The sequence below is a fragment of the Balaenoptera physalus genome (assembly GCF_965194825.1).
Source record: "Balaenoptera physalus genome assembly, chromosome: 2".
NCBI classification, from domain to species: Eukaryota; Metazoa; Chordata; class Mammalia; order Artiodactyla; family Balaenopteridae; genus Balaenoptera; species Balaenoptera physalus.
Genome location: NC_138883.1, coordinates 29551277 through 29695455, shown reverse-complemented (window position 1 = coordinate 29695455; position 144179 = coordinate 29551277). Strand labels below are relative to the sequence as shown.

Genomic DNA, 144179 nt, shown 5'->3' with positions numbered 1-144179 from the left:
TCTGTCCAGGACTGTCCCCAGAGGATGATGAGAATGTGACTTGCCTCTCGGGGAATGTGGGGGCTGAAAAAGAGGGCCAGGAGAGATTGCACGTCCAACTCCTCAATGCCCTGCCTGTTATCTCTCTGAAAACATAGCTTTGTCCCTCACTATCGGGACGCCGAGAGAGAGCGGGGACAAGAAGGTCACAGACAGAAGGCATCTGCCCCCCTCCTATCTGGAGCCACAGAAACAGGCAAGCTCAGGTTATCTTTGTGTTCACTTCTGTTCCCCAGAGATGCGCGGGGTGTGGGGTGGGCATGAAGATTTAGACCAGTCAGCTCTGAAAACAGGGTGTTTTTCTGCTTGGTCATCAGACATATGCCCATTCAAGGGAGGCAAAACAAGCTGAAGTTTAGATTCTCTGACGAGGCTATGGAGTCCCATCAATTACACGACGTGGAAAAAACTTTGGACAGTTAAAAATAACATAGGGGTCTGGTGTTTGGAAGATCTGGAGTTTGGAATGCCAGCCTGTCAAGCACAGATCGCTGCCTACAAAAAGCGTGTGCTGGGAACATGTATACACACACCCGCTGGGGCAGGAGGGCTGCGATCAGCAAGGTGTCCGACAACGGGTTGGCGGGCCACATGGGAGAAAAGTGCACAGACCAGCTCTCACCCCTACACGCTTTGGTCTGAAGGATGTTCAAGCCCTTTTCTAGCTATGGAAAGGGCAGAGCTCATTCAGGCAGAAAGCACTTGCCTCTCCCTTGGAGGAGGCGTCAGTGAATGGAAGCAGGAGCCAGGCGTTCAATCACATGACAGCTCACCTCAATGTGTTGTGTTTCTGCAGCTGTGAAATTCTCGTTCTTTCTCAGAAGGACCCAATATCAGCACCGATTCAGTGGCATGCAATAACCTGAACTCCCAGACAAAGCATCCCATAGCTAAATCTCTCTCAAAGTCTCTTCTAGCACATTTGTTCTAAGAGTTACTAATAATAATGCCATCGAGTTCTAGAGTGTCTTTCTTCTAAGAAAATCAGAGCTTCTCCTACTTATTATCTCATATTCCTTAAGAGGCCACTGTGGGAAAAATCAGCTAGTGTGACTGCATTTTACAGATAGAAAAACGGGGTCACTGCCAACATCTATTACGAGGGTAAGAAGCACCAACTCTTCTAAGCACTGTACATATATTAACTTGTTTGATTCTTCCAACAACCCTCTAAAGGCAGAAACCATCTCTCCCACTTCACAGATGAGAAATTTGAGGCACAGAGGGGTTAGGAATCCTGCCCATGGTCATGGGGCTTGGATGCGAACCCACACTCTTCAGCTCTAGAGCCTGTACCCAAGCTGTAAGCCACATGGCACTGCTCGCCACCCTCTCGCTCCCTAGGACGGGCATTTGAGCTCTCAAAGAGTTCAAGGCTCCAAGGAACCTGAGGACTGGGGTAACACCAGCCTCCCCCTGAAAGCTAGCTCCCTGGGGCCCAGGCCTTCCGGCAGGAGGAAATAAACATTAGGTGGGCAGCTTGAATGGGTAACGGGGTGCCTGGGTGCCTGGGTGGGAGTGGAGAGGCATTACCTTCAGAATAAACCACTTCCATCCTCCCGGGAAGAAACACAGCCTTAGAGACCTGTAGTCTCACTGCCTGCTCCCCATCCCACACTCCCACCTCACTCCCCGCAAACGCCACTCCCATTTGAACCATGAAACTAACCCTTGGGGCACCAGCCTTTGACTGCGCTACGAGGGTCCGCATTTATGTTTTCTTCCCTAGACTGGATTTGTGTACTTTACGTATAACCATTTATGGGTTGCTATCTTTGTTGCTTTTGTTGAAGAAAGGGGGTGGTGATTAAAGTATAGAAAGGGGAAAAGACCTTTAGATCCAGCACTAGGACGGGCTTTATCCTACAATCCTGCGCCACTCGGCAAATCTGCCCAAGCAGCTGGCCAGGGCTGTCCTGTACCCGATGGGATGGATGGCTCATCCAGGGCAAGCCCCCGAGAGTCCCCCTCACCCCCATCCCCTCTGGGAGGTGCCCTGGGAAAGACCCAGAACACGTAACCAAGGAAACCAAGAATCAGTGAGAGGGAGTCTCTGGGGGTGGACATCCTCCCTGCTGAGGGACACAGGATGACAAACCCCTACCTCCCCCTGGAGTCTCTCTTTTGGCCTCTGAGGTGTTCAAGTTCTTCCCAATAATTGGCTGCCAAACTGGGGCTCCACTCAGAGCAACCTGGCCCCAGGCTATTTCATTTTTTACCTTCTGTTCATAGACCCCTCCCACTCCCATCCAGCCAAATGGATCCATTTGCTCTCATCCACACATCCCTTCCTACCTGGCCCTCCCACCACCACCCCAAAGGAAGAGGGTTCTCTAAGGAATTACTCAAATGCTTCCCAAATCCTTGTTCACGTCCCTTTCATGCCTGACCTTCTCCATCCTCAGCCTCCACCACTCCTGAGCCTGACCAGATCCCACTTTCCTTCCAAACTCAGCTCCAAGCCACCTCCTCCCTGAAACCTTCTCTGACATCCCCACCGTGGGACCGCTTTCTCTCTTGCAATTTCACAGACCCCTCGGGGGCTGGACCGCTCACAGAGCGCAGTTAATCCCGCCATGTAACCTCACGCACCCTGTTTCTTCTCCACGGCTTCTTCTCACCTGTTTGCTGTGTGCAAGCTTTGCCTTTTCCTCCTTCTCTCTCCCTGCTCCCACATTGATAAGATAGAGTGTGCCCTCCTGGGGACTAGGCAGAATACTCTTCCCTTCCTTTTGTGCCTCTTCAATGCTTTTTGATCAAGGTGCGATGCATGGGGAAAGGAGAAAGATGTCAACAGGGCACAGATGAAGGGGACAAGGTCAGAACGAAACCGAGGCTGGAGGTGCAAACCTTGATATGAAGCATTAAGTAGATTATTCCTCTATCTAGGGCTCACAGAGCATCGGGGAGGTTTAGGTCTGAGTCAAGGAATGAAATCAGAAGCAGAAAGCAAGAGAAAAGAGTAACCAGTGGGCTTTTCCTTCCTGGGGATTTGAAAAGCTACAATAGAGCCTGAAGGAGAGATGCCAGGAAGTTGGACTGCCCAAGGCTGGGCCTTGAAGAAAGGTGGGGACATTTCAGAGCTTTTATATTGTCCAGACCAGTTCATCTGCGTCTGGACACAGGAACAGGAACTCCTGGCAACACTGGGCAATGATAGAGATGGTTGCATCCATCAGAGCTTCTTTTGTCCTGTATTTCTCAGGAAGCTGAACACATTCTAGGCAGATAATGGGTGAACATAAATGATCACCAGAAGAGGGACCTATACAATTGGGTCTCTCAGTTAGGCAGATCACCAAATAATAAAAGAATCCTATTGCTCCAAGGATAGCAAGAGCTAGCGCAGTCTCAGAAAGGTTCCTACATTCAGACCCACGAACCAGTCAGGCTCTATCCCTCCCCCATGCTGACTGGGATCTCCAGCCCCTGAGATAGCAAACAATGCCCCCTGGTGTGCTATGGACCAGGGAACTATGGGAAATTTCCGAATTTCATAGAACTCCGTAGATCAGTGTTCATCTCAGCTACCCTGTGCGTAACTGACCTAAAATCGAATGATCCAAACCTGTTTCCCATCCCCCAGAGATGTGTGTAATTAGATAAAATGAGGACAGAATATGTATAAGTATCTGTTATACTGGGATGGCTGCCCAGAAGGGAAATGAGCACCAAGAACCGGATGGCCCCATGTGCACCCTCTGTACTGAAGGGCTATACCCGGGACTGAAGGAGCATTAACTTCCAGAGTAGGTGCTGGTGCAGTATGAACCTCTCTGAATTCACAAACACTTTGTTACAATCCTGCTCCTCCAGCCTATACTTCGTGCACCATCCGCACTTTTTCTAGCTCTCCACGTTGAAGGATGTCTAGTGGGCGAGAATCTGAGTTAAAACTTGACTTGAATAGCCTGTCTCCACCTCTGGCCTTCACCTTCCTTCTGACACAGAATGGCCTCTCCAGGGTGGTGTCTTCCTCCACATGGTCCCAACACTGAATGTTCTGGAGGGTCGAAAAGCAGCAAGAGGACATGCAAAAGTTATGAGGATAGAGATTTCTCTCTCTCTCAATATGAAGAATAAAGGCCCTCACATGATCCCCAGGACATCATTTTTTGTTTCATGGTCACATGAATTTACCTGCACTGAACATGGTTGGGAGAGAGTCATAGGGAAAGTTCTATCTATGCAGGCATTATGAAAGTATAGGAAATTCTCTCAAAGAATATCTATCTGAAAACAGTGACTGGGCCACAGTTACCTCCAAAGCTCAGTAGGACAGGCAACAGACTCTCACCAGATCCCAACTTTGGGTTAAACCATTATAGTACCTGCACCTTCTGGTCTCTTCCATCTTAAAAATCCATAGAAGTCCTCAGGTATACCTAAGGCTAAAGAAAATCCCATACACAGCTGAGCATATAGTAGGCACTTAGTAAAAGTGTGGTTGATTTATCAGTGGCTAGTCACAAGCCCCGGGTTACTTAGTCCCTGAAAGAGGACAGAGCAAAAAGACTTGCCTTTAATTCCCAAAACCAAACGGAAGGAAAGCCAAGTTTTTTAGATCCACAAGGATGAAGTGGTAAGGAGACAAAGGGCTAGAATAAATGGCGCTGACAATCATCACAGCCTCACATGCTACATGCAAGCAAGGCAAGCTTGTGCCTATTTTCCGACTACTGAAATTGAAGAATTTGGGGAAAGGAATTCTGCTGCCTTTTCCAAACTCCTGCCAGGGAGAGAATGAGAAACAAGTCAACTCTAAAGAGCTAGAAGCAAATTAGGCGGGAAGAGCCTGCTAGCTTCATTTGCTCAGTTACTCCACACACACTTATTAAGCGCCTGCTATGCTAGATCCTATAGGGAAAGAAAGGCACAGGCAGCCACCCTCCCAGTCTTCCAAGGCCTTGCATTCTAACCAACCAGCGTTAAGTATTTCAGTGGCGGGGAGAGAAGAGTATGCTTGGGACTATGGGGCCAAGGACAGGGGTGGCCAATTCTACCTGAGGGTCAGCAAGGGCTTTGCCAGGGAAGAGGGGACTTTGAAGTGTCTGGAAGATGAGCAAGTAGATGTTTGTCATGTGCCTCTGGGGCAGGATAGGGCTGGGGAGCCACAAGCAGTTTGGTAAGACTATAGGGGAAGTGGGAATGGTGCCACCTGTCTGAGCAGGGATACAGAAGCATCCTTTCAGGGTAACAAGTTCACCCACATCGCTCATTCTAAGGTTCTTAACCTGGAGCCCATGTAACTCTAGGGCATCCGCTGATGGGCTCCTCAGAGTCTGTGAACCCCATAAAACCATAGACAGATGTTCACACCTATCTGCATTTTTTCTGGGGAGATGATCCAGAACTTTCATAGGATTCTCAAAAGGGCCTGTAATTGCCAAGGAAAAGTGAAAAAGAAACACTCAATAGGACATTGAGTTGCCTGAACACCAAACCGTGATGTAGAAGCCATGGTTTTCTGTCTCTGTACCCTGAAGATAGCTTAGTACCTGACATATCACAGGTTTTCAGAATTAGCAGAGCTCAAGGGATGAATACAAGGAGATGGGAAGAAATCGCCATTTTCATCATCAAAACAAACATTGTGTGTACAGACATTCCTGTGCCAGTCAGTGGGCTAGATTTTACAAACCAATACCTCTTTCCATAAAGGCACATGGAAAAATACCTTCTCAACTTCCTGTTCACAGGATTGCAAAGCCAAGTCCCTAAATGTGGATACAAGTCACCCAGGGCAATTCACTGCAATCCCAGATCAGGCTCAAACTTTAGTTGGCAGTTGCCTAGCAACAAATAACCCTGAAGACACATCACCAAATAGAGATGCCAAAAGGGCATTCTGTGGGCAAGCTGGTTCTGAAAACTAGCCCCCGCGCAAGTTTGTCTGCCAGGCCTCTCTGGGACTGTTGGGGGAAGAAGCAGACTTTGCAGCCAAAAGGAAGCTGGAAGAGGGGGTGGGAAGGTGTTCAGATGGTGGTGTGTAAGAAGTGGGCACAGAAACAGGGAACCGAGGGCTGAGGGAGCAGGCAGCCTCAAATAGAGAAAGCAATTGGTGCCTCTGCAGGTCCTCTTTCAGACCGTACCTACAATTACTCTTCTGAGCAGCTGCTGAGCAAATCCCAGCCATATCTAAAGATGCAGAAAGTGGCAGGAAGAATTGGCTGCACCTACATCCAGCCCTGCCCTGAAGTCATCATCCTCCAGCAGTTCCACTGAACTACGTCAGGTTGGGGTGAGCAAGATGACAGACCTCCAGACCCAGGAAGCAGTTTTTATCCAGCTCTCCAGGGCAGCTCACTCCCTTACAGAGGCAGCAAGCACCAAAGAGGCAAAGAGACCTAACTTTCTAAAATTCAGATTTTTTTTTTCTTTAATGAAAAGCTCAGAAACTCCTTCTGCTGAGTCAGGTGAGACTGGGATTCCTAAGACAAAAGTTCTAACCCAAATCATGGCACAGGCCAACACTAGGCACCTCTCCCTGTGCAATGGTGGAAAGAAAGCTTGGGCCTTCTTCAGAACCCGTTCTCCTGGAAGGTCTTGGGGGCCAGGGGGAAGGGGCAAACAAATATATCAGTCAGGAAGCGACTCAGGAAGAACAAATGCGGAAGTCAAACAACAACAAATAAGGCGGATATAAATCCAGATAAAATATTAAAATCATTAAAGGGCTGCTGCTCCCTGAAGATTGGGAAAAATGAAGAGAGTTAATTAAAAGCAATCTCCATGCACTGCTGAGCCAGCCGGCCCTGATAAATCAACAGCTGGGGCTTCTGTGGAGGGCAGTCAGGGGGCTTCAGGAGTGGGGTGCGGGGGGGTTGCTGGCCGGGGGAGGGGGGCTGCTGCAGAGATGGCAGTGACGTCCAGTTGAACACAGTGACTTAAGTTTCGTGTCTTATTAAATATTGTATGACCACTGAATAAAGTTGTTCTTCTAAGGGGGGAGAAAATGATCATTCGGGTGAACAAAAAGTGAGGAAGATAAGGATGAAGAGATATTTTTTGCTTGACTCAAGACATACTTGGGACCATGATGTCAGCATCTCTGATCTTGCCCCAGATGCAGAGGCTTTTGTTTCTTCTCTCTACCTGATCTGCACAGGTAGATGCCTCTTCTAAAATCTCTCTGCAAAACCCTGGGCTATGTTTGTTTTGGGGGTTGGGGGAAGCAGTGCAAAGTCAGGGAAAGAAATGAAGAGGAAGAGGAGATAAAAAAGACCTTCAAAATTCTCATTGTTGATCCAAACCAGACTTTTAGTGCAAAACTAAAAGGTCAGTGGAAATTGTGGGAACTTTCTTTTTTTTCTTTCTTGCTTTCTCTTTCTTTTTCCTCCTTTCTTTCTCTACTTCCTTCCTTCCCCCTTTTCTCTGCAGTCAGATAAAGTTTTTGTTCTTCATTTTAAACAAAAAAGAGCTCAGAACTTTGGGGGCCAATCTAAGTAAAATAAATAAATAAATAAATAAAAACAGCAATTTTAGTGTATTACAAAAACGGCCCTTCTCTATTCTAAGGGAACCCTCCAGTTCTTCCTTGATGGAAATATAATCAAGAGAAATGATTGGGAGAAAGTGTCTTTTTTTTTCCTCCGTAGAATTGGGATTGGAAGGGGGTGTGTGCATGGGGAAACATAAGGAATTATGCATTTGGATATGCATTTTAATTAGGTGGACAGAAGCAGCCGCCTGTTAATTTTTCTTGCTTGTTTCCACTTAGCATTCATCACAGGCGAAACCACCATAGAGCACTCCCACGATAATAGATGGTTCTGCATTGGCTAAGTCCTCGGGGAAAATAATTAGCAGGAGAGAATATATTCTCTCCACTTCAACTACCCCATCCACCCTGCCCTCCCCCACCTCCAGCACCACATTGCCTCCGCCCTCCCCCCCACCCCGCAACTGACAGTGGTTTCACTAGAAGCCTAAGGGAGCAGTCCGCCTCCCGGTTTACAAGCACTTACTTTGCCCTGCCAAAGAACAGGGGTCTGGAAGGAGAAACAGACTGGAGGCCTTCGTTGGAGTGGAAGCTCCTAGATGCAGGGAGGGGGGCTCTATGCCGCTTAGCTGCGAGGGGCAGGCTCGCAATCAGAATTGGCCAGGACAGGATGAAGAAAGCTCCAAAGAGGGTGAGACAGTTCTCCCTGAGCTCAACTAGCAGCAAACAGATATGTGAAGAGTCCTTGGTTGAGGATAATGGGAGTAGGGATGACGTTTCTCACTTAATTTGCTTTTATAAAGTACAGGAATGCTGTGGGTTTGCAGCAAGCTTGGATCTGAAGCATTTCCAAGGCTGGCAAATAACTCTGTCATTCTGAGATTTGACCCTCGCCACGATGCTGTCCATAGTCTACGCTTGTATAAAGAACCAATTCTTGCCGCTGACCCCCTATGTCAACAGCACACCCTCCTTGCTCACAAGCAGATTTAAACCCCAGCCCCCCGGTCACCCCCTCTCCCTCCCTGGAGTCTTCTTGATAGAAGGAGGAGCCAGAGACTGGCTGATGACCGGAGCCCAAGTTCCAGGAGAGCATTCCCTCTGCCCGCCAGCGTCTGATTCCTCTGACCACGGGTGGACTCAGTACACGGCTGACAGTGGGAAATGAAATGAGGGCTTCCCTTGAGCTCATATTCTCACCTATTTCAACCCCAGACGATGTAAAAAACCCCACTGAGATCCCAGGGCTATTTACACACAGCTGGACGAGTGAGGCTTTGCATTTACTGAGAAACAATGATTAGATATGATGTGTAATGCCAGGATCTTTTCGTTTATTTTAGTTTTAATATAGTAATGTTTATGAGACATTGCTGACTCTCTGAGAAGGCCTCAGTTAGCTACGAGAAACTTTGCAGTTCTAGTAACACCTCACATTTGTACTTTACACCTTCTGAAATGTTTTCACATCTATTATTTCATCTGGTCCCCTTGCAGGGGGTAAGCAGGGCTGGGTACAGGGAAGGGAAGCGAAAGGAGATACAAGCCTTTCTCACCTTATGAAAAAATAGGCCAGATTTACTACCTCTTGACTTTCAAGCTGTCCTGTCATCCCAGGTGCTCCTTCCACCTGAACCCCTGTTGCCAGATGAAACCTCCACTCTGCCTAGGAAACCTTCACTCCAAGCCTCACCAGGTAACTACTACTGCAGCAGCTTCTGGAGCTCCCCCAAACCCAAACCCTGACCCCCACAGGGAGTCACTGCCCTCAAAGGGTTGGGGTTAGGGGGACAAAGTGAAGGCAATCCTTGTGGCTGGGGATGAGAGAAGTGAGTCTCTGGGTTCCCAGGGCATTTACTCCTCCTCCCCAAAATAGTGGTTGTTCCACGGGGGAGGGGGGTTAAAAGGCTGAATTCTATGATACTATCAGTATTTTTTTTTTTTAAGTTTACAAGGAGGGAGTTGCCTGTACTATCTAGAAATGTACTCTCTGGGTTTTAATAAGTCTAAAAATGAAGGGGAACCTAGGCATATACCCAAAAGAACTGAAAGCAGGGACTCAGATAGCTACTTACACACCCATGTTCATAGCAGGATTATTCACAACAGCCAAAAGGTGGAAACAACCCAAGTGCCCATCATTGGATGAACGGATAAACAGAATAAGGCATATACATACAATAGAATATTATTCAGCCATAAAAAGGAAGGAAATTCTGACACATGCTGTAACAAAGCTGAACCTTAAGGACATTATGCTAAGCAAAATAAGCCAGTCACAAAAGGACAAATATGGTATGATTCCATTTATATGAGATGCTTAGAATAGGCAAATTTATAGAGACAGAAAGTAGAATGGTGGCTAGCAGGGACTGGAATGGGGGCGGGAGGAGGATGAGGAGTTATTGTTTAATGGGTACAGAGTTTGTTTGGGATGATTTTTTAAATTCTGGGAATGGACAGTATGGATGGTTGCACGACATTATGAATGTACTTAATACCAGTGAACTGACACTTAAAAATGGTTAAAATGGCACATCTACATGTCATATATGCTAAATATACATGTTATGTGTATTTTCCCACTAGTAGAAAAAAAATTTAAGGGCTGCCTCTGTATGCTGGAGGTCAGGGTGACCATTTTGTTTTGTTTTTCTTTCATTTTACCTCTCACAATTTAGGCTTTTATGAATTCTCTGATAGGTTTTACAACCCCCCTTCCTCCTTTAGACTTGTAGAAAATTGCCAAGGGAGCTTCCAAACAAAGGAAAGCCTGATAATAACGCCCCCAGAAGAATCTGGGATGTTCTGGAGGCATGTCACTGAATGAGAGGCAGTGAATTCCAATTTAGACACTGCTAATACCCACCTGGGTATGGCCAGACTCTGTGGGTCTGCTAGACACCTCCATTTCCTCAGCAGTTATCATGGGATACAACAGAGGAAGCTCACTGAGACATCAGTACAGGCCCACGTGCTTCGGCTCACTGAACAGTCAGGTAACTGCAGCTGCCCAGATGGAAGTGAAATAAGCACTTTATTTCCATGTTAATTGGGATGGGCGCCGTGGTAGAGGGGAGGGCTGTTCCAAGGAGACTGTAGATAAATGAAATCCAGAGAAGAAAAATCTTTTGCTTGGTTCCCTGTCTCCCTCCATACATTTAAAGAAAAGAGGAAGAAAAAGATAGATGTTCTCAATAATTCCAGTCTTTTGCCCAACCAAAAACTTTATCTGAGTGCTTGTAAACAACAAAATAGGCTAATTAGTTTTCCCACTTCTCTTTCCATCCTCTAGTTGGAGTGCTAATGAGAAGAAAAGTGTTCAAAAGGGATAATCAGAAGAAAAGTCCACATTCTAAATGGGCCACCACCTGGTCCTCAGGCTTGGGCCCTGAGAAGGGAGAGATTAGAACCCCAAATGGTAGCATAATGTGGCAAGACTGGATCAGAGAAGATGAAACTATGGAAGAGTCTACCAGTCTTAACTCCCCTTTAGAGCCACACTTTAAAAACAAGAAAGGGGACTTCCCTGGTGGCGCAGTGGTTAAGAATCTGCCTGCTAATGCAGGGGACACGGGTTCGAGCCCTGCTCGGGGAAAATCCCACATGCCGGGGAGCAACTGAGCCTGTGCACCACAACCACTAAGCCTGTGCTCTAGAGCCCGTGAGCCACAACTACTGAGCCCACGTACCACAACTACTGAAGCCCACGCACCTAGAGCCCATGTTCCACAACAAAGAGAAGCCACTGCAATGAGAAGCCCGTGCACCATAACGAAGAGTAACCCCTGCTCGCCTCAACTAGAGAAAGCCTGCGTGCAGCAAGGAAGACCCAACGCAACCATAAATAAATAAATAAATAAATTTATTTTTAAAATAAATAAATAAAATAAAAACAAGGAAGAATTTGAACACTGGATCCTAACTATCCTCCTCATCTTAATTAACCATAGTAAGAGCCACAGGTTTTTGACTTGAAAGGAATTTTGGCAATCAAGGGGCATCACCCTCATCTTAAAGACAAGGAATATGCAGCTCAGAGAAGTTCTGTGTCTAAGATCGCATAGTTAGTGGGTGGTAGGGCTGAAAACAGAGCTCAGATCTCTGGGATCCTCTCCCAGAGCTTTTTCTCCCCCATTACTCTGAAGCTACAAAAGAAAAGCCACTGGTGAGAAACAAATGTGGAAGAGGGACAGAGTTTGAGACAGGGCCACACTGATGGCAGGTGAAAGTCTGGGGACTGAAAAACCTTCTCTGGTGGAGCTTCCAATTGAAGTTAATACAAACAGCAGATTTTCAAAATGAATAACAATGAAAAAAACTCACTCATTTCATAGCAACATGAGATGACCACAAGGGGGATTAGACATGTGCCATCATTGTTCCTTGGGCTCTTAACTAAGGCCTGGATAGTGCAGGACTCAATGTGGGCTATTTGAACCCCATTATTAGGAGCTCTGAGCTTAATCCCCTTGCCCCTCCCTGCTTCCAAACACAACCCCCTAAATCTTAGTCTCCTCAAGGCTTCTCTCTTCCCTTGCCACTCCCACCCATTACTACTATTCACAAACACACAACCTAGAAATTCCCACCACAGGCTGCTCCTCTTTTCCCACCCCCCGCCAAAACACCTCCTAACCACTACTTTTAAAACTCTGATGCAAATCACAGGCTTCAAAAACCTTCTTTCAGTGACAGTTTTATGATGCTAGCTCCATTCATCCATATGGTTTGACAGACTGTGAAACACTAGTAACCGGACCAATAAGAGAAACAAATTACAAAAACACCACAACACGTCATCTCTCCCCAGTTGCTCACACAACTAAAGAAAACTTTGGAACTTGCAGTAGATCATAATATCAGTCTCTCTTGCTGTTAAAAAATCATCTTTTCAGAGTTCCAGACCACACAGTGGTTTTATCCACTTACCTATCCTCTCCCCACCCCCACCCCAGGCCACTCTTTTATCTTTTCTTGTTAAATACCTACATGTTTAAAGATTATTTAAAGCTAGGGTCATGCTTACATAGGCCCCTGCTGGAAAACCCTGGCTGGGCAAAAACTATTTCAGTGGTGTGGCACTTCTTTGGCCAGGGGCTTGCCACATTGGGCTACATTTCTGTCTTCTAGTGACTTTCAGAACACTCAGAAACCACAAAAGTTACTTTACAGAGGTTGGGATAATAAACAGGCCTGGATTCTGGTGCCTTTTTATGACCCACCCCCAGCACCACTACAATCAAAACTTTCAAAACTGAAACATCAGCCTCAGTTTCCTTCTTTTCCTGGCACAGGCTCAGAACAAAGCCTGTTGACCGTGGCATTTTATTTTTTGCCTTGATCTGAGCAGATGGTTCTGGAACAGCTTTAGACATTACGATGTTTCTCAGATGTGCCTAAATTTCAGCTACCTGCATGATTCCAGAAAGACAAAGGAGGATAAGGAGTCTCCAATTAAGTTGCCTCTGAATTCCTGCCCATTTTATGGAACTGAGCAGCTCCCATTCAACTGGAGACCTCTGGATGTCTCCCAGGTGGTCTGCAGGTCTGGCAATTTTCAGAGGTTTAACCTGTGACGATGCCTTCATTTGGGTTCTGGCAGAAATTAATATCCTTTATGGGTATCTCATCCAAACCAGACATTCTTCCCACTGAAAAATAATGTGTGCTAACGAAGTTTGGACAATTTAAGGATTTTTTTTTCCAGTGGCAACCATAAGCAGATGCAGAAGTTGGTTCTTAGGCATATGTCAGCTTAAAATGTCTGAGGGTCCTTTTTCATAAGGGGCTAAAATAATGCCCATAAAAAGCTGCAAGTTCACAAATTCCCAACTGCAATGTTCCCCATTTAGTACCTACCCACGTCCCCCCACCCCAACAGAAAGAGCCAGAAGGAGATTAGAACCAGGAATGTGTCCCCCCTACACCATCCTCTCTGATATCTAAACTGAGTGTCACAGCAAGAGTGAAGTCTGGCTTCTAAGTGGCAACAATTACACAACTTTCACAGGCACAAAACGACTTTAGATTAGAATACACTGTCTCCAGATCATAGAATGTATAAAAAGACGAAGATCTGAGGTCCATCTATGCACATGACCAGCTGCTTGACCTTGGCTGAGTAAGTATATTTGCTTCTCCCAGAGCTGTGTCCTTAATAACAAAACAGAGATATAAAACCATGCCTCCAACCAAGCAAGGGAAACTCCTTACAAAAAAGTTTCAATACAATTACGTATCTGTATGTTCACATGTTACAAGCATGACCAAATAGTTTTCTGCTCTCATTATTTATAAACAAATAGTTACTTGGGGTAAATCCCTATTGGCTTATATGGAATAATTAAATAATAATAACAGTTATTCTTTTCTAAGCAGGCAATTAGTATAATAGATATATACGTGTATAATCCAGTCTGGCAGAAGGTGGCAGACATTCCCAGTTAAGTGCATACAAACCAGCGTTTTGATAACTTAATAAAAGAGTAAGTTGTTTAAAGTGTTGACAACAGATTTGGGGGAGGCTGGCTAACCTGAAGTAGAATATCAAATAAGATTAGAATCTATATTAAAAGCAAAAACAAAAAAAGGATATAGCAGGGCAAAAAAAAAAAAAAAAAGCTTTATGTTTCCTAGGTATGTAGAAATCAACCAGAATACGATAGGTAATGTGGCGGACTTACACATAGACCTTTATCAAATCTATATTTATGTTACCTACATAACATGACCTTTTACTTCACTACATGGCCCTTATCTTGCATGTACATGTAAGAAATAAGGGTGACTCACACATCTAGGCTCAGACAATGTAGCTGCTAAATTAAATAATGTGCAATACCTATTTACACATCATACATGTCCATCGATGCTTTTAAATTCTATCAGCCCAGATGTGACTGCTTGGTTGTGGAGCCACCTGCCGTGTCCCCTTTGTGATCTGATCAGTCCAGGCGGCTCCTGTTTCTGCCTCTAACACCCTATTGGGCAGTAATAAGATGTTAAAGGCGACAACAGACAGAAAAGCCAGGCTGTCAGCTTCAGAGAGGACGGGGGTGAAGGGTACAAGGAGGAGGAATAAGAAAGGGAGTTGAGGGGAGATCAAAGACAGGCAGAAGAAAGCTAAACTGCTGAGAGAGGAGATGTGGCTCCAGGAGCTTGAGGCCCTACAGAAGACCCCAAAGCAATGAGATTCAAATTGTGCCCTCCAGTTACTCAAGCTATTGAATTATTGAATGTCCCACGTGGAAAAAGCTAGTGTAATGAAAAATGGTCTACACTCAGCCCAGGCAGAGCCCTACAGAGTTGTTGCATGAAACCTGGGCTTGTTTCTTCCCAGAACATTACCTACCACCACTTTATCCCCCAATCCTAGAGGAAACCTTTGTGTGACCAGTTTCTATAGGGGGCGTCCTCGGTGTTGGTCTTTTTTTTTTTTTTTTTTTTTTTTTTAAGGGAAGGGAGAGAAAGACTCAGAACGCACACAGAGAAAATGCTGATGTTGTTCAGCTCCGTTTCATTGTCAAGAGGGACACAGGAGAATAAAAACATAGCTCTCCAAACCTTTCTCCCTGCTCCCCTCCTCCCAGCACCCCCATCCATCCCTTCCGCTGGATGTGTCTCTGCGCTTTGTTCTAATTTAGCCCATGCATAATTTATTCACGTGTGTATTGTTTCCTGATCAGCAACTTTTAAAAACAAATGAAACATATAAAGATGATCTATTAAACAAGCTGTTTTTAAAAATAAAGGCAGATGTTGTAGGTCTCGCAGTAACAACATGCGTGCTCCTGCGTTAGCAGTTTAAAACCCATCTAGGGCGCAGGAGGCTCGGCTGGTCGGGGGTATTGTTTACACACCCTTACCACGAGGGAAAGGGGTCGGGATGCAAAAAATGAGCGGCTAATTACAAATGACCATTCAACTGCCACCTAGAAAAAGCAGGCTGGGGTGTTGTGTGTATGGCGACACAGAATTACAAATACATCACATTGCAACTGTTTCTAATTATACAAAGTACAAGTGTAATAATTCAGAACTAATTCCAATAACCAGCCGGCTTCTCTGTCCCTTTCCCCACTTCTAACCCCACCCCACACAGACACCCTCCCCAAATACGCACCCTTCTGCGGTCCAAAAAACAAAAACAAAAAACTGGAGCGGCAGGAATGAGTGTAGAGACCTTGCGCCCGCCCGCGCGTAAGCAGGCTCCCGGGTAATAACTAGGGTACCGCTTTCCCAGTAGGAAACAAACCTGGCGCACATGTGAAAATAGATTTATCTAACTTCAGTTTACCAGGAGGCATCAGCCCCGCTATGCGTTTTCGGCTGGAAATGTGAAAACTCCAAATCGGCTGTGGGTTCGGTAAAAACTCACAGCATCAGCTGTGTGGCAGCGCTAGCGACGAGGAGAGGGGATGCGGCGAAGTTACGCCCGTTTTTTCTGCCATAAAACATCTTCTTTCTTGGGTGAAACGCTGTGGCGTTCAAGTGCAGCGTATCCTATCCGAGCTTCCGAGCGAGAACTGAAGCCGACAGCTGCTCTGTAATCAGCCTCAGCTTCCAGTGTCCTCTTAGCAGCGTTAATACATATACAGACATTTAAAACTCCGAGATCTGGGACATTCCTACCCTTTTCCCCTATTACCGATAGGAGATAAGCTGGTGCAAACACCTCCCGTTCTCCCCGCGCGTTCCTTCGCGTTAAGAACCCCCTGCCGCCCTGCCGCCCTCCCGCCTTCCCGCGTGCGAACCTGGCTTTCAACTCCTAGGGGAGCCCCGGGTGCTGACGCGGATGCGCTAAGTTGAAAGAACCTGGGTGGGCATCCGCCACGCACCCGCGAGAATTCGGCACGAAACGGCCCCCACGCGCACCTCTCCCTCCCCTCGCCCGCGACTTTCAGCTGGGAAGTCCTAATCCCAGGCGCGTAGACCCACCCACCCACGCCGCGCCGAGATCCGGAGGGAGCGCCCCTCTGCCAACATTACTGCCAATAGCACCCCTTTTAGAGAGACGCTAGTTTTCCGAAGCCACCCCCGGCTCCGCGATCGCGAGCGGACTTGGCGGCTTAACAGTTCCACCGACTGGAAGGAAGGAAGGAAGGAAGCCAGGATAAAAAGGAGGGGGAAGGAAGGCGAGCAGGAATTGGCTGTCGGACCCGGGGACTGGCCCCCGCGTGTCCTCGCCCAGCCCGCCCCCTCCGTCCCGGATCTGGGCGTCCGCTCAAAGTCTCCCGGCGGCGGCCAGAGGCACCTGCCCCTCGTCTGGCCGGGAGCAGACGCAGCCCGCTCAGGCGGGGAGCCCCAAGCTGCCTCTCGCCTGCCTCGGCTTTTCACCCGGGGGAGGCGAGAACACCATTCATAAGACCTGCAGCTTCCCGGTCTCCAAATCAACCCCAAGTTAACCGGAGTCGTTAATTTACTACAGCCAGCTCCCCCACAAACACACCCGGAGACACACCGGCGACCGCCCGAAGCGCCGTCACGCTCCGGGGGCTGCCCCGGCAGGAAAGCCCCGGGCAACCACCTGGGCCCCAGGGCTCCCGGGACCCGCTGCTCCCCCTGCGGTCCTCCCAACTCCGGAAGGTTTGCACAAACTCCCCGCAAGCGATCGGAAGGCGGAGAGCGCCTTGCAAACTCCGGAGCTGCCGCGGTCCGCTCACCACGGCGGACCTAGCTGCGGGGCGGGGGCCGCGGGCTCCGGAGGCGCGGGGCTCAGCCAAGTGCACCCAGGCCGCCCCAGCCCGGCGCTCGCCCCCAGCAGGGCCGCCCCCCGCGCCACGCTCACCGCCCCGCGAAGCCGGGGACTCAGGGGACCGTGCTGTCCCCGAGCTGCCCACGATCCCCTAGCTGTAGAGCGCTGGAGCGCCTGGCTTCCCTGCCGATAACCCCTCTCTCTCTGTCCGCCAATTTAGAAGAACACAGATGTAACAATTTTCTTCTTGTTAATTGCATCTCCTGACATTTCTGCGCGTTGGGGGAAAAAAAAAAAAAAAAAAGATGAAGAAGTAAGAGCTGAAAGAAAAGAGAGAAGCCCCGCCGCGGCTGTAGGCGCCTGCAAGCGCAGTGCATAGGCAGCGCTCGGCCCGCAGAAGGCGCCTTTTTTTTTTCAAATTGAAACCACGCGGAATATGTACATTTTTTAGTCTTACTTACGCTTTCAGGGGGTTGTGAATGACAGTCGCCATTTTGCTACAATGTAACAGAATATTGTCTGTCTCGGAGTTCTAAAGGTTTGCTCAGGGGAAGCGGAGAGCCAATCAGAGCACGGGATACCGGCCCGCCGGCCAATCGGCGCGGCTGGTCGCCAGGTGGGCGGGGCCTGCACGGTGGTAGTTATTAGGGGAGCTGTCAAAGCCCAGAGGTCACTCCCTTTTGTAGAGCCCGAGAGCAAGCAGGTCTTAAAGGGGCAGTACCGCGCGAGCAGCTCTTTTTCGGATTGAGGAAAGTGGAGACGCACGGGAGAGTATTTTAGTTTGGTTTGAATCCCTACTTTCTAAATAACTGCAGAGAGTTGCGCTCCTGGACAGAAATGTTTAAGCCCTGGACAGAAATATTTAAGTATTGCCAACAAACCACTGAACCCCATTCATTAGCTTTTGGCTTTGCTGTTACGTTTTTAATCCCCCAAAGGGCAAATCCCCTTGTTCCCGTGCAAAAGTTGAAAGGCGGCCGTTTCGTCTAACAAATTACTACACGTGTCCTGCCGTTTGCTAATACTCCGGGTCCTGCGGCTTCTTAATATTCTCCTTCCCGAAGTGTTGTCTTTATCTCGGCCACCTATCTCTCTTGGTTTCTTGAACTGCCGCCGCCGTTCCTGGCGACTCCAGAACAGCAACTCCCCTCCCCCTGCAATGTCTCAATGTCAGGCTCGCTCCCTCCTGCAGCCTGGGCTTTCGTTACGTAATGCGCGGTGGTCACTCTGGCGGTTCCCCACTACCACCTCTTCTGTTCTCGAACACACCAGAAACTTCTGAAATGGTCAGATTCCGGCTGGCTTGAGAGCTAACTGGGGCCTGACGCTCTGACCTTTAGGCTTAGGGGAGGGGAGGTTTAAGGGAACTTTGGAAACGCTTTCTACCCCTAGGAAAGCGAGTAACTAGACAGAAGTTGTGGAACCTAGGCTGGGTGTTGCCAGGCTCTCTTTCGGGGAGTAGCACACGCGATTCTGGCGTCAACTTTAACTGATTAGACAGAAGGTGAAAAGAATTTGCTAATGAATAATCCGATGTGACCCGAAGCGTTCAGAGAGTCTCTGTCTGCTTCAAGTCAGTGCGAACGCCTCACTGGCGAACCCCTGACAAAATCGGGAGACTTCTGCGAAGCCAAGCTTCCACTGGGCAGCCTGGAAGGTCGGGGTGGATGAAATCGCACTAAATCATGAATAGGGGCCTCGTCAGTATACAGAAATCTGGCTACCATCCCAAAGTTGTTTAATCAGGTCAAATAGCTAAGATAGTGGGGGAGGAGTGAAAAGGGGGGAGAGGAGATGCCAAATTGCCAGTTCTTCAAAGCTGTGCCCTCTCACTTCCTTTCTCAGTGCTCCCCTCAGAGCAATGGATAAAATAAAATAAAAATTTTTTTACGTTCCAGAACTTTCAGAGTTCAACTCCATACACTATTAGAGTTACAGATAAACTGAACAGGACTGAATCAGTATGTTTGTAAGACTTGACATTTTTAACCCCTTCTTTCTGCCTACTTAATAGCAGAGTCAAGTTCTATAGATTGCTTTGTAACTTCTTTTTTTAACTGAAATATAGTTGATTGGCAATGTATTAATTTCTGCTGTACAGCAAAGTGATTCAGTTATACATATATACATACATTCTTTTTTTATATTCTTTTCCATTATGGTTTATCATAGGATATTGAATATAGTTCCCTGTGCTATACAGTAGGACCTTGTTGTTTATCCATTCTATATATAATCGTTTACATCTGCATCTTACATCTGCTAACCCCAACCTCCCTGTGTAACGTCTTTGCACAGCATCTTGCAGTTTGAAAAAGTTATCCCCTTTAAGTTCAAAAAATCCTGTCCTTATTAATTTGTCAAGGGATTGGTTCAAAAGCTAATACTTTTCTGGGATGGGCCTTGACAACATTAAAAAGCAAGCACTGTTTTCTGACCCAAGAAGTATGAGTTTGAACTACCAGTCAGAACTCCCAAAGCCTCTTTGAGATATCAAAAGCACAGCAATTCAGATTAGAAGACAACAGTGCATTTTAATATATGCAGCCAGATAAATAAGCAGGAAAGGTAGTGCCTGCCCTGAACAAGGCTTACAATAGGAAAGGGAAAACAAATTTATATTACATATTAAAGAAAAAATCCATACTCTAAGCATGTATGGTCATTTATTGAGTTAAGGCCAAGATGCAGAAACCAGCATAATTTCCAAATATCCAGCACACTTGAAAATGGCAGACCAGATATGTCTTCATTTTGAGAAACTAATCCAGAATTTAAACATTTAAGTTACATTTTATAATGACTGACTTGAAAAAAAAATTATTAATTAAAGACAGGATTTGGGTTTTTTAAGTACTATAGCCTTGCCTTTTATAATCTAATGGAATGTCATTTTAACTCTGTCAACACAGTTATGACTTTTAAATAAACAGAATTGTTGTGAATTCACCTTTTATCAATTATAAGACATAAGAGTTATTATTAATTTAACTTTGGTTTTTATGTCCTAGATCAAGATTTTTTCTACAGTAAGACACGTTCTGTCAATTGGCAGATTAATCCCATCTGCAATGAGACCAAATTGTTCAAATAGGACTTAAAATGTACTGATCTCACCTCACAAAAAAGGCACATACACGAGCCACAACTACTGAAGCCCGTGCGCCTAGAGCCCATGCTCTGCAACAAGAGAAGCCACCGCAGTGAGAAGCCTGTGCACCGCAACGAAGAGTAGCCCGCGCTCACCGCAACTGGAGAAAGCCCACGCACAGCAATGAAGACCCAATGCAGCCAAAAAAATTAAAAAATAAAATAAAATAAAAATTAAAAAAAAAAAATAAAAAATGTTTTAAAAAAAAAAAAAAGGCACATATTTTTTTGCCAGAATGCCCAAAAGCAAAGGAGCTTAGAGTAGACATGTTTAAATGAGACAAGAACCCTAAAAATTTGGGGAGAATGTTAAATTTTACATTAATTTTGCAAGGAAGTGCTGTATATGGTTTATAAGTGTGGACTCTGGAATCCGCCTGCCTGAGGTCACCATTTGCCAGCTGGGTTATCTTGGGCAAGTTTACTTCGGAACTTGAATGTCTCAGTCTCCTCATCTGATAAATGGCAGTAATAATAGAGCCTACTTACCTACTTAAATGAGGTAACACATGTCAAGTGTCTGGTGCATAGCAAGCTCTCAATACATGCTGATTATTATTTTTATATAGATATTTAATTCTTTCCTGTTGGCATAAGGAATGAAGGGGATCCAAATAAAAAGACACATCAGAAAGTGAAACTGTCCATCAAGTTCAGATTTTAAACTCATTAATCCAAGAAAAATAAGCAAAGAACAACTTTGATGAGAACGAAATAATAAATAGGACTAGTTCAGTTTGGGGGGTTTAACTACTTAAACTACATAAACTACTCTTACTGACTGTAATATCAAGAGACTTTTGAAATCCCATCTCTAAAGCTCTATAGAGAGTCATATATTTGAATACACTCCATCCCTCCCCATCTCTTTCATCATGATTTAGTTGGTTAGGTGGCTTCATTTGGAGGACAGAGTAGGCCCAGAATAAACACTTCCCCACCCCACCTGGAGAGTCTAGAGCTGTGCTGTCCCATATGGGAGCCATAAGTCACATGTGGCTCCTAAGCATTTGACATGTGGCTAGTCTGAATCCAGATGTGCTGTAAGTGTACACACACACCAGATGCCATAGACTGAGGACCAAAAAAGAATGTAAGGTATCTCATAATTTTCATATTGATTACATGTTGAAATGATGATATTTTGGATTTACTGGGTTAGATAAAAAATGTTATTAAAACTAATTTTACCTCTTTCTTTTTAACTTTTTTAATGTGGCTACTAAGAAATTTTAAAATATTCATGTTGTGTTTCTATTGTACAGCATTGCTCTAGGCAGTGTATGTGACCTGGGAAAGAAGGGTGAGACCTCTCTGAATCACGTTAATCCATCCTGTGTAGCCTTCTCAAACTCAGCTTTGACGTAGGTTAGCAAAACTCCCTGGTCCCGCTTAAGTATGTGTTCCACGCCACCCATCTAGAGGACCATTTGGGGTGCGACCAAGGACCCAAGTACCTGAACCACTAGGGGCACTGGAATCTGTTTTCTCTTAAAGAAAGTTTGAAGACTATTTCAGCAGACAATGAATCAAAGCTGTGAGGAGATGCTCACCCAGAAGCAGGGAAGAGTGGCATTTCTGTAGCAAGTGTCAGCCTTTCCAGCTGACTTCTTTAAGGCACATGGAAATAAGAGAAGTAAGAGAAGGAGATGCAGGCCTCACAAACAGCCAAAGAGTTTATTTGAAAGAGGAAGCTCGCCACAAAAGCCATCCAAAATAAAGGCAGTTCCCAGTGGGCTCTGGGAGCTGAAGGAGTTTGAAGTCTTGTGGGTATTTAAAAAACAAGAACAAGCTCACCCTCAATCCCTCCATTCATCCACAGAACAATCAATCATGGCCTTGGCAGCTGGTTGGCCATGCTGGTTCCCTGAGATCCAGAACCAGCTCTGGTATGTTCTAGGCACTGGGCTGAAGAGGGGGCATCAAAACTGTAATCTAGTTTGCTCTCTTCTTGGGGATGGAGGTGGAGGGGTTCTTAATCCATTCCAAAATCTCAAAGCACAGGAAAAAAAAAATCAAAATCTGGATATGGGAGATGCTCCTAGGGCCAGACCTCTGAAACCTCCTGTTTCAGGGAGAGTCGAATTGAAACCAATGCACGCTGCTTCCACTCACTCCATTCATTCATTCACTCATCTATCGGAGGCTTTCTACAAGGGAGGCTTTGTGCTAGGCACAGGTGGCAAAATAAAAATAAACCAGACGTGGAAACAACCCTCAAAAAAGCAATTCCCATCCATCTGGAGAGAGAATAAAAATAGTAGGCCAACCCTACAAGTAAGCAGAGTAATTACTTGATGTGACTTAAAAGGGAAAAGTTGTCTGCCCAGCCAGTCTCGCATTTTCCTGGCATGGTGCCCATAATCCCATCCTTGGGTGTTTATTTTTTTTTAAATAAATTTATTTATTTATTTTTGGCCATGTTGGGTCTTCGTTGCTGCGCGTGGGCTTTCTCTAGCCATGGCGAGTGGGGGCTACTCTTCATTGCGGTGCGCATGCTTTCTCATTGTGGTGGCAGCTTCTCTTGCTGCGAAGCACAGGCCCTAGAGCATGTGGGCTTCAGTAGTTGTGGCGCACGGGCTCAGTAGTTGTGGCTCCATGGGCTCTAGAGCGCAGGCTCAGTAGTTGTGGCAGCTGGGCTTAGTTGCTCCGCGGTATGTGGGATCTTCCCAGACCAGGGCTCGAACCCGTGTCCCCTGCACTGGCAGATGGATTCTTAACCACTGCGCCACCAGGGAACTCCCCCTTGGGTATTTATTGAATGCATTCACTCCTTTGGGTTTTCAAGGTTTCATGGTATCGAGATTTTCATAAATCGGCATAAAACAAGGGAGAAGTGATATATGCCAAAGAACCTCAATGGAGGGAGCAAGTACCTCTAACGCTGCGGGAGGGAAAGGCTTCATGAAGATGGTCACATTTAATTTGGGCCCTGGTTGGGTAGATTTCAGAAGTGAGCCAAGAGGTAAAAGGCCTTCCAGACCCAAAACATAACCTAAGAACATCTATTCATTCAACAAATATTTGTAGATTCCCTACTCTGTGCCACTATGATCCTTTCTGCTGGTCCTAGGGGTATACTGAGACCTGAGACAGTCCCCACCTTTAAAGGACTCATATTTGAAAGGTAGAGGAAGGGGGAGAAGGCAGTGACGATGCCGTGAGGCGGAAGAACAGGGGGCACTGTGGGGTTAGATGAGGCACCAACCAGACAGGAGGTCAGGGGTGTCGTCTTAGAAGAGGTGAGGGCTTCCCTGGTGGCACAGTGGTTAAGAATCTGCCTGCCAGTGCAGCGGACATGGGTTCGAGCCCTGGTCCGGGAAGATCCCACATGCCGTGGAGCAACTAAGCCCGTGCGCCACAACTACTGAGCCTGCACTCTAGAGCCCGCGAGCCACAACTACTGAGCCCACGTGCCACAACTACTGAAGCCCACATGCCTAGAGCCCATGCTCCGCAACAAGAGAAGCCACCACAATGAGAAGCCCGTGCACTGCAACGAAGAGTAGCCCCCGCTCGCCACAACTAGAGAAAGCCCACGCACAGCAACGAAGACCCAACACAGCCAAAAATAAATAAATAAAATAAATTTATAAAAAAAAAAAAGAGGTGATACCCGAACTGAGTCCCCAGTGACCTGTGGAACAAGAGATGTCCCTGCAGAGGTGGCAACACATATAAAACCTTTGGGAGGTGTGACAGGGCATCATGATTTCAGGGGATCCCATAGTAGGAAGGTAGTTGCAGGGGGACGAATGAGACAGAAAAAGCTAGAGAGGTGGGGCTGTTGCCAATAATAAGAGATATGGAGATTTATCTGGAAGGCAATCAGGCAGCACTGAAAGATTTTTTTTAATAAGTTTATTTGTTTTTTATCTATTTTCATTTTTGGCTGCGTTCGGTCTTCGTTGCTGCGCACGGGCTTTCACTAGTTGTGGCGAGCGGGGGCTACTCTTGGTTGTGGTGCGCGGGCTTCTCATTGCGGTGGCTTCTCTTTGTTGCAGAGCACAGGCTCTAGGGGCGCAGGCTTCAGTAGTTGTGGCTCGTGGGCTCAGTAGTTGTGGCAAGCGGACTCTAGAGCTCAGGCTCAGTAGTTGTGGCGCACGGGCTTAGTTGCTCCACGGCATGTGGGATCTTCCCGGACCAGGGCTCAAACCCATGTCCGCTGCATTGGCAGGCGGATTCTTAACCACTGTGCCATCAGGGAAGTCCAACACTGAAAGATTTTAAGCTAGGGGTGAAAATGAAGTGGTTGCCTTTTCAGAAAGCTCATTTCAGCAGCAATATGACCACAGACTGGAAAGAGGCTGAGCTGGAGGGCAGGGAACCTGCTAGTAGGTGGCACTGGGGTGAAGATAAGGGGCAGGATTGGTGATTTCTAAGGAAGTAGAACCTGCAGGACTTGGTGTCTGGCTTGCTGTGGGATTGAGGGAGATGGGAGGGGCCCAGGATAATGCCAGGTTTCTGGCTCCTGGAAATGCCAGCAGCCAGCTCCCCTTGACTAGAGAAATATGAAGTCAAGGTCAAGGCCTGAAGGCTGGAGGCCAGCGAAGCCCTAGGACTTTCTACTGTGGGAGAGGAGCATGCCTTACTAAAAATCGCCCAAACTCCCCCATAATGTCAGTATAAATCTCTTCCCCTGGGGGAATGGTGACCTAGGCTGGGATTCTCTTATACCCCCTTCCTCTGGTTTTTCCTTTCTCAATGGACTCTACCTTCCATTAAGGGCCTCTTCAAAATCCCTTCCTGCTAATCTCCACCCTTTCTTTCAGGGCATGCTCTGAATCGGCTTAAAGAAGCAACTCCTCCTGGGTAGTTGCATCTTAAGAGGGGATTCTAGGACACCTCAAAACTTTCACAAGAGGGCTTCCCTGGTGGCGCAGTGGTTAAGAATCCGCCTGCCAATGCAGGGGACACGGGTTCGAGCCCTGGTCCGGGAGGATCCCACATGCCATGGAGCAACTAAGCCCATGAGCCACAACTACTGAGCCTGAGCTCCAGAGCCCGCGAGCCACAACTCCTGAAGCCCGGGCGCCTGGAGCCCATGCTCTGCAACAAGAGAAGCCACCGCAGTGGGGAGCCCGCACACCGAGAAATAGCCCCCGCTCACCGCAACTAGGGAAAGCCCGCTCTCAGCAACAAAGACCCAATGCAGCCAAAAATAAATTAATTAATTTAAAAAAAAAAAACTTTCACAAGAAAGGGATCAAGACTTCATGAGATATACACACACATACATACACACGCACGCACGCAGAAGCAGTGCCTTGATTAGAATTGCAGGCACCAGGAAAGGCAGCGAATGGGATATTTTTATACAAGAGCTTTCTCCACTCAAATCACAGGGAGTAATCAGTCTACTCTGAGGACTGGCCCTGGCCCCTTTTCTCCCTCAGTAATGCCAGACAATCACAAGTGGGCCTCGGTTCTTCCCGATAGAGGCACTGGTTATAGAGCTCTCACCGAGTCTATTTTTTTTAAGACAGCTAACTCCTCTCTCTACCTGCCAAGCCCAAATTTTCCAAATCCGCCGTCGGCTCATCCACATGGACACCATATCTGAAATCCTGGCAGCTCTTGCATCCTAAATCAAAGCACCTGGCAAGGTCCTCCTGCAGAGAAGAACAGAATGGAGCAGGGAGGGGGGAAACTTCCTTCCACCATTACCACCACGGGGAGTGACTAGAACCATGTTTGGACCAAGACATAAATGAACCAATTTCCCTTCAGACTGCATCCACACATAAAGAAATAACCTCACCCCCTCAGCCATTTCCTGGGTAAAGAAACTTCCTTTCATCTGCAAAATGGCTGCCCCAAGAGCCCCCAAAGAGGGCTTTCCTCGGGGTATTGCTTTACGTGTGCTAACACTCCGAGGCACCTGTCTCCCTCACTCACACCACTGACATGACCTCGGGCTTGTCCTCTGTCATTAGGCAGGACTCATCCAGGAAGAGTGGAAGAGCCAAGCACAGGAGAACATACTAAGTCTGGTTGTTCTGCATATATTTACACCACCATATAAAAATAGGTGTCCACAAGCGGGAGAGATGGACAGAAGCCACAGGACCTAAAATGTCCCACACTCTGGCAAAGAAGGGGACAGAGGCTTGCTGAATTGCAGATGTTTTCTACTCTGACGTGACGCTCTAGGCGATGAACTCTGTCCTGCATAGCTGCAGAAGGACCTCAACTCCATGTTTATTCTACTCAAGAGGAAAAAGGAAGGAGATGAGAAAACGTGCCTGAAGTCCACAGAGGACCCAGTACATTTTAAATGCATCTAAGCCAACGGGGGCAGCCAGCCTGGGGGCAGCTCCTCCCAGGGGGTCCAGAACCCAAATGAAAATAATGACAGAGGGTGAGTGAGGTGGGACTGCTGGAAAAGAAAACAGAATGGAAGCAATTTGTTTCTGTAAAGAGGAGAAGCAAAAATCCAATGAAAGGGGATTATTAAGGTCTAGACAAGAAATGAAATTTATTTTGGTACCTAGATTCCCAAAGTCACCATATGTTCTCTGTTCTCACCAACCAAATTTTTTTATCCCTGCACAACGGACAAAACTTTGTATAATTGCCATTTTGTAATAGTTGGGACTCACTGACAATTCTGAAAAACAGGGCTATTTTCTAAACACAAGCAGGCTCACTCACAATGACTCTGAAAACCATCATGTTTCTAAAAAGGCTTTTTATAAAGCTGATATTAAATATTTTAATCATACCCATTTGGTAGGGTGTAGGATGTAAACCTATGTGGATTAAATGGATCTCAAGGGACTTCACTGGTGGTAAGACTCTGTGCTTCCACTGCAGGGGACATGGGTTCAATCCCTGGTTGGGGAACTAAGATCCCGCATGTCGCATGGCATGGCCAAAAAAAAAGAAAGAAAGGAAAATATGCTTGTATTTTAGAGTATCTCATTTTCTGTCTCTCACAAAATGTGGAGGGCAGGTATGGCACCTTTAAATCTCCAGAACCTGGCCCTAAGCCTAGCAGATGGTTAATACCTGGTAGTTGAAACAATAAATAAAATCATAAATAACTATATCTAGTAATAGAAATCCCACCCTATTAAAAAACAACTCTATTTCATATGCACAAGGATGGCTAGAATCAAAAAGTCAAATGACAAGTGTTGACGAGGATATGGAGAAATCAGAACGCTCTTACACTGCTGGTAGGATTGTAAAATAGTCCAGCTGCTTTGGAAAACAGCCAGGCAGTTCTGCAAACAATTAAACATATCATATGACCCAGCAATTCCACTCCTGGGTATAGATCTAGGAGAAGTGAAAACATATGTCCACACAGAAACTTGTACATGAATGTTCATAGCAGCATTATTCGTAATAGCCAAAAGGTGGAAACACTCAAATGTCCATCAACAGATGAATGGATAAACAAAAGATGGTATATCCACACAACAGAATATTATTCAGCCATAAAAAAGAATGAAGTACTGATACATACAACAACATGGATGAATCTTGAAAATATTATGCTAAGAGAAAGAAGTCAGTCACAAAAGACTACATTCTATGTGATTCCATTCATATGAAAGTCTAGAATAGGGAAACCCATAGAGACTAAAACTATTATTTATTAGTGATTTACTTAGGACTGGAGAGGGCAGGTGCAGGGGAACAGGAGGGTAATAGCTAAAGGATACAGGATTTCTTCTTGAGGTGAAAATGTTCTAAAGTTGACAATGGTGATGGTTGCACATATCTGTGAATACAATAAAACCCATTCAATTGTATACTTTAAATGAGTGATTGTACAATATATAAATTTATATCTCAATAAAGTGTTTTTTGATCTCTACTCATAATAATGGCAGAAGCTCACTAACCCAGAAATTTCTATGGCCATTTTCTCCCTGAGAACTGCATCAGACAGTAGAAAACGTCAACTACTGGAGAGAATTCAACCTTCAACTGGATAATTCTATATTCACGTTAGCCTCTTGCTTTATACCAAGTAACACAGAGAGAAATTCCTTGCCATGAAAAGCTTGAAATATTGAAGCTATAACTATGACCAAACAAATGAGCTCATTAACAGAGATTCTTAAGGCCGATGGATTTCTGGTCTTTCTATAAAGTCAAATATAAGTGTTGTGATCTTGCATAATAGCCTCTGTGGGGTGCTTCCTAAAGTGAAATCTCATAAAGTGGGGGCTGAACCAAGAATGTATTTTACTTAATAACCAAAGCTACTCCCATCCCAAGTTTGATTTCTTTTTAATCCTTATTTATATGGGGGGTAGGAGGGCCAATTTCATCAGAATTGGGGTCTATTTTCATTTTCATAATGTCTTTAGCTAGTGTTTATCATAAATTGAGAATTTTGGTTAAACTCTCCTATGGTAAAACCAAGGAACGTGACAATGAATGCTATGACTGGATACATCGATGACAATACTGAAGAGTAAGGAGGGAGGCACAGAGGAAAGCATAATCAGAAAACCACAGAACTGAACCCTGGCTCGACTACTTACAAGATATACAACCTCTGGCCTATGATTTAACCCGGTACCTCAGTTGAGTCATCTGTAAAATGGGGATATCGATACCAGCTCCTAAGGGTTTCTGGGAAGAACACATGTCATAGCGTAAGTGACATAAGGAAAAGCACCTGAGAAATACTTCTCCGTTCTCCTTAGGAAGAGGATGAAAGATGGAGTGCTCGTTGCTGCTTAAGATGTACAAAGAAGGGAAAGAACAGAAGATAAGGGACGGTGGAGTTAGGGGGAGTCTGAGGTAAACAGCATGTGGTCCACTAAATCTGCTGAAGCCAGATAATCCTCCGCCAAAATGGGAGGCAAGACGTGCCTGTGCTTAAGGAAAAAGGGCATTAGACGTTAACAGAAAGCAAAATGAGAGGCAAACTGGTCTGTCAGTAAATTCTTTGAGTTTATAAAGGAGTCCGTCCTTTCAAGAATTTCCTTTTGGGATATCTAGGGATTAGATGTGGATGACAATAGGATGTGATTAAATGTAATATCCAGGATGTGTGTACTAGCAAATTACTCACTGTTAACAGGGATATTTCAAAAGCCTGGATTTTCAGGGAGAAAGCCGTCATGGAAGCCAACATCTAGTCAACGTTAGAGTGTCTCCTCTTTTGACACCCCATTAGAAGGAGGATGGAGTTGTGCAACTGTTCTTTACTTAAAAGAATAAAACCGACGTCTTGGAAAAAATGCACGAAGTCCACCCGCCCAAATTTGTTACTGGCAATTGAGCGCCCTCTAGTGTCAGTTAGTGGGGAAGACAGACTTTGAAAGCGGCAAAAGTTGGGAAATCCTACAGTGTCCCAGCCCTGGAAGAAACTGCCAAACCGGCAATGCTTACACAGATTACCTCCAAGGCAGAAAAGGGTTGAAAAAGAATCAAGATGATACAAGTGAGTCCTTCTGTCATGAACATCGTAGGTATGCACAAGATGTTTGTTGAATGATTTAATGGCATTAGGTCCATGGCAAACAGTCCTGAATTAATGCCACATCAGGGTATTGACATGTAATGAACATGCCACCTGTCAAATGGATACAGCAATGGAAAACTTGATTGTTCAAATTTTAGAATGTATTCTGAGTGATACAGTTGTGTAAGAACCATGGTAGGGTCACCTGTTTGAAATTAAGGAACTGCTCAATTGGGTCTACCAGATGTGTGTGCTGTCAATAAAAGCAAGTCACCTTTTCCTCCATGAGCTTTGGTGAGTCCATCTGCAAAGCTGGGGGAAGCGGGGAACATGGCTTGCCTATGAAGAAAGATCACCCATGATCCCACATACTGTTAAAACAGTAAAACATGATTTATTTATCATCCATGCGGAGTCAGGTGGGAAAAAAAATGCCCAGTTCCATAGCCAAAGCTGTTTTGGCATCAGACCTATGATTCACTGTGAGGGGAAGAAAAAATTCACCACACACACTTACCTCAAATTGCTTGCCAGGCCAGTTTCTTTTGTTGCCAGAAACTTATATTCAGTGGATTCGACAATATATGGAGCAAATATTCCCTGGTTATTCCAGGTGTGCCCAGGAGGATTGCAAGGATTTTTTTCTTAAGGAGAAAAAAAACCCAGCCCCAGCATGCAATGATCCACTTTTATCAGAGTACCTGGATCTCTGGGACAGCCAGCAATACACTGGAACCTGCATTCTCCCTGTTTTGAGAACTTAGAGAGACAATCCCTATACAACTTCAGGGTGAATATATGACACACACCATATTACTTCCTTCACTTATGAAATCTACAACAACTTCTACTTCTTTCTATGAGAATGCCAAGTTGTATCTACAGCCCTTATTTATGTCCCCTGGATGAATGGTCAATTACCTGAAACTGAATATCCAGCAGAATGGCCTGAGATGCCCTGCCCTGCCTTTTGGAAAAGCCCTACAGGTCGCACCTCCTGAAGGTTGATACTCCCGATAACTATTCATTTGGCCTAGAAGTCACAGACATTTATGCCTCAGACAGTCTGGAGAGAGGTGCCCAGAGCACAGACTGAGAACTCAAAAGACTGTTCCCAATCTTCTTTCCAGTACCAAGAGAATAAAGGGAGACCAGGTGCCTTAAATGCATCAAGGGCAAATGGTACTGCTAGGAAAGAGATACAAATCTGTCCTCCAGACAAAGCCCTTTAGGAGAGATGCCAAAAACAAGCTGGAACTTACTCAACATTTCCAAAAGTAAGGCAGGCAGGTGAGCACTAGGAGTAAAAACTGAGGCTACCATTGGTCAGCACATTTGACTGGTTTCTATTTTAATAGAAATGGAATGAGCTGGAGAGGGGCAGAGTCTTCCTGCATTTGCTCTGCACTCACACAATTGTCATTAAGCACCAGGGTGCTTTGAAAATCTGGAAGCCCCGCAGGAGGTTTGCTGGCTCACAGCTAATGCAGGAGGAATGAGGCCTTCTCATCTCCTGCCTTCTTTTCAGGGTTCCTGACCTTCCAATACCAGGAGTGCTCTCCCAGTGAGTGGGTCAAAATAGCTAATCCAAAACTCGAGGGAGGGTGAAGGAGGTACAAAGAGTTAGTAATGGTATTCTAAGACTCTGCTCTCAGAACTGTAGAGGTCACATAGGTGATGGGACATTATATCTGGATGAAACAAAATACCAAACCCAAGAGCAAAACCCCTTAATTCATCCTCATCGCATGATGTTGTAAAAGGTTCTTTTTTTTTAATTATTAGAAAAAGACATCCTTAAAAAAAAAAAAGAAAAAGACACCCTTGACAAAAACTGCTAGATATCCTGCAGACCTATACTTTCTATGTGTCCTATCCCAACTAGAGCATCAGTAACACCTGATTTTTTTTGAAAACCACATTTATTTAAGGAAGCCAAAAATATTTTTTTTTCTTTTTTTTTTTTTTTTTTTTAAAGGACGGATGGTGAGCATGTCCCATATATTTTTTTTTAATTTTAGCAATTTCATGTATCTTTATTTATTTATTTTATTTATTTATGGCTGTGTTGGGTCTTCGTTTCTGTGCGAGGGCTTTCTTTAGTTGTGGCGAGTGGGGGCCACTCTTCATCGCGGTGCGCGGGCCTCTCATTATCGCGGCCTCTCTTGTTGCGGAGCACAGGCTCCAGACGCGCAGGCTCAGTAATTGTGGCACACGGGCCTAGTTGCTCCGCGGCATGTGGGATCTTCCCAGACCAGGGCTCGAACCCGTGTCCCCTGCATTGGCAGGCAGATTCTCAACCACTGCGCCACCAGGGAAGCCCCCAAAAATATTTTTTATATTCTATTAAATCCCTAAGTGTCATTAGGAGGTGACTATAAGTAACCATTGATTTAATTTTGCCACCAAATAGAATTTAATGCCCTCAAGTTCATGGTGTCGGATTAAGTATTATACACAAAGTAATTCACACAGCATCTCAGAATCTTAAACTACATCAATACAGTATACTATTAGCCATTTCCAAAATGAAAAAACCAAAGTGCGCACTGTGCAACCAGACGGTCAAGCCCAACCTACGAGAAAAGATTGATAATAATAATAGTAATAATAATAAGATCAATATTTATGGCATGCTTCCCAAGGGCAGGCCCCGTTCTAAAGCACTTTATCCATATGAGCCCATTTAAATCTCTCAACAACTCTTGGCCATACTCTCAGGATGCTCATTTTAAGGGCAGGAAAGATTTCCCTTGTTTTTCTCAGTTTGCTAAAGGATAACTGAGTAAAAGTAAACCCAGGCTAACTACCAGCATCGACTCTTCTCTCAAGTCCAAAACACAAAAATGAATTTCATTCTCAAATATAAAATGTGCAATGCTGGGTTTGTAATATCACATAATGCTGTTTTCATTAGCCATCTGAAAAGCAGGGAGGAAACATCTCTCTCAAACAGACAAAACTGTACCCCTTCAGAGAACTCCCTGGTGGTCCAGTGGTTAAGACTCCATGCTTCCACTGCAGGGGGCACGGGGTTCGATCCCTGGTCAAGGAACTAAGATCCAGCATGCTGCAGGGTGAGGCCAAAAAAAAACCCTGTACCCCTTCAAAGCAGCAAGCAACACTGAGCCAGTGACCCCAGCTGCTGGAGAGGCCTCCCAACCTCTTCCTTACACAGTCCTTTACCTCTCATGACCTTCCACCCCCTGCTGTGTTCTCCCATAAAGAAAAAACAAATACCAAAATATCAAACTTCGACTGAAAGTTTCTAAAAGTTTACAAAAAGCAGCAAATAATTCTGCTGACACAGTGAAACCATCAAAAACAGGTGCTGTAACAAATATATGTGTGACTTTGAACATTTTCCCAACTGCCCCATAATTTGCGATGGAGGCAATACTTCAGAGCAACAGACCTTTGCTTTGTTCTTTCTTTCCCATCCCCTTTTCAAGCTGAGTCCCCTCCAGCCAACTATAAATAAGAATGTGTGTGTTACTGGGTCATATTAGTATTTCCAGTTTGGGGTTTATTTGGGTTTCATTGTTATTTTTATTTTCAAAATGAAATTAACTTCATCTTCTTCCTGGATATAAAAATAATACATGTCCATTATAAAGAATTGGAACAATATATAAAGAAACAATCGTGAAAATAAAAGTCCACTGAAATCTCACCATCCTACCAGTAATACTGAGGTGAACTTCCTTTGCTGCATTTACATACACACATATGTACGTGCATACACACCTATGTACAGATATTCCCACAATTTTACATGAATGGGATTACATCATACTTGCTGTTTTTATTGTGGGCAACTTTTTCCCTCTTTTCCTCTCTTCCCTCAACGTTAACAATCTAGAGTCCATATAGATTTCCTTTTGTTATCATACACACTCACACATACATATTCACATATACCCACATATATAGGGAGGGTTTTTGGTTCTGTTTTTTACCATAACGGAATAATATTACACTCATTTTGCATCTTGCTTTTCTCACTAACCAGTATCTTATGGAAATCTCTCTCAGACATCTGGCAAGGCTATAATTCATTCCATTTAATGGCCATGTAATATTCTATGGAGTAATATATTTTAATTTTTCAGCCATTCCCTGATTAATGGCCATTCACCATGTTTCCAGTTCTTGGCAGCTACAAACAATGCTGCAATAAACATTCTCGCACACATGTCCTTACAAATTAGCACTTTTATTTTTATGGAATAGATTCTTAGGAGTAGGATTCTGGGGTCAAGGGGAATATGTATTTTTAATTTTAACAGATATTGCCAGGTTGCCTTCCAAAAGGGCTGGAACAACTCCAGTGTATGAGAGCACACTTCCCCCACACCCCTGCTGGCAACAGGTACCATAGCTCAAGTTTTTGCCAGTTGAATGGATTTACAGCAATATTTCATGATTAATTTGCATTTCTCTTAGTCTGGACCCCAGCATGCATTGTACAGCTTGCACACAGTTTGTCGGGGCTGAAATCCAGTCCACAAATGGCTTGCAAAACCAAGCATCCCGGCTGTGTTCAGTGCAGAGGAAGCTCCCTGACCTTTTCTAGTTTATGGGAAGGTGCCACCAGTGGCCTTGTCCTGACCACCAAGAAATTTGAGCATATTTTTATATGGCAGAAGATATCTGCACTTGTTCTGTGAATTTTTTCTTCATATCTGTTGCTCATTTTTCTATTGCATTACTTAGTATTTTTCTTGTCAATTTTTATGAGCTGAAATTTGTTAAGATTAACTTTATAGAAATTAAGTCTTTGACTTTCATCTGCATTACAGATATTATCATTTGCCCATTAACTTAGTTTATGGTACCATTTATAATATAAAAGTTCTTTAAATGTTTTAGTCCAATATATTTATCTTTTCTTTATAACTTCTGGATTTCCAGTCTTGGTTAAAGAGATCTCCTTGATCCTTGGAAAATACATGTAGCATCCTAAATTATCTTATAAAATATTTATTTTATTTTTTACATTTATCTTTTTTTCCAACTGGAATTTATTTGTGGATATGAAGTAAAATAGGGGTCCAAATTTATTTTCTTCTGGCAGAATAACCAGCTGAACCAACATTATTTAAACATGTTCATCCTTTATCTACTAAATTCAAGTGCCTCTTTATTGTGTATTAACCTCTTATGTGTACCAATTCTGGATTCTCAGTTGCGGTCCACTGCTCTAATAATTCCTATACCAACATCAGTCCCTATATCAATAAGTTCTTATATCTGATGTTCTTTTTTTCTTCAGTATCTCAGTTATCCTTTGTGTAAAGTTTAAGATTATTTTATCTAATTAAGAAAAAACTTATGGGACTTCCCTGGTGGCGCAATGGTTAAGAATCTGCCTGCCAATGCAGGGAACATGGGTTCGAGCTCTGGTCTGGGAAGATCCCACACACCACAGAGCAACTAAGCCCGAACACCACAACTACTAAGTCTGCGCTCTAGAGCCCGCGAGCCACAACTGCTGAGCCCATGCACTGCAACTACTAAAGCTCCCATGCCTAGAGCCCGTGCTCCGCAACAAGAGAAGCCACCGCAATGAGAAGCCCACGCACCGCAACGAAGAGTAGCCCCAGCTCACCACAACTAGAGAAAGCCAACATGTAGCAACAAAGACCCAACTCAGCCAAAATAATAATAATAATAATAATAATTTTATAAAAGAAAAAACCTATGAGCACCGTAAGTGGACTTGCATTAAATGTATATATTTTGTGGAGAATTGACATTCTAAATATTGTCTTTATATCCAAGAACATGATATGGCTTTGCATTTATTCAGATCTTTGTGGTTTTATACTACTAATGATAATATTTTGTATTTTTCTCTATCTAGGTCCTGTGTCTTGTTAGATTTATGTCAAAGTATTTCATTATTTTTGTTGCTATTATAAATGCAATACTTTTTCCATTTTGTTGTTATTATAAATGCAATACTTTTTCCATTTCCACATTTAGTAAAGTTCCTGATCTTTATACTTATTTAAAATCTATCCACACTACCCAATTATCTTTTTTAAACTAGAGTCTCACAGTTTTTCTAAGTATTTAATCATATCATCAAGAACAAAAAGATAACTTTTCTCTTGTTTTCCAATTTGCTAGTCAAATTATAATGGTGATTTTAATGGAAATTATTTTCATGTTTCACCATGAAGGACAATATTTGCTGTTAGTTTTTGGTAAATAGCTCTCAACGTATTTAAGTTGTTTCATTCTATTACTATTAGAGTTTTATTAGGAATGAGATAAATTTTATCAAATGCATTTTTAGCAGCTATTGATAGGATCATATGGTTTTTCTCCATTATTTAAATCATGGATTTTATTGAAAAGTGTCCTGATATTGAATCACCTTAACAAAGCCCTCCCAATCCTGGTTATATCAGGAGGGTTTTGTTGTTGTTGTTTGTTCTTGTTGTTTTGTCTGTGTGTGTGTGAGAGAGAGAGACAGAAAGAGAGAGAGAGAGAGATTTCTAGGTTCTTTTTGCTAGATTCTACTTGCTGATATTTTATTTAAAATTTCTGCAAATACATATTCATTAGTGAGATGGGTCTATAATTCTACTTTTGTACTACCTTTATCAAGTTTTGGTTATAAAATTATACTGGCTTTGTAAAACAAATTGGAGGATTTTACCTTTTTTCTGTAGCCTGGAATATTTTAAATAACTTCAAAATCATCCATTATTTAAAGGTTAGGTAATATTCAGCTTTGACTCTACCTGGCCCCCTTTTTTAAAAAGTAGATTTTTTTAATGGTAGATTTTGAATCATCTTTCTGATTTCTCCTATGATAAGTAATCTATTCTGGTTTTTCATTTCTTCTTGGGTCAAATTTGATTGTTTGTATTTTGAAAGGAAATAATCCTTTTCTCTAAGACTTCAAATTTACTGCATAGAGTTGTATGCCACAGTCTCTCAAAATTGTTTTGATCTTTCTGTTTTGTACTATGGTTATGTCTCCCTTCTCATTCCTAAACTAGTTTCTTTTTGTTCTTTCTCTTTTTCCTTTCAATCCCCTCAAGCCAAGTGTATATAAGAAATGGATGCATTATGAGCCATGTTCAATACCGTGTTTTCCTAAAAATAAATTATAAGTGCATATGGTATAAAATTTAAAAGAGGAAAAGGATATACAGTGAAAAACAATTCTTTCTACTCCTGTCCCCCAGCCACCCAGTACCCTCCTAAGACACAACCACTATGGAGTATTCTTTTTCTCACTTCCTGAGGTAAATGCTTATCCCATTAATTTTCAGTCTTTCTTCATTTTTAACATATGCATTTAAGTATATAACTTCCTCTAAGAACTGCTTTAGCTGTATCCTAGGGTTTTAATATGTTGGGTTTTTTAATTATTAATTCAATTTTTTACCTAATGTCCATTGTGATTTCTTCTTTGAATCATGGGTTATTTAGAAATGGATTTCTTAAGGCGTAAATATATTATTTTTCTCAGTTAGTCACTTCCTCTTAAACTGTAATAGGATAATACATGCCCATTCACCTTGGATTTGACCACGTGGCTTTCTTGGGCCCATGGACTGTTATATGTATGCTATATTGGAGCAGAGCTTTTACATTAAATTGTGTGGTTTGGCTAGGCCTTTTGCACTCCAGTGCCTTCTGTCACAAGAATGGCATGTCCCACTTAGAGGCTGCTCCTTCAGCCTGGATCCCAGAATAAAGAGACACAGAAAGCAGACCTAAAGCTAATCCATAGCTCGGATGGAGCTGAGCTGCAACAGTGAAAATATTAACATGAATGGAAAACAAATGTGTTGTAAGTCAAGGAGAGTCTGAGGTTGTTTATTTGCAGGATAACCTAACTAAAGACGCCTAATATGATTTGCATACACAAGGGTATTTATTTTCTAGTTATCTTTTCGTTATTGATTTATGGTATAATTGCATTGTGGTCACAAAATGCACACTATTATTTCAACCATTTGAAGTCTGTCAGAGACTGCTTTATAGCCCATGATATATGCAAGTTTAGTAAATACTACTTGGTCTTGAAAAGAATATATATTCTGCAGTTATTGGATGCAGTATTGTGCATACTGATATGTCCATTAAATTAAGTTTGCTCATCGTGTTGTTCAAATCTTTTATGCGCTTCCTGACTTTTGTCTGCTTGTCCTATGAATTATTGAGAGACATACATGAAAATAGCCCATTATTATGGATTTGCCAGTTTCTCCTTGTTAGTTCTATCAATTTTTGTTTTATATAATTTTATATGTTCAAAGGTGGATTTATTATCTCACCCTAGTAAATTGAACCTGTAATCATCATGAAGTGGCCATTTTATTTCTAGTTATGCTTTTTGCCTTAAAGTAAATCTATGTTGTTCAGTACTTACACAGCCATACAACTGTCTCTTCTGTTTAACATGGTATATTTTTACTCTCCTTTGATGCTCAGATTTTTTGTATCCTTATGTTTTAGATGTGTCTCTTATAAATAGTGAATAGTTAGGCTTTGTTTTGTTTTTTATCCAGTAGGATAATCTTTGTCTTTTAACTGAAGCACTTAGTCCACATACAGTTAATGTAAATTCTGATATATTTGGATTAAAGTCTATTACGTTATTATGTGCTTGCTTCTTGTTTCATATGTTTTATGTTCCTTTTTCTCTCCTTTTTGCCTTCTTCTGGATTGACTGAGCATTTTTTTTATCATTTTATTTTCTTACACACTTTGAAGCTCTATATTATTTTTCTATTCTTTTACTTTTAGTGTGTACATTAAAAATTATAATACATATCCATGACTTATCAAAATCTAACGAAATCAGTTTATCAAACCTTCCTCCCCAAAAATTCAATAAATTTTTAGAACATTTAACTCCATATATCTCCCTCTAATTTATATGTTATTATTGTCATGTATTTTACTTTGAAATTCTACAGTCGATATTCTCCTAGATTACCCATTTATTTATCCCTTTCTTTGTTCTTTATTCCTTAATGTATTTCTAACCTTTCACCTGAGATCTTTTTCATCCTACCTGAAAAAAAAAAAAAAAAGTACTTTAGAATTTCCTTTAGTGGGTTTGCTGATAGTGAACTCTCAGTTTTTGTTTGGTCAATAAAATATCTTTATTTTCCCTTCACTTTTTGTCTAGATAATTTTGTAACTTAGAAATAATTTTAAATGCAAAGAAATTTGTAAAACTAGGACAAAGAAAGAACCTCTTGTTTTCCTGCCCATTTGCAAATAAGTTGCCAACAGGAAGCCCCATCATACTTAAACACTTTGTGGTATAATTCTTATAAACAAGGACATTCCACATACTTAACCAAAATAAAACATAAAAATCAGAAAATTAACATTACACATTATCACTATCTAATATAGAGACCCATTCAAGTTTTGCTAATTGTTTCAATAATATCCTCTAGAAAACTAAAAGATCCAATTCAGGTGACATGTTGCATAAAATTGTCTTGTCTCTTTTGTCCCCTTCAACCTGGAATAGTTCCTCAGACTTCCCTTGTCTTTCATGACCTTGAAACTTTTGAAGATTACAGGACAGTTATTTTGTAGAAAGTCCCTCAACATGGGTTTATCTGGTGTTTTTTCATGATTAGTTTCAAGTTATGTGTTTTGGGCAGGAATACCACAGAAGTGATGCTATGTTCTTCTCACTGCATTTTTATTTATTTATTTGTTTGTTTGTTTATTTATTTTGGCTGTGCCGGGTCTTAGATGCAGCACACAGGATCTTTGTTGTGGCATGCAGGATTTTTAGTTGGCATGCAGGATCTTTCCATTGCAGCACGCGGGCTTCTTAGTTGCGGCATGCGTGCAGGATCTAGCTCCCCAGCCAGGGATCGAACTCGGGCCTCCTACATTGAGAGCACAGAGTCTTACCTACTGGACCACCAGGGAAGTCCTCTTCTCACTGCATATTATCAGATGGTACCCAATCCAGATTTGTGTCATTACAGGTGATATTAACTTTGGTCACTTGATTAAGGTGGTATCTGCCAGGTTTCTCCACTGTATAAATTACCCTTTCCCACTATGTAATTAACAAGTATTCTTTTAGGCAGTATCTTGAAATTATGTATATATCCTTACCTCATCAAACTTTTACCCTCTAAAACACAAATCAAAACTACAGTGAGTAGCACCTCACTCTGGTCAGAATGGCCATCATCAAAAAGTCTACAAATAATAAATGCTGGAGAAAGTGTGGAGGAAAAGGAACCCTTCTACACTGTCAGTGGGAATGTAAATTGGTGCAGCCACTATGGAAAACAGTATGGAGGTTCCTTAAAACACTAAAAATAGAGCTACCATAAGATCCAGCCATCCCATTCCTGGGCATATATCCAGAGAAAACTATAATTCGAAAAGATACATGCACCTCAATGTTGACTGCAGCACTATTTATAATAGCCGAGACATGGAAGCAACCTAAATGTCCATCCACAAATGAATGGATCAAGAAGGTGTGGTATATATACACAATGGAATATTGCTCAGCCATAAAAAAGAATTAAATAATGCCATTTGCAGCAACATGGATGGATCTAAAAAAGATACAAATGAACTTATTGACAAAACCGAAATAGACCCACAGACACAGAAATCAAACTTATGGTTACCAAAGAGGAAAGGGGGAGGGAAGGATAAATTAGGAGTTTGGGATTTACATATATACACTACTATATATAAAATAGATAATCAACAAGGACCTACTGTATAGCATAGGGAACTGTATTTTGTAATAACCTATAAGGGAAAAGAATCTGAAAAAGAATATATATATATATATATATATATTCACTTTGCTGTATACCTGAAACTAACCAACATTGTAAATCAACTATACTTCAATTAAAAAAAAAACCTTTACCCTCTAGTTTCAGCATCCATTGATATTTCTTTGCTGAATTATTTCTATATGGTTGACAAACAGTGATTTTCTAACCCCACCATCCCTTCTCCATTTGTTGGCATTCTACTGTTAGAAAAAGTTTTCTCCTCTCTTCACTTATTTATTCATTTAGTTATATCAGTATGGACTCAATGATTCCTACTTATTCAATGGTTTAGAATCCATTACTACCATCATTCATTTTGATGCTCAAATTGCCCCAGATTTAACCAGTAGGAGTCCCTTCAAACTGTATATTCCAGACTCATCTTAGACTTTCTCTGCCCTAACCCTGGAATCAGGCATTTCTTAAAAAAAAAAAAAAAAAAAGAAAGAAAGAAAGAGAAAGAAAAACAGATTCCTTTTACTAGAAAATAGTGTTTAGGAACCAAGGTCTGAACACTAAGTGTGCTTATTGCTATTAGGGTGTTGCTGTTCCTAGGCCCTCTCAGTGGCCAGGGATATGGAATATATGCATATGTGTACACACACACATTTACATCTGTATTTGTTTTTCTATACATCTGTACATACTGGAAACAATGATTTTACTTTAGTACCTCAATTCCAATGTAGTTTTCTATCTTTCTATATTTATAGCTCCCTTCTCCAACAGTAAGAACCCTCTCTCCCATTATTCTCAATATATTTGTTTATTGAATCGTGTTATTGTTTATTGAATCATATTATGGGCAGAATTGCATCCTCCCACCCCCACCCCCCCGGTTTATATGCTGAAGGCTTAACCACACTCCTGTACCTCAGAATGTGACTCTATTTGGAGACAGGGCCATTAAAGAGGTGATTAAGTTTAAATGAGGCCCTAATTTTAATTTTAGGGTGGGCCCTAATCCAATATGACTGGGGTCCTTATTAGAAGAGGAAATCTGAGAGACACAGAGAGATTCCAAGAATGCATGCAGAGAGGAAAGAACATGTGAGGACAGTGAGAGGTTGGCCATCTGCAAGCCAAGGAGAGAGGCCTCAGGAGAAACCAATCCTGCCAACACCGTGATCTTGGACATCCAGCCTTCAGAACCGTGAGAAAATAAATTTCTGATGTTTAAAGCTACCCAGTCTGTTGTGTTTTGTTATGGCAGCCCAGGAAAATTAATACAGATCAATTCCTGTCCTCCTTCCTTACCCTCCCACTCCTGCCCCAGTTTGTAACCAGTCTCCCATCACCACCCCACCCATTCTCCCCAGCCCGCCCCTCGGCTGAGTATATATAGCCTCCTTACCACGTTCAGGCTCTAATATCACACACTGGGCTTACCTTGCTGCTACTAACATCATTAACATCCCCCCACCTTGTATAAGCCTTCCTTGTCCCACTCAGGATCTGACAGCCCCATCACATGGCTACTTATCTTGCTTAGCCTTACTTAATGACTTTTGGACTAAATCTCACCTTCATTCTTACAGGGTATTTTTCACCTTTTCCAGGACAGCTTTCTCTAGTAGCAATGCCAACTAGAAAAACAGGTGAGGCTGCAAGGATATGTCCAATTTATTACCCGTATTGCCTAGACCTGAGTCAGCAGGACAGTCCTGCAGAAATCAAAAAATTCTCAAACACACAGACCTGATTTCAGTATGTATAAGATATGAGTCTCTCCTCCTCCTGTTTCCTCTTGACTCCACCCATGTTCCTGCCTGGTACCTCACTCAGGGAAGTGTGACAGTCCTGGTTCCCTCCACTCTCATATTACCATTGGGGTACCCGGACGTTTCTTCCCTCCTAGTGATGCCAATTGATGCCAAGGAAATCTGAATCTTTCTTCATTTTCCTTGAACTCTGGGTTCTACTTTTTTTTTGGCAGAGGCCTCTTTTCCTTAATATTTTTTTTTTTAGTTATATCTCCTCATTTCTAAAACATTATTAGACTTTTTTTTTAAATATCTTTATTGGAGTATAATTGCTTTACAATGTTGTGTTAGTTTCTGCTGTACAACAAAGTGAATCAGCTATATGTATACATACATCCCCATATCTGCTCCCTCTTGAGCCTCCCTCCCACCCTCCCTATCCCACCCCTCTAGGTCATCACAAAGTATCGAGCTGATCTCCCTGTGCTATGCAGCAGCCTCCCACTAGCCATCCATTTTACATTTGGTAGCATATATATGTCAGTGCTACTCTCTCACTTCGTCCCAGCTTCCCCTTCCCCCCCCCCAACACTGTACCCTCAAGTCCATTCTCTACATCTGCGTCTTTATTCCTGCCTTGCCACTAAGTTCATCAGTACTGTTTTTTCAGATTCCATATATGTGCGTTATCATACAGTGTCTGATTCTCTCTTTCTGACTTACTTCACTCTGTATGACAGACTCTAGGTCCATCCACCTCATTATAAATAACTCAATTTCATTCCTTTTTATGGCTGAGTAATATTCCATTGTATATATGTGCCACATCTTCTTTATCCATTCATCTGTCGATGGACATTTAGGTTGCTTCCACGTCCTGGCTATTGTAAATAGGGCTGCAATGAACATTGTGGTACATGTCCCTTTTTGAATTATGGTTTTCTCAGGGTATATGCCCAGTAGTGGGATTGCTGGGTCATATGGTAGTTCTATTTTTAGTTTTTTAAGGAACCTCCATACTGTTCTCCATAGTGGCTGTATCAATTTACATTCCTACCAACAGTGCAGGAGGGTTCAAGACAGTATGGTACTGGCACAAAAACAGAAATATAGATCAATGGAACAGGATAGAAATCCCAGAGATAAACCCACGCACATATGGTCACCTTATCTTTGACAAAGGAGGCAAGAATATACAATGGAGAAAAGACAGCCTCTTCAATAAGTGGTGCTGGGAAAACTGGACAGCTACATGTAAAAGAATGAGTTTAGAACACTTCCTAACACCATACACAAAAATAAACTCAAAATGGATTAAAGACCTAAATGTAAGGCCAGACACTATGAAACTCTTAGAGGAAAACATAAGCAGAACACTGTATGACATAAATCACAGCAAGATTCTTTTTGACCCACCTCCTAGAGAAATGGAAATAAAATCAAAAATTAACAAATGGGACCTAATGAAACTTCAGAGCTTTTGCACAGCAAAGGAAACCATAAACAAGACGAAAAGCCATCACCCAGAATGGGAGAAAATATTTGCAAATGAAGCAACTGACAAAGGATTAATCTCCAAAATATACAAGCAGCTTATGCAGCTCAATATCAAAAAACAAACAACCCAATCTAAAAATGGGCGGAAGACCTAAACAGACATTTCTCCAAAGTAGACATACAGATTGTCAACAAACACATGAAAAGATGCTCAACATCACTAATCATTAGAGAAATGCAAATCAAAACCACAATGAGGCGTCACCTCACACCGGTCAGAATGGCCATCATCAAAAAATCTACAAACAATAGATGCTGGAGAGGGTGTGGAGAAAAGGGAACCTTCCTGCACTGTTAGACCTTTTATTTTTAACTTTACTGCTCATGTGAGTAGGCACGAGGCTGCAGAGATTTAGTGTCAAGGAGTACAATCAGATATGCAGAGAGAAGCAGAGATGAAAGTTTTCACATAGCTCTCAAAAGGCAGAGAGAAAATCACCTGGGATCCTGATACTCCAGTTCTTAACTCCAGTGCCGCCGCCTCTTAGATACCACGACATATCCCAAAATCCTTCCGCTAAATTCTACTTTGGCTTGTGCTAACCTGACAGGTTTTCTGGTACTTTGCACAAAGAGGAGTGACTAGGACATCCATCTATCTGCAAATCTCAGTCCATCTAGCCAAAAACATACTCGTCTAAAATCAGCACCTACAAATGCTTTGTGATGGATTGTCCAGCCTGCCTTAAGCAAATTCTGAGAAGCACCTATTCCTGTAGCAATCTCATGTTCGTATAAATGCAGCGTTCTCTGCCAACCAGCTGGCCACGCACAATCCCAGTGTATTTGCAGAGGCTGGTTTGGTCATAATTCAGGGACCAGTGGATTTTGTCACATTTATTCTGTGCATATTGCACTGTGATGGGCCCTATTCATTCTGAAGATCTCCCCTACAGCTCAGCACCTACAATGCATATTTACTGAGCACCAGAGAATGTAGGCTTCCCCCAGAGAATGCAAACTCTGACAAGGAAACCAACTCAGAGTTCGTTCCTTAATGTGGAACTAGTCAAAGTTTTGCCCTCTTATGAAGTGTCCTTTCAATTGCCTTGTCATATTACCTTAACTTATTCAACATTTCAGAAACCTGAAAAATGACTCTAAATCATAGACCTCAAATCCTTTATCTCACCCATTTTTATTCCTCTTAGAATTTATATCCTGACTTCACAAGTCTAAGAATGATTGGTCTGGCTACTTGCACTGCATGATCTGCTGGGGGCAGAAAGCCCCATCTGTGCCTCTAACACCTCCCCTGTCAATCAACAGAACTCTATCAGGGCTTCCCTAGTGGCTCCTGCAGCAGTGGGCAATGCCGCCGCTCATTACTAGTGGTACTATCACCATGGGGCTAGTGTGAACAAATGTTTATTTGGCTCCAGAAAATGAGCCAACCCCACCATTAGACACTGTCCACAAAGGTGCAGTGAGAGGAAACCGTTTATAGAAAGAGAAGCTTATTTTGCTGAAGCCTCCACTGTAAAATGAAGTGGTTAAAGCTTCTGCAGCAAAACCCACCATGGCTGACACTTAGCCTCATTTGAAGGAGCCGCCTCTTCAGAGGAGAGGGAGGGAAATCACACCCATGCTTCAAAACGGGAAGCTGGATGCCTGGGAAGAAATCTCCCTCTGCGATTCTCCTTTACCTTTCCTGCTCTCTCAAGAGGGTACAGCTAAGCTGCTGGGATGCCCACTGGGTGGAACAAGGTTACAATGCAGCGTTGGGGGTTCTGTTCCACTGAGTTCTCAGGTGCTCACAGTGGGTCAGGCACTGTTCTAAGTGCTTTGCATAATCCACGTGTACTTAATCCTCATGTGGAAGGGGATACCCTTAGTATCCTCATTTTTCATTTGGGGAAATAGGCTCAGAGAAGTCAAGAAAATTGCCCAAAGTCCCACAGCTAAACTGTGAGGGAACAGGAATTTGAAAACAGACCGACTGGCTCCACAGCACACAGTCTTAAACGCTAGACTGTATTTCAGATGATGGTTAACAATAATAAGCAGCATTATTTATAAAGTGTCTTCCTTCCAATACACAAAACACCTTCAAATATGTTGTCTTGTTTATCCATAGTGTAGTATTTCTCTAATCTGGAAAAGTGGGGTCACAATACCTCAAGTTACCTCCTTTTATGCTTAACAGAGGACTAGGTAGTGAAATCTGGGACAAAACGAGGAAGAAATTAATCTTGTGAGAGCACGTAGCTTCTGAGAGTTGGGGAGGGCACGCTATTTGTGGTTGAAGAGCTTCCTTATGTCAGCCTTCTTGGGTTACCTGACCGTCTACGGATGTAATTCTGGAAAACACAGCAGGTTCCTCTCCTGGGCTCAGGAACAGCATTCTCACCAGAGTTTTTAAAAAAGCCTCCCCAGGGGGCTTCCCTGGTGGCGCAGTGGTTGAGAATCTGCCTGCTAATGCAGGAGACACGGGTTCGAGCCCTGGTCTGGGAAGATCCCACATGCCGCGGAGCAACTGGGCCCGTGAGCCACAACTGCTGAGCCTGCGCGTCTGGAGCCTGTGCCCCGCAACGGGAGGGGCCGCGTTAGTGAGAGGCCCGCGCACCGCGAGGAAGAGTGGCTCCCGCACCACGATGAAGAGTGGCCCCCGCTTGCCGCAACTAGAGAAAGCCCTCGCACGAAACGAAGACCTAACACAGCTAAAAATAAATAAATAAATAAATAAATAAAAAGAGTAGCTATTAAATTTAAAAAAAAAAAAATCACAATCTGCTACTCTCACTTCTATCCTCCTCCTGCTTTAAAAAAAAAAAAAGCCTCCCCAGGTGCAAGTACATGTGGGTTTCTTGATGAATTCAGTTCTGCTTCAAGTCCTTCTATAGTTTCCTAAATCTAAACGGAAGCCGAATTCGTCCCTATTCCCTTCCTCGTATCCCCTAAAGGCAATCCTCCTATCAGTGTTAAACAGAAATTCAAATACAGGGGAAACCAGAGAGGCAGTAAGATTTGGAACAATTACATGCCTGAATTTTTTTTTTCCTACTCTTATTCTGCAGGATATTTTTTTCCTTCTCTCAATCTATAGCTTTTCACTTCTATAAAGCTGTTGACACTGATAAAGCCAGTCACAGGAAACAATGCACATCTTTTTAATGTCCTTCAGTCTTGCTGAGGAAATGAATGATGCTTCTGGAAGCTATAGCAAGGTACTCTTCCTGCAAGCCCCTTCTCACTCTCCAATCTAGACCATCCTGGGAAGACCCCGCAGTCTTGAAAATGTCTAACAGAGGCGGAAAAAAGTTTTTAAAATTATTTGAAGAATCCTCCAAATGGCACAATTCTTGGCATTAAGAAGACAAGGTAATAAAAGAAAAAGGAGGCTCCTGCAATGGGCTGCGTATCCAAGAAAGGGCTCTGTTGACTCCTAATGGCTGAGAACCCTCCCTAGGCGGGCAGGGATTGAAGAAATGCACAAATGAGGACAAATTCTGATGAAGGAAATCCTGTCTGTATCATAAAGAGGCCAAAAAATCACCTTTCTTGGCTAATCTGGATGCCTGGGGGGTAGAGTCACAACAATGTGCATATCACCCCCTTGAAAGCACAACTCAAGCTTCTTAGGCCTCAGGTCAGGGGCAGGAGAATCCATTCTGCACACAATTCCAGAAAGACAAGCCTGGCTAATGTTTTCGTTTTTCAACTGATCAAATTGAGTTTTTGAAAATCATATTGTATAAGAATATGTATTGACCTGAAAAACGATTCACAATAATTGTTTAAACAAAAAGAGTCATTTCCTCCAAGAGTCCTTTCCTAAAATAGAATCCAACTCGATGGTTCAAAAGAATTTAATGAAGGTACTCTTAACAAAGGTGTAAGCAGAATACGGTATTTGTTTTTCCTTTCTGACTTACTTCACTCTGTATGACAGACTCTAGGTCCATCCACCTCACTACAAATAACTCAATTTCGTTTCTTTTTATGGCTGAGTAATATTCCATTGTATATATGTGCCACATCTTCTTTATCCATTCATCTGTTGATGGACACTTAGGTTGCTTCCATGTCCTGGCTATTGTAAATAGAGCTGCAATGAACATTTTGGTACATGACTCTTTTTGAATTATGGTTTTCTCAGGGTATATGCCCAGTAGTGGGATTGCTGGCTCGTATGGTAGTTCTATTTTTAGTTTTTTAAGGAACTTCCATACTGGAATCTAAAAAAAAAAAAAAAAAAAATGGTCATGAAAAACCTAGGGGCAAGATGGGAATAAAGACACAGACTTACTAGAGGATGGACCTGAGGATACGGGGAGGGGGAAGGATAAGCTGGGACAAAGTGAGAGAGTGGCATGGACATTTATACACTACCAAACATAAAATAGATAGCTAGTGGGAAGCAGCCGCATAGCACAGGGAGATCAGCTCGGTGCTTTGTGGCCACCTGGAGGGGTGGGATAGGGAGGGTGGGAGGGAGGGAAACACGGGAGGGAGGAGGTGTGGGGACATATGTATATGTATAACTGATTCATTTTGTTATAAAGCAGAAACTAACACACCATCGTAAAGCAATTATACTCCAATAAAGATGTTAAAAAAAAAAAAAAGGTGTAAGCAGAATAAAAAGAGACAAGGCCATTGGGGCACCCACGAGCTAGCAACAGTGGGAGCCTATTACCACTAGGAGCCTTGAAGGGACAAGGGGAGGAAATGGAATTTTTGGAGCCTGATGAGAGTTGGAGCCAGAGGAGGGGCTGCAAGCAGATAATACATCCCAAATCAGGCAAGGGATTCTCTCTCCTCCCACTCACCAATCTCCTGCTTGTTGAACTCAATCAGAAAGCAGGCTGCAGAGGAGGCAACATAATACATTTTGTAGATATGCAGAGAGCAGGGCAAAGAAGGATGGGGGGGTACATAAAGAGAATAATCAACATCACCAACCCACAGTAGCACCCCAGTCACCTCTTATCACATTATCCTGTTTCTTTTAATTGCACTCATCATTGCCTCGTTTTATTTTTATTTCTTTTTTCCCCTCCCCCCCACCATTAGAATGTAAGCTCCTTGAAATTAAGGATTTTGTCTCTCCAAAACTATATTCTCACATGGAGTGCTGGAGCCCAGGAGGAGTGAGGAAGGCATCCTCTTTGTGGGGGGTGGAGAGTATGGCCCAGCACAGGTTCTCAGAACCTGTGTGGGGTTAGAAGGGCATCTGCATTGGGGAGGGGGTAGTGGCAGAGACTCCTCTATGTATGGCCACATACAGAGGAACTGTCCAAATAAGTAAATAAAAAAAGATAATGGGAACTTCACTGTTGGAGAAAGGAGATACAAATATAGAAAGGGAAAAAACTTGAATGAGCCCTGTGGTGATGGATTACAATTGGAAGTATTGGTGTGAACTCATGGTTTTCAAGATAGATAGATAGATAAATGTAGATGTAAATGCATATGCATGTTTGTGTTGTGTGTGGGAGTGTGTGGGTATATATTCCCAACTGCAACCCTGAGTTCCAGTATCCTTGGAATAGGGATACCCTAATAGCAATGAGTACACTTGGCAGTCAGATCTTGGCTTCTAAATACCAATTTCCACTAAATGGGACTTGGACTCCTTAGAGAAATGACTCATTCCAGGCCTGGGCAGAAAAAGTACAAGATGAGCCTGGAACATCTTTTGCCAGAAAAGAATGATCAAAGAATGATGAGAACATGTCAAAAGAACACAGAAGTACGTAGGAAGAGCTTCTACTAACAAAACTGGGACTATTTGAGCATCAAAATAAATGATAAGCATGGATTTAATCCACTGAATAACAGTGGAACCCATAAGCCCATAAATTAATTAAATGTTTGATAAAGAGTAGGATATTTACATAGACTTACAAATACTAGCCAAGTTACAAAAAGATAAAGAGTGATATTGTGCCATGGTTATATGAGATGTTACCACTGGGGAAGTTATATGAAAGGTACAGGGACCTCTCTGCACTGTTTTTGCAACTTCCTGTGAGTCTATAATTAGTCTATAATTATTTCAATTTTTTTTTTAATTTTTATTTTTTAAATTAAAAAAAAAGGGTAACTTTACATTGCAGAAGCCTGGCTGGCATCACCTTAATCAAGAAGTGAAAATTAACGTCATCCATAATGGGACCAACCAAAATCACGTGCCACCTGATAGGATGCAATGAGGAGAATGCCGTGTCACTTCTCTGATTTTCCTGTTGAACATGCAGTCTGAATCCAATCATGGTAAACATTAGACAAACCCAAATTGAGGGCCCAAACTGAGGGACATTCTACAAATTAACTGGACCGTAATCTTCAAAAGTGTCAAGGTTATGAAAATTAAAAAAGGACTTAAGAGACATAACTAAATACATGTGATTCTGAATAGATCCTTTTGCCGTTAAGAAAAGTATTGGGACAATGGGTGATACTTGAGTGGGACCAAGGATTAGATGGCAGTGGTCTAAAAATGTTAATTTCCTGATTTTGATGGTTATCTTGAGAATATGTAGGAGAGTACCCTTGTTTGCAGAAAATACAACTAAAAGTATTCCAGTGTGAAAGTTCTCTGTACATAGTTGGAATTTTCTATTAGTTTGTGATTGTTTCAAAAAGAAATTTTTTTAATTATGAAAAAAATACAACTACATCTCTAGCACCTAGAACAGGCATGGCATTCCAAGGGCTCAATAAATATTTGTTGAAGGAATTAATGAACTATATAAACAACTACAACAAATACATGCTTAGAAATAAAGACATCCAAATATTAACAGTGGTTTTTCAGAGGTATGGATTTATCATAGGTAATTTGGGTATATTTTTTATTTTATGCTTCTCTGTTTCTTAAATTTTCTGAATCAGGCATGTTTTTATTAATTGTTAAATTGGTCAGGCTGCTAACTAGCTAAGAATAATATTTTAGAAGCACCACAAGTCTCATCCTTGGGTTTCTGGATTCCGACATTTGATGTTATCAGTTACTTGGACCAGACCCTTGGAAACTGCTTCTGTCCACCCAAGTACATACAATACCAATAACTACAGGTTAATTATTACTGGGATATATAACTTCCTGGTGTCTAGAATATTCTTGCCCATTACTCAGGGCTCCCTCCTTCCCAGAATCATGTCCTGAGTCATAGAATCGGTCATCAGCAGTTCAGTGAACATGTAATCATAATAAGGGGTTTGGAGAGTTTTGTGGGATGTTTAATTCACATTAGAGAAAGGACTGGAGAATTACTCTGGATCCAGATTTCCAGTGACCAAGACATTCACATCCCTTGGATACTACTGAATAAACATTGGTAAATTCTGATGAAAAGAATCCTTTTTCTGGGCTCTGGGTGGACTGTTATCACATAATGGACTTGTTGATTATGTTTCTCTTGTATTGATTATATTTTGGATCAGTGTCTCCATGATGGGATTTGACAGATGTCTTAGTTCCTTTAATAACTCATTTACATGTCACCTCTTAAAATGAACAACTTCTGCAGTTGGTTGTTGTGCATAGTATGCAGATTTAATTAACATTTAAATTTTATATTTTAATAGGTAATATATGCCAATAGTCAAAATTCAAAAGGTACAATGGGGTGAAAAGCTCTCTCCCATCCCTGTCACCTAACCACCCAGGTCCCCTCCCTAGAGGTAACTGATATCATTCCAGGGAGATATACATACATACACATATATTTGTCACGCTATGTAATTTTTCTTTTAATTTTCATTTATTTATTTATTTATTTATGGCTGCGTTGGGTCTTTGTTGCTGCACGTGGGCTTTCTCTAGTTGCCACGAGCGGGGGCTACTCTTTGTTGCGGTGTACGGGCTTCTCATTGCGGTGGCTTCTCTTGTTGCAGAGCACGGGTTCTAGGCACGTGGGCTTCAGTAGTTGTGGCGTGCGGGCTCTAGAGCACGGGCTCAGTATTTGTGGCACACGGGCTTAATTGCTCTGAGGCATGTGGGATCTTCCCAGACCAGGGCTTGAACCCGTGTCCCCTGCATTGACAGGCGGACTCCCAACCACTGCACCACAAGGGAAGCCCACCCTATGTAATATTTTATGTACTGTTCTTCACCTTCCTTTTTTCACCAAGAATCTATCTTGGAGGTAATTTTACATTAGTATATAAAGAGCCTCCTTTTTTTTATTTTAAGTACACAGTATTCCACTGAATGAATGCACCATCACTTTTTTAACTAGTCTCTAACTAATGGACACTAAGATGGCTTCCAAACTTTCACTATTACATGATGTTCCATGTACCTAAGTTATTTTGCACATAAGCAAATATATTTTTAGGATGAATTCCTACTAGTGTGATTGCTAGGTCAAAGGTATATGCATTTTTAATTTTGATAAATATTGATATATTGCCAAAATGTCTCCCTTAGAACTTGTATGAGAGCTTCACTGAATATTAACAAACTTTTGGATTTTACCTATCTGGTTATGAAAAAGGATATGTCAGAGGAGTTTTAAACTATATTTTCCTTACACTGAGTGAGGTTGAGCATCCTTTCATGTTGACTTCCTTTTCTGCATAGTTGGTATAGCCACGGCTCCTTTTTCTATTGAGTTTATTTGTAGAAGCACTTTATGTTTTAGGAAAATTAGCCTTTTCTGTGATACAAGCTGTAGATATTTTATACCAAATTGGAGTATGTCTTTCGACTTTCATTATGATAGTTTTCGCCTTGAGAGCGCAAACTCTGGAAACTACCTGGGTTTGAATGTTGGCTCTGCCACTCACTAGCTTGAGCAAGTTACTTAACCTCTCTGTGACTCAATTCATCAGTAAAGTGGTGATATTAATAGTACCTGCCTCACAGGGTTGTTGTAATTAAAAGAACAATATATGGAAAGGGCTTAGAAAATATGTGGCACATGACAAGGACTATAAAAAGTATTGTGGTTTTTTTTAATGTAGTCAAAGTTAATGCTGATTCATTTTAGGTGCCATTTCAAAGAAAAACATATTTGCCTTGGCTTCAAATTCTGGAGATAAATGAAAAAAAGAAATTATTCTCACTTTTGATAAGTAATATGCACTATTTACATACCAAGCCATCCACATAATAAAGGGTGCCCAGTCCATGGGAGCGTAGACCAAGCAGTGAGGTGCTTTATGGTCACTGCATTTACTCCTCACAACCACTCTCTTCAGTAAACAAGGTCCCACTGTATAGCACAGGAAACTGTATTCAATATTCTGTGATAAGCCAGAATGGAAAGGAATATGAAAAAGAATATATATATGTCTAACTGAATCACTCTGCTGTAGAGCAGAAATTAACACAACATTGTAAATCAACTATACTTCAATAAAATAAATTTAAATACATATATTTAAATATTATATATATATTTGGGGAAAAAACCCGCTTCAGCAGGTATCATTATCCTCATTTTACCTATGAGGAAATTGAGGTTCAGAAATGCCAAAAGACTTGCCCAAGGTCAAGCTTCCTTTGTGCATTGATTTGCAAATATTCTTTAATCCTTTCTCTTGGCATGCCTGCTGCAGGTCCCCAAGGCGTATCCTGTGCCTATACCTGGTTCCCTCAGTGAACACTCAAGAGACCCCTCTGGCTGGCTGTTTGCCATTCATTCACTCAGCAAGCCCCAAGCCAACTCCTTCTGACTTCCTCCCGTGACCCTGGCTCTTCAGCTTGGAATCCCTTTTGACTCCTGACACAGAGTTCGTCAAGTCTTACAGATTCTCCCTCCTCTGAAATGTGTCTCAACTCTACCCCTCCCTTCCATCCCAGCTGCCACCACTATGTTTCAACCCTGACTACCTTTCTCAGGGACTGTAGCTGCACTAAGCTTCTAAGGAAGCTTCCAGCTGCCTTCCACAACCTTTCCTCTCCAGTTTCTTCTACAGTGCTGCCCAGGTGATTTCCCTAAACCACAGCTCTAGTCTTATCACTCCCCAACTCTCAAACCTTCAGAAGCTCCCTCTGCCAGCTCTTTACCCTTGACATTTGACCCAACCTATTCTGCCAGTTTTGCTTCCAAGACTCCCTACCCATCCAGCCAAAACGAATGCTTCACTACTCCATGAACAGGCTTCCAGTCAGCTTGTTTGTTCAGCTTCGGATTTCTCTCTCTGCTCTCTCTTCCAGGCAGCTCAAGCTTCAAGAAGCTGTCCTTTATTCTGACTATACTCACTTCTCTCCTTACCCTCATCACCTCTTCCCACTCCACACCCTTTCTTATACAAAATCCTTTAGAGGCGGAATCCTTCCTTCCTTGTTATTTACTGAAATGCTTTCACACACAGGTACAACTGATAAACCCCACAACCTATTTTCTAATGGGTCTAGCCACTCAACAGGGCCCTGGGTTAACAGGGCACATGGTGTGCCAGGCCTGCTCGTGGCAACAACCAAGCCTGGCCCATTTGAACCCAGCTCTCCTCACAAAACTGTGACTTCTGCATAAAGAACAGACCTGTAGTTGCCAAGGGGAAGTCGGGTGAGGGAGGGATGGAGTGAGAGGTTGGGGTTAGCAGAGTATAAATAGGATGGATAAACAACAAGGTCCTACTGCGTAGCACAGGGAACTATAGACAATATCCCGTAATAAACCATAATGGAAAAGAACATGAAAAATAATATATATATGTATAACTGAATCACTTTGTTGTACACCAGAAACTAATACCTTGTAAATCAACTATACTTCAACAAAAATAAAAATAAACCAGATCTAGATTAAAAAAAAAAAAAAGCAAACTGTCACTTCTGGCCAAGGGCCCTTCACAGGCTTACATCTTTCTTTTAGATCTGACGGCTGTCAACTGATACCTAGAACAGGCACAGCACAAAGAGACCTATCTGGAAATATTAGAGGTATGAACGAACTTTGCACTGGAGAGAACATCAGAACGTTAGATCAACTTCCTTGTTTCAACAGAAGAAATCAAGGCACAGAAAGGGAAGAGACTCGCCCTAGTTCACACAGCAAGAAGGAACCAGAACTAGATCTAGAACCAAGGCCTCCTGAATGAAGTTCAGGGCACGCTCCTCTGCACCTTGGAGCCACGCAGACCTAAGGTCAGCAGCCTCAGCTACCAGAGGTCACAACCAAACACATCACCACCAGTACAACACGCGTTGCTTTTTCCTCGCACTCATCTCAGAGCCTCCTTCGCCCTTTCCACAACACAATCTTTCCTCCTAAGTAACAGTTTTAAAGGTAGGGATCTTCAGCGGCGAGAGGGCTTCCCTGTCAACCGGGTTGGACACAGAAAACACCCAGTGCTGGGTGGGGTTCCCACCGCTAGAGAAGAGGTAGCCTTGGAGCTCCCGGGGTCCGAGCTCAGACTCCGGCCCCGCCCCGGCCCTGCCCCCAAGCGCGCCCGACCCCGCCCCAAACGCGCCGAGCCCAATCAAGCCTGCCGCCGACTCGCTGCATCGTCGCCAGGCCTGGGCGGAGCCGAGCTCCCAATCCCCTCCCCCTCCCCAAGATCCGCCCCATTGGCGTAGACAGTCAGAAAACGCGTCCAGTGAGAAGGAAGGGGCGGCCGCTATGGCCCTATCCGCTGCGACAACGCGAGAACGACACAACTAACTGGCAGACTCTAGACCTCGGTCTTTCCGCGTCCTTCTACGCTTAGCTCCTACTCTTGCAGACCCTGCGCCCGAGGGAGAGCCGGAAAGGCCCCTCTGATCAAGTAAGTCTACGCTGACTGAAGTAGTGTTGGCGTCGGTACGGGAGCGGCTGCTGGTACCCCGACAGAGCTCGGGGTGGGATGGGGGTGGGGGGAAGGCCCGAGAAAGGGGCGGGGAGGAGCCGAGCACGTGGAACGCCGGCACGACCCTGGCGTGGGTGGCTGGCTGGGCCGGCGAGCTCCGGCTGTGAGGAATCGGTGGGCGGGTGGAGCTCGCGCGTCTTGTCGGATCTGCCGCCGTAAAGACGGGGGGAGGGGGACCCCGAGTGTCGCCTCTCCGTGTCCGCCCTGAAGGAGAGTTTTTCTAAATCCTTATGTGAAGTTGCCACCCAACACCTGCCAGTGGCTGGACTGCGGGCCCTTGGTGGCGGCTTACCTGAAAGTTCAGGTTGAGGTTGATTTTTTCAGACAGGTCAGCATAACAGCTAACGCAAGCGCCTCGTGAGTGCTTAGGCACTGCCAACTGCTTTACAGACATTAACTAAGCTTTCCATACACCAGCCCAGTGAGGTAGGTGGTAGTGTAATACCTCCGTCAGACGCAGAAGAGCTCTAGTGAGGTTGTCGCTTACCTGAGGTAACTCGCGAACTAGTAAAGTGACGGAGCCGTGGGATGAACCCAAGCTTCCCGAGGTAACCTCCACACCGAGTTACGGTAGCGACAAAGCCACGCCTTCCACGCTAGCGCCCGCCGTGTCCAGGAAGCCTCGTCGTCTCCCCAGTTGTCCTTAGAAACCATGACACCCCGTCCCCCGGAACGGGCGTGGTGTGGTCCACAGACCTTGGCCGACGCAGAAACAGCCCGAAGGAAAGAAGACTGAGACCACAGCTTCCTGGAGGAAACAGAAGTCCAAAGCCCCACACTCCAGTTTTAAATAACGGTGGAGACTGTAGTTGAGGTGGTGTCCTGGGGCCGGACCAGCAGGGGTGGAATGCCGTTTCCCCCACGCATTGTGTCTTTCTGGGCACCATGCTTGGCCCTCTAAGCTTCCGTTTCCTCATTTGTGAGGTAGAGTTTTAAATAAACGCCGACGCAGGGTGGCCACGTTAAGCCCCCTGTGGAGGCCATTTTGCGTAGGGCTTTTCAGACCAGTGGCGTTAGCGTTTTCCACGCTGCAGTCCAGTAGCCTCTATAATCCCCATAAACCTGTCGCTGGATATTTAGGATGGGCCTCACTCATAAATGGTATAGTACTGCTGTAGTAGAAAATCTTTTTTTGTTTGAGGGATATAATTCACATACCATAAAATTCTCCGTTTTACAGTGTACGGTTTGGCAGGTTTTGTAGAATATTCGCAAGGTCGTGCGACCATCTTATTCCAGAACATTTTCATCACCCCAAAAATAAGCACTGTGGCCCCGGCGCGGCCTAGGCCCCGGGCTCCGGGCCACGTGCTCGGCAGGATGCTGAGGCGGCTGCTCAGGTGCGGGCAGTGGAGCCTCCGCCCCGTGCTGAATTTCGGCTGTGGGCCGCAGCCGAGACCGGGCCCACCTCTCACAGAGGCCGGGAGGGAGGCTGTACGCCACCCCTCAAGCCTGAGGCCCCCAGGCCGGGCCTTTTCTGGGTCGCACCGTCGGAGTTTGGCGGCCAGGCCCAGAATGGCGTCTTGGGGGAGGGGAAGGAAGCGGTACCCGGAAACTGGGCCGCTCAAACCGGGAGCAGTTTCGAGAGCTGCGCCAAGTCTTTGGCGCGCCTGCGCAGAAAACTGCCCGGCTGCGAGGCAGAGCCGACTCTCCTGCGAGAGCGTCTCCGTGGAGACCACAGATTTGAACAAGGGCCGGAAAAAGCGCTGAGGAGTGTGCAGTACTTAAGGATTCTCGGTACGCCACCGCAGCTGAGAGACTTGCGGCCGAAGGAACCATTGTAGAAACGAAACGGGATGACCTCACAGCGACATCAGCATCAAGGAATGGAGAAGCTAAGCAGCTGCCTGAAGTAGAAAGGACAAGTCAGCACACCCATCCGCTGGACGTGTTATTTCATGGCGAACCCACTTACAGAGAGCTACCCTGGATGCTGTGCAAACAACGCTCATCTGGAGGAAACTGCTGGCAGTTTTGAAAAGCAGAAAGTAAAGGATATAAAGACTGTATTTTCAGAATTTATCACTACTGAAATGCTATTTCAGAGCAAAGCTTCAGAGGTATACACTGGTGCCTACCAAAATATACAAAAGATTGATGAGAAGATGTGAGGTTTTCAGAAGCTCTAGGTATTCACCCGATTATCCATCTCACTTGTATATTGTAAGAGCAAATTCAGAGTTGCCTTTTCAGAGATTTTTTTTAGCTAAGTGTCTGCAACAGGACAGGTGTCCACTTGTGGACTAAGAGGGAATCAACAAGAAGAAGATGAATTAGACATTACAGAAGAAGAAAATTAATTTTCCTCAGTACATGTCTCATTTCCGTTTTTATCTTAATATGACTCAGAATTCAGGATTGCTGAATTGTAAAACTTTATTCTGGCTTGCTATGCTAAACATCAAAATGGAATGCTCCTGAAAATAGGGGAGAAAAATGGAAGGCTATTTATGCTGATCTAAAATGAAGGTTTTAAAAAATATTACACACCCAGTCATTTCAACTTCCTACTTAGTGATATATGATGTTTTTGTATAACTCCCACACTTATTTTTTTTTTTTAAGATTATGGGTTTCAAAGTATTTCATATTAATGTACTGTACCTGGTTGGGAGTCCTATAGTAAAGTAGATATCAAAAACCAAGAGATCTACCAATTCCATTTAGCTTCTTTTAGGTTGACTCCGCAAAAGGATCCTATCTAGTCATTCTGATTAAATATAAATTCTATCCCATGAAGCTTTAAATAAAAAGACAAGTTTTCTTTTCTTGAAAAAACTTCTACTGAAACATGAAGTTTCATCATTTGATCTGTAAATTTACCTTTCAACAAGTGTATAATCAAACAGAATAAAGGAAATATGACACCAATATATCCATGTTTTACAAATGAACAAAGCATAAATTTTAGTTTAGAGTCACATTCAACTTGATTCTGGCTTTAAAGCAAAACTGCTGTCATACTCAGAACAGACTTGTGGTTGCCAGGGGGGAGGGGCGGGGGGAGGTTGGGGTTAGCAGATGTAAGGTGTTATATATAGAATGGATGGATAAACAACAAGATCCTACTGTATAGCACGGAGAAGTATATTCAATATCCTATGATAAACCATAATTGAAAAGAATATTTTAAAAAGAATATGTATAACTGAATCATTTTGCTGTATGGCAGAAATTAACATGTTATAAATCAACTATACTTGAATTAAAAAAATTCTTTTTAAACTGTTGTCATACTAAAGTATTATACATGGTACTACAGCCTTTGGAAAGCTAGTAATTTGGTGGAATGTTGCCTAAAAAAACATAAACTAGAACACATGGAACACCATAAATCATTTAAAATTCTATAAAAAATTTTCTAAGCTACCACCTAGATAATAAAAAGATATAACAGTTATTCTTGGAAACATAAAACAGTTTAATCAGAGTCTTTATCAACTCATCTGGGGTAAATGGAAAAAGCAATTATTCATAACAGAAAAGTAGACTTTCGAGAAGCTATAAAAAAAGGACCTGAACCTTTATACTCCCTGTTCTGTACCCCCTCTTCCTTCAGCACCTGGAAAACCACTTCTCTCTTTCTCCCTCTCTGGATTTGCCTATTCTGGAGATTTCATATACATCAAATAAATAATACAGTGTGTGGCCTTTTGTGTCCCACTTCTTTCACTTAGCATAGTGTTTTCAAGGTTCATCCACATTGTAGCATGCCTCAGTACTACATTCTTTTTATGGCTGAATAACATTCTGTTGTATGGATGTGCTATATTTTGTTTATTGAGTCATCAGTTGATGGAAACTTGGATTGTTTACACTTTGGGGCAATTATGAATAATGCTGCTATGAACATTACTGTCCAGATGTTTATATGGCCATATGTTTTCATTTCTGCTGGATTTTGCTAGGTCATATGGTAACTCTATGTCGAACCTTTTGAGGAACTGCCAAACTGTTTTCCAAAGTGACTGCAGCATTTACGTTCCCACCAGCAGTGTGTGAGGGTTCCAATTTCTCCACATTCTCACCAATACTTGTTACTTGGGTTTGTTTGTTTTTTTATTATAACAATCCTGGTAGGTGTAAAGTGGTATCTTATTGTGGTTTTTATTTTCATCTACCTATTGACTAATGATGAGCATCTTTTCGTGTTCTAAGTAGCCATTTGTGTATCTTTGAAGAAACGTCTTCAGATTTTTTTCCTTACTTTTTGAGTTATTTTTTTCTTGTTGAGTTTATATATTCTGGATACTAGGTCCTTATCAAATATACGATTTAAAAATATTTTCTCCCATTCTGTGGATTGTTCTTTCACTTTCTTTTTTTTTTTGAAGTGAATGGTGGTGTTTCTTTTCTTAATTTATTTTATTTTTGGCTGCATTGGGTCTTTGTGGCTGCACGCGGGCTTTTCTCTAGTTGTGGCTAGTGGGGCCTACTCTTCGTTGCAGTGCACAGGCTTCTTACTGCTGTGGCTTCTCTTGTTGCAGAGCACGGGCTCTAGGTGCGCGGGCTCAGTAGTTGTGCCTCGTGGGCTTAGTTGCTCCATGGCATGTGGGATCTTCCCGGACCAGGGCTCAAACCCGTGTCCCCTGCGTTGGCAGGCGGATTCTTAACCACTGCGCCACCAGGGAAGCCCCCTTTTCACTTTCTTGATAGTGTGTTTGCACAAAAGTTTTTACTTTTGATGAAGTCTACTTAATGTATTTTTTCTTGTGCTTTGGGTGTCATATTTAAGAAACCATTGCTTATTGAAAGTTCATGATGATTTATACCTTTGTTTTCTTCTAAAAGTCTTACAGTTTTAGAGCTTGGATCCATGAGTTAATTTTTATATATCATGTGAAGTAGGAATCGGATTCATTCTTTTGCAGGTGAGTGTCCAGGTGTCCGAGCAGTTGAAAAGATTATTCTTTCCCCCACTGAATGGTCTTGGTCAAAAATCAATTGGCATAGGTATATGGGTTTATTTCTGGACTCTCAGTTCTACTCCATTGATCTATGTTGCTATCCTTATGCCAGTACCAGTGTCTTGATTACTGTAGCATTGAAATTGGAAAGTGTGAGTCCTCCAACTTTGCCCTTTTTTCAAGATTGTTTTCACTCTTCTGTGTCCCTTGCATTTCCATATGAATTTCAGGATCAGCTTGCCGATTTCTCCAAAGATGGCAGTTGGAATTTTGACAGTGGTTGTGTTAAATCTGTACATCAATTTGTAGACCATGTGAAGTCTTCCAATCCATGACATGGATGTCTTCCCATTTATGTAGGTCCTCTTTAATTTCTTTCAACAATGTCTTATACTTTAAGTGTACGAGTTATGCATTTATTTGATAAGTTTATTCCTAAATACTTTATTCTTTTTGATGCTAATGTAATGTAATGCTATTGTATGGTTTTGTATTAATTTCATTTTTAGATTATTCATTGCTAGTGTATAGAAGTACAGTTGATTTTTTATACATTTATTTATTTATTTATTTTATTTATCTTTGGCTTCGTTGGATCTTCGTTGCTGTGCGCGGGATTTCTCTAGTTGTGGCGAACGTGGGCTACTCTTAATTGCAGTGCGCGGGCTTCTCATTGCGGTGGCTTCTCGTTGTGGAGCACAGGCTCTAGGCTCACGGGCTTCAGTAGCTGTGCCACGCGGGCTCAGTAGTTGTGGCTCGCGGGCTCTAGAGTGCAGGCTCAGTAGTTGTGGCACCTGGGCTTAGTTGCTGTGCAGCATGTGGGATCTTCCCAGATCAGGGCCCGAACCTGTGTCCCCTGCATTGTTAGGCGGGTTCTTAACCACTGCGCCCTAAAAATCAGGGAAGCCCTGATTTTTATATATTAATCTTGTATCCTGCAACCTTGCTTAAATCATTTATTAGCTCCAGTAGTTTTTGTGTGTGTGTGTGGATTCTTTAGGATCTTCTGTATGTATAACATGTCATCTGCCAATAGAATAGTTTTACTTCTTCGTTTCCTGTTTGCATGCCTTTTATTTCTTTTTCTTGCCTAATTGCCCCTGGCTAGAACTTCCAATACAATGTTGAATGGAAATGGTAAGAACAGACATCCTTGTCTTGTTCCTAACCTTAGGAGAAAAGCTTCCAGTCTTTCACTATTATGATGTTAGCTGTGGGGTAGATGCCCTTTATCAAGTTGTGGAAGTTACTTCTGTGCCTAGTTTTTGTCATGACAGGGTATTGGGTTTTGTCTGGTGTTTTTTCTGCATCTCTTGAGAAAATCACATGGAGGTTTTTCCCCTCATTTATTCTGTTAATATGGTGTATGGCGTTGATTGGTTTTTGTATGTTGAACTTGGGGTAAATCCTACTTGGTCATGGTGTATTATCCATTTTATATGCATCTAGATTTGGTTTGCTAGGATTTGGTTGAGGATCTGTGGCTGTGTCCATAAGGTAGGTTGATCTATAGTTTTCTTGTCTTGTGATACCTCTGTCTGGTTTTGGCAACAGAGGACTACTAGCTTTAGAAAGTGAGTTGGAAAATTGTAGTAAATATCTTGCCTATAATTCTTACAACCTTTTGGATTATTTTCTTCGGATCTGTTCCCAGAAGAAGGCATGTACATTTAAATTACTTGATAAGTATTGCTCAATCATTTTCCAAAAAGTCAAATCATGTTTGTTTATTTGTTTGAGATTAACGTTGTCTTTCTAGAATAATGGTCTCTTCGAAATTATTATTCTTCATCCTTCAAGTACTTGAAAGCTTGTGTAAAGGCAAAGCCAAGCTCAGCCTTCCACAACACATCTTATTTAATGTCTGTGCCTGGCAGAGTGGCTCCGGAGGAGCTGGGATTCAACATTTCACCCAGAAAATTATGATTGAGTGCTTCCTATCTAGAGCAGGGTTTCTTAACCTCAGCACTATTTGGGGCTGGATAATTTGTTGTAAGGTGCTGTCCTGTATTGTAGGCTGGTTAGCTGCATCCCTGGCTTCTACCCACTAAATGCCATAGCAGCCCACCCCTCCCTGCCCCCAAGTTGTGACAAACAAAAGTGTCCCTGGACATTGCCAAATGTCCCCTGGTGGGTGAAATTGCCCTTGGTTGAGAAATACCAATCTAAAAACTGATTGTGCTGACTTCATATTACTGTCCAATAAAATTGTCTCTAATTTTGAATTTTAATCCTTGCTATATATATATATTTGGCTTTGGAGCCACATTTGTCTCACTCTGTTACCATGTGCTGGTGACTTTCAAATCTATATCTTTAGCTTCATTTTCCCTCTGAATTCCCAGACCCCTGTTTACAAACATCTTGAGATTGGTTTGTTCAAAATCAGACTTAACTGTCTTCGTTCCCCAAACTGCTCCTCCTCCTTGTCTCTCAGGTCAGAACACTACCAGTTATTCATTGATCAGGTTTCAGCTGCTCTCTCTCCACCTCTCCCATGAAATTCACCTCCTAAATCTTTCTAAATTCAGGGTTCTCTATCCCAAGTATCACTTCCGTGTTTGTGGGTTCATGTAACCTGAGTTGCTACAGCAGTCCTTAACTTCCAACTTATTCCCTCCACCGCTGCCTTTCTAAAATGCAGGTCTAGTCATGTTACTCAGCGAACTTACCGAGCACCCAGAGACCTCAGCATCTGACCCTGCCTGCCTCTCTAGCCTAATCTCCCAGCCCCTGTACTTTAGGCTCTGGCCATACCAAACTGCTTGCAGGCCCCTCACTCTGCCAGCCTTGCCTGATGGACTGGGTTCAAACTCACTCTCCCCTCTGGCTCTTCCATTCAGAGCCATCACTCCCTTCTCTCCCACTGCAGTGCCTGCACCTGTGCTTGTGTGAGGTGGTGGTTTAGAAATATTGTCTTGGGGCTTTCCTGGTGGCGCAGTGGTTGAGAATCTGCCTGCCAATGCAGGGGACACGGGTTCGAGCCCTGGTCTGGGAAGATCCCACGTGCCGCGGAACGGCTGGGCCCGTGAGCCACAATTGCTGAGCCTGTGCGTCTGGAGCCTGTGCTCTGCAACAAGAGAGGCCGCAACAGTGAGAGGCCCGCGCGCCGCGATGAAGAGTGGACCCCACTTGCCGCAACTAGAGAAAGCCCTCGCACCAAAACGAAGACCCAACACAGCCATAAATAAATAAATAAACAAATACTTTTTTAAAAAAAAAGAAAACGAAGACCCAACACAGCCAAAAATAAATAAATAAATAGAAATATTGTCTTTGGCCAAAACCAGCACTCAACATTTATTTTGTTATTTACCATGTCCTTCTGATTGTGCAGTGCTCTACCGAGGACAGTGGTGCAAGTGGGCCAATGACCCTGCCTCCTGATGGGTGATCTGACACCTTTGACTCGCCATTACCTATGCTTTTCCACTATTCATGCATCATTTCATAACTAAAGCAAACTGAAATCATGTGCGGAATGTGCAGTCTAAATAAGTTTTCATCTTTTTTTGTAGAGTTGGTTGGTAATAGTGATAATCTTATGTCAATATGGCTTATTTTTCTTACCAGTTTTCTTATCACCGTCCATACGTATTTCCCTTCCTGTGCACAGTGCCTTTAGCCTGTAATGTAACTAATTAATAAATACAACTTTATTCTTTGTCTGAGGCTTAAGATAATTGATCCAAAGGGAAACCTATGCATGTGGTATTCAGGAGCCATTAAAGTGGTTGCTGAGGAAAATGAATAAAACTATTATATTTTTGGATGGGGGTGGGGCAGTAGTAGAATTTCAGAGAAAGGAAATACAGATAGGTGAAAGAGCAGACTAGGAACTAGAGAGAGATCATGAACTCACTTTGGAACATGGTCTGTGAAAGTAGACAGGAGGTAGCTTTTTATAAGAACTTGATGTTAGGTTAGAGATGAAACAGTGTTTGCAGGTGAGATTGTATTAAGTATAAAATGAAGAGGATCTAGGACAGAATGTTGGTAAACACAGAGTGGGTGACCCACGAGAAACTAGAGAAGGATGAACTTGACAAGTACGAGGAGAACCAAGAGAAAGATATTCCAGAAACCTAGGGAAGAGTGAAGCTTTGTGGTGTCATGTGTTGTAGGAATAAGGGCTAAAAAGAGACCACTAACTTTGGCAAGTAGGTGATCATTAACCTCAGCAAGAGCATTTTAGCAGAACGGTGAGGATGGAGGAGGCCTGACTGCAGTGAGTTGAAGAATGATTGGAAAATAAAGAAGTGGCATGTGTACATATAGACCATGCTTCCAGAACATTTCTGTTCCTTTTGGATTGGAAGTGGAGCACATACAAATGAAAAACCTGAGCGTGTTTATAAGCTGAGATAAGGAGAGGGGGAGATTGATAAAACATATATGAACACGGATGTCTGCAGAGTTTGAGAAGGAAATGAGATCAACAGCCAGGAGGGATGGGTTTGCCAGGAAAAGGCACAGGGACACCTGTTTCTCCAAGACAAAAAGGAAGATGATAAGAATTAGTAAAGGCAGGCATTTGTGGAGGGGATGAAAAAGAAGTTGGGGGTGTTCGTACTGGTAACATCTCTCTTCTGGGTGAGGTAGGGAGCTATGCTGTCTACTAAGTGTGACTAAGAGGAAGTGGGAAGGGATTTTAGGAGAGTGATAACACCCTGGATTGTCGGGAGTGAATCAGATTAGGAATAAATAAAACTAGGTCAATTTATAATGTCCCAGCAGAGGATGAAAGTGAGACATTTGTGATGACTCCAAGTCGGCATGGCTATATTGATGAGCTTTTGTAGTGCTTATTCATTCTGGCACAGGACTAGAGAGTGGCTGGTTAAACTAATCCAGGTTGTGGAGTCTGCTTCCCACTGACTCTGAAGCAGGCAAATCAAGGACTTCATTACAGAATTCACAAAATGTTTGGTTAAGTCCTATACTCACTAAATTTCTCTTCCTTTGTATCGAATAGCCCCAACTCACAATCATAGGTTGACACAGAAGTCGTTGTGTAAATACTGAATTCTGGAATGTAGGTCCAGACTTCTGGTGCTCTGTTTGATGATAACAGGCACTTCCTACTCAAAAGTAGAAGTTGGAAAATAAAAGCAAATAGATTTTCTAATCTATTCTTTGGTTGCATTCAGCCCTAGAAATTTTTTTCTAATTTTGTTAACGGCATTTGAATATACTTTTAAAGTGTATTCTGTAAGATGTCACAGTGTCTCCACTGAGTGGGGAAAGGATCACCAGGTGTTGGGAAAGCATGAAACTCGCAGCAGCTGGTCTGTGTACTACAGTTCAGTCTCTTTAAGAATTCCTAATGTGATTCCCAATGTTAAAACTTTTGATGATTTGATGATTAAGTGATAAATTCAGTCCATACAAGATAAGACTTGAAAAAGCCACTCAAAATAGTTATGGCAACATCAGTGTCTTTAAGACATCATTCCTTATTTCAACAAATGCATGTGCACATCCTTCCCTTTAACAGCTAGTGTACTTCAGGAAACTAAAACACTCTCTAAAGCACATTGAGAAGTCACATGCCACTGGCCCCATTTAATTTGTTCACAATTTTTCCTGCTTGATACTGAAACCGAGGAAGAGATGGTGTTCACAATTAACTATTCTCTGTGAATAGGGATGTGTATGGATCGAAAGAAAAATTATTTTATGCTCTGGAGTTAATCTGGTAACGAAAAGAAGACTAGCTTAGGAGGGTTCTCATGCCAGGCTCAAACTGTTGTCGGAAAGTAATTGTGAGAGTCTGTCAACACGTCACACAGTGACCTGGGGAATGGAGGTTGGCAGGTTGTCGGGCCAGGTATCAGCTGTGAGGTAAGAGGACTGCAGCCAGAGAGATGGCTACAGACGCGTTGGGTTTTATTTGTGTGTCCACCTGGTGGCAGTCCTACAGGTAAGGCTTAGTGGCGGCTTTAATGATAACCCAGGTTGGGCCATCCTTTTGCCTAGTTCTGAGCGTGAAGGAACTATCAACAAGCAAACAGAAGAGAAAGGTGTGCACATGTGCATTTGTATGTAATTTTCTTTCTTTTTCTCTTTTAGCAGCTGAAATGCATAAAAGCAGGGGACAGAGTAGAAGACATGGGAGAAGGAGCCACCGACACAACGCTTGGTTCAGACAGCATGGTTCTAATGAGAGGCAAGTGCTGTGGCCCAGTGTCTGCCTAGCGTTGACAGCACCTTCACACGCACATGACTCCCTGGGGGTCTCAGCAAAATGCAGGCTCTGAGGTCGGGCCGACTAGAGTCTGTGCTTCTCACATGCTCCCAAGGGGGTGTCTGCTGGGGGCCAGCCCGCCTGCCATACTTTGAGTAGTGAGGAGGTGGCCACACTTGTCTTTCTTTTCAGTGTGACCATGACTTCTGGCTGGAGCCTTAGCCACAGGCTTAGAAGTAAACATTATCTGATACAACTGGGGAGCTCTTTCTCCATTTTTTAGTCTTTTTTCTTCTTTTTTTTCAGCCTATGAAAATAGCTTTCTGGAAACCTAATTTCATTAATTCAGCCTAAATCCTAGGTAAGGCTATATAATATATAATACGATATGGTATTTAGTAAACACAAAAAGGTATAAACAATAATACAATGAATATTAGGTACCTACCACCCAGCTTGAAAAATAGAACAGTGTATACTTAGGTGAAATCCCCATAATAAGTATTTTCCACACTCTACTTATTTTTCTGCATAAATGAAATACAGTCTAATCTCAAAACTTGCTTCACCCCACCCCACCCCAGGAGAGGATACCTCTTCACAGTTCAGGGCTGCTGACATGACTTTTGGCCATAGGAAGTCTTTGCACAGCCCTCTCCTCACCAAAGGAGACCCGTATGCCAATTTCAAAACTCTTTCACACTCCAGATCTCCTTTTAAAATGGACAGATTTCTAGCTATAGGGTCAGAAGATGTCGAATGCCAGCATGCTTCTCTAGAACAGATTAACTCAAACAGAAAAAAAAAAAAGCATCAGAATGTTGTGGAAGAAACAAGAGCTTTGGAATTAGGAGGTCTGGGTTTGACGTTCTGCTTTTTCCTGTGTGAAATTGGTCAAGCTATTTAATCACCTGAGTCACTCTTCTTGTACCATACTTCTCTTGTGAGGCTCGTAATAATGTATGTAAAGCCCCATCAGGCTGCCTGTCTCTGAGTAGGCCCTGTGTATATGGTGGACCTCATTTGGTGCAGAATAATAGGGACTCTGAGCCAAAGTCCCCAACATGACCCATACTGTAGAAAGATCAGGACCCAATGTTTGTATGTTTTATGAGGAGAACCATGGATACTCTTTGGGCCCCAGGCCTTCCCTCAAGAGCGCGTCGTGCAGCAAACTGTGATCTGTGCACGGAGAGAGTCTTGATTCAGCTTGGCAGAGTCACGTGGAAGCCGGCTGGACAGCCACCTTCCGGGCTCCCTGTGGAAAGAATGGGGCAGCAGTCCTTGGGCTAGAGATGCAGACGTTTGTTATAACACTTAATCCATCCTCCTCTTGCTGCTGATCACAGGTGAGCTTCCTCAGGAAGCTCTGGGCCGTAAAAAGGGAGAATAAATAATTTTCTCTGAAACTGTGCATAGTTAGTATTTATAGACAAAAGAGAGGGTTCTTTGATTCCTTTAACCTAGTTTTGCAGTTTGTATTCCTTTTGGTGTTATAGGGGGCAGGGGAAGTTCTTGATTTTAAAGTGGATTTTACCAGAATTCTAAAATTAGGTCTTTTGTTCTTTCATTATATCCTTCAGCCTATAATTGCCACAGAAGCCTCTTGTAGCTTTGCAAAATGAGTATTTAAACCATGGCTCTATCCCAGTATTGCTGAGCAAATCACCTCTGTGCCCTGAACCTCAGTTTCTCCATCTGCAGGATTGAGTAGCCAAGTAAAATTTAAACTTTTGTACTGCTGAATCCAATAAAAAATGAAATTCACCTGGCCTTGTAACTGCTGTTGAGCTGACAAATGAGCCCAGCTGGTAAAATTCTTATTGGCCAAGATTTCTGTTCTCATTTTCATCTGGAAAATTCCAAAAGACCTCACAAAATGCTCAAATTAGGAGATACAAAAGAGGAACTACTGTGACCTGCATCCTCTTAAGGATGAGAAACCAAAAACCATGCCCTAACTTTGGTGTATTTGCAGTAGGTAAACTGCTTCCAAGAAAAAGAGGGGTCAGTGCTCCTCAAGTAATCGAGGGTTGGGGTGAAGGCTATGGAACTGCAGGACCCCAGAGTCAAAGAATGACTGGGACTGATTGGCTGCAAGTTAACCTTGACTGTGTGTCAACAGGAATAATACAGGGGCACAGCAAAGCCCACAGGGTTCCAGCCACAGCGATGACGAGGCCCCGTCGACCTCCTCCAGCACAGCTGGCAGTTCTTCTGTGCCAGGTAAGGCAGCCTGCTGGACAGGGCTCCTCCGGCCCTGCCTGTGGGGAAAGATGAAACCTAGTTGTGCCTCGTCATCTAGTTATGTCTGTTCTGGCTGCCCTTCTCCTCAGTCCTGTGTGTCTTCACTTGTGTGTGGGTACACTCCATGTGTGTGATCAGCCCATTCCTGGCTTGGAGGAAATTCTGGGAGCAAATTGAAACAAGAACCGTGATCCTGAGGCAAACAGCCCCCCACAGGACTGAACTGGGCCCGGGATGGTGACTGGCAGTGCTAGCCCACCTCCTGCCCCGCAGGAAAGGCCGGCAGCTGTGAGGGGTGGTAGACAGGCCCCTGGGCTCCTCACTGGGTGGCTCGGTTCACGGTGTTTTAAGTTGGATTTTATTTCTTTTGACTAAAGATCTACCAGGTTATTACTTTGACCCTGAAAAGAAACGCTACTTCCGCTTGCTCCCTGGACATAACAACTGCAACCCCCTCACGAAGGAGAGCATCCGGCAGAAGGAAATGGAGAGCAAAAGGCTGCAGCTGCTAGAGGAAGAGGACAAGCAGGGAAAGGTAGGCTCCACAGCCCCGGGAGCTGCCCTGTCCCCTCCACTCCCGCCAGCATCCACCCACTGCCGCGAGGAGGTGCCAATTAAACGCCCCTGTAACCCTCAGCGTAGCGCACTTTAGGAGGGTGGCATCGAATTTTCCCTGACAGGAACCTGATGAAGAGAATAAGAACAGGCAAGAAATCTCCTCCCACCACCACCCCCCTTTTCTTATTTGCTGGGTTTCATCAGGAATTCTTACATTCTGTCCTTCCCCAGGAGTCTCTTGGGTAGCAGCCCAATACAGCCTCTGTAACTGTGTATTTTAAATAGAAAATCAGAGTGTGTGGTTTGGATACAAGGGTTTCTGGTACCCCTTCTGGAGATGAGATGCCAGGACATTTCCGTGATCATGGGGACAGTGGAATGGAAAGTCTGGGCCCCACAGTAACCGTAGGTCGAATGGAAAGCGTGTTGCAGACCTGAGTGTCCAGCGCCATTCCTGCACTCACTAGCTCAGTGGCCTCATCCCCTCAGGTATAAACTGATGGGGGACTTGGAGAGGTGCTGAGCAGACTTCCCAACTCACACATACTTCGTTGTGATAGGCTTTTCCTCTTTCCAAGGAGAGGAGACTAGAATCCTAAAAACATAATTCATTATACAATAACATAAAACTTCACTGAATCTGTCTCTCTTTAATTTAGAAAATAGCCAGGTTGGGATTTAATGCATCTTCCTTACTACAAAAAAGCAAGCTGGGTTTTCTCAACGTCACCAGTTACTGCCGGTAAGATAATACCTCTTTGTTATGTTTTCTTCATGAATGTTCTTTTCCTATTTCTTATTTCCATGATCCAAGAATTGTCAGGATAGAGCATGTAGCTACTCCGTGAGGAGTGTTCACAGTTGAGGAGCTTCAGCTCAACAGCCTGCTTCTGCTGCTGAAATCAGCCCTGAGAGAATCATCCTTCCTTTAGAGCCAGGGAGAGAGGAGAGGGGATCTAGGCAGAGAAACTGGGCAGAAATTTCTCAAGATGGCTCCTCTTTGTTACTTGTAAATCATTTCTAGTTAAGTAGAAGGTCCTTTAACTTCCTCCCGTCAGCCTTCTGCCTCTTTTTCTCCTTCTAATGAGTTGTCACCAAAAAGGGAACATTAAATGGATGTGTACTAAACTTTAAATACTGGTGATGTCTGATACAGTTCTAACTAAAGCCCTGTGAGATAGGTTGACACTTTCCCCAGGTTCCAGAAGAAGAGACTGAGACTCAGAGTGGAATGATTTGCTCAAGGTAAAGCTAACAAGTGGGGGGATCTGTCTGACTCCCCGGCCTGAGCTCCTAACCCCTGCATTCTGCTGCCTCCTGCTCTACCTGGGCCAGTGAAGAAACAACATGAGTGTGGGTGGCTTACCCAGGGAGGCCCCTTCAGGGAAGGCCAGCCCTGCAGGCAGTGTCAGCCAGGGCAGGTAGGGGTGTGCTTGTCCTCTGTTTCTCTCCTTCTGAGAGGGAAAAGAGTTAAAGGTCTAGTTAGAAAGATCTGTTCTTCACCCTAAAACATGCGCGGTCTTTGGTGGAGAGGAAAAGGGGTAATCGGATGGGCAGCTGAATGCCTGGCTCTTCATGAACTGTGTGCCCTTCAGCAGGTTGTTTCATTTCTCAGGCCCATTCTCTTCATCTCAAGAGAACGAGTTGCGCTAGATGATCCAAAACAAGTCCTTCTAGTTTTGACTTTCTTTGGCACTGTGAATGAGCCACCCATTTCTTTGCTTTAGTTTTCCTAAGAGTTCTAAAATTGAGATTCTTTGGGGCCTTGCTCATCTCCATTGCTGAGATTTTAATATGGAGAGAGAGCTGACGAGAGAAGGTAGTCTTCAGGGTGTGGGACAGAGCAGAACCCCTGCATCTTCATGGATATCTAGGTATGACGTCCATACCTCCCCTGCCCCCCCTCTTTCTCCTCTGCAGTTTAGCCCATGAGCTGCGAGTGAGCTGCATGCAGAGGAAAAAGGTCCAAATTCAGAGCTCGGATCCCTCCGCTTTGGCAAGTGACCGATTTAACCTGATACTGGTGAGTGGGAGGGAGCCATCTGTGGGTTCCAGAGATACAGTTGCCATCCCCTGGACAATTCGTGGCTTTGCATTTGTTTTCATCAAGCCTGGCTGTGTAGAAGCCACTAGCCATGAAAGCAGGTTTTATGGTTTTAACAAGCACCTACCAGCTACCCATTGGCAGATGCCAAGCTGGCAAGACAGGCTGTGCTGTGACCATTGTCACCCCCACTACAGCTCTGTCATTTGACATTAGAGCCGGGGTCCACACACGCTGACAGAGAACCATCACAAAGTAACTTTCCCGTGGGTATGTTGTGTACACAGTTGAAAAGTTACATGGCGGACCAGGGGCTTCTGATCCTTTCCATACTGGACAGGATTTGGTGGCCAAACCTGAAGCACCAGTGTCCTTCAGTAGCAACAGTGTATTAGTTTCTTGCTTTCTGTCCCTGACCTCAGTAACAGGGGCCTGCAGGCCATGTCTCTGGGCCTGCACATCCAGCACACCTCCATTGCATCATTTGCGGGGAGCAGAAAATGATCTCTCTGCTTCTGGTTAGACCCGGACTGGAAGCCAGGGGGCAGAGAAATGTTGGCAGAGGATCAGAAGGTCCACTGCAAACAGAAGTAGCCAGACCTCTTAGCTGGACTGGCAACTCCTGGAGGCCTTCCTGGAGGCTGAGGGACAGCCAAGGAGAATGAGAGAAGGACATGAAATAGAGAGCCTCAGCCTGGTGGTCTACTGACAGGTCTACTGACAGGACTGGAGGCTGAGGCTACGGAATTTACCCTTGAGGTCCTGCCTCAGGACCTCTACGACAGAGCCCTTCATGTAAGGAGTGTCGGGGGCCAGGACTCATGTTTTCTCCTGTGTTTGGGGTACAGTTTGACCTGAATCAAGTAGAATACTTTCTTGTGGTGGGTTCCCCTCAGGAGCCCCTTCCCTGGGGTTCTTCAGTAAAGCGGGTGGGGACAGTGGAGATCGCTGTGCACCTGCTGCGTAGCATGGCCTGAGCACCTGGTCTCCATGCTTTGTGTGCTGGTGTTTGGAAGACCCTCCCCATGATCCAGAGTTACGATGACTGGATGGCTGGTGTGACCCAGAGGGGTGGGAAGGGCAGTTTGTCACCCAGGGATGAGAGTTTTCAGATCTGACTCTAGTCACTGGTAATGATTCTTCAGGAATATAACTATTCTTGCCGAGTAAACTTGCAAAGTGAGTGTGTTTTCACCAGCACCCAAACCCATGTGTATTTGTGTATATTTATAAATATATTTAAAAAACACATAAACATATAAAGGTTTTGCTTTGAAATAATTATTAACCACATTTTTTAAATGAAAAAAGAAAATCTTAAAAATAACCCACATCCCAAGACCATCTTTTCTATTGTAATTTTTTTTTCCCCATGCGATGCCTTTCTTTTTACTTGGTGATAATCACAATGCCTATGTAATAGGAATACAATTTTGCTTTCTTCTTTTATCCGTTGGCAGTAATAATTAGCATTTTCCACATTGCTGTGTGGCTTTCATGGTGGCCACATGCTCTGTCACCGTGTGGCTCATCTAAACTCCTCTGGGTGGACGTTAGGACTCTCCCAAACCCAGTTCTGAGAGGGGTCACTGTGCAGACTGGCCATGCCCCCTCACTGCCTTTTTTGCTCCTGAACTGTGAGACCAGATGCCTGTCAGCTTTGCCCAGTGATGGCTACACCAAGTAGGGGCAAGTCAGGTCATTCCGCACTTCCTCATGGGTGAGAACCGTCACCTGGTGAAAACACACAGAGCGTGGGGGCTGGGTAGACGGTCTTTTGGCAGACCGCGTGGCTCAGCCTGGGAGGCCACTCACAGTCCGCCTCCCTTCTCCAGGCAGATACCAACAGTGACCGGCTCTTCACCGTGAACGATGTCAAAGTCGGGGGCTCCAAGTACGGCATCATCAACCTGCACGGCCTGAAGACCCCCACGCTCAGGGTGCACATGCATGAAAACCTCTACTTCACCAACCGGAAGGTACGCTGCCCTTCCCTTTAGCCATGGCAGCCTGCTCTGCCATTGGATCCAGGGCACTGCGGTAATTGGCCAAATTCAGAGTAGAGGAGAGAGCTTTGTGAAGAAGGCAGGGTTCGGTTACCTCATTTTCTCAAGGGAAAAAATGGAGTTTTAGATCCTGAGAACTCATAGGGGAAGAAAAGGGCCTCATTAGTTTCTCGTCTTGGAAGAGAAATGAATTTACATGGGGGAGCACTTGAAGCGGTGCTGCTTTAATTAAACTGTTGCAGGGACTTCCCTCCAGGAGGGTTAAGTTGATCCAAAGGAGCCCATGCTAAAGCACAGAGTTCCTGGGAGGTGGGCCACAGAGGGCTGGGTGGAGGGAGGGTCCTCCCAATGTGTCAGAATATTGTGTCAATCGTAGCCAGCACTGAAATTTATGTAAATGTAAGGAGCTTGCTGTCTAGGGGGCAACTTTTAACATTGCAGTGGGTGATGGCTGCATCTGTAAGAAGCTGTGATTTTCTGTTCTGTTGAGACATGAGCCACAAGATGGACACAGGTTGAAAATGGTTTCTGGGTGAAGTGAGGTCCATTGCAGAGAATTCATCCCTGGCCTATACCAGAGGGTATACCAGATGATGATGAAGGACTGAGGCCTGAGGGTTGCTTCTTCTGTTTCCCCTCAAGGTTCTGCATGGTGGGGCAGGGAGCTTCCTTGTTCTCAGAATGCTTGTTCCAGCCCCTATTCAAGGAGTGAGACCTGAAGAAAGCAGTCAGTCACATGTCTGTTCTATAAGAAAGTATTTGTCTGTTTCTCTCCATAAGTTGGCATCAAACCAATCTTTCCATCTTGCTGTGTGTTTTCTCACCAGGTGAACGCTGTGAGCTGGGCCTCGCTGAATCACCTGGATTCCCACATTCTGTATCTTTTGGCAGGTGAAGGAAGAGGTTTGGTGGGCCGGCCATGCCCTGATGTAGACCGGGGCATCTGTGGGGTTTGTGAGATGGTGTTTTAGTGTCCAGAGGTCTAGGCCATTCTGCACGAATGTCTCACCTTGTAGGAAAAAGCTGTGCACCTGCTAGAAAACAAGGATTCCCATGGAGCACAGAGAAGTAGCTGAGGTCCTGGAATGATGTCAATGTTACCAGGTGCCAGACACTGTTCTGGAACTTGAGAGTTGGTGCTTTAGCAGAGGAACAAAGCAGAAAGGAACAGTAAAGCCTTGAAAAGGAACCCCAAATCCTCCTGAGGCAGAGGAGGAGGAGCCTCCCAAGGCAGGGAGGCTGAGGGCGCACACCAGAGAAGGGTGTTCCTTTGACATCGGACTGGGGCTGTGGGCTCTGGGCCTAGGTTCCCTGCCCAGAGATGGCCTTCTTTAGAGCACTCTTCATTCTAGTCTCTTCCTTCCCTTCCCAGAGAGCCATCTGGGCTTTGTAGGAGCACACAGTACAGTGTCAGGGTAGCTGGGATCCCTGGGGTCTCTTGATGATGCAGAGGACAGCTGTCCATCGTGTCCTTCATGGAGTGATATTGTTTGACCCAAAGCCAAAGCCACATGTTAATGAGTCTTGTTGTGGTTCATTTCCATAATAAATGAGTTCGCTCACATAAATGAAACTATGTGACCACTTGTCATACCTAACGCCAGCTTCAGAGTTGTCACAAGGTTAACTAGTTTACGTCTGTGAATACACTTAGCACAGTGCTTGGCCATGTCATGGGTCCTCAACAAATGATGCCTGAATTGGAATCTGTTGGTTTGGGGTTTTTTTGTTTGGGGGGGGGGTTGTTAGTTTGTTATTTTATTTATTTGGCTGCACTGGGTCCTAGTTGGCGGCACGTGGGATCTTTTTTTTTTTAAGTTGCGGCATGTGGGCTCTTAGTTGCCGCATCCGGGATCTAGTTCCCTGACCTGGGATCAAACCCAGGTCCCCTGCATTGAGAGCACAGAGTCTTAACCACTGGACCACCAGGGAAGTCCCTCAAAGGGTTTTAAAGCCTAAAGCACGTTAGAGATCTGATTATAACTTTTATGTAAGACAAATACAAAACTGTGTGTGTTCTGTAAATTGAAAGTTTTATGTGGCTTTCATTTGGTGGGGTTTGTGGGGTGACAGGACCGCCTGTTACTGTCTTGATCTTACCAGAGTGCAGAAGAGATCAAGCCTTAAAAGAGAGAAAACAAGAACCTCGCTCTCATTTCTGATCTTCAGACAGTATGGCGTTTATCCATGCTTTGTGAGGATAAAAATCCATATATAGGCATACCTCAGAGATAGACACAGATGTAGATATAAAAGTTACGTTTACACTATACTGTAGTCTGTTAAGTGTGCAGTAGCATTATATTTGAAAAACAATGTACATACCTTAACTTAAAAATATTTTGTTGCTAAAAAATGCTAATCATCTGAGCCGTCAACAAGTCATAATCTTTTTGCAATAGTAACATCAAAGATCACTGATCACAGATCACCATTAACAAAATAGTAATGAAAAAGTTTGAAATATTGTGAGAATTACCAAAATGTGACACAAAGACACAAAATGAGCAAATGCCACTGGGAAAATAGCACCAGTGGACTTGTTCAACACCAGGTTGCCACAAATCTTCAATTTGAAGAAGAAAAAAAAAAAAAAAACACTGCGAAGGGCAGCAAAGGAAAGCACAGTAAAAGAAACGAGTGTGGTCTATTGTGGTTTGATCAGCGGCTTGCCCTCTGGTGGTCATTTCAGGTAATCTTCAGGCTTTTGTGCACCTGATGCTTCTGCTGAAGGTCTTAAACTTTCTCCCTTTACAAAAAGGACACATGGTTCAGACCTGCACTCTGCACTTTTCCCCAAAGAGTGGTGGGAGGTTAGACTGAACTTTTTCTACACTTACCAGGTTCTTCATTGACCTGTGGCCTTTTAAAGGATTAGCTGTATGATACTGGCTCTGTAAGTGCCATACAAAGATTGAGTGTAACCTGGGTTTCAGCCATAGTAACATGGGTAAGTGCACATGGGTAAGGACTTTCTCCCCACATCCTTGCCCTACAAACGTAGAAGGAAAAGAGATTTATCTCAGAAGGAATTGAGCTGCCCAGATACAGTGTTCTCATTTATAGTTTCAGCAGCCCCTATACTAGAGATATTTAACATGGGGCTTACCACCCAAAGCAACACGGTACCCACACATCACACATTCAGATGGTCAAGATCATTGCCTGATTGCTTGGCAAAGATGTACCTTTTCCAGTGAGGTGTGTGTGTTCATTCCACCAGCATCTATTGGGCATCTAGAATCCCTGTGCAAGGTGCTGGAGCTGGGCACCTCAGCAGGTGGTCAGTCTTTGCAGTGATGTCAATGGGGAATTGTAGGGTGCAGGGATTGGGGTGGCCTTCCTGGAGGTGGTTCCCACATGGGAAGGAGGGCACGGAGCTCCCATTAGAAGAGTGAGAAGAGAGCTTGGCACATTTGGCAGCAGTAAGTGGTTTGGTATTGGTGACGTCTCTGGCTAGGTAGCACCTTGCAAAACCAAATCCTTGGGGCTGTGGGATGCCCCTGGAGGACTGTAGTCATGGATTCATTTCTCATATAGCAGTGAGGGTGGTAGGCTGGTGAGGGTGAGACCTCGGATGGGAGGCTGTTGCAAGACTAAAGACCATGGTGGAAAGGATGTGAACTGATGAGCAGGAGTGGAGGAGAGACACGAGTTTAAGAGGCTTAGGACCTAGGCCAGGGAATCTTGGTGATAGGAGAAGGTCCAAGGAATGGAACGCCAGGAGAGTGGTTGTGGAGGCCAAGAAGGAGTGTCTAGGTAGAAATTGTGCTGCATGGTCCGGGGTAGGACTGGAAATCCTTCATCAGATTTAGTATTAGGAGCTCACTGGAGATCTTGGGGAGAACATTTCACTGGAAAGGTGAGGGTCTGACCTGGATTTCAGTGGGTTGAAGAGTAAAAGAAAGGCAAGGAAGTGGGGATAAACATAGGCTCCTCTTGAAGCTCTGAAGGGAAAGGGAAAGGAACCGAATCAATCAGAAGACAGTCCGATAGAAAAGCAGGCAAAGGATATAAAGAGGCAGTTCACAGTAAGGGAAACCCAAATAACTATAATCAGATGTAGTTCAGAGAAATGCAAATTAAAAGGAGATATTTTATGCCCATTCAGATAAACACGATTTTTAAGGTCTGATAGTGCCAAGTTTTGGCCTAGGTGGAGAACGGGGGGAAATGCTGGTATAAGTAAACGATACAGCCACTTCAAGTCGGAAATGCGTGTACTTTACAACCCCCCAGTTCCACTCTAGGTATAGCAGTGTTTTCAGATTGTGAGTCATGACCTATCCTATAAACTGTGGCCCAGGAAATCAACTTATTGAGCAGCTTTTTTATTTTTTTTTAATGAAATAGGTTAGAAAATATCAGTTTCATATTTAGTAAGGGTAAATATTTTATGAAACTTTTGTTTCAAATGTTTGTGTGTATATAGCACACTGTGGTGAAAAATGAAATTCTTAACCACGGATGTAAGAAACTGTCTTAGAGAAGCCTCCCATACATGGGAGTGGGAGACAGGAGGACAGGAAGAGAGGCTCATTTCAGCAGCAGAGGGGGAAAAAAAGCGAAAACCATCTCAGTGCCCATCAGCAGGAGACTGGATAAATAAATTGTGGTCTGTTCATACAAAGGAATGCTCTGCGGTGAAAACAGATGAACTGGAGTTACAAACATGACTACAGTTGCATCTAGGAGACAATGCAGATTGAGCTGTTGTAGAAGATTCTGTGTGATGCCATTTACATGCGTTTTAAAATCAAACACATAAATGTGTTCTTTATATTGTTCATGGACAAATGTTGTGTAGTGGAAATACTAAGGCCTAGAACTCAGACCAGTTTTAGAATAGCGATTCTCTCTGGGTGGAGGAAAGTTAAAAGGGGGCCTTTAAATGTATCTGTGACATTTTCTTCCTTTTAAAAAATCTGAAACTAAATATGGAAAATGTAAACATGTTAAATGTGGATGATGGGTATTATTGTACCTTTTTTGAAGGGTACTGATGCCCATTCTCCTCCCAGAGGAGACTTGTACTTGGCTGTCCTTAACAGCTTTTCTAGGCTGTGCCTCATGGGAATTGCAGAGACTCCAGGCTGTGCCACCCTGCTCCCAGCGTCATTGTTTGTCAGTAGTCATGCAGGTACAAGGGGTCCTTTTCCTTTGGATAAGGAGGTGCTAAGGGACATCTTTGTCCTCTGCCTCCCAGGAGCTGCAGCCAACAGCAGCATAAGCTCCGTGGTGATGGCTTGGACAGGAGGGGTGGGAACCACGGGCTGGTGAGCCCAAGTTGGAGCTCGCAGGGTGGGGACAGTCTGCAGAGCACCTGGGAGGATTTCTTAAACCTGACCCAGGATTTGTACTAGAAGCATGTGCATCTTCACTTATCCCCTCCTTTTGGGTCATTTCAGCAGCCGGAACAGTTAAAAGTGTGTGTAACCAGTACAGGAGATGAAAATATTTATTGGGGCTGCCTATACAGATAGCCCAGAGAGCATATGTTAGGCTCCCACTGTATGGCAGGTTCTGTCGGGGATACTTACATTCTGTCTGGCTGAAGGCAGTCCAACTGCCTGGCAGCATTCTGGATATTAAGTTTTCAGTCTTTCAGAGAATTAGAGTCAATTAGACAAGGATCAGGCCTCTAAGAGTGCAGGCTTCAGGCAGACCTGGCATGAATCCCAGCTGTGCCCCTTACCAGTTTGAACAGATCGCTTAAGCTCTCTAAAGTAAATACCTGCCCCCTCAGGTTACGTGGAGGATTAAATGATTTAACGCGCACTTACCCTGGTGCCTGGCATTTCATCATACAGCAAGCTTATGAGGTGGGAGTATATATTATCACCATTTTACAGATGAGGAGACTGAGGCAAAAAGAGGTTCGGAATTTCCCTTACAAAACCAAGAGATGGTGTTAGAAGTCAGGATAGTGGTTCCCTTTAGGGAGGAGTGAGGAGGGTAGTAATTGGGAGGGGACAGGAAGGGTACCAGGGTACTAGAATGTTCTATTTCTTAACCTGGGTAGTGGTTACATAGCTATACTTTACATAGTATACATTAAAGTGTATACTATGATTTGTACCCTTAATGTATGTTTTATCAATTTAAAGAAATTATTTTTGAAAAAAGTTTGAGACCACACAGCTGGAATTGAAACCCTCCTATCTGACACCATACTGCCTCCCTGATGGCTGTTAGTCTTTCTAACACTACTACTGTCCCCTCAGCAGGAGACCGGCCTGGCATGCTCTGCAGTTTCCGGATCCCTGGGGCCTGGTCCTGTGCGTGGTCCCTGAACATCCAGGCAAATAACTGCTTTAGTACAGGTGAGCTACGGCTGCCTCCCCAGGTGCCCAGGGTAAAGGATTTCACAGACCCTAAACCCCTGTCCACAGTCCCACTCCCCAGTCCTCGAGTGACACTGTCTGCCCATCTCCGTCTCTGTCAGGCTTGTCTCGGCGAGTCCTGGTGACCAGCGTGGTGACGGGACACCGGCAGTCATTTGGGACCAGCAGTGACGTCTTGGCCCAGCAGTTTGCTATTACGGTTGGTTGGATTGGGAAGGGCTTAATACAAAGTTTCCCAAGAGTGGACATTTTGCTGGATTGGAATGGGATTCCCCTATGTGGAATCTAGTCCTCCTCCCTCTTTTACAGGGAGAAAGAGGGCACCAGATGTGATTAACAGGTTACTTGGTGAATAAGTCAGCACTGAATGAAATTTGACTGATCCGGAAAGGTGTGGCTCAGCTGCCTTTAAACAACTTATGAATTGTTAGCAATTCTTGAGTACTTGGATTAGCCAGCAGGACCGTAAAATTTTTTTTTTTAATCAGTCATCAATTTTATACACATCACTGTATACATGTCAATCCCAATCACCCAATTCAGCACACCACCATCCCCACCCCACCGCAGTTTTCCCCCCTTGGTGTCCATACGTTTGTTCTCTACATCTGTGTCTCAACTTCTGCCCTGCAACCCGGTTCATCTGTACCATTTTTCTAGGTTCCACATACATGCGTAAATACACGATATTTGTTTTTCTCTTTCTGACTTACTTCACTCTGTATGACAGTCTCTAGATCCATCCACGTCTCAACAAATGACTCAATTTCGTTCCTTTTTATGGTTGAGTAATATTCCACTGTATATATGTACCACAACTTCTTTATCCATTCGTCTGTCGATGGGCATTTAGGTTGCTTCCATGACCTGGCTGTTGTAAATAGTGCTGCAATGAACATTGGGGTGCATGTGTCTCTTTGAATTACAGTTTTCTCTGGGTATATGCCCAGTAGTGGGATTGCTGGGTCATATAGTAATTCTATTTTTAGTTTCTTAAGGAACCTCCATATTGTTCTCCATAGTGGCTGTATCAATTTACATTCCCACCAACAGTGCAAGAGGGTTCCCTTTTCTCCACACCCTCTCCAGCATTTGTTGTTTGTAGATTTTCTGATGATGCCCATTCTAACTGGTGTGAGGTGATACCTCACTGTAGTTTTGATTTGCATTTCTCTAATGATTAGTGATGTTGAGCATCTTTTCATGTGCTTCGTGGCCGTCTGTAAGTCTTCTTTGGAGAAATGTCTATTTAGGTCTTCTGCCCATTTTTGGATTGGGGTGTTTGTTTCTTTAATATTGAGCTGAAAGAGCTGTTTATATATTTTGGAGATTAATCCTTTGTCCGTTGATGCGTTTGCAAATATTTTCTCCCATTCTGAGGGTTGTCTTTTCGTCTTGTTTATGGTTTCCTTTGCTGTGCAAAAGCTTTGAAGTTTCATTAGGTCCCATTTGTTTATTTTTGTTTTTATTTCCATTACTCTAGGAGGTGGATCAGAAAAGATCTTGCTGTGATTTATGTCAAAGAGTGTTCTTCCTATGTTTTCCTCTAGGAGTTTTATAGTGTCCAGTCTTACATTTAGATCTCTAATCCATTTTGAGTTTATTTTTGTGTATGGTGTTAGGGAGTATTCTAATTTCATTCTTTTACATGTAGCTGTCCAGTTTTCCGAGCACCACTTATTGAAGAGACTGTCTTTTCTCCATTGTATATCTTTGCCTCCTTTGTCATAGATTAGTTGACCATAGGTGCGTGGGTTTATCTCTGGGCTTTCTATCTTGTTCCATTGATCTATGTTTCTGTTTTTGTGCCAGTACCATATTGTCTTGATTACTGTAGCTTTGTAGTATAGTCTGAAGTCAGGGAGTCTGATTCCTCCAGCTCCGTTTTTTTCCCTCAAGACTGCTTTGTCTGTTCGGGGTCTTTTGTGTCTCCATACAAATTTTAAGATGATTTGTTCTAGTTCCGTAAAAAATGCCATTGGTAATTTGATAGGGATTGCATTGAATCTGTAGATTGCTTTGGGTAGTATAGTCATTTGCACAATGTTGATTCTTCCAATCCAAGAACATGGTATATCGCTCCATCTGTTGGTATCATCTTTAATTTCTTTCATCAGTGTCTTATAGTTTTCTGCATACAGGTCTTTTGTCTCCCTAGGTAGGTTTATTCCTAGGTGTTTTATTCTTCTTGTTGCAATGGTAAATGGGAGTGTTTCCATAATTTCTTTTTCAGATTTTTCATCATTAGTGCATAGGAATGCAAGAGATTTCTGTGCATTAATTTTGTATCCTGCAACTTTACCAAATTCATTAATTAGCTCTAGCAGTTTTCTGGTGGCAGTTTTAGGATTCTCTATGTATCTCATGTCATCTGCAGACAGTGACAGTTTTACTACTTCTTTTCCAATTTGTATTCCTTTTATTTCTTTTTCTTCTCTGATTGCCGTGGCTAGGACTTCCAGAACTATGTTGAATAATAGTGGTGAGAGTGGACATCCTTGTCTCGTTCCTGATCTTAGAGGAAATGCTTTCAGTTTTTCACTGTTGAGAATGATGTTTGCTGTGGATTTGTCATATATGGCCTTTATTATGTTGAGGTAGGTTCCCTCTATGCCCACTTTCTGGAGAGTTTTTATCATAAATGGGTGTTGAATTTTATCAAAAGCTTTTTCTGCATCTATTGAGATGATCATATGGTTTTTATTCTTCAATTTGTTAATATGGTGTATCACATTGATTGATTTGCATATATTGAAGAATCCTTGCATCCCTGGGATAAATCCCACTTGATTGTGGTGTATGATCCTTTTAATGGGTTGCTGGATTCTGTTTGCTAGTATTTTGTTGAGGATTTTTGCATCTATATTCATCAGTGATATTGGTCTGTAATTTTCTTTTTTTGTAGTGTCTTTGTCTGGTTTTGGTATCAGGGTGATGGTGGCCTCATAGAATGAGTTTGGGAGTGTTCCTTCCTCTGCAATATTTTGGAAGAGTTTAAGAAGGATGGGTGTTAGCTCTTCTCTAAATGTTTGCTAGAATTCACCTGTGAAGCCATCTGGTCCTGGACTTCTGTTTGTTGGAAGATTTTTAATCACAGTTTCTTTTTTTTTTTTTTTTCAGATTTCAAGTATTAATTTATTTTATTTTATTTTTTTTTAAACATCTTTATTGGAGTATAATTGCTTTACAGTGGTGTGTTAGTTTCTGCTTTATAACAGAGTGAATCAGCTATACGTATACATATATCCCCATATCTCCTCCCTCTTGCGTCTCCCTCCCACCCTCCCTATCTCACCTCTCTAGGTGGTAACAAAGCACGGAGCTGATCTCCCTGTGCTATGCGGCTCCTTCCCACTAGCTATCTGTTTTACATTTGGTAGTGTATATATGTCCATGCCACTCTCTCACTTCGTCCCAGCTTACCCTTCCCCCTCCCCGTGTCCTCAAGTGCATTATCTACGTCTGCGTCTTTAATCACAGTTTCAATTTCATTACTTGTGATTGGTCTGTTCATATTTTCTGTTTCTTCCTGGTTCAGTCTTGGAAGGTTATACCTTTCTAAGAATTTGTCCATTTCTTCCAGGTTGTCCATTTTATTGGCATACAGTTGCTTGTAGTAGTCTCTTAGGATGCTTTGTATTTCTGCGGTGTCTGTTGTAACTTCTCCTTTTTCATTTCTAATTTTATTGATTTGAGTCCTCTCCCTCTTTTTCTTGATGAGTCTGGCTAATGGCTTATCAATTTTGTTTATCTTCTCAAAGAACCAGCTTTTAGTTTTATTGATCTTTGCTATTGTTTTCTTTGTTTCTATTTCATTTATTTCTGCTCTGATCTTTATGATTTCTTTCCTTCTGCTAACTTTGGGTTTTGTTTGTTCTTCTTTCTCTAGTTTCTTTAGGTGTAAGGTTAGATTGTTTACTTGAGATTTTTCTTGTTTCTTTAGGTAGGCTTGTATAGCTATAAACTTCCCTCTTAGAACTGCTTTTGCTGCATCCCATAGGTTTTGGGTCGTCGTGTTTTCATTGTCATTTGTCTCTAGGTATTTTTTGATTTCCTCTTTGATTTCTTCAGTGATCTCTTGGTTATATGGTAACGTACTGTTTAGCCTCCATGTGTCTGTGTTTTTTACGTTTTTTTCCCTGTAATTCATTTCTAATCTCATAGCATTGTGGTCAGAAAAGATGCTTGATATGATTTAAATTTTCTTAAATTTACTGAGGCTTGATTTGTGACCCAAGATGTGATCTATCCTGGAGAATGTTCCGTGCGCACTTGAGAAGAACATGTAATCTGCTGTTTTTGGATGGAATGTCCTATAAATATCAATTAAATCTATCTAGTCTATTGTGTCATTTAAAGCTTCTGTTTCCTTATTTATTTTCATTTTGGATGATCTGTCCATTGGTGTAAGTGAGGTGTTTAAGTCCCCCACTATGATTGTGTTACTGTCGATTTCCTCTTTTATAGCTGTTAGCATTTGCCTTCTGTATTGAGGTGCTCCTATGTTGGGTGCATATATATCTATAATTGTTATATCTTCTTTTTGGCTTGATCCCTTGATCATTATGTAGTGTCCTTCCTTGTCTCTTGTAACATTCTTTATTTTAAAGTCTATTTTATCTGATATGAGTATAGCTACTCCAGCTTTCTTTTGATTTCCATTTGCATGGAATCTTTTTCCATCCCCTCTCTTTCAGTCTGTATGTGTCCCTAGGTCTAAAGTGGGTCTCTTGTAGACAGCATATATATGGGTCTTGTTTTTGTATCCATTCAGCTAGCCTGTGTCTTTTGGTTGGAGCATTTAATCCATTCACGTTTAAGGTAATTATCGATATGTATGTTCCTATGACCATTTTCTTAATTGTTTTGGGTTTGTTTTTGTAGGTCCTTTTCTTCTCTTGTGTTTCCCACTTAGAGAAGTTCCTTCAGCATTTGTTGTAGAGCTGGTTTGGTGGTGCTGAATTCTCTTAGCTTTTGCTTGTCTGTAAAGCTTTTGATTTCTCCATCAAATCTAAATGAGATCCTTGCCAGGTAGAGTAATCTTGGTTGTAGGTTCTTCCCTTTCATCACTTTAAGTATATCATGCCACTCCCTTCTGGCTTGTAGAGTTTCTGCTGAGAAATCAGCTGTTAACCTTATGGGAGTTCCTTTGTATGTTATTTGTCATTTTTCCCTTGCTGCTTTCAATAATTTTTCTTTGTCTTTAATTTTTGCCACCTTGATTACTATGTGTCTCGGCGTGTTTCTCCTTGGGTTTATCCTGTGTGGGACTCTCTGCGCTTCCTGGACTTGGGTGGCTATTTCCCTTCCCATGTTAGGGAAGTTTTCGACTATAATCTCTTCAAATATTTTCTCTGGTCCTTTCTCTCTCTCTTCTTCTGGGACCCATATAATGCGAATGTTGTTGCGTTTCACGTTGTCCCAGAGGTCTCTTAGGGTGTCTTCATTTCTTTTCATTCTTTTTTCTTTATTCTGTTCCGCAGCAGTGAATTCCACCATTCTGTCTTCCAGGTCACTTATCCGTTCTTCTGCCTCAGTTATTCTGCTATTGATTCCTTCTAGTGTAGTTTTCATTTCAATTATTGTATTGGTCATCTCTGTTTGTTTGTTCTTTAATTCTTCTAGGTCTTTGTTAAACATTTCTTGCATCTTCTCAATCTTTGCCTCCATTCTTTTTCCGAGGTCCTGGATCATCTTCACTATCATTATTCTGAATTCTTTTTCTGGAAGGTTGCCTATCTCCACTTCATTTAGTTGTTTTTCTGGGGTTTTTTCTTGTTCCTTCATCTGGTATATAGCCCTCTGCCTTCTCATCTTGTCTATCTTTCTGTAAATGTGGGTTTTGTTCCACAGGCTGCAGGATTGTAGTTTTTCTTGCTTCTGCTGTCTGCCCTCTGGTGGTTGAGGCTATCTAAGAGGCTTGATGGGAGGCTCTGGTGGTGGGTACAGCTGACTCAAAATTTTTTAATGTATAAATTAAATATGTCCCAATTCATAACACTTATATCTGCAGCTGTCAAGTTACACATTTTATAAATTTAAAAATCAAAATTCTAGTCATTACTACGTTTCAAAGACTTGACCTGTAGAAAACGCCACCTTTCTTTAAAAGTGTGGAAGATGTGCCAGCCTGCTTTGGGCATAAGCACAGAATTCATTATTCAGGTTTCTTCAGCATCTTCTCACTCATTTGGGACCCCATGTCTTACCTGGATTTCTGATCTCTCTTACTCCACTCTCATCACCCAGCTTCTCACTAATGACCTGGGAGGAGTGAGGGCGCACCCTCACTTCACAGGGAGGGGTTCAGGGTGAGGCCTTAGGGGCCAGTTGCAGCCAGCGGGGAGGACACTGGAGGGACACATGGTGTCCAGTTCTTGACCCTTTGATAAGGAACCCTTCCATCTCCACTGAGGCTCAAACCCTAACCAGCCTGCTTCACGCATACCTCTGGCCTAGGGGCTGGGATAGGGGAGGAGAGGCAGGGGTGTATTATGGAGGGCACACCCCTCCCAGCCTTGGGAGGGAGGTACTGAGCAGGCCCTCTTTCCGCAGGCTCCTTTGCTGTTTAATGGCTGTCGTTCCGGCGAAATCTTTGCCATTGATCTGCGTTGTCAAAATCAGGGCAAGGGCTGGAAAGCCACCCGCCTGTTCCACGACTCAGCAGTTACCTCTGTGCAAATCCTGCAAGAAGAGCAATGCCTGATGGCATCCGACATGGCTGGAACGGTATGGGTACCACTGACTTTCTCCAGCCGCTGGAGCTGGCTCTGGGTGGGGGGAGGGGCTCTGCAGGAGAGACCCTGACGTCAGACAGCGGCAGGGGAAAGGCATCTGGAGACCAGGTGAGTTGTGAGTTGTGTGGGGCAGCTGCTTTGCTGCCCGCTGGGAGCCCAATCTGGTCTAAACAGACGTGAAACTGGTCATGGTGCTTTTGATGGACTCTGTGGCTCGGGGGTTTGAGACATATTTTTCTAACTTGAAGAGGTCTTTGGAGACCACCTCGCCCTCTCTGGCTTTCGTGCCTGGGGTTCACCAGTGTACCTGTTGGACCCTCCCTAACCGCCCCTTGTGCTTCTCCCCACAGATCAAGCTGTGGGACCTGAGGACCACTAAGTGTATTAGGCAGTACGAAGGGCACGTGAACGAGTATGCCCACCTGCCCCTGCACGTGCATGAGGAAGAAGGAATCGTGGTGGCAGGTACCTGGGGAGGAGGAGATCCATACCATCGAACACTGTCCCTTAGAACCACCAGCAGCTTAAGCAGATAAGGGATAAATTCTCTAAAACAAAACCGAATAAAGGGGATTTTGGACAGTTGGGGTCAGGGAGTTAAGATGGGATGTAGAGTTGGACATTAGTAAGCAACAGTTTAAACACTCACCAGGTGGATAGCCCTGTGTCCCCACGTGACTGGGCAAATGTCACTTCAGTTACAGGTGAGTGAGGAGCAATAAAACATAGTGGCTTAGGAGACTTGGGTGTGGAGTTTAAGCCTATTCACCAGGTCAGCATTCAGTGTGACCCTCAGTCCCATCGTGCAGCTGTCGTGTGGGAAAGCTTGGGCTCCCTGTTCTTTGTGCTCCCGTTTCCACCAGAGGATGCTAAGAAAAGAGATGGAGGTCATTGTAAAGGAACCTGGTTCCTTTAACACCACTGCTATGAACCCATGATTTGTAGAATAGAAGCAGAGCTTTCTAGCACCAAACCCCCTTGAAAGGAGTTAACAAGTTGATCACAGCTTATATGATTATTTGGCAGTTTGACAAATGAAATAGTAGGCCCTTGGCATTAAGGAATATGTTTCCAGTCTTCACAGATGTCAAATTTTCTAATATTCCTACAGAAAGTATTTATTTGCTATGAAACTTTCTGTGGCTAAGAAGCATCACTTTGCTAGAACTTTCTTGGACTTATTTACTACTGTCACCACCACCAGCAATTAGCTTCCTTAAGTCTGTTTTCCACAAATTTTCATCTCCAGAGAGTTTCTGTGTTCTGGACAGTAGAAAAGATATATGAGCCTTGTTGAGAGGCAGATGTGGGGAGTGGGCTGGCTGCAGTAATCCTTGAACTGTACAACCTGAATGACCCCACACCTAAGGTCATACAGTCAACTCAGATGGTCAAAAGCACACTAAAATCCGTGATGCCTAAGGTCTGCCCTTCTCCCCCTGAAGATCTCCAGTAGCACATATTGCCTATCTGAGCTGCGGTAACCAGTGGTGTCAGGTGTCAGATTCCTCTCAACTATGAACCCTGAAAGACTATGAAGTCTTGTGAACTGAACCATTGAACCAGAAAATACTCTGGGGAGAGTTGTCACCTGATTTGTCCCCAGGATGTAATGAAGTTATGAGATCTTCCTGGTTACTCTCTCATAAAAAGGAAATCAGCTGCATGTCATCTAGAACAGGTGGCCTGGGCTCCCTCTTGAATAGCCCTTGTCACCAAGAAAAGCAGAATGGGCCACCTGATAGCCAAGATGCCCCGTGAACACCCCAGGGTGTCACAGCCTGCCAGTGCATCTTGTCACTTTGAACACCTGCAATCAGTGGTTCTAGAGCACCAGGGCGACCTGTAACTTTAATTTTCTTTTTATTATTCATTCATTCGTTCACTCATTTATTTATGGCTGCGTTGGGTCTTCGTTGCTGTGCACGGGCTTTCTCTAGTTGTGGCGAGCGGGGGCTACTCTTCATTGCGGTGCATGGGCTTCTCATTGCGGTGGCTTCTCTTGTTGCGGAGCATGGGCTCTAGGCGCGCGGGCTTCAGTAGTTGTAGCAGGCTTAGTAGTTGTGGCGCATGGGCTTAGCTGCTCCACGGCATGTGGGATCTTCCCGGACCAGGGCTTGAACCCGTGTCCCCTGCGTTGGCAGGTGGATTCTTAACCAGTGCACCACCAGGTAAGTCCTGTAACTTTAATTTTCAAAAGGGACATCTTATCAGTAGAAATAATTTCCATTTGTGAGTTTGTTTGGCTCACATGAAATCACCTTTAGCCCTTAGGAATCCTAGAAGCCAGGGCCACAGGTACACAGGCTCTCTGCATTCTCTCACTAACTTGCCGCGTGTCTTCCCTCTTTCTTAGTGGGCCAGGACTGCTACACGAGAATCTGGAGCCTCCATGATGCCCAGCTGCTCAGAACCATACCCTCCCCACACCCCACTTCCAAGGCCGACATTCCCAGTGTGGCCTTCTCTTCTCGGCTTGGGGGCTTCCGGGGAGCGCCAGGGCTGCTCATGGCCATCCGGCAGGACCTTTACTGCTTCTCCTACAGCTAATTCTGCAGGTTGCAGCCTGGAGGGACATGCATGTGACTCAGCGGAGCATAGGTAGCCATATTTTTGCCACAATTGCCGTTTTCAGTGAGGGCATTTCAAATGGATGCTCTTGTGTATGCACATCCCATCCATCCAGCTGCTGGGGAAAAGGTGCTATATTTTATGTGGAGACACTTCAGTAAAGTTATTTCAGTTAAGTTGTGGGTTCAAGAAGCTTAAAAGTCCTTTTCATAAAAGGTACCTATTTCCTTTTCTCGTTGAATTCCTTAGAATAGTTCCTCCACCTTTTTTTTTTTTTTTAAACAAAAAATACTTTTCTAAGGGCTGAAGATTGACAATAACTAAAGCTGCTGCTTTCACCAAAAGCCCTTTCGAGAAGCCTAATGATGAGACTGGGTGAAACTGTTGACAGTCAGTGCCTGGGTCCCAGAAAGACATGTATCTATACTTGAGAAAGTCAGCTGGAGAGAAGGGGGAGTCATTTCTCTGAGTCTCTAGAGATTTTACGGCTGAGTTGGGAATCATTAAACTAGCTTTCTCAAACTCACTCGATAACCAGTGTCAGATCTCTGGTATTCTCATTCATTACCATGTATAGGCATTGTAAGGAAAGATGGATCCTTTTAGAGGCTAGACAGGCCTTAGCATGCATATGTTGAAGTACCTTCCAGAATGTTAGGTACAGCAGCTCCTGTTTCTATCATGGTGACTTGAATGTCAGATTCAAGGGCCCCATCTCAAAGAAAATTGGCTTTGACTTTTTGTAATCTAGAAGCAGTTTGTGAGATGTTTATACAACACGTTAATACAAAGAGCCTTTCTACCAAACAATAAACTAGAAAGTAGAAAGAACCAGAACATGGTATGTTGCTTCTGTTAATGGTTTAGAAGATGATGATGCTTGGCTGCTGTAGCATCAAACCAGCTACAGTAACATCTGCTCAAACCCTGTGTGAGGAAGAGACTGAGACCAGTTTTAATGGCTTTGCTGGAAAGCTTCCACTTGCTCCTGTGCCCCAAGAAGCTATGGACTACCTCAGCAGGCTTTCTGGCCCGGGGTGGGTTCAGCGTATGGGATGTAGCAGCGGGAAAGCAGAGGGCAGAAGACTGAGGGATTGTTAGTCCCCTGGCTCCCCTTCTGCCGGGGTGTGGTGGGCTGTGGCTGTGCTCCTCTACCCGAGTCTGCAGCTTCTGCTGGAACACAGCTCTCTGGATTCCAGTGACTTCTCTCCATTTGTCCCTTCAGACCTGCAGCTGATAATTGTATCTTACTGTTGCTAGCCCAGGGTGCTTCACCAATTAAACTCTCGTCGGTTACCCCCTTGAGTGTTATGCATCTGTGTCCTGCCAGAACCCTACTACAACTTAATGTACAGGGAGAAATCCAAAAAACATGAGAGTATCAGATTGGTCATCTGGTAGATGAGCAATGTGTTACAACAAATATTTTTAGTGCCTTAGGTTTTATAAATAACTTTCCTCCGTCTTAGCTGACTTGATCCTTAAAACAACGTATGAAGGAGGTAGGACAGTAGTAATGATATAAAAATTATTAGCATCATTTTCTGGGCACAGAGAAATTGAATGACTTGCCTCAGAATGCAGACCTGTTAAGTGGAGAGCTGGGACTTGGCACCAGAAGAGATCACGTTCTCTACTTTCCACACTCCTCCATTTGCTGACAATACTTGTGTATCACACACAGCTAGTGCTAAGGAGAATCACAGAGTGGCTTGGTGCGAGTGTAAACATGCAGTGCTAACATTTCATATTTAATTGCTAAGTAAATTAATTTTTCTGGCACTCACCAAAGACTAAGAAGCTTGCCAGTTACCAAATTTCTTAGGTGTTTGTTTAATCTTTGAGACATCGCCCCTGTATCTTTACAGCCTTGGCATACCGACCTGCACATAGGTCCCAAGAAATAGCTGTATGATTGAAGGGTCCTGGTGACTGCAGTCACAGCAGGGTCTTTTGGATTAATTTTGGTGACATGGCCCTCCCCAAGAGCACAAAAAAGCGTAAGTGCTGAGCCATGACCCTAATATCACTCATACTTTTTCCCCCAAAGTTAAAAGTTCTCACAACACACTAGTTTGTTCATTACATGATCTGCTTTTTACAGTCACTGGTATTGCACCTCTGGTGAAGAGCCTTTGCCACTATTCTGTACTATTTCAGTGGAGATGTGGCTCTTCAGTCCAACTTTGATCTCTCATAGACAGTGGAGACAACTGACTACTCGGAATACCTGGTGAGTTCTGACGTGTGGGGCTCTATCCCCATATACCTTCCTAACTCATCAGCTGTGCCATAGCCCAAATTTCTTGCTAGGCAAATACAGTTGTCAAAGAATTAGTTTTATGTTTCCCTTAGGCTTTTAAAAAAAGGAGGTGGGGGACATCTTCAAAATCTGTTCTTTATCTTTAGTGAGCAGTCACTGCTCCTAACATTTGGTCTAGAGCAACGGTCCCCAACCTTTTTGGCACCAGGGACCGGTTTTGTGGAAGACAGTTTTTCCACGGACCAGGGTGGGGGGCGGGGCGGGGGAACAATGGCAGATGAAGCTTCGCTCGCCCGCCGCTCACCTCCTGCTGTGCGGCCCAGTTCCTAACAGGCCACCGACCAATACGGGTCTGCGGCCCGGGGGTTGGGGACCCCTGGTCTAGAGTATATGAGAAGCGGTTAAACTCAGCTGAGAAGCTGATTAAGCATTTTGGTATGTTTGCTTGTTAGTGTCCCAAAGATTAGTATGTTACACAGTCTGGAAGCATTTTTCACTTGCAGGTCTGTTAGGGCATTTTGCCCCATTGCCCAGGTGACAGTGAAAGTTAGCGAATGAGCAGGGGGTGGTGGCAGCAGCACTGAGCTCCAATAAACCCTTTGCTGTTTGCTTGCTTGTAGCCTTCTAAACAGATGAGAAGAGTGGCACAAACTGGTTACCAGAAATGTCCACAGAGCAACGCTCGGTGTCCCCCAACAAGGGCACCCAGAGACAAAGTTAGCCCCACTTACCTGTCAGCCCTCGATCTGACCTGGTCTAAATCTTCCATGTAACCACCTCTGAAAACAACTGCAGGCTGAACTCAGTTTCTTCTTCCATTTCTCCATTCATGTATGTTAGTAAAAGCCTTTCCTTTCATTTTTATTTATTTTCTTTGGCCACGCCACGCTGCTTGTGGGATCTTAGTTCCCCGACCAGGGATTGAACCTGGGTCGTTGGCAGTGAAAGCACAGAGTCCTAACCACTGGACCTCCAAGGAATTACCTGGGCCCACTCCTTTATGTCTGCCTCTCCAGGCCACCCACCACATGGCCACTGCCACGGGAATGACCTTCCCAAAGATCCCTGCACTCAACGCCTTCTTGTACCTCGGAATAAAATGTGCAGCATCTTGAGATTTGATCACATATGCCTCACCCTGTTGCCCCTTCTCCACCTCCCACCTGGTGCTCTCAGGACACATGTTACAAGTCCCTCCGTCATCTGGGCCTCTGCTCAAGCTGTCCTCCACTCCTTTCATCTGTTGAGCCTCAGCTTCACAGAAACCTCGAGGAAGCTTAGTTTCCCCAGCACTTGCCACATCTAGACACTTAGTATGTTGAATGAACAATTTTTGCCAGCATTATTCCCTTTTAATTCTTAGAACCCTACGAAGCACGTGAAGGTCACTCCTATATACCAAAGAAAAAACTGAGAATAAAGCAATTTGTCCAAGGTCTCCTGGTAATAAGTAGCAGAGCCAACTTGAGCAGGGGTCTCCTGCTCAAGAAATCTATTAGGCCCCATGTGTTGGAGGGAACGGAATTTTTACTTTTCCTCTGGAAGTTTAAGATCTCCTTAAGATAATTTTCCGGGACTTCCCTGGTGGCGCAGTGGTTAAGAATCCACCTGCCAATGCAGGGGACATGGGTTCAAGCCCTGGTCCGGGAAGATCCCACATGCTGTGGAGCAACTAAACCCATGTGCCACAACTACTGAGCCTGTACTCTAGAGCCCATGAGCCACAGCTACTGAGCCCGTGTGCCACAACTACTGAGCCCGTGTGCCACAACTACTGAAGCCCGTGCGCCTAGAGCCCGTGCTCTGCAATGAGAAGCCCATGCACCGCAACGAAGAGTAGCCCCCGCTCGCCGCAAGTAGAGAAAGCCCATGTGCAGCAACGAAGACCCAACGCAGCCAAAAATAAATTAATAAATTAATTTTTTTAAAAAAGAAAAGAAAAAAAGATGAACCCTGGGTATGTAGGGCAAGAAAAGAGAACCTTTGGTTATTTTGACACCGGGTTACCTTCCTTTCCTCTACCGGTCTGACTAGTGTAAGGAAGAGAGTTCGGAAGACTCTTCTGCATCCTCCCTATGTGGTCCAGCAGACTCCAGCTCAGGGGCGCCCCTGGATGACAGAACAGGAGATAGATAGTGGATAGCAGTTGTTCAACAGGAGCTGAACAGACAAAGCAAGGCAGGGCAGAGGAACAAAGAGCGACAGATAGAAAGGGAGAAAACAGTCTTTTCCCAGTGTTTCCATAGGTCACTAGTAACACCTACTCTCTTCTGTGATTGATAGAGTATTCGCCGGGGAATAAACTGAGGTATTTACAGGTAAAATATACCTCTCACTTGGCTTCTGCTCTAAAAGCCACCAGCTACTTTCTTATCATCAACTAGAAAGAGGCAGCAAGATGTACTGATGAAGTTAAAGGAAAGCAGCAGCACAGTCCATATTCCGCAGGAAGACTCCTTTATAACGGCGAACTTAATAATACACAGTACTAGAGCAGGGCCTCGGTCACAGGCCATAGGAGGCAGTAAGGAAGCAGGTCTGAGAGGGACCAACACATTCCAGGGCTCACGTCACAGTAACACTCACGCCAAGAATGACCGCCACGCACCTCCCTGAAGCTCAGCCCACCCACCAGTTCAGTCAAGAACTATGTCACTTTTAATTCTTCATTTTTGGCCACTGACGATAAAATCCACCATGATGACAGGATTTCAGCACAACAGTCTCTTTCCAGTCACAATAGAAATGGATGTCCCAGCTCTTGAGAAACAAAGTTCATCTGACTTCTCTTGCCAGGACCGGAGAGAGAATTTTTTCTTAATGGTCTGTTGAAATATTTATATATACTTTTAAAAAACCCCACTTAACAGTCCATTCTGTACACTGTTTCCCTGGAAGATTTCTCATGATCACGCCTCCAATAGCTAGAGGGGTCATGTGTCTGGGAATAAAGAATTAAGACACTTCAAAACAAGCAAAAACCCTAGTGCAACACTCAGTAGATGGTGGGCTGAAGGGGGTTGGTAGGGGAGGGAAGCAGGTGCTCTATTTCTGGGCAGGGAAAGCCAAGTGGTCGCATAGACGGAAGCATCAACAAGCAGGAAACACTGCTGGGGAAGGCCCATCTCCTTCCGTGTTCCCCCTGTATGAGGGCCATCGCGTCACCTGCACTTGGACTTGAGGTCTGAGGACCGTACCCCCCACCTGCCACCCATCCGTGACCTGCATGCTAAGCTGGGTGGTCTCTGACCACAACAGGCCTAGGCAAGGAATTGGGATCCGACTCTGCAGGGGCCAGGGAGGTCCTCCACAGGCTCTCCCAAGCGAGAAGTACCTGGGACGCTCACTTGCCCCGGCAGCTGAGGGGCATGAAGGCTTCGAAGGCTCAGAGAGGAGCAGCAAAAGGTGACTAGCAACGCAGTGGCCTTGGACATGGCTCGGTTTTGTGGGGAAGACCTGATGCCACTGCCACCTGATTCTGTGCTGGGGACAGACTGTGCAGGTCTTCACAGCCAGCAGCAGCCTGAATACACTCCACGTTCCTTTCATATGTATGTACAGGGGTGGGTGGGTGTGTATATATATATATGTATATGTATGTATATATATATATATATATATGTATTTTTAACTGAAATAAAATGCGATGGATTCAGGTTCATTCCCCTTCGCTATAAGCTGCTCAGTCCCCTGCCCTGAGGGGTTCGTGCCTTCAGGCCCGCCACCAGGCTCACCCTGGCTCACCATCTGTCCTACCCCCCACCGTGGGAAAGTGGCCTCAGGATGAGCAAAGAGGACACATACCACAACAGGTGACCAGGAGGAGGGCCTACCTCAGCGAGATTTCATTTCTAACCCTGAGAACCTAAGGAATTGTGAAGGACTCGGAGAGGGAGCTGGGGTTAAAGGTCACCAGGCTTTTTATTGCAGTTAAAGCAGACTCGGACAGGATGGTCCCAGCCTCGAGAGGGGACAGCCCGGCGGTCATGGGAACACTCGTCACAGAAGCCCTGTCCGCAGGCCCGGCAGTGGTGCTTGGAAAGCTTGACGCTGAACTCCTTCCGGCAGTTGTGGCAGTGCAGGATCTCATGGTCTGGTACCCAGTACGCCGGCCTGGCCGCATCCTTCACCAGACCTGCAGCACGGAAGGAACCATGACAGGCGGCACACGTGGAAGCCATCACCCCGAGTCCCACGAGGCAAGAAGCCATCCACAGACACTTCATTGGCTCTCAGTCTGACTGCACACAGATCACCCCCTTCCACCCAGGTCAGGATCTCGGGGGCTGGGACCTAGGCACTGACAACTGTGTATCTATTAAGCTCTCCAAGTGAGCCTAAAGTGGGGCTGAATTAAGAACCAGTGGAGTAACGATAAAGAAGTTTGGGCTTTGGAGTCAGGACATACCTTCATCCCAGTTCCACTGAGCCTGAGTCAGTTAGTAGCTGCGGGATTAAGAAGTTCCTTAAATTCTCAGGGCCTTAGTTTACTCATCTTTAACAACACACCTTCAAAAGTGGTTACAGGATTACAAGAAATAATGTGTCTGATGCACTGGGACCCAGTGGCCAGTGAGCGCTCAGCAGGTGAGCGCCTGTGAGCACAGCTGGCAGACTCTGTGCCAAGGGCAGCCCCTGCCTCTCCCGGTTACCCCCGAGAGCAGATGCAACCTGAGCATCAAGCCTCGACAAATCCATCTATTCCCACACCCTTAAGTCAAAAGCTCATCATCAGCTCATTCTGTGAGCCACAGTGATTAAATCTGACCCAAGCAATTTTCATCACACCCACCCAGGAACCCTTGGTCTCTCCCCTACAATGGGCTGAAATACCCCAGGCCCGGCCAGCCTTGCCTAAGCCCTCCACACGCTGGCGGGGCTTCCCTTCCTCTCCCTCTTCCCATCCTGGTTATAAGCACCCCTCACATCCAGAGGTGAGTGGCTGTCTTAAATCTTAAAGGAATAACAGCTTGGCTGGTGTGGCGGATTAAAGACAGCCACAAATTCTTTGATAACCTGCCCCCTCCCTCGAATCTAGGCAGGCCCTGTGACTACAGCAGACTGCAGTAGAAGAGCTAGTTTCTAGGCCCAGGCCTGTCTCTGACAGTCCTGAGCCACCATGTAAGAAGCCCACTACCACTGGAGAAACCACGTGGAGAGGCCTGGAGGATATGGGGAATGGCGGGGGGAGTTCTCCTGAGCCCAGCCTTCGAGGCATCCCTGCCAGACTACCCAGCATGTAAGTGAGGTTGGCTTGGCCCCTCGAGACCAGTCCAGTTACCAAACTGGAAAATCCAGCAGTAATTCCAGTCAATGCCACTTGGAGCAAAATAATTGCCCTTCCTGTGAGACATGATAAAATGCGGGTTGTTTTAAGCCTTTACATTTTCAGGTAGTTTGTTATGCAGCAATAAATGATATAAGAGGATGGCCTCCAGGAATAAACATGAAACCACCAAGGTATTCAGCAGAAGCAAATGTAAATTTTCAGTCACCTCCTTGCTGCCCAACTCAATCTATGTCAGTAAGACTTTGACAAAACGACAGCCCAAGGCACTATGAAAGCCCTCATCCCACATACACTGCACCCAACAGAGGCACTGCCAGGCCCACCTAGTGGTATGTCAATGGCTGTCACCACGGCTCCCAAAGTGTTCTGCACGGCCTCGCCCACCTTCCGAGCAATCAGTGTCCCGCCTTCATCGTCTGCCTGTGCCTCAGTAACATCTGCAGACAATGATGAAGGAAAAGCTGTTATCTCTTAGTGATTTCCCAAATGGAAAACTCAGGGGCAACATCAGAGCATTCTGGATGCTTCTCCCAGGGTACCACTGTGCTGTCCTGCAAGGATGGCAAGGGTCTGGGCTGTGGGCACCAACACTGCAGCCAGTGAGATCTGTTAGTCCTCTACCTCAGCTCTCTGGGGCTATTTTACAACCTTCCTTTACAGTGAGCCAGAAGGGTTCAAGGAGCATGACCAGAACCTCCTCCAGGGAGAAGACTCAGTCTAAAGCCTGTGGTAAACACAGGACAGGTTTAACACGCCCCCTCCCCCTGGCCCCGCAAGGAATAGCACCCCAGGACCCTGTTAACAAAGAGCTTAAGAGGATGACTGGGCAAGACCGGGGAGCAACTACTCTCAGAAGAGTGACGTGGTGAGGAACAGGGTTAGGCAGGTGGGGGTCCCGTTCCCAACACCCAATGCCAAGGAGAGAGGTTCCCCCTCCACCCTTGCAGTTCCCGGGCCCCACGTTACCTAACTGGGAATTCCTGGCTTCATAGCAGTTGTCACACACCCGCACGGGCGCAGGGCCCCAGCCCCGCTCCGGCACTGGCCGGGTCTTGGATGAACAGCTGTCACAGAAGCCCTCCCCACAGGCCCGGCAGTGATGCTTGGTGTCGTTATCTTTAAAGGATGTAGCGCACTTGTTGCAGCTCTGTTCCAAGCCCAAAACAGAGAGGCAGGTAACATTCATGTCTGCTCAGCTGAGAAAGTCAACCCAGGGGAGATGCCCAGGACCATCTGGGAATGGCAGGACCCCGATGATCACGAAGGACGGGACCTAAGATCTCCAGCCCCATGAAAATACCCCTACTGAAGCACAGCTGTGATTAGCATTTTCTTCCAAGAAGTGCCTGGAAGGGTAGCAAATCCATCTGGCTGAGTCACAGGGTTCCAGAAGGGACTACACCAATTCCAGCTAAGAGAGCAATGAGGATTCACTGCCTTCCCGGCTTCCCGAAAGAGCCTCTGGGAAGCTGATGAGGAACGGGTTTCCTGTCATAAGCGCCTGGGCCACAGCTGGGTGCTCCCTTGCTGTAGGTGCCATGACGTTTATGTCTCAAGCTGAGGATGACCCTAAATGACCTCTAAAGGCCCCTTTTCCTCCAGATTCTGTATGTATGACCTCAGACATCTGACCAATAATAACTGGCCCTTGCAGGGAAAGAAACTAAAATCCACCGCAAGGAAAATACTTGCAAAATAACAAAGGGAGATCAGTGGGCAAAGAGGACACTGGCTGCCTCAGCATACCCCACCCTTTCCAACACTCTGAGAGCTAATCCGAGAGAGAAACTCAGAGCCCCCTCACAGAGCAAGCGTAGGACAGGGCGAAGCAGCACAAGCAGAATGGGCCGTGCCAGGGGTGCAGGGCATCCTGCCACACCATACCAGGATCTGGGAGTTGGGCCTCCAGTAGGCAGGGGCGATCTGGTCTGTCAGCCAGGACGTCACAGCCTTGGTGGGCCCAAGGCTAAGCTCAGACACCGACTGAGCCATGAAGTTCATCCCGTCCAAGAGGCGCTGGGCGGCATTGTTGTTGTCCTTCAGAAATCCATCAGTCTGAAATGAAAATGCAGGCTCCCATCATGCTCTGAGCGAAGGGAGTAAAAGGAAGGAGAGAGAGGGGTCTCGAACAAGTTATACACTCATCCCAGCCAACTCAGAACCACAAACTCCCTGGCAGAGAAGAACGGGGACAGGCCAGGAATCCCTCTGGCTTCTAGACAATATCATACCCATGAGTCATTGCTGATATTATTCTTCTCTTCAAGGTGACCGTAAGACTTGGTGCACAACTGTTCAATTCAGAACTTACTTTGCCTGTTAAGTGAGATACACAACCCAGGAAATACTTACGTTAAGAGGACACCTCGGGCCTCCCTGGTGGCGCAGTGGTTAAGAATCCGCCTGCCAATGCAGGGGACATGGGTTCGAGCCCTGGTCTGGGAAGATACCACATGCCACGGAGCAACTAAGCCCGTGCACCACAACTACTGAGCCCACGTGCTACAACTACTGAAGCCCACGCGCCTAGAGCCCGTGCTTCACAACAAGAGAAGCCACCATAATGAGAAGCCGCACACCACAATGAAGAGTGGCCCCCGCTCGCTGCAACTAGAGAAAGCCCTCGCACAGCAATGAAGACCCAACACAGCCAAAATAAGTGAATAAATAAGAGGGTTAACATAAATTATTAAAAAAAAAAAAAAAAAGAGGACACCTCTTCCAGGAGGCCTCCCACCCCAGGCTGGGTTAGGAACCCTTCATCTCAGTTCCTCTAATATCTGCACATCTCTAGGAATCCTATTTCCACATGTAAGTGCAATGTCTCTTTATGCATCCAACTCCCTATTAGACTGAACTGAGCACAATAATCCTTTTTCTTTTTTGTAAGTATCTAGTTCAATTCTGGGCACATAGTACTCAACAATGTATGGTGATGAATGAGTGAACAAAGAGAAGGGGAGGAGCCTATATTCCCTAATCCCAAGGACTATGAGGAATACAGCCTAAAAATAAACTGGTATTACTGTTTTCTTGGAATATAAACTACCACAAGGATGATAGCTTTTACAAGAAAGAACACAGATCAAAAACAAAAGATCAAAGAAGTCTAATGAGAAAGTTATACTAGTTCAAGACTACATTAAATCCTTGGGACAGAATGGCCTGGACCATCATGTCAAGGGGGCAGCCTGCAGAAATGAGACCACACTGCAGTAACCAATTCCAGTGGAGCTGGAAACTGGAAAGAAGATGACAAAACAATAAGGAAATCTCCAGTTCTCTGGTATCTGCAGGATCCAGGAAAGCTCAAAGGTGGATCTGCAGATAGGCCTATTAGGCTGACCGGAGGCTTTAGGAATCACCCAGCAAGGGGAACACCTCCAAGTAAAATAAGTCCCTTAGAGAAAATCGCTTATCTTTCTTCTGTGAAGGAAAAAGGTTTTGGATGTGTTGTGATTTATGGGTAATTCCAAGTGTGAACTGTGGTTTAATGCAGAATGAAAGCACCATATCACTGCCTCATGAACAGATTTGTTTTTCCAACATCTTGAATTCAAAAGTCAAATTAAAAACAGTAAAGGTCCATAGTAATTCCGCTTCTCAGAATATACTTCAAGAAGAATATACTCCAAAACAAAGTCTCTCTTACATGAAGATGGTCACTATAGCATTTTCTTCGATAATAAAAAAAAAAAATCATAAACAGCATGAACAAAATCGAACTATAATACTAGACAGAATATTACACAGTGATTACAAATGAGAACTGTGAAAAGTGAAAACAATGTAGAAACAAAGCAAAATTGTGTATGAGAAAAAAGCAGTTAAGTGGCACATAAATTGTAACTGCATCTATACAAACATACACATATGGAAAATGAGTGAGGAGAATATGAAAAAATAAAGCTTTATTTGCTAAGGCAATATAACTATACAGCAATTTTTAGTTTATTTAAAGTTGTGCTTCTAGGGACTTCCCTGGTGGTCCAGTGGTTAGGACTCCACGCTTCCAATATAGGGGGCCTGGGTTCGATCCCTGGTCGAGGAACTAGATCCCGCATGCTGCAACTTAGAGCCTGCATGATGAAACTAAGACTTGGTGTAGCCAAATAAATAAAAATTTTTTTAATAAATAAATAAAGTTGTGCTTCTAATATTTATGCAAGAAGAAATGGAAAAAATTTAAGGGTCTAGAACAATAAAGGCTCTCCAGATCACACCTTCCTAAACCACCAGTATATTGAAATTCATGGTTAACCTTAATTGTAAACAAGTTCTGCTCTCCCACACACAGGACTGGACAATACAAGAGAAAACAGAAAAATAAAACAGCTCTTACTCCAGGCCACACATGCACAATCTCTGTCCGCACCACTGTATCCACAGGATCTTGGTTTCCAAACCAGTACTGCCGGCTACGATAGACCACGCCGCAATTGGGACATTCAATTACGTACCTACAAGGAAGGCAAATAGATACTGTAACCCCACAAGGTGCGTGGAGAGACAAACACACCAAACAACCGGTAGCTGAAACTCACCCAGACCAGGCATATTTTGCGAGACCCATCCAGGGGGAGTCGGTGGAAGCAGCCGTCTTGGGCACCACGCTGACTTCATCGCCTCTCTCGTAGCAGGCCTGAAACATGGAGCACTCTGCCAGCTTCTGCTCTGTTCACCAGACCCCCTGGCCTCTCCACATCCCTGTTCAGCCCCACTGCCCACAAACCAGACCAGCTGAGGGTTTACAGACCCTGAGTTTAGCACAGCAGAAGAAAGTCTTTCTCTAAAGAAGTCAGTGCCCTATATATACAATGGTACAGTACTCAGCCATAAAAAGAAACAAAACTGAGTTATCTGTAGTGAGGTGGATGGACCTAGAGTCTGTCAAACAGAGTGAAGTAAGTCAGAAAGAGAAAAACAAATATCGTATGCTAACACATATATATGGAATCTAAAAAAAAAAAAAAAAATGGTTCTGAAGAACCTAGGGGCAGGACAAGAATAAAGACGCAGACATAGAGAATGGACTTGAGGACATGGGGAGGGGGCAGGGTACACTGGGACGAAGTGAGAGAGTGGCATTGACATATATACACTACCAAATGTAAAACAGATAGCTAGTGGGAAGCAGCCGCATAGCACAGGGAGATCAGCTCGGTGCTTTGTGACCATCTAGAGGGGAGGGATAGGGAGGGTGGGAGGGCGATGCAAGAGGGAGGAGATATGGGGATATATGTATACATATAACTGATGTACTTTGTTATACAGCAGAAACTAACACAACATTGTAAAGCAATTATACTCCAATAAAGATGTTTAAAAAAAAATATCTCAAGAAAAAAAAAAAGGAAGTCAGTGCCCTAAATGATTATGAATTGAATGTATACCCATCCCAGGCCCCAAAACTGAGCTATAAATTATATCCCTGTCACAGACAGGAGAAATCCATCAAAATTGGCTTTCTAAACAGCAATTCTGCTCTTAAGAATGAATAGTCTTCCAAAGAAATATTTATCTCTAAATTGTGAGTTTTGAAAACATCGAAATGGTACTAGAATGGGAAAACTGAACTAGGAGATCATTATTCTCTTTATCATTCTGGATAATGACAACATGACCACGAGTAAAATTTTAGTGCTGGCTTTTTCTTATTAAAAACAAACTCATTCCTTTCTCTACCAAAATGTAAAGAATTGTCTTTTTGTTTCCATGCATTAAACTCATAGTAACATCATGTTAAATATAGCCAGTGAAAAATAAATAACTTCTTAATAAATTAAAGATATGCTGGTAATAACAGTTGACAATTAAGAGGTTTCAAGAAAGATTATTCTTTGATTTTTCAAAGACATATTTCAAACTATAAGTTACAAATATAAATGGAAATTTTAAAATAAACTTTATATCAGTAAAAAAAAAAAAAAAAGAATGAATAGTCAATGTATGGGAATTCCCTGGCGGTCCAGTGGTTAGGACTCCACACTCTCACTGCCAAGGGCCCAGGTTCCATCCCTGGTCAGGGAACTAAAACCCCACAAGCTGTGCGGTGCAGCAAAAAAAAAAAAGAAAAGAATGATAGTCAATGTAGATGACCCTTGCATATAAGCATAAATAAGGGTAACTGAAGCTTAAAAAAATAAACCAAGGAGTCCCCAGCAACAGATATGTGAGTTCTTATGGTTAGAGCTGGAGAGAAGTTCCAGAGATATTCAATTTGAGTACCAAATACTTTGGGATGCAGCAAAGAATGGTCCCAAGCCAGTCTTCCCAAAAGGAGAGTGTGGCCAGCAAGCCAGCTGCTAGGGAAGAAGCTGGGTGGACTCACCTTGCAGGTAAAAACCCGGTTGTCATACTGGTGAGAGTATCTGCAGCGGCTGCTGGCTTCATGAGGTACTCCTTCTTTCCCGTGATTCATGCTGTTCTTACATCCAGCCCTGAGTGAAGCCCAAAAGCTGACAATGAAGCCGCTAAAAGGAGCCAGTGCCGCTTACGCTCAAGAGTCTCTGACCCTGAGCCAGACCCAGGGTCAAAACCAGAGCTCCATAATTAACCAGGCCCTGAATACTGAGCAGAGAGAGGGCAGTTTGTTTCAGAAACCCACGTGCCTCTCTCATACTTGCAATCAACATCACTACACAGGTAAAGCAACTATTACTCTTGTGTGAGGACAAAGGGCCAAAGGAGTAATTTCTTGGAAAACCACCTGGTCCCTCAGTAGGAACGGAGGAGCCAGAAGACACCACCTTGACCAGAGATAAAACCTGAATGGCCCTCAGGGAACTCAAAAATCCAAACAGCATGAAATGGGAAGTTTAACCAGAACAGGCTGCCAAGATGTAAAACAAAAACCGACCCTCAAGATTTGGCAGTGCATTAAGAGGAGGCTTAAGCTGAACAAGAAAACCTTCCAAATGAATAGTGAGCTCTGCTATCCTGACAACGCAAAACCAGGGATCGGGACTTTAGAATTTCACTGCGATAGAAGGGAAAGTTCTGGAAACCCTAGTGAGGCACAGCATGGAAAAGTGATGATCTAACAGAGCCTAAGCCTCCTGCTGGGCTCATGGGGCCCGCTAAAGGAAGGCAAGTCACACTGGTAATTACCATCCCTCCTTCCTCTCCAAGACAATGCCCAGTTCTCCGTAGCCCAGACTGTATAATCCAAGAGCCAAGTCCTTTTTACAAACCCAGAGCCAAGGTGGTGACCCAGCAGGTGGCCTACAGGGATCAATGCAAAAAGGCCATTCATAACAGAAAAGGTTCAGGTCTCCTCTGTATGGACGAATGTGAAGGACAGGAGCAGAAGTCCTGTTGAGAGCAAAGACACTGCAGTGGTGAAGGGGGTGCAGAGCTGGGGGAGTGTCTGCAAGACAGAGCCTGCAATCTGACCCTGACACACTGCATTTAAATCCCCTGGGCTCCATCAGACAAGTCACTACACTGTGACTGAAGAGCGATTAACGGCTCAAATTAATCCAGTGAGCCTCAAAGTGTGGTCCCCAGCCAGCAACATCAGTATCACCTGGGAACGTATCAGAAGTGCAAATTCGCAGGCCCTACATCAGACCTACTGAATCAGAAACTGGGGGCAAGGCCCAACTACGTGTTTTAACATGTCCTTCAGGTTTTTCTGATGCATGCTAAAATCTGAGGACCACCGCTCTGTCCCCCTGTAACAAAGTGCGATCCATGGACCAGCAGCACAGGCGTCACTTGGGCGCTTGTTGGAAATGCAGAATCCCACCCAGACCTGCCAATTCAGAATCTGCATTTAACAAAATCCTGAGGTGATGCATACACAGATTAAAGTTTGAGAATACTGCCCTAACTCAATGTTCTCAAGTGAGCTACGTCTCAGAATCATCTGAGGAGCCTTTTAAATGCACCAGTGCTGAGGCCCCACTCCAGATCTGTTAAATGAGAATCCCTGGAGGTGCGGCCCAGGCCTCAATAATTCTGAAAGCTCCCTGGATAATTCTAATGTGCTCTAAGCATCTGCCCTCATTGTGAAAGCAGTCAACTAGAAATGATACCTACCCTAGTGCTTTGCACACACTGGGCTACCAAATATTAGTTGAATGGATGGAATGACTACCATTGAAAGCTCTGGTAAGAGAAACAGAAAAACAGGCAACCTGAAGTTTTCTGTGGTAAAAATTACCCAAACCAGTCAATTTCACATCTAAACCAGGTTGGAATCTTCAGGGGATTCTTCATAACCATGTGTCCCGGGATCCCTTGCAACCTCAAAGTGTGGTCCCCAGACCATCAGGATCACCTGGAAACTTGCTAGAAGTACCCTATCTCAGCCCCCACCCCATCCTTAAATCACAATCTAATTTAACCAGACCCCACATGATCTGCATGCACAGTGAAGTCTGCGAAGCACCGTTCTGAGTCTCTTTGCCCAAGATGGGGACTTACCCGCAGCTGAGACATAGGACAGAGCAGGTGAAGTACTCATCTGGAAAAAAGGAGCTGTGTGCCATCTGGTCATCGGGGATCTCACCGCTGAAGCGGTCGCTCAGGGCCTGCGTGGAGGGAAGGTGATACATGAAGGGACACAGCGGACAGCCCAGAGCTCTGGCCCTTGCACTGCTTGCCTTTTGTTTTTTTTGAAATGAACTTTATTATTGTTTTCCTTTTCTTCTTTTTTTTTTTTTTCCCCCGCACCGCCCAGCATGTGGAACTTCCCTGACCAGGGATCAAACCCATGCCCTCTGCAGTGGAAGCACAGAGTCTTAACCACTGGACCACCAGGGAAGTCCCACTGCTTGCCTTTCTAATATGCCCTCACTGCTGGCTTATTTCTTATGGGCTCCACAGCTAGAAGAGGGAAGCCAATGACTTCTGCTCTTTACCCTAGATCTTCGTGGCCCAACTTGCACCAATCCTCACCACAGGAAACCTCAGAAAGAACCAGCCCATTTCCCACGAGGTCAGAAGTAAGCAAACAAAGTTACTGTTCTCTCCTAATTACCATGGAAGTTATAAACACCTCACACACTCTCCTTCTTTCATTCAAAACCACCAGATATTGACTAATGCCCACTTCATCTTTGTGAAGCTGGGACCAAGAAACCAACACTCAAGAAGGTGGCTTGTCTTTCAGTCAGAGGCAGGCAGAGCTGAGAAGTGAGCTGGGAGTTTCCTGGGCATCTCCACCAGTTCTAACCGAAGGCGCTCACTGGAGTTTATGAAACCACAGAACTATATGTAGAATAAAGGATTATCAGCCAAAAAGCAAGGAGGAATTATTATAGGTTCTGGCAGTCTTTTATCAACTACAGTAACCTAAAAGACAGCAAGTGGCCAAAATAAATGCTAAGAAGAAAGATAAAAGTATTTGCAGAAACAAACTGAAAATTTTATGTTTAAAGGCAGCGTCCACGAAAAAAAAAAAAAAAGGCAGCTTCCATTTCTAAACCTGTTTTCACTCACTGCCTTATATTGAAAGTATTCTTCAGGCTGGTTTTTTCCTTCCAGGCCCTTACTTGTATGCAGTGGAAAAAGTTATATAAATTAAACAGAAATGGGCTTTCCAGGCTTTAAAAATTATTAAATGCTCGCAATTCCAAGCTTCTCTCAATCTCTCATTCTGAGGCAGCCAGGCACTATTCAGGGGAAGAGAAGGAACAGTAGCTTAAAACAAAATGTTACTTCCTTTAGTAAAAAGGCAAAAGAAATTTTGAGACTTGGAAAAGGGACAGATTAGGTTTTAAACTCAGGTTCTCAAGCTCTAAATGGAATTTCACTTAAGGAGAACTTATTTATTAAAGTTCCTTTCCCTTTTTTCAATGAAACCTAATACCCTGAGTTGTAAACCAAGTGTTTATAAAAGCACATGCTCTCAATGTTGAGTCAGGTCAGGTGTTCAGACAAGAGTAGCGGCAAAGAATGTGTCAAACTAAGGGTGAGGGCCTCACCCACGTGCATTAAAATTCAGCTCCTGCAAGGATAATGCACAGGCTCATAAGACACCATCTGCCAGCGATGGCCGACCAAGTGGCAATCCTTGACTCAGACCAAAATAAACCAGTCTAACAATAATACATATATGTCCTGTTCTCTTGGGGGTAATTCTGTAAAGAGTAACTTAGGGAAAACAACTAAGATTTTGAGAGAGACTATAAAGGCATATACCTATGAATATTAAAGAGAATAAACGAGAAGCAAGGCAAGTAGAATCACTTACTAGCCTACACGGTCCTCCTCTGACTTCAGAATGTGACCCATCCTTCGGGGATCTTTTTGGTCTCTCCTTTTCCATGAAGCCTTCCCAACCACTCTAGAAAGACCATGCTTTGCCTTCTCTGAGCACCTGACGTCCTCAACATCTGAACCAGGTAGTGAGTGATGAGGTGATCAGGCAGAAGCCTGTTGAGCCTGTTATATGTATTTTACCTCCCAGACTAGATTGCTAACCCCGTGAAAGACATTTCCTACCTTTGTATCCTCCTCTCACTAGCAAATGTCCTAACAAGTACTCAACTAGGACCTCTGGAATGAAGTGCCCCAGCACCAACCCCCATATGCACACCAACCCCTGCCCTCTCCTCCTCACCTCGGCCCTGCCTCTGCGCTAGGCTTCATCCCAGGCCCACGGGCCCCCTCTAATTTATGGCTAACTACTCGTTGACTGGCCAAATCACTGATAACTCTTAGGGCTGTATTTCTCAAACAGCTGTGTGCATAACTCTCTGGGGCTAGCTGGTGGAAAAATAGAGCATTATCTTCCCAATGCATCAATTTACTGAAAGATTGGGGGAGGAATTTATTTTTAGATTAAAAAAAACACGGATATAGTACGAAACTAAATGGAAAATTTGCATAAATAAAACATGAGACCCCCACCAAAGTTATTTCAGCTTGCAGTTGGCAGCTCTGCACTCTCTGTGCCTTTATTTCCTTATCTATAAAATGGGGGTGCTAGTAGTACCTTCCTCAGGAGGGGTCTCCATGGATTACACTGTGAAGATCAAATGAAGTTACTCATGTAGAGCACTTGGCACAGACTGAGAGCTCAGAAAATGTTAGCTGCCATTATTAATATCACTTTCATTTTTTATGCTGAGAATTCTCTTATTCCCTCCCTTGGATACGCTCACTAATTCAGGTAACACGGGATATAAGAACTTCTCTCCCTTCCATGATGGTTCATTGGTCTTCATGGCTGTTTGCATTTGTCGGTGAATATTTAGCTGCAAAAAGATGCTTATGTACCTAAAGCAGTGTTAAAATAAGAAAGAAAAAACGCAGAGCTAACTAAGGAATGCAGAAGTTACTAAAGAGGTATAAGGAAAACCAAAGAAGAGCATTTTTAGCCCCAGGTAACTGAAAGGATAACCTAAGTACTAGTTTTCCTTAGGAAAAACAATATCAAATTTAGCATGAATCCAACAGCTGGGTTGAATTCAGAAGGCATGCCACTCCCCAGTAAATATAAAATTGCAGCCCAATAATAGTGATAAGCACAAGGTTTTTTCTGTTCCAAATTCAAGTGGCCTGGTCCACTTCTCTGAAAGTTCTTCAGAAAAATGGGGGCATTTCTAAGTGTCTCAAGGCTTAGCATGAAACGAGCTGCAGCCTGATTCCCATGGGACAAATCCCCACAGAACCACCATCATCACCTGCCCTAGACATTATGTTGGCCAAGGCAACAGTAACTTCTTGTGACATCAGAAAGAGAAGAACTCCTAGACCAACCAGCCTCATCACTTCAGATGCTGGTCACCCATCCTCTCAAATGCTGGGTAACACAAGCATCTCATTTCCCTCACAAGTCACTGAAGAGCTGGCAGTCAGTAATGAATGAGACCTTACAAGCATCAGGAGGACTTACTGAATCATGAGTATGTGAATAAAACAGTAACTGTTAAAAAGAAAATCGGATGTTCACGTGTTTTAGATACAAGGGTAAGGAGACACTGTTTTCCTTCCTCTATAACCTGATTGTTCCTTTCCAGCGTGGACACGACCACCTAATCCATATACTTCGTCCTTCAAAAATTCCAAACCTCACATCATTCCAGGGTTTCTTGGGCTCTCCCCATCTTGAGGTCCCAAAGCCATAAGAGGCAGGGAAGGACCTTTCCTGAGAAAGCACTTGAGGCCAATCTGGAAAAGGTTGCCTGGAGGGCTTCCCTGGTGGCACAGTGGTTAAGAATCTGCCTGCCAATGCAGGAGACATGGGTTCGAGCCCTGGTCCGGGAAGATCCCACATGCCGCGGAGCAGCTAAGCCCGTGCGCCACAACTACTGAGCCTGCGCTCTAGGGCCTGCGAGCCACAACTGCTGAGCCCATGTGCCACAACTACTGAAGCCCGTGTGCCTAGAGCCCGTGCTCTGCAACAAGAGAAGCCACCGCAATGAGAAGCCCATGCACCGCAACGAAGAGTAGCCCCCGCTCACCGCAACTAGAGAAAGCCCGCACGCAGCAACAAAGACCCAGTGCAGCCAAAAATAAATAAATAAAATAAATAAATTTATTCAAAAAAAAAAAAAAAGGTTGCCTGGAGGCCAGATGATCTTGAATTTTAGTTGCCTTGGCAACAGCAGGGCTCTTACTACTGAACCTGTAAGTTTAGCCCCAGTCACCCAAGGCTGGCAGTGAATTTTCTGATTTGAAATGGAGACTCTTATGTAATCCATGATGCCACCCACCCCCCAAAAAATATAATAACTTTATAAATACTTAATAGGTGCTTCCTGATGTGACAGAATTAGAAAGTCAGAGTTTCTACATTTAGAGATCGGAGGCTAAAGGAGGTATTACATAAAACCTATCGAATTCAACTTTAAAATGGTTCTCTCCATTATTCAGAACTGTAAATACAGACAACAATAGTTAATTCAATATTCAATTCCCTTATTCAATAGGGACCTAAGCATCTCTTTTCTTTAAATAGACTTACTTGATCAGTGAGAATATGCCCTGCTGGTAGGTATGTGGACTGCTGCTACTGTGGAAACAGAGCAAAGGAGTGAGTGGTCAAGAAGTGGGGGAAATAACCCAGCTGGAAAAAAGGGACTGGGGCCTGGACCACAACATGGCTAAATGGTAGGAAGAGTGATCAGGTCGGCAGGATGAATCGGGAAACAGAGGGGCAAGCAGCCAGAGCAGAAAGAGACTGTACATCTCTCTCTCACTCACGCTCACTCACATACACACACACACACTCACACACATTCTACAAACTCCTCAATCTTTCTCATTAATCACATTTCCTTTTCAATAACGAACATGAAAAGAGAATATGGAGAAGGAAAAAAGATTTAACTTCTCTAGGATCCGATATATTTAGGGAGAAAATATACATATACATTATATACATATACTTCTGTATGCACTTATGTAGCACCAAAAATTTCTAGAGGCATAAACAAGAAAGTATTAACAACGGTTATCATACACTGAGAGGGGAGAGGAGAGAAAGGGACTTAAGTCATACCTTACATGTTTCTGTACTATTTGAGTTGTTTATCACAAACACACATTGCTTTCTAATTTAAAAAATAACTTTTTAAATTAACCAAACACACAAATACAACTTATAAGAATGTCCTTTCTAAAGGCAACTGGCAATATGCATCAGGAACCTTTAAAGATGACCACGCCTTCTGACCTTCTTAAAAGTTGAGTAACTACTGAGAAGGAATACAACACAGGGTTCTACAGACTTGGGAGTCACACTACCTGGTTCAAACTCTCCACCACTTATTAGAGGAGTCATCTCAGGCCAATCAATGAACGCCTCTGTGCCTCCCTTTCTCCACCTCAGAGTTGGTATGAGGATTAACAGAATGAATACACGTGCGGCGCAGAGCACAGTACATGGCATTAGTAAACACTCCAGAAAGGTTGGCCAGCAGTAGTATTGGGAGTTGTAATTTATCCTAAGGAAATAGGCAGAATGTGGGCAATACCTTTAAATACTTGGGAAACATAATAAGGAAAAAGGGAAACTACTATTAAAATAAGGGCAGAGGGCTTCCCTGATGGCGCAGTGGTTAAGAATCTGCCTGCCAATGCAGGGGACACGGGTTCAAGCCCTGGTCTGGGAAGATCCCACATGCCGCAGAGCAACTAAGCCCGTGAGCCACAACTACTGAGCCTGCGCGTCTGGAGCCTGTGCTCCACAACAGGAGAGGCCGCGACAGTGAGAGGCCCGCACACCGCGATGAAGAGCGGCCCCCGCTCGCCGCGACTGGAGAAAGCCCTTGCACAGAAACGAAGACCCAACACAGCCAAAAATAAATATACATAAATTAATTAACTAATTAAATAAAATAAATAAAATAAGATAAGGGCAGAATTACTAAATGTAAAAAATGATCCATTCATATAAATGAAAAAGCATGGAGCTATTTAAAAAACATGTTTTCATAGAAATATTTAATAGCATGGAAAAAATGCTAGGCTTTAATGTTCCGTGAAAAAAAAGGTATATAAGTGTACATACATACATCACAACCCCAATTCTCTTTTTAAAATAAGTAGCAAAGAATCATATAATGCCCCATTTTTATTTATCTATTTTTTGCACACTGTTTTTCTTTGCTATTACAAGGATGCTGCTATTAACTTCCTCACATAGTTCTCTGTGTTCCTGTGGGAGAGTTTCTTTAAGGCAAATTCCTAGAAATGATATGGTTAGAATATATATTATGCATATCTTTACCTATACTATTGCATTTCAAAGTGGTTGTACTAATTTTACTTCCACTGGAAGTTTATAAGAGTTTACACTGCTTCATACCCTTTTTGACATTTTATTGCCAAACTTGTCAGTGTTTGCCCTTGCATGGTTGTGGTCTTAATTTCTTTGATCACTAGAGAGTTGAGATTTTTTTATTTGTGCATCACAGTCTTAACTGCCTCTTATGTGATTTGTCTCTCCATTTTTCCAAAAGGTTTATACATTTTTTCCTAACAATATTCCTGCATATTTTATGTAAAATAAAAAGAAAATCATATAGGAAACAAAATCATATTGGAATATATTCCTAGGCTTCTTGAAGTGTTTACTCAGTGAGTTAGTGAGGAACTGGACAAGGAAAAGCATAAATACCAGGTGAGAAAGAAAAAAAATGGAAGAAACAGAAAGCCGAACAAGGTATTTTGGCACTGATAATTTATCTGCTTATGACCATCCCTACTCTTTTGTTCCAAAAAGGATACTTATTTTTTTTAAAAATACAACACAAAACAAAAAATAAGTGGAGAAAAATAAACGATCATTATATTATCCTCTGCTATGAACTATGAAGAGTGTATTTTAACAGCGATAAAACTCTCCTGGGCCAATTTGCCTAATGCAGACCTAAAAGGTAGTTTTCTATTAGAGTGATTACCAGAGAATTAACAACTTCTAATTTAAAGAAGAGGATTAAAAACAAAACAACAACCAGAAAAAGACAAAAACAATTTTTTCAAGGATTTGAGTAAGTTCCAAGACCCCACAGCTCCCTGGGGAGAGCCCAAAACACATGCTTAAACAGGTAACTCCTTCCCATGCACAGAGCAGTGGGCCCACATCTCAGTACAGCACAGACCCTGCCTCAGAGAACAGAAAATATAGGAGCCAGGTAAACTCTGAGGACAGCAGTTACCAAGAAGCCTCAAAACTCCAGCTGACCAGGCTCATTTTAATCACAGAAAGCTTCATGAATCATATCACCTCATAAGAATACACTATAACTCTTTTTCTCAAAAGTACCTAACAATGGGACTTCCCAGTGGCGCAGTGGTTAAGAATCCACCTGCCAATGCAGGGGACACAGGTTCGAGCCCTGGTCCGGGAAGATACCACATGCCGTGGAGCAATTAAGCCTGCGCACCACAACTACTGAGCCTGTGCTCTAGAGCCCGCAAGCCACAACTACTGAGCATGCGTGCCACAGCTACTGAAGCCCGCGTGCCTAGAGCCCGTGCTCCACAAGAGAAGCCACCGCAATGAGAAGCCCGCACACCGCAACAAAGAGTAGCCCCTGCTCGCCACAACTAGAGAAAGCCTGCACACAGCAACGAAGACCCAAGGTAGCCATAAATAAATAAATGAATAAATAAATTTACTTTTTTTTATTTTTTTATGTTTTTAAAGTACCTAACAAACTGGCCTGGAGCAGGACATCCAAGACACTTGAGGGTAGAATCCCTGACCACTAACTACTGCTTAGAGCACTCAGTGTCCCTGAAGGTCTTATTTAAACTTTAAGCTGGGTTAGCTTTGAGAAAACCTAAGGAACTCTATAATCCAGCCATTGGCCTAGTCGTCAATATTCATACTGATCAGATTTTACAGCCCTTTGTATAACATAGCATGGATTCGGCCTCTTTTAAGGATGCTTGCAATACTTGGGTGTAATCTTCCACTTGACTACCTTTGAGCCATTACATGGACACTAGCCAATAAATCTAAGTATACTTTAACCTCAAATTCTAATTAGAAATATGTATTTCATGAATTATTCAAATATAATATTTTTCATAGTTTTTTTCCCTTAACATTATTCACATTAGTTAACACTTATGGAACATTTACTATATACCAGGTACTTGGCTTCTTAAAGTATGTGTTCTCATTTAATCCCCTCCTCAACTTCATTAGGAACATCCTACTATTGCCCCTTTTTTACAGACGAGGAAAAAGGTCTGAATAAGTACTATAAGGGCAAGGATTGTTGTCTATCTTATTCTCCACTGTATTCCCAGCACCTGAAACTCTACCTGGCACAAAGATTCACTCATTTATTTGTTGAATGAATGAATAAACGAAAGACAAACTAATTTCCTAAGACCAAGCAGCAGGTAAATGGCAGAACTGGGATTCCAACACAAGTCTGTCTGACTCCAAAGCCCAAGCTTTCATAGTCCATTCAGGCTGCTATAACGAAATACCACAGACTGGGTAGCTTATTAACAACAGAAATTTATTCCCCACAGTTCTGCAGGCTGGAAGTCCAAGATCAGGGTGCCAGCATGGTGGCCTTCCAGGGAGGGCCTGCTTTCTGGTTCACAGATGGTGCCTTCTCACTGTGTCCTCTCTTGGTGGAAGGGGCTAGGGAGCTCTCTGGGGCTTCTTCTTTTTATTTTTTTTTAACATCTTTGTTGGAGTATAGTTGCTTTACAATTTTGTGTTAGTTTCTGCTGTATAACAGAGTTAATCAGCCATACGTATACATATATCCCTATATCCCCTCCCTCTCACATCTCCCTCCCTATCCCACTCTGGGGCTTCTTTTACAAGAGCACTAATGTCACTCCTGAGGGCTCCATCTTGATGACCCAATCACCTCCCAAAAGCTCTCCAAATATCATCACACTGGGCATTAGGATTTCAACATATGAATTTTGGGAGGATACAAACATCCAGCCTTTACCAAGCACTATGCAAAAACCATAAACCTTTTTTGAGGGGTAACTTTTCATCCACCACCCCCTTTCTTCTTTTTAACTTTTCATTTTGATATAATTTCAAACTCGTAGAAAAGTTGCAAGAATAGTACAAGGAACTCCCATATACAATTTACCCAGATTCATAAATTGTTTACATTATGTCCCACTGAAAACTTTTTAAACTCAATGGATTAAGCAAATCAGCATATGCCCAAAGTTTGTTCCTGGGTAAACCAGGGTTGGCCTAGCTTTACGCAAAAGCGCTCCTCCTATCCCTTCCAGTCTCAGGCTCTATGCCCTAACCCTCAGGGCACCCTCAAACCCCTAGCTCAAGTCTTCATGTCCACACTTGCCTGTCCCTTCTCCAAATCGCACTCTCCCAGCACTGCCCCAAAGGCCCTGCTCCCTCCCTGCTCCTCTGTACTCAGTATGCAGGCATGGTGACACAGAGGTATACACAAAGCAAACTGCAAAAAAGGAAGCAGAACTGGCAGGAATTGATTTGATGAATTCATTACAAAGAATGGTAAAATAAGGTTTTTCTCCAAGATGAGGACCTGTCACCTTTTAACTATCATCCAAGATTCCTCCGTACTCGTGTTCCTGGCAAGATGAGGCCATTCAACAGGTGCAATCTCCACTCATGCCCTTCCTTTCATATATCCTCTCTTTCAAGCCCAGATTTCTTATCACCAGCACCGACAAAAGCTGGAGAATTGAGTGTTCTTACCACCCACCGGTACCCCAATGAGAAGCACTCAGGGCAGAAGCCAACTGACCTTCAGGGCTTTGAAGATGACCCCCGGGTGCCGGGGGGAACGGGTGGTGTTATTCTCTAGTTGTTGCTCCAAAGCACGCCGAAGACCAGAAAAGTCTGTGGGAGGATTGTATGTCCTCGTTCCCTTGTAATGAATAGAACTGAAGGCTTCAGGGAAGCGGCCCAGCTTCCGGAACCGGTCCTGGATGAGCTTCTCGGGCACCTCGGAGGGGTGATCTGGACAAGCAGAAACAGGTACGTGAACAGTGGCCTCTCTTTACAAGAAAAAAAAAAAGCCGCCTGTCTTTCATTATTAAAGGGATATATAGTCTGACTCCGTAAATATAAAGTACATAAACAGGCAGAACTGATCTATGCTGTTGGAATTCAGGTTACCTTTGCCTAGAAGGGAGCACAAGCTGGGATGTGGGCGCTGGTGTGTCATGATCTAGTACTGAATTCACATGTATGCTCAGCTTGTGAAAATGCATCACATATACACTTTTGATATAATGTGCACTTTTTGGTATGTATGTTACACTTCAAGGAAGTACCCTTTTAAAAAAAATGTGCTCACTGTAAAAAATCCAAACATGGACTTCCCTGGTGGCTCAGTGGTTAAGAATCTGCCTGCCAATGCAGTGGACACGGGTCCTATCCCTGGTCTGGGAAGATCCCACATGCCACGGAGCAACTAAGCCTGTGCACCACAACTACTGAGCCTGAGCTCTAGAGTCCGTGAGCCACAACTACTGAGCCTGCGTGCCACAACTACTGAAACCCAGGCGCCTAGAGCCCATGCTCCACAACAGACAAGCCACCGCAATGAGAAGCCCACACACAACAAAGAGTAGCCCCCGCTCGCCACAACTAGAGAAAGCTCGCGTGCAGCAACGAAGATCCAACGCAGCCAAAAGAAATAATAAGTAAATAATTAAAAAAAAAATCCAAACATGTCAAAGCATAAAAGGAAAGAAATGTACATCCTCTGCTCCCTCCTCCTCCTTGTCAAAGGTAACTACAGGCCAATGTTTACCCTTTCAGACTTTCTTTTCCTACTCAGTTACCAACACATTTATGCAACTTGCTTTCATCACTTAATAACATACTGTAAATACGTGTCCTTGTCATGTTATACTCTGAGACATTCCTTATTCTTTTTTAACAGCTACACAGTCTTCCATTCTATGGACGTATTCCACCAGTCACTTACGAACGAACATTTAAAATAAATAGCTACTTTGAAAGTGCTGGTCTTATGCTGGTGAAGCTGTGGACAAACTGCCAACGTGTGAGGGTACCAGCCTCCCCATAGTTTCACCAACATTTATCCAGAAATTTGGGGAGTAGCAGTATAAACAGATGCAATAAATATTTTGGAGGTAAAACTTGGAAGGACTTTTTGTTTTAATTTCCTTTAATACTTTAACAACAAAATCACTCCAATTAACACTGGAAATGTGGCTTTAGCTCATATTTAAAGGTACAGTCATCAAAGAGAAGTAGCCAAAATTCTGCAGTCAATCCCTAACCCCATCTCCTCCTGAACTTTTCCTGTGAGTCACTCTTGAAGGAAGGAAGCAGCCCATCAGCAAGTGACTTCTCCCAAAGGCACCCAGAAGCCTGACCACCTTCACTTTCTCCCAACATCAGCTCACAGCTTGTCCCTGAACAAGTAATCGCTCCCAAATGATTATGGGAGCTTGGTCTGCTCATTTGTAAAACAGAGATAATTCATTTGCCTACTAACTCCCACCTAGGAATTCTCTGTCCAGAAAAAGACCAGGATCTAACAAAATCCAAAAGTCTACAAGACAGAGAAATATGTAATTATCAATTTGCCCACAATTCTGGCACCTCTCCTACCCTGCATAAACTCTAGCTGTCTTGGTTCCACCTCAAGGTTTCAGGAAACAGTGATGGTATTCCAGAAACAACTCTGGATTTAGGAGTTAGAGACCTTGTTTTGAATCCCAATTTTGCAACCTGCTAGTTGGAACCTCCTTGGTTACATAACCTAAGCTGAGTTCAGTTTCTTCATCTGTAAAATATGGCTGCTGTTGACTGAGCTGAATAACAAAGATATCTTAAGTTAGCATTTATTTTTAGAAAGTGTTGGGACTTCCCTGGCAGTTGAGTGGTTAAGACTCCACGCTTCCACTGCAGGGGGTGCAGGTTCCATCCCTGGTCAGGGAACTAAGATCCCACAATGCCGCGTGTCGCAGGCAAAAAACAAAAATAAATTTAAAAAATAAATTCTAAAAAGTATTTTTTAATGTTATTTTTGTTATTCAGCATTCTTTTTTTTTTTTTTTGGGCTGCGTTGGGTCTCTGTTACTGCGCGTGGGCTTTCTCTAGTTGCAGCGAGCGAGGGCTACTCTTCGTTGCAGCGTGCGGGCTTCTCATTGCGGTGGCTTCTCTTGTTGGGAGCATGGGCTCTAGAGTGCAGGCTCAGTAGTTGTGGCACATGGGCTTAGTTGCTCCGCAACATGTAGGATCTTCCTGGACCAGGGCTCGAGCCCATGTCCCCTGCATTGGCAGGTGGATTCTTAACCACTGCGCCACCAGGGAAGCCCTCAGCATTTATTTTTAAAAAAACAAATAAATAAACAAACACCTAGCATAGTGCATGGCACACAGCAAAAAAAAAAGTTACTTTTGAAAGGCTACTTATTTCAAAATCCTGAACTGGAAGTTAGACCTTCCCCTCACCAAAGTTGTAAAGATCCAAAGTGGCATAAAAATGCTGATCACAGGAGGCATCCTAAAGTCAGCATTTCCAACCCCCTCTCCTCATCTCAGAGTCGCATGCTAATCAGGCTCTTCTTTCATTCTGGAATATTTAGATTTCTCATCTTCCCACTAGACCCAGGTCCTTCAGATTCTAACTCCTTAATACAGTCCCCGTCTGTCCACTTCCCGCCTACTGCCCCTGCCCTGGCTCAGGCCCCGTCACTCCTCACCTAGTACGGTGGTAACCTTCTGGCCATCCCTGCCTCCAGGCATGCCTCTCTAGTTCATCCTGCAAAAGGCCGCAGGGGATCTTTTGAAAATACGTAATTCCCTGCTTAAAATCTATCAGGGGCTCTTGTCATACTTGTGACCTAAATCAAGGCTATCCACGCATGATCTGATCCCGGAGTATATCCACTACTCCCTCCCACACCATCTATGCTTCAGACACACTGAGCCCCTTCAATCAGCAAACATCTGATGAGAGCCTACTGTGTGTCAAGCACTCATCCAGGCTCTTCAAAGGCAGCAGTGAATAAGACAGGCAAGGTTCCTGCCTTCATGGAGTTTCCATTCCAAGGGGAAAAGGCCAAAAACAAGTAAGCAAACAAACAGGATGATTTCAGACAGCGACGGGTGCCCTGATGCACATGAACAAGGTGATGCAGTAAGACTGTGACCACCAGGGTGCAGGAAGGACCACTTTAAAGGAGACACTTGGGAAAGGCTCCAATGGGGTGAGAGTTGAGCTGAATCTGAAAGAGGATGGCTAACTGGGGAAAGACTGTTCCAGGCAGACAGAGTAGCATATGCAAAGACGGGAACAGAGAAAAGGCTGGTATAGCTAGTGGAGAGAGTGAAAGGGGGAAACTAGAGAAAGAGTTCAGAAACAGAGGCAGGAGGTAAAGTGAGGACACCGTAATTAGGAGTTTGGATTTTTTTTTTTTTTTTTTTTGGCTGCTTTGGGTCTTCATTGCTGTGCATGGGCTTTCTCTAGTTGCAGCGAGCGGGGGCTACTCTTCGTTGCGGTGCGCAGGCTTCTCATTGCAGTGGCTTCTTTTGTTGTGGAGCACAGGCTCTAGGCACGTGGGATTCAGTAGTTGTGGCATGCGGGCTCAGTAGCTGTGGTTCGCAGGCTCTAGAGCTCAGGCTCAGTAGCTGCGCATGGGCTTAGTTGCTCCGCGGCATGTGGGATCTTCCCGGACCAGGGCTTGAACCCATGTGCCCTGCATTGGCAGGCGGATTCTTAACCACTGTGCCACCAGGGAAGTCCTGAATTTTTATTTATTTATTTATTTTTGTCTGCATTGGGTCTTCATTGCTGTGCGCAGGCTTTCTCTAGTTGCAGTGAGTGGGGGCTACTCTTTGTTGTGGTGCGCAGGCTTCTCATTGCGGTGGCTTCTCTTGTTGCAGAGCATGGGCTCCAGTAGTTGTGGCACGTGGGCTCAGTAGTTGTGGCTCATGGGCTCTAGAGCACAGGCTCAGTAGTTGTGGTGCACGGGCTTAGTTGCTCTGCAGCATGTGGGATCTTCCTGGGCCAGGGCTCAAACCCGTGTCGTCTACACTGGCAGGCAGATTCTTAACCACTGCGCCACCAGGGAAGTCCTGGATTTTATTTTGATTTAGTGGAAAGCTATTGGCAGGTTGGAAGCAAGAGTATGACATGATCTAAATTATAAATTAAGCTTTTAAAAAGCATCACTCCCCATGCTTTGTGGAGGATGCATTGAAGGGGGTGAGAATGGAATCCAGGAACTCACTGTACAAGTACCTACAGTTCCCTGGACACAACGAGCTCTTCAAAACACTAGGGGTTTGCTCTTTCTGGAGCATCCTTACTCCACTCCTCTATCTAGCCGAGTCTCTAGAGTTCAAATGTCACCTCCTCTTTCCTAGATTCCATAAGGAGGTGTAAAGGGTCCCTCTTCTGCACTCTCACAGCTCCAGGACCTACATCCACTGCAGAACAGAACACGTGTGGTCTCTCCAACTAGACTATCAGCTATTCGAGGGTGGGAACTGTTTTTTGTTTTTCAGCTTGGGGCCCCAGTGCTCAGCACATGACATTGTGCACTTAATAGACTTCGTTGACTGAATGAACATAAATAATGTAACTGTTTTAGGGGCCCACACTACCGTCCCCACCTGCATCCAATCACTGTCACTGCACCTGCTCCCTCATCCTCCCACTCAGGTGATGCTCTTGCTTCCCATTTCTTTAAGAAAATAGAAACAATAAGACAACTTCCACACACACATCCACCACATCTACCTACTTACCGGTAACCATGTCCATATAATCTACCTTCTCTCCTGCTGTTATGGATGAACTGTCCATGCCCCTAAGGTCAACCCTCCACCTGTACATCACTCCTGCTCTCTCTTTTACATCTGCACTTCTTCTTTTCTAGTGAATCATTCCCATTAGTACACAAGTATCTGCAATACCTCACATCTTAAATTTTTAAAAAGGGAAAACTCCTTGAAGTCCCAAATCAGCCGCCAGCTATCACTTCATTTGTCTGCTTCCCTTTATAGAAAGAACTCTTTGAAAGAGGTGAATATACTACCTTAAGTTTTCTCCTTCTGTTCTCTTGATCCCACTCTGATTAGGCTTTCATGCCCACCATTCCTGGGAAACAGTCTTATCCAGATTCCCAAGGACCTCTAAATCGCCAAAGCCAACAGGCAATTCTCAATCCACATCCTGATCATGAGCAGATTCTGACATGGTTAATCACTCCATCCTTCTTGAGACACTTCCTTATGTCTTGCCCAAGCAGAAATTTTTCTGGGCAATCTACCACCACCAAGTTGCTACTGCAGCCCAGTGTACCCAGGAAGGTCAATGTGTGACATAGTACCCCATCTACTCACCAGAGCCTAGCAGCTGAGTGTGCACAGTCTCGTGGAAAATGATAACAGCAGGGCCCAGGGTGGACAGGGGGACATCCAGGCCACAGCGGGCAGTGGTAGCCTTGAGCTCCTTGGTGAAGTGCTTCAGATAAGCTTCTGAGGCGTCCCCAAGGAACTTGAAGAGGTCATTGTGCAGTCGGTCTGCGTGAGTTCGATAGATGACGAGGTCTGAGATGGCCAGGACCTTAAGCAGCAGCCGTGTTCTCTGGCTTAGATTCACTGTAGCCCCCAAGAGCCCTTCTGTGTCTATCACTGCTACTTTGTGGACTGGGTCATATGCTGCCCACACTCCCACAGTGCAGGACTCCTGGGCAGGGGAGGTTTTGAAGACTTCCCGGCCATAAAAGAAAGTGTGGTTGAGGGTATGAGACTTCCCATCCCCAGTATTTCCAAAAATGGAAACCACTTTCAGATGCTGATCAGGTTTGCAGTCCAATTTCCTAATAAAGTCCTCTTCATTCGTTACCTTCCCAAAAAAAGGAAAAAAAAAAAAAAGACAATGAAATATGGAAACTGCAAAATAGCTAGAAACACCTGCAAGAAGAACAAGTGCTTCCCAGTGCCCCTTGATTGACTTGTCAAGGTGGCAAAGAAAAGAAGTCCCAGGATAAAAGCCTCTCACCCAGCACTTACCCCTAGCAAACAGCTAACGGGAACTTTTAAAGCCTCAGTCAGTATAAGAACTTAGTGGTCATGAAAGAGCTAAAACTATAAACTCTTAGAAGAAGACATAGGAGGAAATTTTATGACCATGGATTAGGCAATGGCTTCTTAGATATGACACCAAAAGCAATACAACAAAAGAAAAAATAGATAAATGAACTTCATCAAAATTAAAAACTTTTATTCTGCAAAGGATTCCATCAAGTGAAAAGACAACCCAAAGAATGGGAAAAATATTTGCAAATCACATATCTGATAAGGGACTACTGGTCCAGCATATAGAAATAATTCCTATAACTCAACAAGAAAAAAATAACCTAATTAAATATTAAGCAAAAAATCTGCATAGCCATTTCTCCAAAGAAGATATATAAATGGTCAGTAAGCACATGAAAAGACGCTCAACACCACAGTCGTCAGGGAAATGCAAATCAAAACCACAACGAGATATCCATTCACACCCACTAGGATGGCTATGATCAAAAAGATAATAGCAAGTTTGGGTGAGAATATGGAGAAATTTCAATGCTCATACACTGCTGGTGAGAATGTTAAATGGCACAGCCACTCTGGAAAACAGTATGGCAGTTTCTCAAAAAGTGAAACATAGACTTACCATATTTCTCAGTAGTTCCACTCCTAGGTATAAAACCAAGAGAACTAAAAACACATGTCCACACAAAACTTGAACATGAATGTTCATAGCAGCATTATCCATAATAGCCAAAGGTGGAAACAAGCCACATGTCCATCAACTGATGAATGGATAAACAAAATGTGGTATATCCATACAATGAAATATTATTCAACCATAAAAAGGAAGTACTGATATATGCCACAACGTGGATGAACCTTAAAAACATTATATTAAAAGTGAAAGAAGCTGGACACAAAATGTTACATATTCTATAATTCCATTTATATGAAATGTCCACAACAGGCCAATTCATAGAGACAGAAAGTCTGTTAGTGGTTGCCAGAGGCTAGGGAAGCAGGAATAGGGAGTGACTGCTAATGAATGGTACAGGGTTTCTATTTGGGGTGATGAAAATGTTCTGTAATTAGATAGTGCTAAGGGCTGTACAACTTTATAAATATACTAAAAACACTGAATTGTAGAATTGTATACTTTAAAAGGATGACAAATACATGGTATGTGAATTACATCTAAATAAAACTGTTTAAAAAAAAGCAGAACAACTTATTAGTCAAACTTCATCCGTCCATAATTCCTCTGTACAATTTAAAGAACACTGCAGTCCTTGTAAAAAGTCAGGCCAGGGGACTTCCCTGGTGGTCCAGTGGGTAAGACTCCACGCTCCCAATACAGGAGGCCGAGGTTCAATCCCTGGTTGGGGAACTAGATCCCGCATGCATGCTGCAACTAAGAAGTCCTCATGCCACAATGAAGATCCCATGTGCCGCAACTAAGACCCGGCACAGCATGAATGTGGGAATGAATAAATAAATAAATAAATCTTTAAAAAAAAAAAAGTCATGCCAGGAAGGAAGAGACCTGGTGCCAGTGAGATCTCAGATTGCAGTTCCAGAAAGGTCAGGGTCTCTAACTCTTATAATACAGAACCCCAGGGTCAAACCTCCTAATTCAAATAGGCAGTGTTCTACTCCAGCTAAAGGAGGGATGAACCTTTACACCTAGCATCCTCCAGCCACAAGAGAAAAAACACTGCTGTCATTGTCACTGTCATTGTCATTGTTCTGTCATTAACACAGTTCAGCTGGGAACTACATTTCCTAGAATCCCTTTCCCCCTACGATTCTGGGTTAGAGTTGCCCAAAGAGGAACGTGCACAAAATTTGGAAGGCAGAAGTGAAGGGCTGGCCATCCCTTTCTGAAGGTCTTTTCACAGTCAGATACAGTACAAGTCATAATCAGAGAGGCCCTGTCAGTTCTCCGGCTGGATTCCCCAGGTGCCAAATCTTTTCTGTGTGTATGTTTGTTCCAAAGGCTCACACCTGCAACTCTTCTTCAGAGGCTGGTTATCAGGCTACTAGAGTTAGTCAAAATCACCTGGGAGTTTACGGCCCCTGAGGGTGACCCTTGGAAATGACCTATGGTTGCAAACATCACAAAAGCTATGAGGCCACTCACATGCCAGAGCTCCCCTGGGGGCCAGGCTGGAGTGGCCCTTGGAGGCCTGGTTGCATCCTGCCTACACCACCCACAATAAGTCACTCACACAGGACCCTGATTCTCAAGAGTCTGCTGGTTTGATAAAGAGAAGTTAGAGAAATGTAGACAGACCACGGGGTGTGATAACATGATGTCTTCATTTCTCATAATCTCATCAAGATGGTAAACCACTCATTATTCTATTAATAACATCACTACTGCTATATTAATAGCCTTAATGTTAATATTAATAATTTCATTTACTGAATGCCCACTGCAGTGACAGTGCCCTTCACTAGATCCATGAGGGCAGAACCGAGTCTATCTTTACATACCTAGTACTTCGGACACAGCCTGACACATAAGAGGAGTTCAATATCTAGTTACTGAATGACTGAATGCCAGGCACCTTGCTAGGTACTTTAACCACTTTTCTCCACCCTGTATCTTCCACAGGGCTTAACACACAGCAGCATTTGATAATGGGCTCACTGATCTCCCAAGCAACCAAGAGGAACAAGAAATTACACAGAACAGCCCATTCTGGACTGGTGTCACTCAGTCAGCCTTGTTCCAAGCTGCTAAGCTGGACACAAAAGAAACAAAACAAAATCTCCATAAACCTCTACCAGCAAGGAGTCAGATAAGGTCAGAGTGGCCAGCTGCAAGAGCCATGAAACAGTCCTGGGGAAGAAGACTAAGCCCAGGAGTTTTCTCCCCTGAAAATCTACTCCTTCATGAATCTGTTACCCAAGAAACAACAACTGCTATGCAGGATACTCAAGAGTGGGCACCTGAAAAGGGGCCTGTAGGAGCCGTTAGGTACAGAATTAAGTGTCTCAAGATTCATATTGATTAAGTACCACCAAATGACATACATAATATATAGAAATAACTCATTCGAGTCAGCATTTGGGGATACTATTTTGGAACCAGGTGTCCTGGGGTATGTTAAACATACAAGTTCATGTGTTGGGCATGTGCAGATGGGTCCAGTGCAAAGAATTCTGGGAGGTGGAACTCAAACCTCAGGCCGATTTTTCTACCAAGGAGCCCTAGATGATCATTTAATATACACTGATAGCACTTTTTCACGTGTAAACTGAGGATATAACCATCTTTGCCTCCCCTGACTGGGTATTGGTTGCTAATCAAATCAACAGATAAATGAGAAAATGCCTGGCAAACTGAAACCACGCTTCATTTTTCCTTCTGCATTTCACATTATTTTGCTCCCTGTTACGCTACTCAATTCATCCTTACCCTGTGGGCATTTTCCCCTGAGCCAGGAAGGAGAGAACAGCCTAGGTGGTAGCAAGACTGGTTTTCAATCAGGGGAGGAGAAGGTCAAGAAAAGATAAGAAGGACTTCCCTGGTGGCGCAGTGGTTAAGAATCCGCCTGCCAATGCAGGGGACACGGGTTCGAGCCCTGGTCCGGGAAGATCCCACGTGCTGTGGAGCAACTAAGCCCGTGAGCCACAACTACTGAGCCTGTGCTCTAGAGCCCGCATGCCACAACTACTGAGCCCGCATGCCACAACTACTGAAGCCCACGCGCCTAGAGCCCGTGCTCTGCAACAAGAGAAGCCACCAAAACGAGAAGCCCACGCACTGCAACGAAGAGTAGCCCCCACTCACCGCAACTAGAGAAAGCCCGCACGCAGCAACGAAGACCCAACACAGCCAAAAATAAATAAATGAATAAATAAATTTATTAAAAAAAAAAAAAAAGAAAAGATAAGAAGATTCCTTTTGATGAAGGAAGGAAGGGGCCAGAGGGAACTAGGCTGCTGCTCTACTCGTTCTGCCTGTTCGCAATCAATGATACCACTTTGCTCCATTCCTGGAGTGAAATAAGCTACTTGACTCTGAGCCCTGCCAACTGGCCACCCCACCCAACTCGACATGTTGGAAATGGTCCTCGGCCCTTACATAACAGCAGAAGCAGGAGCAACACCCCAAAGCCGCTCCTCCCCAACCTCTGCCTTCCGTCCTCCCCCAGCTTGCGTGGACCTCAAGCAAGTCAGAAACACCCAAATTCCACTCCCATCTTTGCCACTATGTGGCCTTGGAAAAGCTACTTAACTACTGAAGCCTCAGGGAAATGAGATAATAACAGATACTACTGAAAGGACTAAATGATAAAGCACACAAAGGGCACAGCACAACGCCTGGCAGCAGTAGGCACCTGATGAATATCACTCATTATCTGTAAAGACGAGCCCACTGGGAAAGCCTCCAGAGGCACGGCAGCGGCACCAGCAGCGGGGCTCGGGCCTGCTTGTGGCTCTGAAGTTGCTCATCCAGGGACTAAAGTAGCCAATGTGGTGAGATCTAAACTGATTCTATCTGAAAATGAAAGATCTCACTGCTTGCTCCTGATAACTCCTTTCCACTCCCGCTAAGCAAAGCAACATAGTATTATTAATACTGACTTTATAGCTGACTCTTAGTCAAGGTACTATCTAATATCACATCCATCTTGAAGAAACCAAACAGTACACCCCTCTCTCTATCACTGTCTCACCCACAAAGCTTTTCACTTTGCGTAGAGTTCCAAGGAGAGTTTCTAAAATGAAATGTAACAGTACTCGATCATCTCCACTGTTCCAATTCAGAGTTCAAAGCAGTTTACAGCAGTGCAAAGCCAACCTCTGCCCCAAGCAGGCAATGGGAATGATGACAGTCTCCCTCAAGAAATTCCTTCTTAGGGACTTCCCTGGTGGTACAGTGGTTAAGAATCTGTCTGCCAATGCAGGGAACACAGGTTCAACCCCTGGTCCGGGAAGATCCCACATGCCGCGGAGCAACTAAGCCCATGCACCACAACTACTGAGCCTGCGCTCTAGAGCCTGCGTGCCACAACTACTGAGCCTGTATGCCACAACTACTGAAGCCCATGCCCCGCAACAAGGGAAGTCACCGCAATGAGAAGCCCGTGCACTGCAACGAAGAGTAGCCCCCGCTCACCTCAACTAGAGAAAGACTGTGAGCAGCAACGAAGACCCAACACAGCCAAAAATAAATAAATAAATTTAAAAAAAAAGAAATTCCGTCTTAGCCATCAGAGAATTATTCCAAGAAGAATGAGCACATGGGCTTTGTTCTGAGGAGGCCTGGGAAGGGAAAAGCAAGAGATGGGGTAGAAACTGAAGTAAAAAGCCTTGGAAAGAAGAAAGTTCAACAGAGCACAGAGACTAAAAGTTAAACTCCAAAGACACTGGCAAACACTCCAAAGGAAAGAAGCTCCGCACTGAGGTCCTTTCAGTTCTAGTCTCTCTGGGTGAAAAGGATCTGATCTGTACCAACGACAATCAGACAGTCCTCTAAATTTTTATGGTGTTCCCTTACCTGAGGGCAAAAATCAGCTCCTTCCCCAAAGTAATGGAAAGGGCTAAGGGAAGCGTGGCTGCTCCCCACCACAACCTAAGGCTCATGATAAATCCCACCCCTGAGCCAACGAAGACGATCTTATATCTCTCCATTGAGATTCTAAAATTAATCTAAATTAATGAATTATTCCCAAAGTTCAGTTCCCACTAATTACTTTTATGTGATGGTCTGTGGGTTATTCTGCTTTCATTCCGTTTTTGCCTGAGTTCAGAGAAAGAGACAGAACCCAAAGAAACCAAAACACATTCTCGATCTTATCAGAACTGGGACCACTATTCCAGAATAAAACTGAAACTTGATTACTTCATTTAATCTGTAGACAAAAAAAAAAAAAAAAGTTGCCTGCCATTTCGGTAAACAAAGAATGCTGCCTGCCATTCTGGTAAACAACGAATGTTGCCCCCATCAAGCCATCAGTCACTGCAGCCACCCCAATGGTTCACCCTGAGGGGGATTCAGGATGGATAAAAACAGGATACTGACCCTAGATAGTGAAGATGTATATCAAAGGAATAATTTCAGTGAGCCCAGACTCTTGCATGTTCCCACACACAGAAAAGCACTGAAATCATTAACTTGAGGTGTCTGTTCTTTGTGATTAGCAGTTATCTTCTGATGTTGGACGACAAGGTTTTGGGGGGTTTTTTCCCAGCAAAAACTCCCATATATCCTGGCTCCTCCCTTAACCCCTATGAAACAGTTCCTCAGAGCCATCTAAGAGGCTGTAGCCCAGGCTATAGTCCTCAGTAAGGTCACGGAGTAAAACATAATTCTCAGCTTTTAGGTTGTGTGGTTTTTTTTCAGTCCGCAAATCAACAGACATGTATTGAGCTTCATCTAGTGTCTGGCACTGACCTAATGATGTTAGACCAGCACAAGTATAGAATTTAGGTAACATTTTCCTCCTTCTGTGGGAAGGAAAGGAGACGCGGAAAGTGAGGGAACTCAAACTCCAGCCAATGATTTAAGCCCATGGCCTAATTTTCAGGCAGAATTTTACTTAAACAGTGTCATACAGATCAGTAGCCACTCCATTTTTAAAGTCCAAAACCAAAGGAGGTTCCATTCCAATAGCAAACTCCTATTGCCAGAAAGTTCTAGTAAGCCTGTTTCCCCCAACCCAACTAGTTCAGAAAATTACCTTTCATTCTATCCTCAAAGGAGTGTATACTTTTGTGTTTATCCATGTATGTGTCAATAGAGTTTCATGTTAAAACAACTGTTTCTCAATCAAATGTTTTCTTAAGACTGCTGAAGTCACAAGATTGGCCTCGCAAACACATGGAGCACATTTGATAAGGGCAAAGATCACTTTCTTCCACTCCAGTGTCCCCAAAGAGTTCCATTACTTGAGAGGTCAGGAATTCTCCTCCCATGTCTTCTAACTACCAGTGGTGCTTCTAACACATAACCTCACAGCGCTGCCTGCAGCTCCCCTCCTCCTCTAGCAGGAAAGAGAAATGTTTCTGTGTAGAGATGACCCACAAAATAAATTTTTTTAAAAGGATCATTTTTAGCACCATGGTCAGTTTCTTTGACTTCACCCAACCCACCCAGTTCAGCTCTCCATTTATATCTCCATGAAAAGCTTTCCAAAGCCATGCTGAATTCTGAGGACAGACTGGAAATACCAAGTCACCCTCAAGATCCACGTCATCCTCAAGGAACTCTTCCAAGGAGCTTCCAGATGGAAGATGGAGGCCCCCTTTTAAGTGGCATAGCATACCCATATCTGGCCAGCTATAAAAACAGACACAAGCTCTGGTAAAGGCTCTAGGACCTAGCAGTAACAACACCAGGCTAGACAGAAGACGAGAGCTGAGCACAGGGAACTATATTCAATATCCTATGATAAACCACAATGGAAAAATTTTTTTAATTTTTTAATAAGAAAGAGCTAGGCCATCATCAAAAACTCTAGAAACAATAAATGCTGGAGAGGGTATGGAGAAAAGGGAACCCTCCTGCACTGTTGTTGGGAATGTAAATTGATACAGCCACTATGGAGAACAGTATGGAGGTACCTTAAAAAACTAAAAATAGAACTACCATATGACCCAGCAATCTCACTACTGGGCATATACCCTGAGAAAACCGTAATTCAAAAAGATACATGTACCACAGTGTTCACTGCAGCACTATTTACAACAGCCAGGACATGGAAGCAACCTAAATGTCCATCGACAGATAAATGGATAAAGATGTGGCACATATATACAATGGACTATTACTCAGCCATAAAAAGGAACGAAATTGAGAATTGAGTTATTTGTAATGAGATGGATGGACCTAGAGTCTGTCATACAGAGTAAAGTAAGTCAGAAAGAGAAAAACAAATACCATATGCTCACGCATATATATGGAATCTAGAAAAATGGTACTGATGAACCTAGTGACACAGCAGGAATAAAGACGCAGACGTAGAGAACAGACTTGAGGACACAGGGGAGAAGGGGAGGCTGGGACGAAGTGAGAGAGTGGCATGGACATATATACACTACCAAATGTAAAATAGACAGCTAGTGGGAAGCAGCTGCACGGCACAGGGAGATCAGCTCAGTGCTTTGTGACCACCTAGAGGGGCGGGATAGGGAGGGTGGAAGGGAGGCTCAAGAGGGAGGGAATATGGGGATATATTTATACATATAGCTGATTCACTTTGTTGTACAGCAGAAACTAACACAACATTGTAAAGCAATTATACTCCAATAAAGATGTTAAAAAAAAAAAAAAAAAGAAAGAGCTAGGTTCAGATCCACCTCTACCTGGATCACACTATGGACAATTTACTCAACCCTTGCTCACAGCCTCCATTCCTCACCCACCATCTCTGATAACATTTTCCCATTATTCCTGGTTCCAAGCTTCCCACTAGAATGTACTCCAGGCTGGCAAGGGTCTGGGCCATGTTGTTAGGCTACCACTGTAGCCTTATCACAGAGCCTGACACGTAACAGGAGATCTACACTTATTTGTTAAATGAATGAATGGACACAGCACAGAATGTCTAAATGCTATATTCTCTCTGGGGAAGGGAACAGCGTAGTGTTACAATTAAGGGTCCAATCTGCCTCGACCACTCACTGACTTTAGAATAAAGAAGTTACTTAACTTCTCTGGGCCTCTGTTTTCTCTCCTGTGAAATGAGGATAACAACGCAATCTACTTTACAGGGTCACCGTGAGGATTAAGTGAGTTAATGCACATCAGGCACTCAGCACAGTGGAAACATGCAGTAAATGTGAGAGAAGCGCTGACTGACATTACTGCTGCAGTTGCCCTAGTATGCCTCTAGGCCACACTCATCACCACCACCGCAGAATTTCATTCCATTATCTATCCCAAGCAAAAACCCTCCTGAAGGAAGGTTTCCAATAAATGCCTCATTAAAGAATCAGGGATAATGGGACAAAGGAAGAAACTTACTCAACACATACCACTCCCTCCCTCAAAAGGATGTATATTTTCAATTTAAAAAAAAAAGCTGTTAGGACTTCCCTGGTGGCGCAGTGGTTAAGAATCCGCCTGCCAATGCAGGGGACACGGGTTTGAGCCCTGCTCCAGGAGGATCCCACATGCCGCGGAGCAACTAAGCCCATGTGCCACAACTACTGAGCCTGTGCTCTAGAGCCTGCGAGCCACAACTACTGAAGCCCACGCACCTAGAGCCCGTGCTCCGCAACAAGAGAAGCCACCACAATGAGAAACCCACGCACTACAACAAAGAGTAGCCCGTGCTCGCCGCAACTAGAGAAAGCCCACACGCAGCAATGAAGACCCAATGCAACCAAAAATAAATTTTAAAAGAAAAGCTGTTATAAGATTGCATAATACATATATTATGCATAAGAAAGCATTCAGTCTTCATAACAATGAGGTCACATGATTCCAAGAATTATTAGTACACTAGAGACTCCCTAAAGTGCCTTTCTCACAGTTTATGTCGAAGATCTTAATAGATGACACAGCTTTATAAGGAGATCTTTGATGTCTGAGGTGGACACTGAAAGGGGCCTGCTTTCTATTCTACATGGAATGTGATAGTGGAGCCCTGGTGAGTAACAGTATAGCATATAACTATTTAAATAACAATAGTAACCACTCCAGCAATATCACCCTCCTCTGAATTTCCATAATGGCCTCTCTATACTGCTCTGAGGTCATCCACCTTCTTTCTTTTTTTTTTTAAATTTATTTATTTTATTTACTTTATTTTTGGCTGTGTTGGGTCTTCGTTGCTCTGTGCGGGCTTTCTCTAGTTGTGGCAAGCGGGCGCTACTCTCCGTTGTGGTGCGCAGGCTTCTCATTGCGGTGGCTTCTCTTGTTGCGGAGCACGGGCTCTAGGCGCGTGGGCTTCAGTATTTGTGGCTCACGGGCTCAGTAGTTGTGGCTCGCGGGCTCTAGAAAGCTGGCTCAGTAGTTGTGGCGCATGGGCTCAGTAGTTGTGGCACACGGGCTTAGTTGCTCTGCGGCATGTGGGATCTTCCCGGACCAGGGCTGGAACCCATGTCCCCTGCATTGGCAGGCGGACTCCTAACCACTGCACCACCAGGGAAGCCCCACCTTACGTCTATGTATTTGGTTGTTGTGGTTGTTGTTGCTCACCGAGCAGCTTGTGGGATCTCAGTTCCCCGACCAGGGATCAAACTGGGGTCAATGGCAGTGGAAGCCCAAGTCTTAACAACTGGACCGCCAGGGAATTCCCTATGTATTTATTTTCTATTACCGCTCGACTGTCCTCTCCTCAAGGGCGAGTTCAGTGTCTTAGTGCCACTTTCTATCTCCCTCAGTTGTCAGCACATCGTAGGCACTCATTAAATGTTTGCTGAATAATGATTAAACTGATTTATTCTCATTAATGCATTTTATTCATTCGACAAATATTATTTGAGTACCTACCATATGCCAAACACTGTTCTAGATGAGGATGAACAGAAGAGGAAAACAATCACTGCCTGATGAAAATGTTCTAAAATTGACCGTGATGATGGGTGCATAGATCTGTGAATATACTAAAAGCCACTAAACTGTACACTTCAAACGGGTGAATCGTATGGTATGTGAATTATATCTCAATAAAACTATTTTTGAAAAAAGTAAATGCAACCTTAAAAAGGACTGAGATACTAGTGGCTTTCTTTTACTGTAAAATTAAGATAAAATTGTATACTTTTCTGTAGTTCTGTATTTTCAGTATTTTAACATGATAAGTCTACGTTATTTTTATAATTGGAAAATAATAAACGTATAAAAAAGACAAAAAAAAAACACCACTGCCCTCTGGGATGGACTGCTTAACAGGTACAGGATTTTCTTTTGGGATGATGAAAATGCTTTAGAACTAGACAGAGGTGGTAGCTGCACAACATTGTGAATATACCAAATACCAATGAACTGTTCTCTTTAAAATGGTTAATTTTATGTTACATGAATTATACCCCAATAAAAAAAAAAATCACTGTTCTCATAAAGCTTACATTGTAATGGAGAAAAGAAAGACAATAATCAAACAATATATATGGTATACAAAATGTCCATCGACAAGTGAGTGAAGGTATCACAGTTTATCCACACAATGGAACAAATTACTGGCCACAAGGACCAGAAAGGGTGTGCAGAAAGAATTACGGGATTCTCAAACAGCCTCTACTCAGAGACAAGTGCAAAAGACAGTGGGGCTTTCCCAGGAATGAAGGCCTCTGCCATCCCTCCCCAGTCTTGCTTAACCGCTGAATTTTCATTTTAAAATATTTTTCACAGAGATTACTCAAACTAATAAAGCATATAATTGACACTCAATAAATGTTTATGACTGCTGTTGAATGATACATGTAAACTGAATTAAGCTCTTTGAAAGAAAAGGTTATGAGAGATTATGGAAAACAGTTTAGCCATGTAGTTTAGCCATGTATTTGCCAGGCAGGAGAATGGGCTGAAAAGTAGAGGAATTTCTAGAATACTCTATGACTGCTGAATTGCTCGGGATTATGTTCTCTCTTAACTTGAACTTGGGGTGTCTGTGTCTACATGCCAGAATCAGGCTCTGTCTGTTCTCTTACAGTACTCTAACATCTAGAGTCAAATTCCCTGGGAAAGACAGCAATAATCCAGTCAACAAGTAGAAGAAAATCAGGAAGGAGGAAAAAAAATTCCAGAAGCTACCAGAAAACAGATCATCCGCCAGTGAAGTCAAGCCAGAGGTCAGGTGCTTACGTATGGCGGGTATACATACTTCTCTGCCCAAGGACTCCAGCCACCACCAAGCTAGCCTCACAAACTGGTCAAAGAGAGCCTCTTAATTACCGGCCAAAAGCCATTGAAAAGAGGGGCAAAATGAACAAAACATCCTCCAGGGAAACATCCACCCTTTCCTGCCTCCAAAAGTTCCTCTGTATCCCTTCCCATAGGTGTTTCCAATTCTTCTTGCCTGGAACTTTCTACAGCCTTGTTTTCTTTCCCTCCTTTGTGGTCTCGCCCATTAGCTTTCCTCTGGTTGCCCCTCACTGATCAAATGTGCTCAATACATTCAGCAGTTCTAACCTCAGCCAGAGATAGTATCTCGGGAGCTCTTCCCAAAGCAGGCAGGACTCCCCTGAAAAGTCCAGCCAGGCATCAGAAGGCTTCCATGTGACACAATCTGCAGGATAAACTCAAGAGCGGTACAGCCAGGAGATGCATCCACAGGGAAAACAAACACTGTCAACTTAATAAGAAATCTGCCTTTTATATTAACCCTGACTCAAAAAGCCAAATGTTTGCTGAATTACAGAAAAAAATCAATCACTTCAAGGAACTGACAGACCAAAAAAAATCAGAATCACACAAACTGGAGGTAACTTGAAATAGTTAAAGATAGGTTCCCTGAAAAGCTGACTCACAGTGGTTTTGATGGCTTGTATGCGTCAAATTTTAAACAGCCCTGGACTAAACAAAATAGCCTCCCAGGTTAAATGCCAGGAGCCCGTTACAACTGAATGAGCCCAAGGCTGAGAGAGCTCAGAAGATGCTGAGCAGAAACCAGAGCGTATAATGGGGGCTCTTTCATCATCCTGTTTGTCTGAGTCATCCTCAACCCTGGTTTCCCAGTAATACATACAATGCCCTCCCCTTACTACTATTACTAAACAAAAGGGCTTTTACTTGAGTTTCTATGAGTAAAAGGTGGGGGAGGTGGAGGGAGCCTTTGCTGTTCTACCAATTACTGCTTATTATTTTGACAGACAGCTCCTAAGCAGATCTACAGGAATTTTTTTTTGTTACATTTTCTAATATGGCACCTAATAACTGACCGTAAATATATTTGTGTTCTGACCAGAATTTGCCAAAGGGCTAACCAGCCACAGCACCAAAATTAGTCCTTACATTATAAAAGTTTGACCATTCAAAGAGAAAAATGGGGAAGTTCCACAATTTATAAGATTATGATCCCCAGGTTCCTGACCTATTGACCAATTAAGTCCTGAGGGGTTTCTGCCAGCCTGTCTGAAACAGAGATCCTGGAAAGAGCAAGCCCCATAAAGGTGCCCTAGACCAGGAAGCAGAAGACAAGGCCAAGGGGTCACCCACAGGGGAGTCTAAGACAGAAGAAGCATAGAAATGGGGCAGACCAGCACAGGCAGTTTGTGGTCAAGGATTCTCATACAGTACAAAACATTCTCTGCTCTTTTCCATTCCTGAATCCCACTAGAATAATGTCTCTTTTAGCCAATTTAAAAAAAAAAAAAAAAAAGCCAAGTCCCAGTATTTTGAGCCACACTATTCTGGGACTGTAAACAAGTGAAGCAGCCAAACAACGTGATGGGTCTTCTTAAAGGAACGGTTTCAGTGAGATGAGGTCCACCACTGACTTCACTGAAGGAAGGACTTGAAGACTCACCTTGGCCTTCCCTTTCAGACAGGGCCCAAGGCTGTCTATTTCTGAGTCCAGGAGGCCTGCCCCAGGGCACACTTTCTTAGCTTCTCATTGACCACTCCTGGGTCACTGGGCTTCCCTATCACCCTGCATGTTCAGCAGGAGGGATTTAACTTCAGGAGTCTTTTGGCATGAAAAGCTCTGCAGATTTGGGGCTTTCCTGGTGGTGCAGTGGTTAAGAATCCGCCTGCCAATGCAGGGGACACGGGTTCGAGCCCTGGTCTGGGAAGATCCCACATGCGGCGGAGCAACTGGGCCCGTGAGCCACAACTACTGAGCCTGCGCATCCGGAGCCTGTGCTCCGCAACAAGAGAGGCCACGATAGTGAGAGGCCCGCGCACCGCGATGAAGAGTGGTCCCCGCTCGCCGCAACTAGAGAAAGCCCTCGCCCAGAAACGAAGACCCAACACAGCCAAAAATTAATTAATTAATTAATTAATTAATTTTAAAAAAAAAAAAGCTCTGCAGATCTGCGACCCTCAGGGGTCAGTCAGCATGAAGATGAAACAGGGGCAACTGCTTGCCAGTGTGCTGCTCTGTTCTCTTGGAAAGAGGGAAGTTATAGGAGGTTTGTAGAAAAGAGACAGTGGAGAATAAAGTGGTTGTGAAAGAAAAACTTGTATGGGGTTTAAATATTTATATATATATTAAACTTATATATAGACATATAATTTTATTATATACATAGATATGATTTTTTTCACCTTTTCTCTGTGACTAGAAATATTCTGCTAAGACAAGATGTCTGAATCCCTCACAAGACTCAACAGATAGGAAAATACTACCCCCTACCTCCACTAAGAACTCTAATTGTTAGAACTTTATTCTTCTAACCTTTGAGTTGTTTGCTAAGGGTGTCCTCTCTAACTGCAAGAGATTATAGATGACTTGTCAGTGTGGATCATTTACTTATTGCGGCTCTAAATAATGGGTCCATGAGTCATTTGGTTTTCCAAGTACGGTTCCACTAAGGTCTAGAAAAATCAATGAATACAACACAGAAAGTCTAACCATTTCACTAGAAAGGTTACAAAATATGCCAAAAGAGAATACTGATTTCAGAAGTTAAATTACTTCTGAGGAACAAACAGAACGAAAAGAGGGAGGAAAAAGTGGTGTATTGGTTAAATGTTTTCCACTTCACTGGAGTCCAGATCTCCTATCACATCGAACCTTCATCTCTTAGATGAGTTTTCTCAATCTCAGCACTCTTGACATTTTGTACCAAATAATTCTTCATGTGGGGGTTGCCCTATGCCTTTTAAGATATTTAGCAGCATCCTGGCCTCTATCCACTAGCCGGTAGCACATAACCCCCATGCCCCAGCTGTGACAACCAGAGATGTCTCCAAACATTGCCCAATGCCCCCTGCGGGAGCAAAACCTCTCCTGGTTGAGAACTACTGTGTTAGACAATACCAAATGAGATTATTTTAACTCTCTTTATTGTGTGAATTGAGTTCTTAAAGTTTTATCAATTTAAGTCAATAAAACCTGGGGTATTAACCAGGTGTTATTTGCACAAACCAAATGCCTAAGAGTCACCACTGGGTTCTCTCATTCCCTCACCCCTCCACCCAATATATCAGCATTTCCGTTTTACATCCAAACTTTGTCCCAAATTCATCAGTGTCTTTCCATCTCACCATGTCACTGATCGCACCAAATTGAAGCCACCTCTCCCCTCAGCATCTTCAATAGCCTCCTAAGTGGTTTCCCTGCTTTCCCTCTTGCCCTCCCACAGTCACTACAATCTAGTCTTCACACCAGCTCCTGTGACCTTCTAGCATAAAGCAGTCTGGTGCTTCCCATTACACTTAAAATCCACACTTATTTCCCTGGCCTACAAGGCCCCACAGGATCTGGCACCCGCTTACCTCTGCACCTCTATCCTCACCACTCTCTGCCAGCTCACTCCAGCCACACAGGCATTCTTTCTCTGCTCAAACATGCCATCCCACCTGCTTTCTGTTCTCATTCCCCTCTGCCTGGAGGTCTATTTCCCCAGGTAGTATTAACCATCAGGTCTTTGCTTAAAAGTCACCTTTACAATGAAACCTTCCCTAACTATCCGGCAAAAGTGGCTTCCCAGTCACTCTTCCTTGATTATACATCTGAACCACCTTTTTATATGTTTGACATGTGTGAACTCTGCTTTCCTGGAGCCTAGAAAATGCCTGGCACCAGAATATATACTCAGTAAATGTGATGAATGAATGAATGTCTTTGGCTAGTAGGCCAGATGTGTCCATTTAAAAGCCACCAATGAGTTCCTGCTTCTGAGACCAAAAATCAATCTCTCCTCAAATTTGCCATTCTAGTATACACTCAAATGGTAACAAGGTAATGATAAAATTGTCACCACCAAAAGGAAGCTTTTTGTCCTTTTAGGTTTTCCAAAATAAACTAAATAATACTCAAATCACAAACAACAAATCTTAGGAGACTCTAGGCCAGAGAATTTGAGGGAACCACACATAAGAATAACAGCCTACAAGCTACTAAAATAATCCCTATGTACTAAACTGAAAATGATCAAAACCCACAAATGCCTAGAAACATGAAAAGAAAAACAAAGTTGGGGCCTAAATCATGGAATCTTCACTGCTACGAGGAAGGAGTTCTTCAATGGTAACGTCTTGCATTTATATAGAGCTATGTTTCATTTGATTCTCACAGCAGCCATGAGGAATTGGTGAGTTGATGCTATTGACCAGAATGAAGTTTGATTAGAAAGTTTAAGTGACTTGGTGAGACAGAACAGCAGTATCATAGAGCAAGGATCTTAGATCACAAATCCTCTGCCACTAATCGTAACTTGATCTTGGCGAGTCACTTCATCGCTCTGTGCTTCAGTGTCCTCGTCTAGAAAATACAATGCTATATACGAAATGCTTGTATCCCCCCTGAAATGCATATGCTGAAATCTAACCCCCAAGGTGATGGCATTAGGAGGTAAGGCCTGTGAGAGGTGATTATGTCATGAGGGTAGAACCGTTATGAATAGGATTAGTGCCCTTATGAAAGAGACCCCAGAGAGCTTCTTTCTGCAATGTGTCATGAACCAAGCCCTCAACAGACACTGAATCTGTCAGTGCCATGAGTTTGAACTTCCCAGCCTCTAGAACTGTGAGAAATAGACTTCTGTTGTTTCTAAGCCACCTCATCTATGCTCTTCTGTCACAGTAGCCCAACTGACTAAGACATACAACTTACTTCATAGGGTGTGGTAGGCTGAAACTGCCCCCCACCCCCGAAGATGTCCACATCCTAATGCCCAGAACCTGTGAATATGTCACTTCATGGGGCAAAAAGGCTCTGCAGATGTGACTGAATTAAGGACCTTGAGGTGGGGAGACTATGCTGGATTATCCAAGTGGATCCAATGTAACCACAAAGACCCCTGTGAGAGGGAGGCAGAAGGGCCACAGAGAGACAAGTGACAACAGAAGAAAAAAGACAGAGAAAGGGACTGGAAGATGTTAACACTACTAGCTTTGAAGCTGGATGATGGGGCCACAAGCCAAAGTACACGGGAGGCCTCTTGAAGCTAGAAAGATAAGGAAACACATTCTTCCCTAGAGCTTCCAGAAGGAACACAGCCCTATCGGGTCCATTTTAGGACTTCTGACCTCCAACCAATGAGAGAATAAACTTGTGTTGCTTTAAGCCACTAAATTTGTGGTAATTTGTTACAGCAACAGTAAGAAACTAATACACAGAGTTCTCATCAGGACTCAATGAGCTCAAATGCTAAGAACAGTGCCAAGCACCACAGTAAGAGCTCTTTAAATTTCAACTATCATGAGCCAAGACCAGAACCCAGGGGAGACTCAGAGAAGTACTGCAGAAGCTAAGAAAATAAGGTTCAGGAATTTGGTAATATCAATCTAAATTTAAAATGTACATATCATTTGACAAAAAGATTCCATTTCTAACTAGATTTATAGGATATTCAACACATCCTTCGTTGTAATAACTCAAATATCCCTTAATAGGCTAAAATTATAGAAAAACCATTCAACAGAGTACTAGGCAGCCTTTAAATAATGAGGTAGACCTCAATGTGCTGATAAGGAAAGTTCTACAAGATGTATCCTTCAGTGAAAAACAGCCAAGGACAGAACAGTAAGTATATCAGATTCCCTTTTTGTTGAAAAATTAAAAGGATACATACATATATTTGTAAATATACGTGAAAAAAACTCTAGAAGTGCATGTAGTTAACTGTTAATAGTGATTGTTCTAACGAAAGAGACTAAGGGTATGGAGTAGGAGGGAAACTTGTCATTGTATGCCCTTTCAAATGAGTTTAGTTTTGTTTTGTTTTTTACTAAGTATGTGTGTGATATTCATTTCTAAAAAGCTGAGGTTGAGATGTGACATCACCAATCAAGTATTTATGCGCTGACAGCATGCCGACCATTGTACGTGATCCAGGGCACAAGACATGGTCCTGCTCTCCAGGAGTCTACAATTTAGCTGAATTCATCATCTAGATTTATATCAGACAATCATCTCTCTAATTGTTTTAGACATTCACATTAGAAAAGTGAACTAGATATTTTCTCCAAGTACTCTTCCACCATGACCCTATGAGAACAAGTCACCACCTAAAATTCTTGTCCCATCCATTAGTCCCAACCAGTGCTTCTTACAATTAATAAACTGTTATTTCCGGGGAAGTGGTCAATGTTTATGAAGGGAGAAATCTTTACAAAACAACCTAATTATATACACATTACACACTACAAGAAAAAAAGATGGATTTGTCTGCTTCAGTACACTTCCTTATATTTTCTTAATTCTCTGCTAAGAAATATGTATCAGTGCTACAAAAAGAAAAAAGACAATACATCCTCCTCCCCTCAAAAAATACTCTTTTTGGTGCTGACACAATATCCACTGGTTCATCCCAAATCTTCCTCTCATTTTACAAAAGTGACAACAATTCGAAGTATGACTTTCCAAAGGCTGACATTAAAGAGAACTGGTGGCAAAACCAACAGGAATCATCCAAATCCAAGTGTTCCATTTGTAAAACGTTTAGTGCACACTGTCACCCAATTAGAGCAGAATCCATCGAGGAGACACTACTGCTAGCAAGGGAGGCAGAATGGGATCTGGCTCACTCTTCCATAACTCTGTTAGTTCCTCTCAACCAAGCAAGAAAAGCCTGTGTTAGCAAAGTATTTAGCTGACAATAGACGTACACAGAAATCATGACGTAATTCATTTCCATAACCTTACCTAAGGCGGAAAAAGATGAAAAATACTCACTGGGTAATTAGAAAGTTTTCAAGTGGTAACTTACAAAGGTACTCCTCCAATCTGGAGACTTGAGGAGTCATCACAGCTAAAAGTACTGAACGTACCACAAACACTCCCTGATACTGAGACACAACAAAGTGGTGCTGGACTCCACGTGCCAGGCCCTGTGATAAGGGCCTTTCCATTTCTATTCCTAATTTCTCTGAATCCTCTCAACTACTGCTGCGATGTAGAAGTGAAATTGAGGCATGGAGTTTAAATAACTTGCCCTTGGTTATACAGCCAGTGAGTGAAGCCAGGATGTGAAATGAAGCAGTCTTCATTTGGAAGTATAGACATGATAATTGTACTACCTTCACTGGAAAGTATAAACATTCTACTACCCCTTTCCCAATCGCCCCTGTCACACACTTCCATCTCCCCAACTTGCTCCTATCAGACGCCACCCTCTCCCCAGCTCAGAATCAAATCAAATATTCTCCAGTCCTTCTGTAATCCCAGATGCCCTTACTGGCTTCTATTGATCAGAAGCCAATACATGAAAATAAGACGTCATCTGGAGAGGATACTACCCTTACGAAAAGCCACTTTTCAAACACCTGTCTCTAAACGGAGTTAGCAGTGTGACAACTTACAGCTTTGCACTCCTGTGGGACCCACCAAAAGTCAGTGTTTCTTTCCCTGCACACACACAGTCCCTCCTCATTCACATGTATTCACAACTTGCCAAAGTGCTCTCATTGAGAAAACGGTTCTAAATCAGTTCTTCCTGATAATAATCCTAAAAGTAATAATGACAGCTACCACACACTGAGCATTTATTAGGTAACAGGCTTTACAAACACTGTATCATTTCATCCTCGCTACAACCCAATGAACTAGGCACTGTCCCCATTTTATAAATGAGAAAACTAAGGCTCAGAGAGGTAAAGTAATTCAGCCCAAGGTCATGCAGTTGGTAAGAAACTAAATCTGACTCCATGCAGATTTAAGCTTTCCGGGGTCTTGCCTCTTACTGATTAAAATGCGAGCTCCTCCTGGACCTCCCCTGAGAGCCAGCTGCCAACATCAGATCTGTTCCGCCACCACATGAATCCTGCTACCTCTGAGCGCTTACCTGAATTTCTTCATTCTCATCTACTAGGAGGAAACTCACAACCTTCTCAGTCATCTTCTTCCTCTTGGTGTCCTCATCCATCCCTTCTTCCGCCAGCAACTCCTGGACCTTAGCCACATGGTACACAGTAACGGGGTGCCTCCTTTTGTTACCCCCAGAATGAGTCCTCTTCTGGCACTCCAGACACAAGTTGATTTTACAGGTCTGGCACCTCACGACTGCCCTCTGCTTCATACCTGGAGAATGCCCACTGGGGCCCTTGCAGGGGTCGCAGTAAGGGACGTGGCCAGCTTTGAGTCTGATCCGCTCATGGTTTCTCAGGCGCTCCTGCCGATGGAGCTCCTCCTCGCAGCGGAGACACTGCAGGCTGCAGCACTCGTCACACTCGAAGACGGCTTCGTCAGTCCCGCTGCAGGTGTAACTCTCCTGGCACAACAGCCCAGGGTTCAGGCCCTTCTCTGCTGGGGAAGTCTGCGCACTCATATTCAGACCGGGAAGGAAAGCACCTACCATGTAACGGTACCTGGGCTTTCCCCAGAAGTGAAGACAAAGGCGTTGGGTCCGAAGACTGAGCACAGCCTCCACAGGGTTCTGAACACCCTTAAAAAAATGTTTTTAAAAAAACATCGATGTCTTATTAGAATTCTTCACACATTTACAAATGTTCGGATGTTTAATTTCCTGCTGCCAAGACTCCTGAATCAGCAGCAACGTTGACTTGGTTTGATAGTTTCATCCTCCATAAAGTGCAGGCAAATATGTGGTTAAAATTAACTTGAGAGGATCTGTTATGGCTATCTGAGAGAGATCTGATGGGTTCACTGAGGTGGGCGCATGCATGGGGCCTCAGACACAAGGTTTTGGTAATGAAAGAGAGTGGTCAGGAACTTTTCAATATTATCCAGCTCAAGTCAGTATTTCAGAGGATACCTAGAATAGAGGCAGGAAAAGGATTTCACTCATCTAAAAACAAAAATGCACCTTAAAAAAAAAAAAAAAAAAAGATTGTGATTAAATAGGCCAAAACTCCCAAGCGAATTCTCACTCTCACTTGTAAAAATCACACTGGCTCATTCTGAGCCTAGAAATTTCTCCTCAAAATCATGGTTAAGCCCGCTCCTTTTGAAAACAACCACTACTTCTAGTCTCAAGGCATTTAAGAGACTGTGTTGCTTTATTTCCTAGACTGAAATTCTCTGTTCCCTCAGTTATTAAATTAAGAATCAAAAGCACTAAGCAAATAGTCCTTGGAGGGGCAACCCTCTGCACCCTTACCTGCACCCCACAATTGGGAGAGGTGGAGAAAGACGCTTGTAAAAAGCTAAAGAAACAATAATAATAAACTTTAGCTCCATCAAAGTCCTGCGCAGATCCAACTAACCTTGTGACTGGATTGCTTCAACTCTAGACAGAGGCCTATTAAGGACTCTAAACCTGGAAACAAGAGTCACCATTCCATGTTTAAAAACAATTAAAAACAATTATTGTACTTCCTTTTGTCCTTTTCTCTAACTGCAAAAAAAGGGAGCAACAGGAGACAGAATTCCTCCACTATGGTCCACGGCAAAGCCAGGCCTGAAGTGAGTTAAAACAAATAATTTTTCTCTTTGTCACTCAAAACCCAACTTTAAAATAACTAAAAAAAAAAAAAAGAAAGAAAGATAGATAGATAACTGGGGCAAAAAAGGGGCTTTTTGTCACAATCATATTCCTAACTCCCCTTCGCCTCGACACCCAAACTAACGCTCCCAGGAAATGTAAAGCCCTGCTTTCGGGTATTCACTCCTCCCATACAGTAATCAATCGATCCATCTTATTTTTAGATAAACAAGGAAGGCGAAAGGAGTGACTAGGAGACCTTATTTACACCTTAATCACAGAAGTGCCCAGCCAGCTCCCACAACGTTAATAAAAATCAAAATTTGTCACAATTGAGAAAAAAATAAAACCAACCTTCAAAAAGATACCTCTCCGCCCACCAGACCCAAGTAAACAATCTATCCACTCGGCCTCCCACCTCGACGCCTCTCTCCAGCCGGGGATTCCTCACCCTTCCTTCCTTCCGTACAACACCACCACAACCCGAGGGGCAGGAGCAAGGTCTAAGAACAAAGGAGGTCCCCCCAAATCCCCCCCACGCTGGCAGAGGCCAAAGCCGAATCCATTGTTTATACCACCCCACCCCCATCTCCACCCCCGCCGCCCCCGCCCCCCCTTCCTCCCGGGGGCAGAGGGAGCTCCAGGGCTAGCGCTCGTCCGGCGCAGGGCCGTGCCCTTCCCTCCCCGACCGCGGCTTCCCGGGAACCCCACCACGAAGCAGCTCTGCTGCGGCGAGGAGGCGTCGGGGGACCCCGGGGCGCCGATGGAGGCGGGGGCTGTTCCTCAGGGCACCGGTGGATCCATCCTCCTCTCCATCTCCACCCCCCTCCTCCTTCGCTGCCTCCCGGGCTTCCTCCTCTCCTGTTGTCAGTTAGGATCAGCTGATCTGAGTGAACTTCTCCCTGCTCGGACTAACAGGAAGGCGTGAGCGGCGCAGCCCAGTGAGGGAGGAGCGGGAGAGGTGGAGCCTGACGCCGGCGGGGGCGGAGAAGGACGCGCTTAGCCTCCTGGGAAATGTAGTTCTCCGGAGGCGCGTCCTTCCCCCAATTTCCTGGAAGTGAAGCCCCCTCCAACCCCCACCACCCCCCCACCACCCCGAATGACTACAACTCCCAGTACCGAAAACGCTGCTCTTGCGAAGAGGCGGTAGAGACTGCCCTTCGAGCATTATGGGACTTGGAGTTTTTGCGGTGACTGTGGTTTCCGCAGGTTTCAGCACGTTGTTTTGGGTAGTGGCCAGAGAAGGAGTGGCGCTAAATTAGAGAACTGATGTAATATGTAGTATAGGCGAGGCAAATAATTCGATTTCAAGTAACCCTTAATGCACACCATTCCTTCAGGAATGTATAAAAACAGGCAGTCTCCTCTTACCCAAGTTCATCTTGCACTAAGAAAAGACCAGAAAGAATTTATAAGAGTATATAAGTACTCTTGTGGGAGTTTTGTTTTCCCTTCAAGAGTGTTCTGCAAGCCAACCATTAATTTTTTTTCTCGATTAATTTATTTTTCTGACTTTTCCTTACATACCTGAAGAACTTCCAAATTTTA

General features: G+C 43.9%; 3 protein-coding genes across 17 annotated transcripts in view; 1 reads left to right on the top strand and 2 right to left on the bottom strand.

Annotated features, from left to right (window-relative positions):
* DPF3 (double PHD fingers 3) overlaps nucleotides 1-17775 on the bottom strand; it is a 259210-nt gene extending 241435 nt beyond the window's left edge. For 3 of the 4 annotated variants that reach the window (XR_014261040.1, XM_082451799.1, XM_082451795.1), the window contains exon 1: nucleotides 17639-17775. Coding sequence is in view for 2 of the 4 variants with exons in the window: in XM_082451799.1 (XP_082307925.1) it covers nucleotides 17639-17670 (32 nt within the window). In the remaining 2 variants the exon portion in view is untranslated. Of the gene's footprint in view, nucleotides 1-17270; nucleotides 17578-17638 lie in introns of those variants that run through there. The other variant, XM_082451797.1, reaches the window with a different exon arrangement.
* Nucleotides 17776-55371: 37596 nt separating this feature from the next.
* Nucleotides 55372-95070, top strand: DCAF4 (DDB1 and CUL4 associated factor 4). 8 transcript variants are annotated; one of them, XM_082451721.1, is made up of 15 exons: nucleotides 55379-55498; nucleotides 66559-66655; nucleotides 66980-67034; nucleotides 68799-68899; nucleotides 69298-69455; nucleotides 70138-70220; nucleotides 71399-71501; nucleotides 73358-73501; nucleotides 74356-74419; nucleotides 78552-78668; nucleotides 79753-79851; nucleotides 79974-80071; nucleotides 86428-86601; nucleotides 86960-87074; nucleotides 88966-90485. In XM_082451721.1, exons 5-15 carry the CDS (start codon nucleotides 69405-69407, stop codon nucleotides 89157-89159), a joined length of 1242 nt encoding a protein of 413 aa, XP_082307847.1. In that variant the 5' UTR covers nucleotides 55379-55498; nucleotides 66559-66655; nucleotides 66980-67034; nucleotides 68799-68899; nucleotides 69298-69404; the 3' UTR covers nucleotides 89160-90485. The 8 variants fall into 8 exon arrangements, 7 of the variants coding, with proteins under 7 accessions (XP_082307844.1, XP_082307843.1, XP_082307842.1 ...); XR_014261031.1 differs by lacking the exon at nucleotides 66980-67034 and adding an exon at nucleotides 91285-95070 and having other exon boundaries at nucleotides 55383-55498; nucleotides 88966-89210; XM_082451718.1 differs by lacking the exon at nucleotides 66980-67034 and having other exon boundaries at nucleotides 55372-55498; nucleotides 74356-74405; nucleotides 78589-78668; nucleotides 79756-79851.
* Nucleotides 93884-143554, bottom strand: ZFYVE1 (zinc finger FYVE-type containing 1). 5 transcript variants are annotated; one of them, XM_082451628.1, is made up of 12 exons: nucleotides 143343-143554; nucleotides 141033-141962; nucleotides 120504-121008; nucleotides 114916-115130; nucleotides 105164-105270; nucleotides 103065-103173; nucleotides 101278-101375; nucleotides 101076-101193; nucleotides 98618-98788; nucleotides 97700-97880; nucleotides 97057-97170; nucleotides 93884-95578 (listed from the first exon to the last, which is right to left on the bottom strand). In XM_082451628.1, the coding sequence occupies exons 2-12, from the start codon at nucleotides 141543-141545 to the stop codon at nucleotides 95346-95348; spliced, it is 2364 nt and encodes a 787-aa protein (XP_082307754.1). In that variant the 5' UTR covers nucleotides 141546-141962; nucleotides 143343-143554; the 3' UTR covers nucleotides 93884-95345. The 5 variants fall into 5 exon arrangements, with proteins under 5 accessions (XP_082307754.1, XP_082307752.1, XP_082307751.1 ...); XM_082451626.1 differs by having other exon boundaries at nucleotides 141033-142013; nucleotides 143343-143553; XM_082451625.1 differs by lacking the exon at nucleotides 143343-143554 and adding an exon at nucleotides 143050-143183.
* Nucleotides 143555-144179: the final 625 nt, after the last annotated feature.

Coding starts and splice junctions, on each gene's coding strand:
- DCAF4 (XM_082451715.1), top strand. CDS start 66,567: ATGCATAAAAGCAGGGGACAGAGTAGAAGACATGGGAGAAGGAGCCAC. Junction 78,669..79,752: donor GTTTGTCAGTAGTCATGCAG/GTACAAGGGGTC, acceptor CTGTCCCCTCAG/CAGGAGACCGGCCTGGCATG. Junction 86,602..86,959: donor CATCCGACATGGCTGGAACG/GTATGGGTACCA, acceptor TTCTCCCCACAG/ATCAAGCTGTGGGACCTGAG.
- ZFYVE1 (XM_082451628.1), bottom strand. CDS start 141,545: ATGGTAGGTGCTTTCCTTCCCGGTCTGAATATGAGTGCGCAGACTTCC. Junction 105,271..114,915: donor TCATCTTCAAAGCCCTGAAG/GTCAGTTGGCTT, acceptor CCCTCCACGCAG/GCCCTGAGCGACCGCTTCAG. Junction 97,881..98,617: donor GGCCCAACTCCCAGATCCTG/GTATGGTGTGGC, acceptor GGCTTGGAACAG/AGCTGCAACAAGTGCGCTAC.